This window comes from Myxine glutinosa, chromosome 2 (genome assembly GCF_964187855.1).
Source record: "Myxine glutinosa chromosome 2, kmMyxGlut1.1, whole genome shotgun sequence".
Classification (NCBI taxonomy): Eukaryota; Metazoa; Chordata; class Myxini; order Myxiniformes; family Myxinidae; genus Myxine; species Myxine glutinosa.
This window is the reverse complement of record NC_136262.1, coordinates 119,455,861-119,600,039: the sequence shown is the minus strand read 5'-3', so window position 1 is coordinate 119,600,039 and position 144,179 is coordinate 119,455,861. Positions and strand designations below refer to the sequence as shown.

Sequence of the window (144,179 nt, the reverse complement as noted above, 5' to 3'; positions counted from 1 at the left end):
TTATTTAATCTAACGATTATATATATATATATATATATATATATATATATATATATATATATATATATATATATATATATATATATATATATATATATATATAGATATATATATATATATATATATATATATATATATATATATATATATATAAAGGAGGAGTGTCTGTGTGTGTCTGGATGTCCGCTTATAACTCAAGAACTACACATCGGAGAAAAGTTTTAGACACAGATTCGGAATCAGCATAAAATCCCGGTGGTTATAGACTACTTTTTATTTTAATGGTTTAAAAAACCGGGCCTCATTTGCAATTGTGCATTTGACAAGTGAACATCAGGTAAAAGTTCAAACTGATCAATACCCTGACGAAGGCGTGGCCCCATCAACGTGTCACGAAGGGAGGTGCCGGTGAACCCTCGCGACCAGTCAGGGCCGAGGCGTGTTCACCGGTAGGCAGAGCGAAGCGCGTGCGGGTTGATTTGCAAGGCGCGTGATATAAGCGCCGCTGCGGACTACTTCAACAGATGAGCCAGGAAGAGATAGAAGTAGTCGACCACCAAGGCAGAAAGAGATGAGCGGGAGACGAGGCAGATGAGACGAGAGCAAAGAGAGAGAGAGAGCAAAGAGAGAGAGAGAGTCGGTCCGCTACCACGACGACACGGACCACGCTGATGATGCTGGCAAGATATTCTTCCTCGATGCTCCTGGCGGGACAGGAAAAACATTCCTCATTAATATCATCCTGGCCAAGGTTCGTCAAAAGTCGGAAATTGCTCTGGCTGTGGCCTCAAGTGGAATTGCAGCTACACTTCTTGAAGGAGGAAGGACAGCACACTCAACTTTCAAACTGCCTTTGGATTTGACCAAGCAAGACACCCCAACCTGCAACATTAGCAAGAATTCAGCAAACGCCAAGATCCTTCAACAGTGCAAAATCATCATCTGGGATGAGGCTACTATGAACCCCAAGCAGGCATTCGAAGCAGTGAACAGAACACTCCAAGATATTCGCAACAACAAGAAAATCATGGGTGGTGTGACAACTGTTCTGGCTGGAGACTTTCGTCAGACTCTCCCAATCATCCAACGGGGCACAAGAGCAGATCAAGTCAAGGCCTGTATCAAGTCTTCTTATCTCCTCTGGCCACATGTGCAAAGACTTACCCTGAATACCAACATGAGAGTCCACCTTCTTGGTGACAACACTGCAGAGGAGTTCTCAAGCCAGCTTTTGAAAGTTGGCAATGGCCTATACCCTCATGATGCATCAGAACAAATAACTCTACCATTTGGACAGTTTGTTGAAACAAAAGATGACTTGATCAAAAAGGTCTTTCCCAATATGGAGACCCAGTTCCAGGACTCATCATGGCTTGCCGAAAGAGCCATTTTGGCCCCCAAGAACAATGCTGTTCAAGAGATCAACAATTTGCTCCTCCACCAACTTCCCAGTCATGAAAGAAATTATGATTCTCTTGACAAAGTGACAGATGAAGATCAGGCAGTAAACTTCCCAACTGAGTTTCTCAACAGTCTTCAGCCTCAAGGACTCCCAACACACAGGTTGATTCTCAAGGTGGGAGTACCAATCATGCTTCTAAGGAATCTTGATCCACCAAAGCTGTGTAATGGAACACGATTGACAATCCAGCAAATGATGCCGCATGTCCTAGAGGCAACCATCCTCTCAGGACAATACAGAGGAGAGAAAGTATTCATTCCAAGGATACCACTTATTCCACCTGACCTTCCATTCTCCTTCAAGAGGATTCAGTTCCCCATCAGGCTATGTTTTGCTATGTCCATCAACAAGGCGCAGGGGCAATCAATGAAGGTTGTAGGCCTGAACTTCACAGAACAAGTGTTTGCCCATGGCCAGCTGTACGTGGGCTGCTCGAGGGTTGGAAAACCAAGCAATCTTTATGTCTTGGCACCAAGTAAGAAAACCAGAAATGTTGTATACCCAGAGGTTTTGAGAAATTGAAAATTGAAAAAACGCCATGTCGGAAATGTACTGTGATATTGCTCTAAAATATACATGTTCTTTTCATCATATATTTGTCTTATTCTTATTCAACCCGGGCGAAGCCGGGTACCTCAGCTAATATATATATATATATATATATATATATATATATATATATATATATATATATATATATACTTACACTAACATTCGGGGTCTGCCTACCAGGCACGTAAGACATCGCCCATTATAAAGCTCGGTGTTAAAGTGTGGAGAGTTCTGAGGAGATTACGACTGGCTCAATAGCGCAGTGGGCTGCGTTTCTCCTCCTCATCTCAAATTCTCATCCTCAGCTCAACTTGCACATTCTCACCAAGTTCAAAACACCTTCCCTCCAGCATAACCGGCAATGATAGACGTCACACCAGATGTTATTTGTTGAGCCTTTAATGAGCATGAATCCTCCTGTTTACATCACACAACCAACCTCCTCTATTCACACATCGATCATGTTTACATCACACATAATCAACCTCCTCTATTCACACATCACGTTTACATCACACATAATCAACCTCCTATATTCACACATCATGTTTACATCACACATAATCAACCTCCTCTATTCACACATCATGTTTACATCACACATAATCAACCTCCTCTATTCACACATGTTTACATCACACATAATCAACCTCCTCTATTCACACATCATGTTTACACCACACATATTATAATCAACCTCCTCTATTCACACAACTTAACTCCTGATATTTCTTTCTCCCAATGCAACAATCCACGATCCACCTTTGATCTTCTCTTCATATCGCTTCCCTTTAGTTGTTAATGAAGTTTATTAACGAACGTTATTAACAAGGTCCAAATCAAATTAGGACTGTTTGTGCCATTACACGACTACGTATTATCAATTAATACATCCGAATGTTGCATTTCACATCCATGTTTCACTCATGTAATAAACCACTCACACACGAGTGCACCTTCCTTACCTCAAGGATAAATATTCATAGTTTACAATTCCCTTTGGAAACACGGTGCATAGGCTACTGCATGTTCCTCGAATAAGGTAATAAATACCACATCATCTATATATATAAAACAGTGTGTGTGTGTGTGTGTGTGTGTGTGTGTGTGTGTGTGTGTGTGTGTGTGTGTGTGTGTGTGTGTGTGTGTGTGTGTGTGTGTGATGTTACCGATAGACTCCTAAACGGAGAGGCTTACGTGCTTGATATTTGGCATAGACATGGCCATTGAGCCTGGGACGAACATGGCCGAACTCAAAATATTTGACGATCCATATTTTTTATTCATATTTACCTCAGCGCATTTCAGCGCACAGAATCAACAGAATCAGAGCAGGTGGGCGCTGATTCGCTCAGAGCGATCACGTGATGACGCTATGACGCTATGAACGCTATGACGCTATGAAAAAAAAAAATCGCTATGACGCTATGAAAAAAAAAAAAATCGCTGACGCTATGAAACGCTATGAAAAAAAAAAATCGCTATGACGCTATGAAACGCTATGACGCTAAAAATCGCTCGCTTTGCCAAGGGGCTCGCTCCCCTCCCCCCCTCCCCTCCCCCGCCCGGCAATGACCGGGTACTTCTGCTAGTCCAAAATAATAATAATAATCAATCATCATCATCATCATCATCATCATCATCATCATCATCGTCATCATCGTCATCATCGTCATCATCATCATGTCTGCACAAGTAAAGATTGTCTTGTACGTTTTCCCATATAAACAAATAACACGAAGTCTTCGTCAATGCGACTTTCAGCATGTCAGCAAGGCCTTTGCGGAAGAAGCCGGCTTCAACTAGCCAATCGGCGGGAGGGCCGCAGCCACATCTCGGATACAATCACAAGCCCAGTAACGCTATCGCGTCGTGAAGAGAATTTATAGGAAGTGGCTGGCACGGGACAGCGCTGGGGTACCTCTTCAAAATGGACGCCACGAGCTGCGGGACATCAGAAGCATCAAAGGAAGCGTAGGAAGCTGCGAGCAGGGGCCGTACCGAGGCCGACCAAGCGACCAGGGAATCCACCCTCTCACGCTCCGCCATCTTCCTGACGAGGCGCCAACCGGCAATGGCACATCTTCTTCTTCACAGCTGCTTCTTTATCTTCTTCTTCACAGCTGCTTCTTTTTCTTCTTCTTCATACATTCCAATTCCAAAGCTTTCGAGCGTTGCATCAGCTCTACCTTTTCACATGAACTTTCATGCGATTTCTATCGAAAGTGATTCGGAAAAACATGATATTTGAAAGAAAAAGAAAACCGAGATTAATAACATTTTATCTTTGTAGTAATTAATTGACATTTGTGGAAAAGATTACACGCCTCGACCAGGAATCGAATCCCAGGTCCTCTGATGAACCGCAACAGTGCGCTGCCATCTGAGCTACCTGGGCGACCAATTCATGGTCATAGTAAGGAAAACATATGAAAATCTGTTAACTAAATTGTTACCAAAAAATTTCTTCACCAATATGTTTGTAAAGGTGTGTAATAATCCCTTCAGTGTATCTGCAGTCAAATTATCTGGCACTCTGTATTTCTTTCTAGCTTGTGCTGGATTATTTTTGTAGAGCTGGGCTGGTTGGTTGCAAAGAATGCATACATCCTTATACAGGAGGTCAACTGACTGTGATCTTCTAGAACTGCAGCCAGTTGATGAACTGAACTCACAAGTAGTGCGTCTTCTCTTCAACTTTGATGACTCTTTCTCTGCCTTTGATGCTTGAGCTGACTTCTTGGTGGTTGCAACAAAGTTGTTGTACAGATCATTTTTACACTTCTGGTGGTACCTCAGTTTTCCTTCCTTTTGAGCCTCCTTCATACGTTCCACAACAGTAACATTTTCGACAGTTTCTGCTTGTTTCAATAAAGTTGAGTATCCCTTTGGAGTTGCCTGTATGAGCCTTTCAGCTGGTGTATCCGAGCGTGCACAGATGAAGCAATTGAGCACAGGTGGAGTAACGTCTTCATCCATATTGCTAGACTCCATGTCCTGCAAAGTAGAAAATGAGATATATTTAGGAATTATTTTTCCACAAAGGAGTGTCTGTGGTGAAATATAAATGTTAACAATCAACTCAGAATCATGAAAAACCCTTATTTGACCCCTCATAAGTTACTTAAGGGCCGATTTAAAAAAATAAAAATTCTCGAAAATAATTTTTCGGTACCCGAATTCAACAGCTTTTTTTCTGGGTTTCCCACGGGAGTTGACCTTCAACATTTTAACACATGTTATTAGTTATTACACACCTTTACAAACATATTGGTGAAGAAATTTTTTGGTAACAATTTAGTTAACAGATTTGTGAAATATCTCATAAAATGCCCTTACTATCAGGTCGTGATGGTAGTCAGGTCGGTGGTGATTGTGGTGGTAATGCAGGTGGTTTGAGTTTTGGGTAGTGTAGGTCGTGGTGGTGGTGGTACTGCGTACGTAATACTGAGATATAGTGCAATGCCTCCAAAGCGAGCGCTGCGAATTACGTTCTTCACAGTCCTCTCGCGTGCGCTCTCCCCTTGCGAGTTCTCTCGTGCCAATCAGTCCTCCTCGTTCTCCCTCGTCCTCTCTCTTGCTCTCTCTCGTGCTCTCTGTAACAAGTCCTCGCTCTCGTGCTCTCTGTAACATGTGCTCTCTGTAACAAGTGCTCTCTGTAACAAGTGCTCTCTCGAGTCCTTTGTGCAGTGACTTTCATAGGCACGCCCCGCGAACCTTCTAGCACTTACCAGACGCGCCTTACCACGCCCTGTCACGCCATGCCGTTAGAGCCCTGGTTGGCTGGTGGCCCTTACCGTCATCGCCTCTGACGCACAGCCTTGACGCCGCCCCACCCCAACCCCATGCTCCTCACTCTTAGGCCTACCTCGTGTTACTCGACTAGTGAGCGAGCAAAGGGCAGCAAACGCTGCTGGCAGCAAAAGCGTAATAATGCTGTGGATAGCCAAAGCGTAATAAACTGAGGGGGTCAGTCAAATGGGGCGCGGGATCAATTATGCCCTTAGAGGTGGAACTTGGAGGGTGGACGCAAAATGAAAGGACGTAAACTCATGTCTTTACACAACGCATATATTACGAGGGGAAATGGCCTATACTTACACATACTATGACATAACTAATACTACAGGTGGCCTACGTGTTGCTCGTGGACTAACTATGGGGGGCAACCCTTTAACCTTTAATGATCAATATGTGCCAATCTCAAAACCGTAGCACTGCCCCCTCCCTTGCCAGACTCGTCCCCGAGTCGAACCCACAAAGGTGAGAACGACCAGTTTTGAGAAAGGTTCGGGACTACTCTTTAAATTATGTGTGACACTTAGATGTGGTTTCCCTCTACATTTAATCTAACACCCTGTATGTGACAGTTTTACAACACTAGATATATCCCACCTACTGCGTTGTGTACTAACTAACAGACTCACACCCACAGCTAACCGAGTTGCGGAATGAATTCTCAAACTAAACATAAAGCCGGTGGGGAGCATGTTATTTACAACACAAAACTAATTATTTACATCTCTATAACCCAGGACCTGGTCTTTTTGTGGGAAAGAAAATTTGGAGAGGAGAAACAACAATGCACCAATACACCAATACACAAAAATGCACAAAAATGCACAATCACCATTTCATAATAAATGTCACATTTGCTGCTTGGCTGCTGCTTGGCTGCTTCTTCTTGCTTCCTGCTTCGTCTTCAGTGTGCCATAATAAAAACTTGAAGGTATTCTTTCCTGACACACCAAAGTATAAAATGCACAAACCGTGTCCATTTTTTATTTGCCAGCAGGGCCAATCTTAGGTGGTCCGACTGCGTGACATCGACGCCACTTAGAACCAGTGGTCCGCAGGTGCAAGGTAACATTTGCAGCAAATGTCTGCTCAGCAAAGATGCCAGGCCACAGAACGTGTGGTCCATAAGGTGCATTGGTGCAGCAAAAGGTAGCAGGGCGTTGCACAAGTGCAGCCAGGCACCGCTGCACAGTTCAGGGTTCCTGCACACTCCCCTCCAAGAATGGGTCCATGGGTGGGGAGGAAGACAAAGCACAGTTAGCAGAGGAAAGGGCGCAAGGGTACACATCAATACGAGGCAATGCAAAATGAGGGGCGCGGGAGAGCGAGCAGAGAAAGCTCGTCCTGAGCCGTTCGTAACCCCCCATGTCAGCCTACACTACCCTTGCCCCTCCCTATATTTACACTTTACAAATGCGTCACTACGTCTTGTCTCCCATATCCCCCTCTACTCCAAATTTGTCGTCCAATCCCTCCCAAGAAGGAAGAGATGGAATAAACACAATGTCACACTCACATCTTGATGCGTCTTTACCATCCAAATCGTTCACAAAACCTGGTGTGGAGTTCCGTCTCCTTGGTGAGTGGATGTGGATGGTGCGAAGAGATTTCTCATCATAACTATACTCTAATAACATTAACTCAGTTACACTACCCGGGGTCTTGCCCTGCCAATTCAATTGGCCATCGTTACACTATGTGGTTCTAAAAACCAATTCCCATTGACCCACCCTGTGGTGCCTTCCAAATTTGGGTCTCACTCCCCAATTTTTCAATCTGTGCCCTTGCACAATTTCGGGGCTGGGTCGTGTGGCTCCACGAGCAGGTCCAACTACCTGCGCACCTCCGCCACTGAAGTCGCCATCCGAGCTTGCCTTGCTCCTTGCGACTACCTAAATTCGGGGAAGGCCCCTCCTGGCTCTCTCACCCCTCTGATGCCCTCTCTGGCATTGGGCTACCCGGGTCCTCTCCCAGGATCCTCGGGCCCCACTGAACACTACTCTGACTCTAACTGGCTCCCAGAGCCTACCTGCGGCCTCAGCTGACTGACAGACTACCAGTGGCGGAGTGCGCCAATAACCATACGCACCAACAAAGCCCACACGCCCAGCCATTCCACAGACTCATGCACCCTCCAAAGCAATACCTTGCCACTACTCGCACCACAGGTGTCAATATCCAACAATTTACCTAAACCCTCTACCTGACTTTAAACTACCCTCCCCGGGCATTCGTGAAGGGGTTCATCTTCCCCCATTCACTCCTTCGCATGCATTCCACACCTTTTACGTCACACCAAGCATTCCACACCACTCATTCCACACCATTTATTCCACACACCAAGTTCTCTTGCACACCTCTTGCACAAGTGTAGCCAGGCACCGCTGCACAGTTCAGGGTTCCTTTTTCCTTTTCCAAACTCTCTCCATTCCTTTTTCCCACTTGCACACCATGCAAGTCAATTCATACCAACACAATTCCACTTGTCTTCAATACACCACTTATACACTACTACATACACACAGCATCATCGAACTAACTACTTCCCTCTAATACTCGTGCTTTCCCGTCTTCCCTTACATTAAGCACTCCCTCGTCATTATCATCCATCTAATCTCTCTACGTCCCCTCTACCTGTACAAATGTCTCAACTTAAATCTTGTCCCTACTGTCCTTTCTAAATCCCTAACAATATCCTAGCCCGCCCTCGGCTAGTTTACACTGCCACCCTATAATCTAGAGCTCATGTGCCCCCAATAAGGGATGGTAGATCTACCATCCCTTTACACCGGGCACCATTCCCCATCACTATCACCCCCCAGTCCTCTGCACTATAAGCCCCCGTCATTAGAGGTACTGGGTCCTGCCTCGGCCTCTAAAGCCGAGGCGATCCATGAGGGCGCCTGCTCGCCGGTGTAGGGTCTTACCCGGTCGGCATGGACGATCCGAGGGAGGGCTCGTGGCCCCATTTTGATCTTAATGACCACGTCACAAATTTGCGCCAGGACGACCCCCGGGCCTTGCCAGGGTGAGGTGAGTTTGGGACACCTGCCCTTCCGCCTCCGGGGATTGAAGAACCAAATCTTCATCCCCGGAGTGTACTGACTCCCCTGGCTCTGATGGTCGTACCTGCGCTTCATTTTGGCACCCGCCAGCTGAAGCTGGCGGCGTGCGAAGGCATGGACTCTCTCCATGCCTTCCTCCAGGTGACATGCATATGCATAGCCCTCCCCCGGCGGTCTATCAGTGGTCTCTGCCACGGGACCGCATAGCAGGTCGGCGGGAGCCCGCAACTCCCGCCCATAAATAAGCAATGCTGGGCTGCATGCGGTGGCCCCGTGTTGGCTTGTTCGGTCGGCCATTAACAAATACGGGAGATGTTCGTCCCAGTCGTCCTGACGGGTGGTGGTAAATAACGCCAATTGTTGAACCAGGGTTCCGTTGAACCTTTCCACCATCCCGTCAGATTGAGGTCTCAAGGGCGTTGTTCGTGTCTTCCTAATTGACAGGAGCTTGCACACATCTTTTAATAATTGGCTTTCAAAATTTCGACCTGGTCGGTGTGCAGCTCCTCCGGAATCCCATGCCGACATACAAATCCTTCCACGAAGGCCTGTGCTACCACCCCGGCTTCTTGGTTGGGGAGGGCATAGGCCTCCGGCCACTTGGTGAAATAGTCCATTACAACGAGGATGTACTTGTTACCTTGGCGGGTGCGGGGTAGTGGTCCTAGAATATCCATAGCCACCCACTCAAGGGGGGGCCCCACCTGGTGTAATTGAAGGGGGGCCCTCATCCTCCGTGCTGGTCCCTTTTTAGCAGTACAGGCGTCGCATCTCCGACACCAGTCCCGTATATCGCGCGCCATATTCACCCAATAGAACCTCCGACGGACCCGAGATGTAGTCTTTGTCCTGCCCAAATGGCCGCCGGGGCAGGTACCATGCACCTGCTGTAATATGGTGTTCTTAAATTTGTCTGGGACTATCACCAGCCAGGAGGTTCTCTCAGAGGGTATCTCTACCCATTTGCGATACAAGATGTTACCTTTCAATTCCAGGGTTTGCCACTGAGCCCAATATGCCTTCATTGGCGCCCCGAGGGGGGTGACCTTTTCCCCATTAGGCCTTCTCCCTAATCGAACCCATTCATACACCGGTCCCAGTACGGGATCCTCCCGCTGGGCCGTGCTCCAAGCCAAAGTTCCAAATTCTTCATCGGCGGTTAGTGGCAAGATTGGCCCTCTCACCCGGGTTGCACGGACTACGAGGGTAAGGGTGGAGTTTTTTTTTTGTTTTGTTTTTAATACAAGATCAAGGCTCGTGAAAGAGAAAGATATGAACCCACACCCAGCCAGCTGGCATGATGACAGTTGAAGTCGCCACATATGAGGAAGAGAGAGTTTGGATGAGTTGATAGAAGTTGGTCCATGTTGTCCGACAGCGAAATGTAAATGGAGTCATCACTGTTTGGAGGACGGTACAGAACACATATGAACAAAAGGTTGGAGCGGAGAGGAAGCCATAGCCAGAGGTACTCCTGGGGGTGGGGTGGAGAGAGGGCAGTGCAGGGAGAGTGAGGAAGAGAGTTTTTGATAAAGATAGCCACCCCACCACCAGGTCGAGGCTCAGGTCTATCGTACCGGAGGAGGGAGTAACCAGGAAGAGATATTAAGGAATCAGAGACATCTGGAAGGAGGAAAGTTTCTGTTAAGCAGATCAAGTCTGGATTGTCAGAAGCAACCTGAATGAAGAGATCAATCAGGTTTGAGCGAAGGCCCCGGATGTTTGAGGTCCATACCGTTAATGAGGAGAGAGGGGGAGCATCGGGTGCAGGACAGGGGAGGGGAGGGGTAGGGTCAGATGAAGGGTGAGAGGGGGAGGTAGGAAGAGCAGTTGATAGTGTGTCAGAGATTACAGAAGAGTTACAAGAAAGGGAAGGATGAGGAGGACGAAAGGTTTGATGGTGATGGGATAACGCACAGTGAGGGGTTGTTTGAGGGGGGGCAGATGAAAGTAGAAGGTTGGGGGAGGTGGAGGTATGAGATAGAAGGGAGACGAAGTGGGGAGGAGGCAGCTTTGAGAAGGATGTGGGAGGAGGGAGAATTTGGGAGGGATGGTTGGGGGGAGATTTGAAGGGGAGGGGTTGGGGGAGAGTTTTGAATGGGAGGGGCAAGTGGCGTTGTTTAGGAGGGGAAGGGCAAGGGGGGGGTTTAGGAGGGGAGGGGCAAGGGGGGAGTTTAGGAGGGGAGGGGCAAGGGGGGAGATTTGGAGGGGAGGGGCAAGGGGGGAGTTTAGGAGGGGAGGGGCAAGGGGGGAGTTTAGGAGGGGAGGGGCAAGTGGGGAGATTTGGAGGGGAGGGGCAAGGGGGGAGTTTAGAAAGTGGATGATTAATGAAAGATGAACATTTACAACAAATTGGGTTTGTTGTGATTTTCAAGTTAGCAATCCGTTTAAGAGCGATGGAGGAGGGGTAGAATGACTGAGAATTTAGAGCGTGGAGTGATTTGGAATCATAAAAGATTGAATATTTTTTTGAAATGGAATGAGTTGAAGAGGAAATTGAAAGGAGCCTTTTAAATAGGAAGAAAAACAGCGTGTTGTAATATACGACTGAATAAAACATTCCAGGGGAAAGTTTAAACATATTGTTACTGATCGCGGTTTAGATGTTACTTGCCGAGCGAAGGCTCCGCGACCGAACAGTTGTTCCCCGACTCACCCGATTCACCCAGAACTTTGGCCGTATCGCACCGCAGCTGCCCAATCTGGGAAAAGACTAAAACGACGAAATGCAAAGAGGAAAAGGAATAAGACGAGAAGACGGACAGAAGAGTAATTGGATTTATTGTACACACACAAGCAAAAAGGAGCAATCAAGTTTATTTACAACACATAAGACGCAGGTGACACAGTGCAAATACTAGCTTATACAGACTTAATTAACCCAGGGACAGAACAAACAAAACAAACTCACGTACACAAGAAGGATGGAAAAGCAGGAGGTGGATGGCTGGAGGGAGAGGAAGGTCCAAGGGGGTCCTGCAGCACGATCGGCGCGTTTAGCAGCCACCGTTCCTTTGCGGCCCTGCTCAAAACCGCCGTTCAGGCCCCAAGCTGCTGTTGTGGCTGCTGTGGACGTCGCGTGCTTTGCCAGGACTCGTCTGGTCCGTCTGGTCCAACCCTCAACTCTTTCTTGGTCCACTCACTCCTCACCACCGACTCCTCACCGCAACCAACGCAACCAACTGACCACCACCACCGACTCCTCACCGCAACCAACGCAACCACTGACCACCACCACCGACTGACTCTCTGACTCCACTGACTGACTCTGACTCTCCGACTCCTCAACGCTTCTTGCGCGCGCGCCTTTATAGCGCCTCCAGCGATCAAGCCGCCGGCCCTCAGGACACGCCCATCGGTGTGCTCACCTCGGCCCTGATTGGTCGGCATGGCCCTCTAGCTCCGCCCTTGATGACGATGGGCGGGCACGCCTTTCTTCCCCGACCCGAGCCTCGTGGCCAATGGTGGTTGAAGAAAACCGCCCAAAATGCAGTTGGCCATTGAAATGAAATGAAAGGGGATCTATTATCTTTCACTGGTGCAATGGAGTACTTCAATTAATGGGAGACACAGCCTTACCCTAAAACACAGAATAAGAGATAACTATCAAACAGGGGTATTCTATTATTTGGCTGACGTGTATGCTTGTGGACTAATTATGGGATGCCCTTTCACCTTTACACAGCTCCGGAGGCAGGGGGGCGCAGAATAAACAATAATCATCACCAATTTACCACAATACAACACAATCAAAAAAATACAGGCCTCATATCCGCAACAATATTTAAACAGAACAGTGAAGAACAATCTTATAGTCACAAAAATACCAATGGGGATAGGGAGCCTAGAGGGACGACCACGAGTCACTTGAACAGGGCAAAAGGTGGAAGGCAAGAGGAAAATGGGGCGTGGCGAGACAGCGCACGTGGGCAGAGGCAAAAGCACAGGATGGGACAAAAGCACACGAGGAGAAAGGGAAATAAAAGTTTTTTTTTTTGGTTTGTTTTTTTGGGGGGTGGGGGGGGGCTGTGGGGGTTACAACGTTAGACAAATAGTAGATGTTCGGTGAAGTTTGGGGGAGAAGGGAAAATCAAAAAACCTAGCAAAACCAGCGAAGGAAGAAACAAACTTCGACGGGGGAAGCCTGAGGCTGCAAGGCCTCACACGCCGCGCGGCAAACAAACGATTAATTTTTGAAAGATAAACACCAAGAAACATCCAAGGGACACACTATAAGTTCACACGCCGAAAGATAAAATACAGTTACGACAAAATACAATTGTGAACAGACTTAACTTTGAAAAAGTGGAGACCGTGTGGAGCTTCGAAAATTCGTGACGTCGTCTCGAGATCTCGCAAGATCCCCAACGAGTCTGACAATTGCTCACTGCCTCCCCTCACTGCCACGAGATCTCGCGAGTCTGCCAATTGCTCCCTCTCCTCATGTCTCGCACAAAATTTACCATTTTCCCCCAAACAAGGACGTCGAGAGAGTGCGTCGGCATTCCCATGGGCCTTCCCGGCCCTATGGGTCACACTGAAATCGTGCTGCTGCAACTTTTCCAACCACCTTGCAATTTGTTCCTCAGGTTCCTTGAACCGGAGGAGCCATTGCAGGGAGGAATGGTCAGTTCGAACCAGAAATTTCCGCCCGTACAAGTACGAGTGGAAATGGCTCATGGCAGCCAGCATAGCCAATAACTCTTTACGAGTGATGCAATAATTTCGCTCGGGCCTACTCATGGCCTGACTATAATACGCGATCACTCTCTCCACGCCCCCCTGTGTCTGGGACAAAACCGCGCCCAATTCTTCCTGGCTTGCATCCGTGTCCAGGGTAAAGGTCCCGTCACTAGTGGGGTACGCTAGAATGGGTGCGGATGTCAAACACCCCTTCAATGCTAGGAAGGCCTCTTGGCACTCCCTTGTCCAATTAAATCTCGTCCCCTTCTCCGTAAGCCGGTGAAGGGGCTGGGCCAACTCTGCAAATTTTGCCACAAAACGCCGGTAGTAGGAGCAGAGTCCCAAAAATCCCTGCACCTCCTTGATGGTACGTGGTGCAGGCCACTCCTCTACCGCTGTAATTTTGCCTGGGCCTGTTTTTACCCCCTCGCGACCAATGACGTGACCTAAATAGGCCACCTCTCTAGCAAACAAAGTGTACTTACTCGGGCTGAGCTTTAACCCTGCCTGTCTGAGGCACCCAAACACCTGGTCCAAATTAACTATGGCTTGGGGGAATGTTTTAGCATGCACCAGGACATCATCCAGGTACACCAGGCATGATTGCCATGGCATGCCGCCCAGTACATGCTCCATCAATCGTTCAAAGGTGGCGGGGGCGTTACACAAACCAACCGGCATCACAGTGAACTGATACAGCCCCTTACCTGTGGAAAATGCCGTTTTCTCCTTCCCTGCCCTATCCATCTCCACCTACCAATACCCACTCTTGAGGTCCAAGGTTGAGAACCAATTTGAGCCCGCAACGGCATCGAGGGTATCGTCAATTCTTGGCAGGGGATATGAGTCTTTGAGTGTCACGTTGTTCAATTGGCGATAGTCCACGCAGAAACGCGTGGTCCCATCTTTCTTTTTGACCAACACAACAGGTGACATCCAAGGACTTCCCGAGGGCTCCATGATACCTGCATCGAGCATCTTTTCTACCTGCTCATCAGCCTCCTCCCTCTTGCTCCAAGGGAGCCGTCGGGTGGGCTGACGAATTGGCCGGGCCTCACCGGTGTGGATCTGATGTTTCACCAGGCCCGTACGTCCAATATCCTCGGAGGACAAGGAGAAGATGTCCAAATGGGTCTCAATTAATTTGTGTAAGGCCTCCCTCTGGGTCTCCTCCAACTCTTCGCTACTTCGACTTACCATCTCACAAATGGGATCGGGCCAATTCCTACTAATTCCTAGGGACTTCCTCCGGGGCCGGCTCGGTTGGACGTTCTCACCCCTCACTGCAGCAACTTCATTAACTGGGGTGCAGCCAGCTATCTTCGTGCCCCATCCTATAGTGCGTGGTTCTGTACTAATATTAATTACTCAGACGGCCACCACCGGCCCGTCCGTTTTTACGAGGGTGTGGCCCACGACTAAACCCGGGATAGACTGCGCTGCCACCGGTTCGACTGGGCCGCAGGACTCCTGCCATGTTGGGCGAGCTAGCCATCAGGCCGGCACTATTGCCTCGGCCCTTGGGGGAATGGTCACAGCCTCAGAAGCATCCAGCTCTATCCTTTCGGCCATGCTCACCCCACCCAATGGCAGCTCATCTATTCCCACTTGCAGGGTCCAATGGCACAAATCGATTTTACAGCCGCTGGCAGTCAGCAAATCCAACCCGATTAGGCATGGGTCGCACACCTCCGCCACCCAAACTTCTATCTCCCTCTTTACCGACCCCAACTTGAGGGTTACAAAACCACGCCCTATGATGGGGGCCGTTACCCCGGTAGCCAGCTGCAAAGTATGATTTCCCAGACGCTGGATTTTATCCCAGCCGTCTGCACTCGAATTAAGGATCACAGGGCTGACGATCGTGGTGCTAGCTCCTGTGTCCACTACGGCGTCTACCCCCACGCCGGCAATTTTGCACCGAATTGTCAAGCTACCTGTACCAATTTGGCCACAATAGATGACCTGTCACGTCAATGAGGGCTCTTCTCCATCCCCTACTACCGAACACGGCCCTGCATGCTCGGCACATATTAGTTTCCCGGGCCCTGGCGGGGGGGTGTCTGGGGTCGGCTACTCCGACTCGTACGAGGCGAAGTTGATGGTCCCGGCTGCCGGGGTCCCTCCCGGCGCAGGGCTCGGCACTCCCACGCACGGTGACCCAGCTGGCTACAATTAAAGCACCTCACCTGGTAAGATGCTTGCCTCCTGAATTCAAAATTGCCCCCCCTGTATGTCCTAATTGGGGCATTTGTCTGTGGCCTACCGTGCGCCACCTCCGGAGCCGCCTGCCATGGTCCAGATCCCGCCAGGTGCTGGTCCACCAGCCTCCGGACCATGGTTTCCAGGTCAGGGCCCCTTTCGGGGGCAGACCCTCTCAGGGGCCCACCACCAGCCATGGGCCCTTCCTGTCGCACCGCCACTGCATGGCGCTCGCTTCCCCGGGTCAGGGGCCTCGCTGCTTCCCAACGGGCCGCAGCGTCGGCCGCCTGGCTCAAGGTCCGCGGCCGCCACATGGCGAGCTGTTGCCGAAGCTCGGGGTCCGGGAAGGCCTGGATAAAATGGTCCAGCGCCAGGCTTTCCTGGGAGGTCACGGCCATGTCTGCGTGTGCGATCCCCACTGCGCGGCGAATGTCATACACTAGCTCCCCGATGGTCTCCTGGGGCTTTCGTTTTCGCACCGCGAGCTGAGCTTTAACAAGCTCGCTCTGCTGTTCTACGCCAAATCGGTTAATTAGGGCTGCATGGAGATCTGGCAGGGTGATAGCACCCGGTGGTAAGGCCGTCAGAACCTCCACCGCCGCGCCACGCAGTGCCCCCACAAGGTGTACCCCACCTTCGTCCGGGTTCCAACCGTTACCCCGACACACATGGTCGAATTGCGCTAGGTACGCCCTCAAATCACTCTTGCCGTCATACGGTGCGAGTGGAACCTTATGGCCGCCCGAAGGCCGGACCCCGTGCGTCGCTCCCTGCGGAATTAATGCGGGGCCGAACCGTTCGGGCCCCCACAGTACACTACTCCATGGAGGCTCGCGTGCGTCCCCCGTCCCTCTAAAGTCTACCCCGGTCGGTGTCGATGCTTGGGTCGCCTCGTCGCAACCCTCTACCCATTCCATACTCGCACACCCCGGCTCACCAACACCTCTCGCACTCCCCATGGTCGGACATCCCTGCGCACACTCTCTCTCCACGCACTCCGGAACAGTCGCACACCTTACTATCGGCCTCTCACGAACGCCCGAGTCTATGCCCACTCCCAAGCTCGTCGAACCTCCCCTCACACCATACACATTTCCGACATTATCGCCACTCACCTCGGCGCTTCTTCCTCTTCGCTTCTCCTCCACCACCTGAATGATCGTTTTATTTGAATGAATTTGAATGATCGCTCTGCCACCTGCAAACTCTTTATTTGGTTAGCAAGCACGTCATCACGATGTGAACACAGACCTTGCACATACTCCATCACCTCCTCCTTTATTTCATTTTTAGTCTCCTTCCGTCTCTTTTTAATTTAACTCACCCCTTCTTCTACCTCCTCTAACTTTTGTTTCACCTCTTCTATTTCCCGGTACGCACCCACAATTTCTTCTTCTAAGGCCACCCTGGTCGTCTCTATATGGGTCCTGACTTCTCGTTCCCTTGTCCCCAACGTCTCTACCACGTCATCCAACCTCTTTGTCAGCCCCTCGTGTACCATTTGGCACTCCTTCTTCGTCGCTATTAGTTCCTTCTTCATCTCTTTTTGTGCTGCTTTCAGCCCCCCTATCACGTCCATGTTCTTACCCACTTGCTCCCTTAACTCCCGCTGTCCCACCATCAGCTTCTCTACTTCCGGCTTCAATTCCTCTATACCCCCATGTAACCTAGCCGTACCCTTCCTCAACTCCCTCTCCACGCGCTCCACGCACTGCTTTACCTCGTCGCGTACCAATGCGACCTCTTCACTCAACCTGCTCCTTGTGTCCTCCCCCATTTCTTCTATTTCACTTTTAGATGCCACCCTCATTTGTTCCAATTCGTTCTTTTGGGCATCCATTTTGCTTTCCAGCCCGTTTTTTACCTCTTCCAATTCCCGGGTGGATTTGTCCCCCAATTCTTTCAATTGGCCACCCATTTTGTTTTCCAATCCTTTTATTTCCCGGGTGGACTTGTCCCCCAATTCTTGTATTTCCCGGATGGTTTTGTCACTTTGGGTGTCCATTTTCCCATTTATTTTATTGATGTCATTCTTTTGGGCGCCCATTATTTCTTTCATTTCCCGGTTTTCTTTGGTGGATTTGTCACTCATTTTTTTTTATTTCCGCCATGAATTGCGCCATGAAGGCTTGCATGTCCATAACCCCCACTTGCGCAGCGGGCGCGGCCCTCGTCGCCATGTGCGAGGCGCCGCCATTTTCTTCCCCTGCTACCTCTACTGATGTACCCTCATTAATGTCCTCCATTTCTCCCGATTCTTCCCGGAGTCCTGGGTCATTGATTCTAACCCAAACCCATCCCTCTCTGTACCCACCGTACCCAGTCGTACCCAGCTGCCCCTGGACTCTGTGTCCTTTCCTCCTGACAAGGTGAAAAGTTTCTGTCAACCCTCGACTCGGATTCTGCAACTGGACCTGACGGCATCAGCCCACGGGTCCTAAAATCCTGTTCTTCCGCTCTTTCACTCCCTCTCTCTGTTCTCTTCACCCTCTCTTTTGCTCAAGGTCATCTTCCATCTGCTTGGAAATCTGCCAACATCACCACTTTGCACAAAAAAGGTGTAAAAACAGATCCCAGCAACTACAGACCAATCAGCCTTCTCCCAATTATCAGCAAAGTCATGGAATCCATCATTGCTTCAGATATGAAATCTTTCCTCTTCTCCAATGGCTTGATCTCTGATCTTCAATTTGGTTTCAGACCTGGACACTCTACTCTGGACATGCTGCTTCTGCTTTCTCAACAATGGATGGAGGTCCTCAATGCCAAACAGGAAATTAGAGCAGTCTCCCTTGACATATCACGTGCCTTCGATACGGTCTGGCACCCCGCTCTGCTCACCAAACTCTCCTCTTTTGGTATCCATGGAAATCTCCACTCATGGCTTGAGACGTCCTCTCTGGTCATAGTCAACGTGTGGCCCTGAATGGGTTTCTCTCATCTCCTCTTCCTGTTCAGGCTGGAGTTCCACAGCAGTGTTCTGGGCCCTGTGCTTTTTCTGGTCTTCATCAATGATCTCTCTGACTCTCTTGAAAATCCTCTGTATCTCTTTGCTGATGACTCTACTCTCTGTCGCTCCATTCTTCATCCCTCAGATCGGCAGTCTGCAGCCTCCTCACTCTCTGCAGACCTGGACAAAATCACAGACTGGGCAAACAAGTGGAACATGTCTTTCAATCCTGACAAATCTCACACTCTTACGATGTCTCTCCGAAAAGACCGACTGGACAACCCTCCCATCCACTTTCTGAATAATCCTCTCCAAGAAGTTCTGTCACTCAAGCTTCTGGGTCTCACTATCTGCCATGATCTTTCCTGGGAAAACCACATTTCAAATCTGGCCTCCAAAGCCAGTCGCCGACTGGGCATCCTCCGTCGTGCAAAGTCCTTCCTTGGCACACCTGAGCTCCTCACCACATACAAGGCTTTCATCCGCAGCTCAATGGAATACTGTTCTCCCCTCTGGGCTGGTGCTCCTGCCTCACACCGAGCTCGGCATCACGCTGTTGAAACCAAAGCATTCAGAATCATTGGAATCTCCCGCGATGAAGCTAACTCCAAGGGCCTCTCACTCACTCACCGCAGGCAGGTTGGTGGTCTTTCCGTCTTCTACCGACTCCTCTCTGGCCTTGCCCCCCCAGCTCTCTCTGGGCTCTGTCCCGCAAATATTCCTACAGGTCGCACAAGATCTGCCTGCAACCCTCTTATGGTCAAACTGCCAAAATCAAGACTCTCTGCTCACCTTCACTCCTTCATTCCTCTTTTCTCCCGCCTCTGGAACAAACTCCCTCACTCTCTTCAATCCCACTCCACCCTCCAGGTCTTTAAAACAGCTGTTCACCACCATCTCTTATCTTCCCCCATCCAAAACCTTGATCTTTTCTACCCCCGCTAATTTCACCCCAATTCCACTTTTTTGAAATACCAACTTCTGTCCTGGAAGTCCTTGGTGTCCTTGTGTTTTATACTTCTCCCTCCCCCCCCCCCCCCTTCCCACGCCTCCTCCCCCCAAGCCCTCTCCCTTCCACACATCTCCCTGCTCTCAAATGTTGTGTTTGTGTGCTTCCCCTTCTCTCCCCATCTTGTTTTCCGCTCCCTCTTTTTATATATTTTGTTTGTCTGGTTGATTTGTTTGTGAAGTAAATGTTAGCTCTTTCACGAGCCTCGATTCAGTATACAAAAAAAAAAAAAAAAAAAAAAAAAAAAAACTCCTCATCTACCTCATTATTTACCCCCCACCGGCATCCGACCGTCTTGGCTAGCCATGGCACGATTTTAATGTGGATGTTACAAAACTAAATTTCGGTCGCTCGTAATTTGAGTGCGTTAAGCGCACTTCGGGTTCCAATACTACTCCTGACACCAATTGTTGCGGATCTCAGCGCCGGCCTTCTCCCCTTCCCAAGGGGGGATTAGTCCCCTTGTCTTTGACTGGCTGACGGGACCCGGGACCTCTGACGTCCTTCCCGGACAGCGCGAAATAGGGTCGTAGGACTAGAATCACTATTACCTAATTACTCGCGCTGCCCAGAAACGAGGAAATAAGCCCCGCACGAATCACGCGTGCTGAGACGCCGAGCGGTGCGTACATGTGATCCGTGCCGTTTTGTTGGTGAACCCGGTTCTCGCGATCTTACTCGTTCCACGGTTAGCCAATGGAGAAATCACACAGGCGATCGAATTGGGAAGAAAGGAATAACAGGATTTATTTACACTATTTACAATGATTCCAGAAAAGAGGACACAGTGCAGCCTTAAAACAGTCTTAACTTAATCCCCAGGACAAACGGGCCCGTCTGGCACACAGACACACTCACACGGGGTTTGCAGCTGCAGGATGATGTTCACCACGTCCAGGGATGGCTCTCGTGCAGCTCCCTCCGGCCTCCGGCTCGTCCCGGGCAGATGGTAAGTAGAGGGGCAGGAGCTCTCCGCGTGTCGTTTGGCGCACAGGATAATACGGGGTGAACGGTAGGGTCTGGGCTCTGGCGGTTGGCGGTTATCACTGGCGGCTACTGCCGCGTTTACTCGCGTGGCTGAGTAGGCGATATTCGCCAACGGGGCGTCTGGCTGCCTTTCCTCCGGCGCGTACGTAATACTGAGATATAGTGCAATGCCTCCAAAGCGAGCGCTGCGAATTACGTTCTTCACAGTCCTCTCGCGTGCGCTCTCCCCTTGCGAGTTCTCTCATGCCAATCAGTCCTCCTCGTTCTCCCTCGTCCTCTCTCTTGCTCTCTCTCTCGTGCTCTCTGTAACAAGTGCTCTCTGTAACAAGTGCTCTCTGTAACAAGTGCTCTCTGTAACAAGTGCTCTCTCAAGTCCTTTGTGCAGTGACTTTTATGGGCACGCCCCGCGGCCCTTCTAGCACTTACCAGACGCGCCTTACCACACCCTGTCACACCATGCCGTTAGAGCCCTGGTTGGCTGGTGGCCCTTACCGTCATCGCCTCTGACGCGCAGCCTTGACGCCGCCCCACCCCGACCCCGCGCTCCTCCCTCTTAGGCCTACCTCGTGTTACTCGACTAGTGAGCGAGCAAAGGGCAGCAAACGCTGCTGGCAGCCAAAGCGTAATAAATGCTGCGGGTAGCCAAAGCGTAACAAACTGAGGGGGTCAGCCAAATGGGGCGCGGGATCAATTATGCCCATAGAGGTGGAACTTGGAGGGTGGACGCAAAATGAAAGGACCTAAACTCATGTCTTTACACAACGCAGATATTACTAGGGGAAATGGCCTATACTTACACATACTATGACATAACTAATACTACAGGTGGCCTACGTGTTGCTCGTGGACTAACTATGGGGGGCAACCCTTTCACCTTTAATGATCAATATGTGCCAATCTCAAAACCGTAGCAATACTGATACATACACACATACATACACACACACATACAAGCATGCACACATACATGCATACATACACACACATACATACATACATACACACACACACACACACACACACACATACATACATACATACACACACACACACACACACACACATACATACACACACACACACACACACACACACACACATACACACATACACATGTGGCGGACACGATGACTCGCTGGCGCAGTGACATAATTCCGAGCACCAGTGGGTGTCGGCCATGCCCCAGGTGAGGCATGGCCTCCGGATATACACGCGGGCTTGCAGCCCCGAGCAAGTCAGTGCTGATGGTGAGCAACCAATAAAGAGCTCAAGTTAAACCCAAAGCGTTGTGGCCTGCCTTTGTTTAACGTGTGTGTGCCCAGCACCCCACCCTGGTGACCCCACTGGTTCAGCCGCTGCTGTTCCCCAAACGCGCCATGGCCATCAACGCTGTAGCGATCAAGCTCCCGGAATTCTGGGAAACGCAAGCCGACGCCTGGTTTCTACAGGCTGAGGCCCAATTCCAGCTCCGGGGCGTCACGGCGGACGACACGAGGTACTTTTACGTGGTCGCTGCCCTCGGGTCCGGCACGGCCGCTCGAGTCGTGTCCTTCCTCCAGCACCCGCCGGACGAGAGCAAGTACGCGGCGCTCAAGCGGCTTCTCCTCGACACGTTTGGCCTCACAGAGGCCGACCGCGCGGACCGTCTTTTGGACCTTCCCGTACTCGGTGACACACGACCGTCCGCCCGCATGGATTACATGCTGTCCCTGCTCGGCGACGGCCACGCGGATTTCCTCTTCCGTGCGCTCTTCCTCCGCCAGCTACCTGTACAGGTGCGGCTCGCGCTTGCCGGTTCGACCATTATGGAACCGCGCGCCCTGGCCAGAGAGGCGGACAAGTTTTTCGCAGCCCACGACGCACGGCCGGCATATAGCACGGCCGTCGTGGATCCCGGTGCCGCACACGGCGCGAGTGGTTCGGATCGCCACGTAGCATGGCGTTCGGACCCTCCCGAATACGGTGTAGGTTTGGGGGATCGCCACGTGGCATGGCGTTCGGATCCTCCCGAACACGGCGTAGGTTTGGCGTATCCGCGTGTGGCCGCCGCCACGCCCCGCCCACCACCGTCGTCATGACCGGCGCGACAACCACCACCGGGCCAGACCTGGTGCCAGTTCCATACCAGGTTTGGCCACAAGGCCAGGTCCTGCCGCCCGCCTTGTACTTTTGGCAGGTCGGGAAACGGCCAGGCCGGCGCTCGCTTCCTGCCATGAGCGTCGGCCATACGGGCAGCCTTCTGTTCATAACAGACACCTCCTCGGGTCGTCGCTTCCTGTGCGACACGGGAGCGCAGGTGAGCATCCTCCCTGCCTCCGCGTCCGACAAGCAAGCTGAGGGCCGGGGCCCCGCTTTGCTTGCCGCCAACGGCACGCCCATCCGCACGTTCGGAAAGCGTTGTCTCTCGCTGCGGTTCGGGGGGCAGCGCTTTGAGTGGACGTTCGTTACCGCTAGTGTCCCCATGGGCCTACTCAGAGCGGACTTGCTCTGTGCGCATGGGCTGCTGGTGGACGTGAGGCACAGACGCCTTGTCCAAGCTGAAACCTTCAGCTCGCTTGCTTGCGCGCTGAGCAGTTCGTTGAGCAGCTTCCTGGGTGGCTCACCGAGCGGCTCGCCAAGCGGCTTGCTGAGCGGTTCCGTCCCGGCGAGGTTGGTCTGCACGCTTCCGGCAGCGGACGAGTTCACCCGCCTCCTCGCCAGTTTCCTGGCCCTCACGCGGCCCACTTTCACGGCGGTGGCCATCAAGCACGGGGTGGAGCATCACATCCCCACCGTCGGGCCACCGGTCTATGCCCGGGCGCGCCGCCTCAACCCGGCGAAGCTCGCCGTGGCGCAGGGGGAGTTCGCTACGCTGGAGCGACTGGGCATCGTCCGGCGCTCCAACAGCACATGGGCATCGCCGCTGCACCTTGTGCCCAAGCCCGGCGGCAGGTGGCGGCCGTGCGGAGACTACCGCCACCTCAACGATGCTACCACCCCCGACCGCTACCCGGTCCCTCACATCCAGGACTTTTCCGCCCGGTTGGCGAAAATGTCCCTCTTCTCCAAGGTGGACCTCATCCGCGGATACCACCAGGTCCCCATCAGGCTGTAGGACATACCAAAGACGGCCATCATCACACCATTCGGCCTCTCCGAGTTTCTGCGGATGCCCTTCGGGTTGAAGAATGCGGCCCAGGCGTTCCACCGGCTTATGGACAGCGTCTTGCGGGACTTGGGCTTCGTGTACGTCTACCTGGACGACATCCTCGTCGCAAGCGCGTCCCGTGAGGAGCACCTCCGCCATCTCCGCACGCTCTTCGAACACCTGGGCCGACATGACCTGATCATCAACCCCGCCAAGTGCCTGTTCGGCGTCACCGAAATCGACTTTTTGGGGCACCGCGTCACCAGGCACGGGGCCATCCCCTTACCGGCCAAGGTGGAGGCGGTCAGGGGTTTTCCGCGCCCCCGCACGATCAAGGGGCTCCAGGAGTTCCTGGGCATGGTGAACTTTTATCACCGGTTCCTGCCCCGCATCGCCCAGCTCCTGCGCCCCCTGCACGAGGCCCTCCAGGGGCAGCCGGGCAAAGGCGACGTTGCCTGGACCGAGCCGATGGACGCAGCATTCGCGGGCGCCAAGCTCGCCTTGGCTGACGCCACCATGATCGTGCAGTCGGCGCCCAATGCACCGATCGCCCTCACCACCGACGCGTCGGATTATGCGGTGGGTGCGGTGCACGAGCAATGGGTGAAGGGAGCTTGGCAGCCGCTGGCGTTTTTTAGCCGGCCGCTCTGCCCGCACGAACGGCGGTACAGTACCTTCGACCGCGAGCTGCTCAGGCTCCACCTGGTGGTCCGGCACTTCCGCCATCTGCTCGAGGGCCGCCCGTTCACGGCCTTCGTCGACCACAAGCCCCTGGTTTTCACTATGGCCAAGGTCGCTGAGCCGTAGTCGGCCCGGCAGCAGCATCACCTCTCGGCCGTGTCCGAGTACACGACGGACATCCGGCACGTCGCGGGGAAGGACAACCCAGTGGCGGATTGCCGTTCCCGGTCCGTCGCCCACGCGGTCCACCTCGGGATCGACTATGCCCAGATGGCGGCGGACCAGTCCGCCGACCCCGCCGTCCAGGCTTTTCGGACCGCCGTCACGGGCCTCCACGTCACCGAGGTACCGTTCGACGGCGCAGGCGCGGCTCTCTTGTGCGACGTCTCCTTCGGCCGGCCTCGCCCCATCGTGCCCGCCGGTTGGTAGCGCCGGGTTTTGACGCTATCCACGGCCTGTCCCACCCGGGCACGAAGGCCTCCCAAAAGCTGGTTGCCGACAAGTTCGTCTGGCATGGCCTCCGGAAGGCCATCCGCGATTGGGCCAGGACGTGCCTCGCGTGCCAGCGCGCGAAGGTTCACCGCCACACCCAGGCCCCGCTGGCCCCGTTTACGGTGCCCGAACGTCGGTTCGACCACGTTCACGTGGACTTGGTGGGACCTCTGCCCCCCTCGCGGGGTTTCACCCACGTCCTCACAATGGTGGACCACACCACCCGGTGGCCGGAGGCCGTGCCTTTGGCAGCAACGACGGCGGCGGACGTCGCGCAGGCGTTCATCGCCACTTGGGTTGCCCGGTTCGGCGCCCCCTCGGACATCTCGTCTGACCGCGGCCCCCAGTTCACCTCGGAGCTCTGGGGGGCGGTAGCGCGGGGGCTTGGCGTCTGGCTGCACCGCACCACGGCCTACCACCCACAGGCCAACGGCCTGTGCGAGCGCTTCCATAGCGCCATGCAGGCCGCGCTCCGGGCCAGCCTCCGCGACGGCGGCTGGGTCGACAGGCTCCCCTGGGTCCTGCTGGGCCTCAGGACGGCGCCCAAGGACGACCTGCGTGCATCCGCGGCGGAGTTGGTCTTCGGACAACCGCTGCGGGTGCCGGGCGAGTTCCTCCCCGACTCCACGGCACCATGGTCCGCGGCGCAGCAGCGCTCCGCCCTGCAGGAGACCGCCCGGAGGTTCGCCCCGGTGCCGACGGCGCACCACGGTTGCCCGCCAACGCACGTCCCCCCGGAGCTTCGCACGGCGGAGTACGTGTTCGTCCGCCACGACGCCCACCAGACACCGCTGCGGCCCCCGTACGACGGGCCCTTCCGCGTGCTGGAGACCGGGGTGAAGCATTTCACCCTGGACATCGGCGGTACTCCTGACCGCGTCTCCGTGGACCGCCTCAAGCCGGCCCACCTCGACTTGGACCACCCCCCGCCAGCGGCTGTGCCCCCGTGTCGGGGCCGCCCCCCGGCGGGCGGGCCCCTGGCACCGCCCAACCCCGCCGTCACGCCACCCCCCTGCCCTGCACCCATCCCAGATGCCGCCAGAGGCATCCCAGATGGCATCCCGGCATCCCAGACGCCTCCAGCCGCCACAGGACGCTTCGGCCGGGTCATCCGTTTGCCCCGCAAACTGACCCTTCAGGTGCGCGGGAATTCTGGGGGGGCGCGTGTGGCGGACACGATGACTTGCTGGCGCAGTGACATAATTCCGAGCACCAGTGGGTGTCGGCCACGCCCCAGTTGAGGCGTGGACTCCGGATATACACGCGGGCTCGCAGCCCCGAGCACGAGCAAGTCAGTGCTGATGAGTGAGCAACCAATAAAGAGCTCAAGTTAAACCCAAAGCGTTGTGGCCTACTTTTGTTTAACGTGTGTGTGCCCAGCATCCCACACACACATACACACATACACACATACATGCATACATACACACACACATACATACATACACATCTACACAGACACGTGCTCGGAGAGTAATGAACACAGGCGAAACGGGCCAAAATGAAAAGAGGAGAGGCTGTTTCACAGGCGAGAAAGTACTTTTCCTGTGTTTTTATCGTTAAATTTTTGTGTGACGATCGTGTTACATCTGACACTTCCCGTATGTAATATATAGATGACCAAATCTTCACACTTGGCCGCGACTCGTGACGACATTACGTTGTGCGTCCTTCTCCAGCTGCAAACATGGCGGCGTACATGCTCAGGTTGGGCCTTGAGCTCTCTCATGCGGCCTTCTTGTTGCTTCTCGTGTTGAATCTCGCTGGCATCTCTGCGGCGCTTTACGAAGACCAAGCAGGGAAGTTTGACTGGTACGTGGCCATTTTGGGGACCGATATGATCATGCTCGCCGCCCTGAAGTGATTTGCACCTGACAGTGACAGAGACCCATCCGCCGATTCCTCCGATTGTTTTCGACGGGGAATTAATTTATTTAATATCGTTATCAATGGTTGTGTCCGCGACTATATATATATATATATTATAAGTATGGTGAAAATGCGGTAATCGTCCTGTTCAAGTTGAAGCAGCCTCGGCCTGTTCATTTTGGCTGCGGTTGTGGTTTTAACGGTTCCTGTGTTCGTGCTGCTCGTACTGTTTGAATGGTCTGCACGGAAGGTCACATGACATTGACTAGGAATAAATAAACAAGAAGACGTCATGCGGAGCACGATACTTGCAAAATCCGCCCCCCACCGCCAAGGAAAAAAATTCCATTGATACAGCAAATTGTCCATTTCATCAAGATTAAAAGTGACAATCTTGATCAACGCTCGGCTCAACAGGAAGAAAAGTGACGATTTTTCAGATGAAAAGTGATTTGTAAGGTTGACGTAGAGTTGACCTTTGACCTTTTGACCTCAAAAAGTTAGTTTCCCTATTTAGTGACGATGTGCAAATGCTGTTCAATTTTCAAGTCAATCGGATGAAAATTGAGGATTTTAAAAACTTGGCCTATGTTGACCTTTTGGCCTATGTTGACCTCAAAAATAGTTGGTGGTTGAATTCAGTGACCAGATATGCAAGTCCTCTTCAAATTTCAAGTCAATCGGATGAAAATTGAGGATTTTAGAAATTTAGCAAAGTTGGTGACCTTTGGCCTATGTTGACCTTTTGACATTTTGACCCCAAAAACAATAGGCTTCTTGCTTTTGACCAACTCTACCATTTGGTGAAGTTTCGTGAAGATCGGTTGAAAATTGTGACCTGCAGGCCGGTGACAGACAGACAGAACCACAAACGCAACCGACCAACCAATATATCGTTGAAAAATCTTCGATTTTGCAATTAATAATCATATCATTAATATGCTTTCGTTAATCGTACGAATAATAACAAATATCCTTCAACACACCTGTGTCCATGTCTATGCCAAAATGGAGAAGATTGTCATGGGGACTGCAAGGCTAACCTCCGCTCTAGCAGGGAAAATGCCCTTAAAATGCATGTTGTTGTACACCTGTGTCTATGCCCATTATACATACTAGGGCATGCCCGTACTATATCTATATCTAAAATTATATCCCCCCCCTCTATTTACATGAAATGGTTTGGTCCAAAGCGAACGGCTTGCGAGTACGGTGACAATCCCCCCCCCCCTCTATTTACATGAAATGGTTTGGTCCAAAGCGAACGGCTTGCGGAGTTTGGTAAAGAAATCGCCATAGCGTGCACAAACGCGCAGGAAAGCGAAAGAATCGCAAATTAGTTTTTATTAGTTTTAAAACATAGTTTAACGCCAACATAGTTTGCCAACGTGAAATAAATGAATACGCTCTCAAATGTGCCGTCCGAGGCAGAGTCTGTTCGCCACGTTCGGCACACGTGATAGCTCGCTGCTCTCTGATTGGTTGAATCGTTTTTTGGACATAGCTCGGTAACTACTTGTCCGATTAATTTCACACCTTGAAAAGGCACATCCTCGGGTCCCCAGCAATATACCTGGCAAGTTTCAAGTATATCGGACCCGTGGTTGTCGAGAAACAGCGGTCACAGACAAACAAACACACACACAGACACACAGACACACACACACACACACACACACACACACACACACACACACAGAGATTGCTGGAATTATAGATAGATACCTGTGCTCATGCCCATTATACATGTACCTGTGCCCGTGCCCATTATACATGTACCCGTGCCCATTATACATGTACCTGTGCCCATGCCCATTATACATGTACCTGTGCCCATGCCCATTATACATGTACCTGTGCCCATGCCCATCATACATGTACCTGTGCCCATCGTACATGTACCTGTGTCCGTGCCCATTATACATGTACCTGTGTCCGTGCCCATTATACATGTACCTGTGTCCGTGCCCATTATACATGTACCTGTGTCCGTGCTCATTATACATGTACCTGTGTCCGTGCTCATTATACATGTACCTGTGTCCGTGCTCATTATACATGTACCTGTGCCCATGTCCATTATACATGTACCTGTGCCCATGCCCATTATACATGTACCTGTGTCCATCCACACAACGGCGGAAAACTTCCACAATTTAGTTTTTTCTACAACTTGTGAAATCTTTATTTAATTTCAATTTGATTATATACGTGAACACTGTAGAACACAAATCACCTTTTTGACACTTTCAAAACGCTTCTGTTTAGCAGGACTGAGACAAAATATGAATGCCTTTAGGGCAGAGAACTAAGAATGAGCATTCCTGCCCTGAGAGCAGAATAACTGTTTGAGATTCTGACAAACTGTGCGGTCACCTTCACGGACGTAGATCGGGCTCGGAAACGCAAAACAAGAGTTTAAAAGATTCTTCCCATGTCCTTTTTCTCAAGACTGCTGAGAGTAAAGTGTTCTATGAACTCTAGTTCGTTATTACAATATCTGAGCTCGTGGGAAATCGAGGAGATTGAGGATCAAATGATCGTGGGAAATGCTAATTTCGTTGAACTTTAGAATCCAGGAGAGGTGTGTGTGATCCTGGGGCCCCAGCCCACACTGGAGAGCGGTACTCCATTGAGCTACAGACAAAGATCTTGTAGACCGAGTAGTTCAGGTTTTACAAATGATGACCTGGAACGAGGAGCACTTCAAGAGTATTTCAGACATAAATGACTCTCAGAGACTATCGATGTTTCATTCCTAGTACAAAAAACTTTTTTTTTAAATGAATAAAAAGTCATTGAGATGAAGGCCTGCTGTACAAGGCTGCTGTTTTCACATCATGGATAAGTCTGTAGCATGTGAGTTATCTGAACCCACTCCTGGTTATACTCACAAATCCAGGATTTCCACACATACCTCTTCTTTTTTTCCTTTTTTTAGTTTGTGGAACCACCTTTGATGTACACTAGATGACCAAAAGTATGCGGACAGCCCTTGTAATTAGTGGATTCGGCTATTTCAGCCACACCTATTGCTGACAGGTGTATATATAATCCAGCACACAGCCATGCAATCTCCAAAGACAAACATTGGCAGTAAAATGGGCCGTACTGAAGAACTCGGTGACTTTCAACGTGGAACCGTCATAGGATGCCACCTTTCCAACAATTCAGTTCATCAAATTTCTGCCCTGCTAGAGCTTTCCCGGTCAACTGTAAGTGCTGTTATTGTGAAGTGGAAACGTCTTGGAGCAACAACAGCTCAGCTGCGAAGTGCTAGGCCAAACAAGCTCACATAATGGGACCGCCGAGTGCTGAAGCGCGTAGCGCGTAAAAATCGTCTGTCCTCGGTTGCAACAATCACTACTGAGTTCCAAACTCCTCTGGAAGCAACGTCAGCACAATAACTGTTTGTCGGGAACTTCATGAAATGGGTTTCCATGGCCGAGCAGCCGTACACAAGCCCAAGATCACTATGCTCAATGCCAAGCGTCGGCTGGAGTGGTGTGAAGCTCGCTGCCATTGGACTCTGGAGCAGTGGAAACGCGTTCTCTGGAGTGATGAATCACGCTTCAGCATCTGGTAGTCCGATGGACGAATCTGGGTTTGGCAAATGCCAGGAGAACGTGGTTTGGGCTCGGCCCCTTAGTTCCAGTGAAGGGAAATCTTAATGCTACAGCAAACAATGACATTCTAGATGAGTGTGTGCTTTCAACTTCGTGGCAACAGTTTGGTGAAGGCCCTTTCCTGTTTCAGCATGACAATGACCCCGTGCACAAAGCGAAGTCCATACAGAAATGGTTTGTCGAGATCTGTGTGGCAGAACTTGACTGGCCTGCACAGAGCCCTGACCTCAACCCCATCGAACACCTTTAGGATTAATTGGAACGCCGACTGCGAGCCAGGCCTAACCACCCAACATAAGTGCCTGACCTCACTAATGCTCTTGTGGCTGAATGGCAGCAAATCCCCGCAGCAATATTCCAACATATAGTGGAAAGCCTTCCCAGAAGAGTGCAGGCTGTTATAGCAGCAAGGGGGGGGGGGGGGTTCCTCTCTAATTTCAGGTTCCTCTCTCTTTTATTAATTCCCTTGTATATTGTGTCCCACTATCACTGCTTTACCTTTTACACTCTATCATCCATGAGCCTCGACTTTGTATGTAACATAAACGACAACAGCGCTCAGTAGAGCAACATTCCAGGCTGAACAGCTCACGTTGGTATCCTGCTGTTAGGCTGGATCTGTGTCCGGACCTAAACCAAAATCGAATCGTCTTGTTCTCGTCATCCACCCAACTCATCCACCTCGTTTTGTCATAACTCGTCCACAACTTTTTGAAATATCGTGCTATACAGTAATAGTAAGCCTGGTGTTGGCTTAGCGGTTAGGGTGCTGGCTTGGGATCCTAGGATCCTGGGTTTGAATCCCGGTCGATCGCTGAATTAACACCAGGGGGGTTGATTCAGCCTGTCATCCTTCCGAGGTCAGCAAATTGAGTACCAGCTTGCTGGGATGAATGATCACGGTGTGTACCCCGGTTTAGAATAGGTGCACCGTATCCCTGCGCATCGTAAGAGCGTGACCAAGGGTTGGCGTCAGGAAGGGCATCCGGCCATAAAAACATTGCCTCAAACAGGGAACCATGATTGTCATGGGGCCCGCAAGGCTAACCCCCGCTCGAGCGGGGAAAATGGCCTTAAAACGATCATTCATTCAATTCATTCATTCATTCACAGTAATACCCCTGCCTACGTCATTAATTGGTTCCATAAGCCGTGACGTAACTCGGTTTTTGACGTAAACCGGGCGTAATGCCTTAAAATGAAGACGAACACCGTAAAACTAGAGTAAATAACTGGAGGAGGCTGCGGCTTCGCCCTGAATCTTTGCCGCTCCCCATCCGGAGACCCTCCGTTGTTTTCTATCAGTCGGGTCTTCTCCTCGAACAGGGTGACCGGCACGGACGTGTCGACCGTGAGCTGGCTTGTGTGCCGAGTGGCTCCGCGGCCCGCTTCACCACGGCGTGCTTTACCCAACGTGTCCGAGCAGTTTCACCGCTGGTCGTGTCGTGTCGTCTGACGAATGAACGAGTTCAGGGTTCGGTGAACCTGGCCGCCCCGGGGATCGACGCTCGCCTCCTAGTCGTAGGCGTGCCGCGTCTTTCCTCGAGCGGCCGAAGTTGCTTGCTTCTTTTTTTTTGGACGATGCGATATACGCAGAAACGACGACGTACAGGCAGGCATTTGCAAATCCATGCACATGTGCACATGAACACATCGATCGGTTCGTCGACGCCGGATGCCGGTGAGGTGCCCGACGAGGCACCCCGGCTCGAGGCATGACACGGTCACGGTCGTCTGAGCCGGCAGGGTCGTCGTGTTTCGCCGTTGCCACGTTGCGTTGGTTGTTTTACACAGTAAAGGAACCTTTACACAGTAAAGGAATAATCACAAAAACAACAGCGAAAGGCAACGCAAGCACGCGACCACAGCACAGGACAAAATGCATATGGCGTCGCCTTTGTTTTGAATGAGAACCAGCAGCTACGCGTACGTATACGTACATTTTAAAAATATTTTATTGTGCTTTTTATTGTATTTTAAATTGTTTTTTTAGCTTCTTTTATTGTTAATTTTTATGTACTATTTTATTTATTTTAAATATATATTTTTCACGTCCTATTATGATGTAGGAGTGACGTAAAGTCGCACATAATGACGTTCGCTGAACTGAAATTTACTCTGGAAGAGTGCCGTGAAGTCGGATTTGACGTAGGTCAAAATGGCGTAAAACGGGGTATTGCTGTGTATATCGTTTTTGGCCCCATCTTTCAATATTGAAGAATGACTTAGAAAAAATTAAAAAACTATTGTATCCGAATCTTCACCAAAATTGAATCAATTCGTCCTTGTCAGTTGTCACGCACCTAACCTATCCACCAAATCTCATCCAAATTTGTCTGTAACCTTTTCAGGTATCCTGCTCACAGACAGACGGGTGGAGGAGGTAATTGACGAGCCAAGTTTGGTGTTTCACTAACTTCAGCAATGATTCACAAGTGACCTATATGGCCCTGCTCCTTTTTGCACCTTTTCACTTCGTCAATTCTAATCCCTACTTTCCTAACTGCAGGAGACAGCAGTATGTCGGTCGAGTGACGACCGTGAGATGGGAGGGACAAACAGGTCCTGCTCGCCGCCTTCTTTTGGCCACGAACCACCACCTGGTGGCCGCGTTCAATCCACGCAATGGACATTTGTGTAAGATGGACGGACATTCCTTACACCATCTTCCATCACGGCTTGGTGACCCCATTACCATATGATGGCACACGCTTGCATTTCCTTGTTTGTTTAATCCCACACTTTTGATGTGTCAATATTACGCGGTGAGGTCTGTGTAATAATTCCACGTGATATGCGGTTCAGTGTGGCGCCAACAGCTCCCAACGCAGGAAGGACCACTGAACTTCCTCCTTCACCAGGGCTCTGGTGAGTTGAAGTGTGTGCGAGTATCATTGGAATAATTTAGAGTAAGGAATGATGGAATTGTGAAAGCCATTGCCTCCTTTATACCCTTTGTCATTCACATGTTACTTTTGGTTCTTCCTTCATTCACAGCCACGGTGACCGTGTCTTGCCGGCTGGTGAGAGCTTGGGACCTTGCACTGGGAGTGTTGGCTTGGGAGACTGTCCTCCCCCCTGGAAGGTAGTCCTCGTTGCAGTGATTGTTGTGCTGGACATGTCACACATGTCCATCAGTGGAGACACAACGGATTGTTCCGTTGCTGGTGTCGCTAACACTTGTTGCGCTTGGACGTTTATAAGGTAATCTGTTGAACATGTATTACTTGACAGGGTGCAGGGAGCACTGCTGCTGGGTAATGACCCTCACCACCTTGCTGTACTCCAAATGAAGACCGTCACATTGTTGACCTTGACAGGAGGTCACATCAGCTGGTCTGTGACTCTTCCCGATAGGTGGGAAACACTCCCCTCCCCCTCCAATCTTCCTTCTCCTCCCCGTCCACCTCTCCCCTTTATTTTGCCTTGCGCTCTAACACTTCGCTCTCCTCGTTGTTTTCCAAACCTGAAAGCCATTTATTTCCCAATTTGCATATGAAGAAGTAGACCACTCCTTTTCCATCCTCAGATGCATAGGGTTACAAATGCAGTTTCTTAGGCTATTGAGCATAATCCTGGACATGTCGCCACTCCGATGCAGGATGCTCAAATGGCTCATTCTTCCCAGTAAGCTGGTACTCATTTTGTCGAGCTCAGAAGGATGGTAGGCTGAGTCAACCCGCCTGGTGTTGATTCCACAGAACAACAGGGGCTTGAACTCAAGACCCTTATCTCAAGCCAGCCACCTTAACCGTAAACCCAACACCAGGCTTCATTTCCATATGACAAACGTATTACCATACACAGGATCCCAACTTTACCTTCGGGTGTTGTAGTAGGCCTTGCTGCAGGTACATCATCATTGTAAATTAAATGTGCACCGAGTTAGGTTTGTGGTTCCCTGTCAGGGGGATCGACAAATATCACCCATTCCACTTTTGAAAATTGTAAGGATCGATTGTGATGATCATGAGAAGATTAAACATGAGGCTGTTTCTTACACAGGTTGCAAGATGTAGAAAATGGTAGTTGGTGTTGCAGAAAGCAAATGAAATGCATTTGGTTGTTGCATGGCTTGACGAACCTATCGTATGCCTGATCACCATCACCCGCACACTTTTATATCTCTCCACAACTACCTCCCCGATTCTTTCAAGGCCGTTTACCTTCGGGATTCCAACTTTACCTTCGGGATCTCAACTTTACCTTCGCGGTCCCACCTTTCCACCTCTACCTTCCCGATCCCACCTTTCCACCTCTACCTTCCCGATCCCACCTTTCCACCTCTACCATCCCGATCCCACCTTTCCACCTCTACCTTCCCGATCCCACCTTTCCACCTCTACCTTCCCGATCCCACCTTTCCACCTCTACCTTCCCGATCCCACCTTTCCACCTCTACCTTCACGATCCCACCTTTCTACCTCTACCTTCCCAATCCCACCTTTCCACCTCTTCCTTCCCAACCCCACCTTTTCCACCTCATCCTTCCCAATCCCACCTTTCCACCTCTACCTTCACGATCCCACCTTTCCACCTCTACCTTCCCGATCCCACCTTTCTACCTCTACCTTCCCAATCCCACCTTTCCACCTCTTCCTTCCCAATCCCACCTTTCCACCTCTACCTTCCTGATCCCACCTTTCCACCTTTACCTTTCCACCTTTACCTTCCCACCTTTACCTTCCCACCTTTACCTTCACGATCCCACCTTTCCACCTCGACCTTCACGATCCCACCTTTCTACCTCTACCTTCCCAATCCCACCTTTCCACCTCTTCCTTCCCAATCCCACCTTTCTCTCACTCGTTTTGTCTCTTCCCATTGCTTGTGTTTTCCGAATTCTCTTTTTGCTGTTTAAACTTTGATGATTTCTTGCATCCCATTCTTTCCTTCCCATGTACAACTTCTCCAGTGTTGTTTGGGAAGCCATGGCGAGTGCACAAGCAAAGTCCTTGTACGTGATTGGTCGTTCAACTGATGGTTACGTGACATCCCTGTCCCTCGAATTGGACGACGGCTCACCTGTGGACAAGGCATGCTTGTTTTGTCAGACCTTTTATTTTATTACCCGTTATCCTCATTTTTGTTTGCTTTATTTATTTTATGGCTCTGCAACTTGCGGGAAGCATGATGTTTTTGGGTTGTCTGTCTGTCCGTGCATCCGTGATAGGTTTTCATTTCTGCAATAACTTAAGAATGGCTGAAGGGATCCAAGTCAAACTTGGTACAAGTATGTACAATGGTCTAAAGATTATCTTAATAGATTATGGGGCAAGAGGGGATAAAAATGTTGTTACCATGCTAATTTGTGAACCAGTGATGGGATTTTGACCAAACGATTATATATATATATATATATATATATATATATATATATATATATATATATATATATATATATATATATATATATATATATATATATATATATATGTATATATATATATATATATATATATAGTATATATATATATACACACACACAGACTTGGCATTTAATATGGAATATTTTTTTTGTGGGGGTGAACTTACTTTTCAAGATGACCTAGAACCAAAAGTTCATTGGAATTATGTTGAAATTATTCTAGATTTTGTTAAAGTGACCTTTAAAAGAAACAAAAACCATATTTGACATTTCGAAGCAAATAAATTGATCTTTGAAAGTGAAGGAAACTGATATCGAACTCAATTCACGGACAGTACTGTGTTAAACTTCTGTACGTTTTCCAAAAGTATGTTTTTATTTTGCACATTAGCCAAAAAAAATTTCAACGAAAACAAAAGCTAAATTATGACTGGGATTACGGACAGTAAAATTACAGTTCAGTACTTCATGTAACCCCCACTATGCATTCAGGGGAGCACGTACACGTCGAGGCATGCTGTTCACGAGATTTGCCAAGGTATGGACAGGAATCGCTTGCCATGCAGTGACAATAGCCTGCTGCAATTCACGCACAGAGGTCGGCTGCTGGTCCAAGTTGTCGATTTGACACGTTAATTCTGCCCACAAGTTCTCTATCGGATTCATATCCGGGGACATGGCAGGCCACTCCATATGCTCTACACCACGGTCAGCAAGAAAGTGTTGGATCATGCGAGCATGATGAGGCTGTGCATTGTCATCTTGGAAGACAAAGTTTCCTCGAAAGGCTGCACGAGCAAATGGAAGCAATGTTTCTTCCAGAATGACCCTGTACTTGAACTGGTTCAGGTTTCCATTCAGAACAACCAGGTCAGTTTTGCCCCCTGCATGAAAAGCAGCCCAAACGGTCACCCCACCACCTCCAGCTTGGACTCTTGGCACCATACAATCTTCGTTGTGGGCTTCATGCACTTGTCTGCGCACTCGGACGCGGCAATCTTGACGATAGACCAGAAATCTAGACTCGTCACTGAAGGTCACGTGATTCCAGTGTCCTGGCTGCCATTGACGGTGCTCTCTGGCCCACTGCAATCGGCGCTGACTGTGTTGTCTGGTCAGGCGTGGCTTTCTCAGGGGACGCCTGGCACGATAGCCTGCTTGAACCAGTCGTTGGTTGTCTAGCCTTCTGGATACAGGCACATTTGTCAGTTGCTGCCACTCAGCCCAAAGCCGATAAGCTGACTTGGTACGGCCATTGCAGACTAACCGGTGCAGCTGGCGATCATCTCTCCTTGTGGTTCTGCGTGGACGTCCTGGCCTCGGTATTGGAGTAGGGACACCCCTCTGAGCATTTCGTTTCAGGATCTTTGACACCTGACCTTGAGTGATGCCATACTGCCGAGCAATAGCACGCTGTTTCATGCCAGAATGTCGTAAAGCCACCACTCCATGACAAACAGCATTGTTGAGTTGACGGACCACCTCCAGAGGAAGCGGCAATAACTTTTGGAGATGTGCAGCAGTTGTTTTCCACTAATACAGAACCAACAACCCTTATATACCCGATTGTGAAGCCAATCGTCAAATGTACCTGTCCTTACATTTTGTCACGCCACCTGTGATATAATCCTGTTATTGACTTCTTGCTGCGAAAGACAATCAGTGACATGGTTCTTTCAACAAAGACATCACCGAAGGGTAAAATAAACTCACCAGATTGATATACTGAGTTCAGAAAGTAAACCCAAGTCAAGAAAAAAAAAATATTCCATATTAAATGCCAAGCCTGTATATATATATATATATATATATATATATATATATATATATATATATATATATATATATATATATATATATATATATATATATATATATATATATATATATATATATATATATATATGTATATATATGTAGATATATGTATATGTATATATATATATATGTATATATATATATATATATGTATATGTATATGTATATATATATATGTATATATATGTATATGTATATATATATATATGTATATATATATATATATATATATATATATATATATATATATATATATATATATATATATATATATATATATGTATGTATGTATGTATGTTCAAAACACACCTGGTCACAAGTGTGCCGCACTGACCAGGTCCTCAGTCGAGGTCCTCAGCATCATCCCGTTTCGGCCCTTCAACCTCGATACGGTCAGCTAAGGTGGGCCAGCAGGGGCACGTACACATCCACATGCAGCAACTGCACCTGGATGCATACATACCCCCACCCCCAGCCAGTGCGAACAACAACAACCACAACAACAACAACAACACCTCCACATCCAGAATCCACAGCACCAAACAAACATGGTGGAACACTCAAACACCCACCTTGAAACCCTTCACCACTCACCAACAAAACACACCAGATCATTCATACACACCCATACACACACATACATACACACACATACATACAGAACACCAACCAAACAACCACCTACACTTACATCATACACCACTCAACACACAAAAACACACTCATGCAAAAATTAATTCATGCAAAAACACATACCCTCACCCACTCACTCATATACACAAAATAAGAAGTAATAATGGTAACAACAACAACAACAAAAAAAAACCCCACACACACAACCAACCTACACCGTTCGACGTGCCTCCATAAACTTCCTCCATATCCAAAATGAGCCTTTCAAGGCAACCTGGGCCACCTTGTCACACATCCTCCTTCTTTCTGTCCCACACACTCCCAGCCTAGCAAGAAATGCAGAAAAGGAATTGCCAATATACCCTCTACACCCCACCTCAAATGGCTGACACGAAACGCGCCAACCCTTCTCCCGGCACTCTGCCTCCAGCTCACTGTACTTTCCTCTCTTCCTCTCGTGCACCTCCTCTATGTTCTCTTCCCAAGGTACCGACAACTCCCCTAAGATGACCTGTCTTGTTGCACTTGACCAAATGACAATGTCAGGCCGCAACCTTGTCACACAGATCTCCTCTGGGAATACCAATTGTGGCTTTAGGTCTGCCACCACCTGCCAATCACAAGCATCTGATAGCCCTCTTGCTTTCCACCTCCTCCTACTCTTTCCACCTCTTTCCACTTGGCCCTCTTTGACAAACCACACCTCTCCCCCATCAGTCTCCTTCTCCACTCTTCTCTCTCTCGATCTCAGCACCTCTTGTTGCACCATCTGCACCACCACCGCCAGCACCTGATCATGTCGCCACCTGTATCTTCCTGCTGCCAATGCTACTGAGCATGCATGCACTCAGTGCATGCTGCACTGTTCCCACACCTCCACACAAATAACATCTCTCCTCCTGCAACAACCCCCACAATCTCAAGTTTACTGGTGACGGAAGCACATCATACGTTGCCCGCAACAGGAAATTCAACAATATTGGCTCCATCCTCCAAATCTCTTGCCACTTCAATATCCTCACCCACACACCTTCCCACTTAGTCCAAGCACCTTGCTGTGCCTGACCGACTGCTTTCACATATCTCCCCTCCTCTTCCTTTCTTCTCAACTCCCTCTCAACCATCTTCCTCCTCTCTTTCACACATGCCTTTCCCCATCGCTCATGCTGCATCCACCCCAAGCCATGCTTCCCATGCTGTACCATCCCCATGACCTCCTCCTGTTGCAACCGCTCCTCCATCTCGTCCACCTCTGCTCTTGCATTCCACTTCCGACTTCCCTTCTTCTCTGGGAGAGCATTCTTTACCACATTGTGGCGTCTGGTCAAATCCGTTTCTGGTGTTTGTTCCCCCTCCATCCCCTCCCTTACCTCAAATGGCCACACAGTTGACATCACACGTGACAAAGCCGAATGCCTCAACTCTGTGTTTGCCTCAAAATCCTTAGTCCCAAACCCATCTCTCTCTGTTCCCACCTTTCCCACTCGAACCCAACTGCTCCTGGACTCTGTGTCCTTCTCTCCTGACAAGGTGGAGGAGTTTTTGTCAAACCTCGACTCTGATTCTGCAACTGGACCAGACGGCATCAGCCCACGGGTCCTAAAATCCTGCTCTGCCGCTCTATCTCACCCTCTCTCTGTTCTTTTCACCCTATCTTTTGCTCAAGGTCATCTGCCAGCATCCTGGAAATCAGCAAACATTACCGCTTTACACAAAAAAGGTGCAAAAACAGATCCTTGCAACTACAGACCAATCAGCCTGCTCCCAATTATCAGCAAAGTCATGGAATCCATCATTGCTTCGGATATGAAATCTTTCCTCTTCTCCAATGGCTTGATCTCTGATCATCAATTTGGTTTCAGACCAGGTCACTCTACTCTGGACATGCTGCTTCTGCTGTCTCAACAATGGATGGAGGTCCTCAATGCCAAACAGGAAATCAGAGCTGTCTCCCTTGACATATCACGTGCCTTCGATACGGTCTGGCACCCAGCTCTGCTCACCAAACTCTCCTCCTATGGTATCCATGGAAATCTCCATGCATGGCTTGCGGACTTCCTCTCTGGTCGTAGTGAACGTGTGGCCCTGAATGGATTTCTCTCATCTCCCCTCCTGTTCAGGCTGGAGTTCCCCAAGGCAGTGTGCTGGGCCCTGTGCTTTTTCTGGTATTTATCAATGATCTCTCCGACTCTCTGGAAAATCCTCTCTATCTCTTTGCTGATGACTCCACTCTCTGCCGCTCCAATTCCTCTTCCCTCAGATCGGCAGTCTGCAGCCTCCTCACTCTGAAGACCTGGACAAAATCACAGACTGGTCAAACAAGTGGAACATGTCTTTCAATCCTGACAAATCTCACACTCTTACTATGTCTCTCTGAAAAGATCGACTGGACAACCCTCCCATCTACTTTCTCAACAATCCTCTCCAAGAAGTTCTGTCGCTCAAGCTTTTGGGTCTCACTACCTGCCATGATCTTTCTTGGGAAAACCACATTTCCAAGCTGGCCTCCAAAGCCAGTCGCCGACTGGGCATCCTCCGTCGTGCGAAGTCCTTCCTCGGCACACCTGAGCTCCTCACCACATACAAGGCTTTCATCCGCAGCTCAATGGAATACTGTTCTCCCCGATGGGCTGGTGCTCCTGCCTCACACCTGGCTCGGCTTCACGCTGTTGAATCCAAAGCGTTCAGAATCATTGGAATCTCCCGCGATGAAGCTATCTCTGAGGGCCTTTCACTCACTCACCGCAGGCAGGTTGGTGGTCTTTCTGTCTTCTACCGACCCCTCTTCGGCCTTGCTCCCCCAGCTCTCTCTGTGCTCTGTCCCCCAAATATTCCTACAGGTCGCACAAGATCTGCCAACCACCCTCTGATGGTTAAACTGCCGAAATCTCGGCTCTCTGCTCACCTTCACTCTTTCGTTCCTCTTTTCTCCCGCCTCTGGAACAAACTCCCACACTCACTTCAATCACACTCCTCCCTCCAGGTCTTTAAAACAGCTGTTCACCACCATCTCTTATCTTCCCCCATCCAAAACCTTGATCTATTCTACACCCACTAATTCACCCCAGATCCACCTTGTTTGAAATTCCAACTTCTTTCTTGGAAGTCCTGGCAGTGTCCATATGTTTTATACCTCTCCCACCCCCCCCCCCCCTTCCCATGCCTCCCCCCCAAAGCCCTCTCCCTCCCACAGTTCTCTCGATGTCTCCATGTCTCTCGGTCCCTGCTCTCAAATGTTGTGTTTGTGTCCTTCCCCCTCTCTCCCCATCTTGTCTACTGCTCCCGATGTTATTTGTTTCATGTGTCTGTTTGTCTTTCTGTGTGATTAATGTTCGCTCTTTCACGAGCCTCGATCTTGTATACACAAAATAAATAAAAAATAAAAAATAAATAAAAACTATCACGTGAATCCCACAACATCATGAACTTAGTCAGGTTCACTATGTTTTTTCGTTCAAAATTTTGGTCGATTAGCAAAACGATACATATCTGGAATACTCAGAGCATGAGGAATCCAAAAATTAATGTTTGCATTTGCATAGACACTTTTGCGAAAATGACCCTCAGGACAGTGATGAAGATCTGTAAAAGCATATTCCTGAACGGTGTAGACCTAGTAGATCCTGTGTATAGGACTTATAGTTCAATCTGATACTAACAAGGCTGCTTTATTGCTTTATAAACCCATACCTATAACTTCAAAGGACTTGCAATATCATTTATTATGTAATACAGTTATATCACAAATATAAAGACAATGGTTTTCAATTACCTTTGTTTGTTGCTTTTGTATAATCCTGAGCACTATTTTGAGGCCTTTATTGGATTCCTTGACCCAGAAAACATAGGATTAGCATATTTAATTAAGTCTCTCGGTTGACTAGAAGCCGAGATAGCGCAAAATATGTATTTTATGGTGGCCATTTTGAAAATCCAAAATGGCGGCCATGCAGGTGTCTGTGCAAATGCCAACATTGATTTTCGGATTCTCCATGCTCTGATGATTCCAAAAATGTGTAGTTTTGCTAATCTCCCAAAATTTTGAACGAAATTATATTTGTTAACATAGTTAACCTGACTCTTCATCACTGTCCTGAGTGTCATTTTCGCAAAGGTGTCTATGCAAATGCAAACATTAATTTTTGGATTCCTCATGCTCTGAGTATTCCAGAAATGTATAGTTTTGCTAATCTACCAAAATTTTGAACGAAATTATATTTGTTCACATAGTGAACCTGACTAACTCCCGCACCCTCACCACCTTAAACTCCTCGGTTAATGATGTCAAGGGAAACTGGAGTTTTCCACCCTGACCATAAAAGGCAATGTTCGTCAAACAGCGTGGCACTCCCAACCACCTCCTCACAAACCCACTCACCACAACCTCCATCCTCTCTACATGCCCAATTGCAATATCATACATCATCAATGGCCACAATACTCGTGGCATCAACCCAAACTTCAAACACCATACCTTCAACTTACCTGGCAAACCACATCCATCAATCCTCTTCAAACCTCTCAAAAGCTTGTTCCTCACCTCCTCCACTCTTCCCACATCATTCAACTCCACTGTATACCATCTTCCCAAACTCTTCACAGGGGCCTCTACCAATGATGGAACCACCTCCCCTCCCAGCTCAAACCTGTGCATATTATCCACCACTCCTCGTCTCACTACCACACTCCTCGACTTTCTTGCTTTAAAGCCCATTCTTGCCCACCGCATCAACCTTTCCAGTCGTCTATATATATATATATATATATATATATATATATATATATATAGATATATATATATATATATATATATATATATATATATATATATATATATATATATATATATATATATATATATATATATATATATATATAATTATATATATATACACACACAGACTTGGCATTGAATATGAATTTATTTTTTTTCTTCACTTGGGTTTACTTTCTTAACTCAGTATATCAATCTGGTGAGTTTCTTTTACACTTTGGTGATTTATTTGTTAAAAGAACCATGTCACTGATTGTCTGTCGCAGCAAGAAGTCAACAACAGGATTATATCACAGATGGCGTGGCAAAATGTACGGACAGGTGCATTTGATGATTGGCTTCACAGTCGGGTATACAAGCGTTGTTGCATTCTGTATTAGTGGAAAACAACTGCTGCACGTCTCCAAAAGTTATTGCCGCTTCCTCTGGAGATGGTCCGTCAACTCGACAATGCTGTTTGTCATGGAGTGGTGGCTTTACGAAATTACGGCATGAAACAGCGTGCTATTGCTCAGCAGTATGGCATCACTCAAGATCAGGTGTCAAAGATCCTGAAACGAAATGCTCAGAAGGGTGTCCCTACTCCAATACCGAGGCCAGGACGTCCCCGCAGAACCACAAGGAGGGATGATCGCCAGCTGCACCGGTTAGTCCGCAATGGCCGTACCAAGTCAGCTAATCGGCTTAGGGCTGAGTGGCAGCAACTGACAAATGTGCCTGTATCCAGAAGGCTAGTCAATCAACGACTGGTTCAAGCAGGCTATCGTGCCAGGCGTCCCCTGAGAAAGCCACGCCTGACCAGACAACACCACCAGCGCCGATTGCAGTGGGACAGAGCACCGTCAATGGCAGCCAGGACACTGGAATCACGTGATCTTCAGTGACGAGTCTAGATTTCTGGTCTATCGTCAAGATGGCCGCGTCCGAGTGCACAGACAAGTGCATGAAGCCGACAACAAAGATTGTATAGTGCCAAGAGTCCAAGCTGGAGGTGGTGGGGTGACAGTTTGGGCTGCTATTCATGCAGGGGGCAAAACTGACCTGGTTGTTCTGAATGGAAACCTGAACCAGTTCAAGTACAGGGCCATTCTGGAAGAAACATTGCTTCCATTTGCTCATGCAGCCTTTCGAGGAAACTTTGTCTTCCAAGATGACATTGCACGGCCTCATCGTGCTCACATGATCCAACACTTTCTTGCTGACCATGGTGTAGAGCATATGGAGTGGCCTGCCATGTCCCCGGATATGAATCCGATAGAGAACTTGTGGGCAGAATTAACGCGTCAAATCGACCACTTGGACCAGCAGCCGACCTCTGTGCATGAATTGCAGCAGGCTATTGTCACTGCATGGCAAGCGATTCCTGTCCAAACCTTGGCAAATCTCGTGAACAGCATACCTCAACGTGTACGTGCTCTCCTGAATGCTCATGGGGGTTACACGACATACTGAACTGTAATTTTACTGTCCGTAATCCCAGTCGTAATTTAACTTTTGTTTTTGTTAAAAAAAAAACTTTGGCTAATGTGCAAAATAAAGAGATACTTCTGGAAAACGTACAGAAGTTTAACACAGTACTGTCAGTGAATTGAGTTCGATATCAGTTTACATCATTTAGGTGGGTCGACGACAACTGTTGACTACCTGATGGTGCATAGGCGAGATAGGGGGCACCTCCGGGACACAAAGGTGATCCCGGGGGAGGAGGCTGTTTCACAGCACCACTTGGTTGTCTGCGACATAAGGGTGAAAGGTGCGAGGAAAGCTCGGCGGGTGAAGTACCAACCGAGAATGAAGGTGTGGAGGTTGAAAGAGGTGACAGTAAGGGAGGCATTAAAAGAGAGGCTGATTCGGGTCGAGGATGATGTGGTTGAGCTTGAAAGTGGTTGGATGTCAATGAAAGATAGTCTGTTGGGAGCCGTTGGTGAGGTATGTGGATGGACAAAAGGACCACCGAGGCACTCGGAAACATGGTGGTGGGATGATGAAGTTGGAAAGAGGATTGACGAGAAGAGGAAGAAGTTCAAGGAGTGGCAGAAGGCAAAGGGTACGGGAGCAGAAACAGCAGAGCATGAAAGTTATAAGGCAGCCAGGAAGGCTGCAAAGAAAGAGGTAGCAAAGGCGCAGGAGACATGTAGGAAAATGTTCGGAGAACGCTTGGATTCGGAAGAGGGTCAGAGAGCGGTATTCAGGATTGCAAAGCAGATAGCGAAAGAGAGGTGTGATGTGATGGGGGTGAGTTGCTTGAAGGATGAAGTGGGACAAATCGTTGTGGACCCAGATGGAATTAAAGGAAGATGGAAAAGATATATGGAAATGCTGTTGAATACAGAGAATGAATGGGATGGCAACATAGAGAGTAACCCAGTTTTAGGACCGGCAGAGAAGATAAATGAGAAGGAAGTTGAGGAAGCGATAAAAGCAATGAAGAGTAGAAAAGCGGGAGGGCCGACGGGAGTTGTGGGAGATATGTTGAAGGCAGCAGGAAGTTGGGGTGTGAAGAGAATGACAGAGATCTGTAATCTGGTGGTGAAAGAAGGCCGCATTCCAGTGGATTGAGAACTGAGTACCCTTGTCCCTCTATACAAGGGGAAAGGTGACCCTCTGGAGTGTGGCTCGTACCGAGCGATAAAGTTATTGGAGCATGGAATGAAGGTATTGGAAAGGGTGTTGGAGAGGAGGATAAGGAAGAAGGTGAAGATCGACAAAATGCAGTTTGGATTTATGCCAGGAAGAGGAACGACAGACGCACTCTTTATTGTGAGGCAGTTGCAGGAGAAGTACATGGAGAAGAGGCAGAAGTTGTTTCTTGGGTTTGTTGATCTGGAGAAAGCATTCGATAGGGTTCCACGCGAAGTATTGACATGGGCATTGAGGATGTTAGAAGTGGAGGAATGGTTGATCAGAGTTGTGATGGCAATGTACAATAGAGCGCGCACAGCTGTAAGGACGAAGGACGGGAACAGTGGTGAGTTTGAGGTGAAGGTGGGAGTGCATCAGGGGTCGGTACTAAGTCCACTACTATTTGTAGCTGTGATGGAGGTGCTGGCTCAGACCGTAAAGGAGGGTTTACCGTGGGAGTTGTTGTATGCAGATGATCTGGTGTTGATTGCGGAAAGTATGGATGGACTGAAGGAAAAGATGAACAAGTGGAAGGAAAATATGGAGACAAAAGGTCTGAAGGTGAATATCGGAAAGACGAAGGTGATGGCAAGTGGTAAAGCATGTGGTGAGGTGGAAAGAACTGGGAAGTGGCCATGTGCTGTGTGTAGGAAGGGTGTCGGAGTGAACTCCATTCAATGTACAATGTGCGCTGAGTGGGTTCATCAAAAATGTAGTGGTCTGAGAGGGTCATTAACCAGTGTGGCAGCTACATTCAAATGTAAGGTGTGCACAGAGGGAGCTGCAGATGGAGGAAATGTTGAGTTGGATCTTGGAGACGGCGTGAAGCTGGAAGGTGTGTAAACATTTTGCTATCTCGGAGACATGCTGAATGGAGAAGGTGGATCAGACTCGGCAACGGTTGCTGGAGTGAGATGTGCATGGAAGAAGTTTCGGGAACTGAGTGGCGTGCTGATGAGGAGGGGAGTGTCGTTGAAGCTGAAGGGAAAGGTGTATGCTACATGTGTGAGAAGTGTTATGATTTATGGGAGCGAGACATGGGTCATGAATGTAGAGCAGCAACGAAGGCTGGAAAGGGTGGAAATGCGAATGGTTCGGTGGATGTGCGGAGTGTCGCTGAGAGAGAGGAAGACAAATGATGAATTGCGAAAGATGATGGGAATAGAGCCTGTGATTGATGCTGTGAAGAGGAACAGGTTGAGATGGTTTGGTCATGTGTTGAGGAAGGATGAAAGTGACTGGTTGAGAAGAGTGATGGAAATAAATGTAGAAGGAAGTCGAGGACTGGGAAGACCGAGAAAGACTTGGCTGAAGACGGTGGAAGAAGACATGCGGGCAAGGGGGTTAACAAGGAGAGATGCAGAAAATAGGGCAAAATGGAGAAGATTGTCATGGGCTAATTGTCATTAGCAAGGCTAACCCCCGCTCTTGCAGGGAAAATGGCCTTGAAATGCATTTTGTTGTTGTTTGTATCAGTTTACATCACTTTCAAGGATCAATTTATTTGTTTCGAAATGTCAAATGTGGTTTTTGTTTCTTTTAAAGGTCACATTAACAAAATCTAGAATAATTTCAACATAATTCCAATGAACTTTTGGTTCTAAGACATCCTGAAAAGTAAGTTCACCCCCCCAAAAAAATATATTCCATATTAAATGCCAAGTCTGTATATACACTACCGGTCAAAAGTTTTAGAACACCTCAGTTTTTCCAGTTTTTATTGAAATTTACGCAGTTTAATGTCTCAATGTACTCTGAAATAAAGCATAGAACAAATAAACAATTGGAGATAAAAAAGAAATCATAGAATCATTTTGTTTAACAAAATTTAATTTAAAATTTTGACTCGGCAAAGTAACCACCTTTTGCAGATATTACCGCCGAACACACTCGTGGCATTCTTTCTGCAATGGAAATCAAATATTGTTCGGGAAGTTCTTCCCAACACTGTTGCAGAAGTTCCCACAAATGTGTTGCACTTGTAGATTGTTTTGCTTTCACCCTTCTGTCCAGTTCATCCTAAACCAGCTCGATGGGGTTTAAGTCTGGAGACTGTGCTGGCCATTCCATGATTTGAAGCCTACCGTCTTGTTCTTTTCCTCGAAGGTAGTTTTGACACAGCCTGGAGGTGTGTTTAGGGTCATTATCTTGCTGTGGGATGAACCCCTGACCAACTAGGTGTATACCAGAGGGTATTGTATGGCGCTGCAAAATGCTGTGGTAGCCCTTTTGGTTCAGGGTGCCAGTCGCTCTGTGCAAGTTGCCGACTCTGGATCCAGCAAATGAGTCCCAGACCATCACGCTTCCTCCTCCATGTTTGACAGTTGGTGTCACACACTGAGGAACCATCCTTTCACCTACTCGATGGCGTACAAAAACCCTGCGTGATGAACCAAAGATTTCAAATTTTGATTCATCGGTCCATAAGACCTTCTTCCAGTCTTCAGTAGTCCACTGGTGGTGCTTCATGGCCCAGGCAAGCCTCTTTTTCTTATTTTGCCATCTTAGCAATGGCTTTCTTACTGCCACTCGACCTGTCAAACCTGCAGCTCGAAGTCTTCTCTTCACAGTTGAAACTGAGACTTGCTTACTTCGACCAGTGTTAAGCTGTGCTTGAAGCTGTTGTCCTGTGAGCCGCCTATCACGCAAGCTGTTGACTCTCAGAAACTTGTCTTCTGATTCTGTTGTGGCTTTGCGTCTGCCAGACCTCTTCGCAGACCTCTTCCTGTCAGAGTTTCCTCCAGTTTCCAATGTACTACTTCCTGTAGTGCAATATTGTTCAAATAATGCTTCAGAGGGTGTAATAACAGTCTGTTCCAATACTGCTTTTATACAGACAGGGGGTTTGTAATCAAGTAATCAGCAGAGGTTGGGACGCCTGTAGGAATTGTTTTCATCAACTTTGAAGGCTTAATTTACTTACATTGCTGCAGAACAGCTGTAAGTTGTTAACCCATTACTTGTTCCCTGAAGAAGACCTTTTTTTTTTACAATATAACTGTGCAATTTACATTATTTTCCCGTTTTTGCTAACGTAAACTTTTTTTTTAACCTCGTGCAGTTTAACCTCGTGCAGTTTTTAACCTCGTGCACTTTAATGCTTACCTTTGTACCATTTCAGGTTATTCACTGGACATTAAACTGTGTAAATTTGAATAAAAACTGGAAAAATTGAGGTGTTCTAAAACTTTTGACCAGTAGTGTATTTATATATATATATGATACAAAGATGATCGGATTAGATTTTCCATTTCGGCATCAAGAGGTCAAAGGTCAGGGATCATGCTAGGTAAAAGTTTAATACTTGAGAACAGCTGAAGGGGTTTCAATCAAACTTGGTAACACACAACAACAACAACATGCATTTTAAAGGCCATTTTCCCTGCTAGAGCGGGGGTTAGCCTTCTTGTTGAGATTGTTGAGATTGACAAACTTGGTACAAGTACTGTATGTATAAACCAACTCTACCAATTCCGCTACCAATTCTACACAGTGCATCCATCCATGATAGATTATTTGTCACAAAAGGTCAAGGGTCAGAGGTCACATTAAAACTCCTGTTGATGTGATACCATTGGCTGTGGGATTTGAACTAAACTAAGTACATGTAGTACCATGATGCATATGAGCAGATTAGATATTGAGGTCAAATGGTCTTGAGGTTTTAGGTTAGAGTAAACAAAGACGTGATGTGGGTGGAGGCATATCGGTCGATGTCACGACGTCAAATTGTGTCTAGTTTGAGCTTCTTTTCATTAATTGTATTCCCCCCTCTCCCCACCCCGCTTTTTGAAAAATAAACGGGAAATATTGTAATCGGCTGGGCTCTACCTGTCTGTCCGCCATCCGTCATGCAATGTCGTCCTAAACGGTTGGGCAGAAATTTACCAAACTTGGTGGTTATGATCACCACGTGGCAAGAAGGTGCAAGAGCGGTATCATTTTTGGCCCCAACCCCTGATGTAGGGTCAAAAGGTCAAATACAAAGAGTGCAAATCCGGGCACATTTTGAAATGAAACTTGGTATATGCAATCAACATTGGGAGACGCATTAAATATGTAACGATGTTTTGGATTTGACCCCCCGGTTCATGCCCCAGGGAGTGGGGACTTAGAGTCACATGGGTCTAAATGGAGGAAAAAAAATTCACTCTAAATTTGATATCGATTCATTCCTGGTGAAACGTTATGCCATCATTCCACTTTGCTTTAGGTGGGTACTGGGTAGTGTGGGCATTTGCGATGAAAGGCATGCCATCGACTCCACTTAAGTTTAATTAATTTGTATTTCCTCCCTTTTGAAATTTGTTTTCTCTTATTCTTCCTTCCTTTATACTGAGTAGCTTCTGTTCTTTCTTTCCCACAGACGATGACAACTGCACCGGCTGGACTTTCTTCTCTTATAAAAGAGTGTGCTCCTTGTGATGCTGCAAGCCTTGTTTGTCTTCCACACACATCATCTTTACCCAACCACCTGTATTTTGTCCCTCTCTCATCAAGCTCAATCATGCTCTCGTCCAATGTCTCCCTGGGCTCTTTGGGACTCGTTCCGGAGCCAAGTTCTGCCGGTGCTGTCTTGTGGGGTGTGAGCGAAGCATGGGAACGATCTGGAGGGACAGCATGGGGACCGAGGTCTCTTATCCTGCGCTTGGGTCCCAAAGCCTTTGTTCTACTGGGATTTAACAATGGAAATGTAACGGTCCTTAAGGTGTTTGAACAGGTGATTGTTCTTTTTTCTTCTTCTTGCACACAATTGTCTTTCTCTTTCCTCGACCAATTCTACGCAATACTCTCTCCCTCCCCGTATACTAACTACAACTCTGACTGTCCAGACAGACCTGCTACAGCTCGTCGCAGTGGGACCGGGCCTCAGCACGGTTGTCACTCTGACACAGAAAAACAGCACGGTGGGTTTTCTCTGGAAGCACAATGGCGTAATGGCATCGTGTATGTCACGCAGACACAGGAGCTTGATTAGTCTGCACTCTCGTGAGTTATTCTATTCATTCGGCACATATTGCTCACAATTCGTTTTCTTTGGCTGGCAGGATAGACTAGATGGACGCACACTCACCTCTGACCTGTCTAGCTTGGGTTTTAATCGTAATCCGGCTATAAACTGTCATCCTGGTGTCTCTCAGGCAGGGCGAGGCACCAATGGGTGTGCCGTCCCTCAAAGGGATGTGAAACTGGGCATCTCCTTGTTGCTGCACTTTTAGGATCCCACGGTTTCCTTCCTGAAGAGTAGACGAGCATCCTGAACAAATTCCTGCTTTAACTTTTTAACTTTTAAACTAACTTTTTAAGGGGGCACTGCATCAGCGACACTGCCGTGCCCCTGCGAGAACTGATGCCAACCCACAGCCACGTGCTGCATATGATTGATGACGATCTTCTTTGTTTTATGAAAGGTATAAACAAACATGCCATGTGACAGAATAGAGAAGGCATTATAAACACAGAGCTCCAACAGAGCCAGTGATGTTAGGAAACTGGTCAATTGGACAGCAACAGCACTCGAGTCTCTCATTGGATGATGAGCGAGTGCTGTCTTGTGAAAAACTTTCACCTCATTGTGCTTTTGCGTCCATAGGCATACAGTAGCAGTCTGTTCTCTGGTGAGAGTGGCCTGAGGTTTGTCGATTCAACGATGACCTTTAATGTGGAAACGGCTTTGAAGACCGTAGACAAGGTGAGGAAACCTCAACAGAATGCACAAGTGCACGACTTGATGGCCGACGCCCGAGTGTGTGACGGCCGACGCCCGAGTGTGTGACTGCCGACGCCCGAGTGTGTGACTGCCGACGCCCGAGTGTGTGACTGCCGACGCCCGAGTGTGTGACTGCCGACGCCCGAGTGTGTGACTGCCGACGCCCGAGTGTGTGACTGCCGACGCCCGAGTGTGTGACTGCCGACGCCCGAGTGTGTGACTGCCGACGCCCGAGTGTGTGACTGCCGACGCCCGAGTGCGTGACTGCCGACGCCCGAGTGCGTGACTGCCGACGCCCGAGTGCGTGACTGCCGACGCCCGAGTGCGTGACTGCCGACGCCCGAGTGCGTGACTGCCGACGCCCGAGTGCGTGACTGCCGACGCCCGAGTGCGTGACGGCCGACGCCCGAGTGTGTGACTGCCGACGCCCGAGTGTGTGACTGCCGACGCCCGAGTGTGTGACGGCCGACGCCCGAGTGTGTGACGGCTGACGCCCGAAAATCACTGAAGAGTCTGTGAAAAACAGCTCTGTTAGTGTTAAGATCCAAGCCCGATTGCTGTGTCGCGTATTCTATTATGTTATATTTAAATTTGTTTGTGCATCTGCCCTAATTTGACGTCCGTTTGATTTGCTGCCTCATTCGCTGCAACTTTGTCCTCTTTGTTGTTCTACCAGATGTTTATAAATGCTTATCTCAAAAAAGACAACATGGCTGCCTATCGCCTGCTCTTGCAAACCACCGATGACTCTCTCTTCCTCGTACAGCAGCCCGGTGCGTATGTCAGAGCAAACCCGTGTCCCTAGGTCGGGGGTTTGGGAATGCTGGCTCTGTCAGTCAGCCAGGTTTGTTAACCGGAGCCCATTCCACCAGGACGTGTGGCGTGGCTAAGAGAAGAGGCCTTGGCCGAAGTTGTTACTATGACGACGGTTGACTTGCCACTCAGCGCGACTGATGCCGAATTGGAGGGAGAGTTTGGTAAAAAAGCCGGTAAGTAGCCTCATTTGAATCGTACCTCCTGTTAACTCACCGTTCTCTTTGCTCAATCTCACGGGTACTTTTGCTCTTTTCCTTCCCCGTCATGCTGTCCTGGATTTTAGTTAGTCAAGGTGAGTTTGCATTACTTTTCCCATGCAAGTTCTCTGCTCATCATTTATTGTCACCGCACCCCCATCACCCCACGGTTTTATTTTGTTTTTATTTCTTCATTCTGCACTCCTTTTCTCACCCAGGATGTTGTCCGATGCATCTTGTATGGTACCAGCTTTCTTTGACATCATGCATTTTATTTTTATAACCCAGGTTAATCATCAATTTTCCTCAATTTTCATCAAATAATCCTCAATTTTCATCCGATTGACTGGAAATTTGAATAGGATTTACATATCAGCTAACTGAATTCAACCACCATCTATTTTGGAGATCAACATCGACCAACAACAACATCGATCAACAGAGGTCAACATAGGCAAAAAGGTCAAAATAGGCCAAATTTCTAAAATTGTCAATTTTAATCCGATTAACTTAAACTTTGAAGACTATTTGCATTTCAGGTTACTGATTTCAACCACTAATTATTTATGATAATTGTAACGTCATTGGACACATGCTATGGCTGCCATATTGGAAAAATTGAAACAATATCTAAATATCTATAAAGCTCAGTTGACCTTTTGCTCCACCAAATAACAATGAAACGGAGTTAAGTAAAAGGGTGAAAATTCTACAGATGCTGTGATAAATAACTACCTCTGTCGGTTTGAATGTTTCAAAGAGAATAGACGTCTGGATCAAATTTTGAATTAAATTTAAATCCCAATTTATATATATATTGTTGCGGATCCGGGGATCAGCGCTCCCCTTACCAAGGGGGGGTTAATCCCCATGTCTTTTAAACTGGCCGATCCCCCAGCCCTGGAAATTAGAACGCTCCTCTGCGGTCGAGATTGGCCAGGGTGATTGGTCATGATGGGTCCCAAATACCTGCATGCCAATCTCTCCGCAAAGCAGGGAAATAACTCACGCTCGAACCACGGACAGATGGAAATTGCCGAGCGGTTTAGCAATCCGCGATTCGAGCCGTTAGCAAAAAGACTAACCCGATTCTGAGCGGTTCTGAAATCGTGCCACCGGTACTCAATTGAGGAAAAGACGAAAGCGATCGAATGAGAGGAAATCAGAGGGTAAGGAAGAACAAATATGGTTTATTAATTACACTAATAAAAGAGGAAATGAAAGAAGGGTATGTACAAGAAGAAGAGCAAAAGGACACAGGGCAAGCTTATTTTAAAAACCACCTTTAGAGGCCATTTTTCCCCGCAAAGCGGGGGTTGGCCTTTTTCGGGAACCGTGGTTGTTGTTTTTTGGTCCCCTTTTTGAAGCAATGTTTTACGGCCGGATGCCCTTCCTGACACCAACCCTTTTTGCCGCCTTTAACGACGAACAGGGAATTACCAGTGAACTGGTACTCAATTAGCCGACCTCGGAAGGATGACAGGCTGAGTCAACCCCCCTGGCATTAATTCAGCGATCGACCGGGATTCGAACCCAGGATCCTAGGATCCTAAGCCGGCACCCTAGCGCTAGCCCAACACAGGGCAAGCTTACACAGTCTTAATTAACACATCCAGGACAAACAGACAGACTTACACGGGAGGGTAGTGGTAGGTGGAGAATGTCCAGGCAGATGGCAGGGGAGGAAGGTCCGGGCAGATGGTTCAGGTGTTGAGGTCCGGCTCCAGGTGTCAACTCGTACCGTGGCGAGAACCCGGGCAGCAGCGAGCGCGTACCGTTGGCGCGCGCTCGGACCTTATATATGGCGGGGGGGGGGGGGGTTGTGGGTAGTCCTTCGCAAGGCCGTATGCGCAGTTCAATATAATCGATCGCGCCTTGCGCAGTCCTCCCGGTAACGTGACAATCACTCGAGCTCTCCCCCCGCAGTCCGTTATGATGCAATCCGCTCGCTCGCCCGACCTCCGCGCAGTCCGTGATGATGCAATCGACGGTCCCCTCTCTCTCTCTCCTGTGTAAAGGCGCCGCGCTCACGCTTATATAGTGCGCTTTGAAATCAAGCCGCGCCCCGCCCATCAGTGAGCTCACCTCAGCCCTGGTTGGTTCGTTGACAGGGCCACGCCTCGCTCTTGGCGCTCCGCCCCCTTCTTCTCCAGCTTGACCGCGTGGTTAATGGTGTTTGGAGCGAGGCAGCGAACGCTACTGGCAAGCAAGGGAACACAATTTGGAGGGAGGCTAAACCGCAAAATGAACAGGATTGAACAAGGGGCCTAGGTTATTTGATTAATGCAACGCAGAGTCAAACTATTGGAAACCGAGCCTTACCTAAAACACAGACTAAGGAAATAACTGAAAGGTTCCTATGGTGTCCTACGTGTTGCAATATGGACTAACTAGGGTGCGTCCTTTGACCTTTGGAAGATGTGGATATTTACAGGGAATTATTTACAAGGCTTATTATTTTACAAAGTGAAGGTTCTAAAAACTGCAACACAGCACCCTCCCTTTCTCCAGACCCGTCCCGGGCCGTTCCACAAGGGATATCTTTTACCATTATGTGTGACACTTAGGTGTAGTTACCCTCTCGTATTAACCTCACCCTGAGTGCGACATTTTAAAAACTAGATATGTCCCGCCTGCTGCGTTGCATTCTACCTAACAGATTCACGCCCACAGAATAACCTAATTCGGAATTAATTTTCAAACTCGACATTTACGGTGGGGAGCATTATTTACAAAGACTAGTACTACTATTTGGATTATTTACACTAAAACCCAGGACCTGTCTTTTGGGAGACAAAAAGCAGATGGTTTAAAAAAAAGAGGAAAGGTCATGCACTGCACTGTACCGATACACCATACCCACGTGCACAGAAATGCACAATCAGATATTGCAGTGCACCACAAAGCACAAAAGCACCACTATGCACAAAAAAGCACCATCAAGTGCACAGTCATACATTTCAATAAGTAAATGAACTGGCGTCTTCTCAGGTGGGCCGGTGGCTGCTGGGCCGATGTTTCTGGGCGTTTTCCTTGCTTGCTGCCTATTTGGTCAATAAAACAAAAAGGGCACGAAACGCGTCCACTCCTTTTTTTAAATTAAGGCCAGCAGGGGCCAACTAAGGTGGTCCACCTGCTTGGCATAGGTGCCACCTTGACCGTGGTCCGCAAGCAAGATTTCCAGCAGAGATGCCATGCCACAGACGTGTGGTCCATAAAGTGGGCTTGGCCACAAACACGTGTGGTCCATAAAGTGGGCTCGGCCACAGAACGTGTGGTCCATAGGTGGTGTACCGGTCCAGGCAGGCAAGCAGCGAGGGTGCGGGCGCACAACTGCGACACCTGCACACTTTCCCCTCGGCATACAAAGACCACGGTCCATGAGTGGGGAAGGAAGACAAAGCGGGGTGCTCGGGCGCAAAGGTACACATCAATACAAGGCAATGCAGAGTGAGGTGCGCAGGAGAGCGAGCCGAGAAAGCTCGTCCCTACCGTACGTCCCCCCTCGTCACCTAATCTACCCTTGCCCTTACCCCGTATCTGCACAATTTACAAATCCGTCGCTATCGTCTTGTCTTCCCCACGTCACCCATAATTCCAAATTCGTCATCAATCCCTCTAAACCAAATTTATCATCAATCCCTCCTAGGGAGGAAGAGATGGAATCACAAACGCAATGCCACCCCCACGTCATGATGTGTCTCACCATTCCAAACATTTGCAAAATCGGTGTGGAGTCTGTCACCTCGGTAAGTGGGTGCGGATGGTGCGAATAGATTTTCAATCCTAAACTACCTTCTAAATGACTTTAACACACTTTACACTACCCGGGGTCTCTCCCTGCCAATCCATTGGCCATCATTACACTATGTGGTTCTAGAAACCAATTCCCATTGAACATACTGTGGCGCTCACCAATTTGGGTCTCACTCCCCCGATTCTACTCCCTGTGCCCTCGCACAATTTCAGGGCTGGGTCGTGTGGCTCCCCTAGCAGGTCTACTTACCTGCGCACCTCCACCACTGCAGCTGCCTCCCGAGCTTACCTGCTCCTCACCCTAACCTACCTGGGGGAAGGCCCTCTGGCTCTCTCACCCCCTACCGCCCTCTCTGGCGTCGGGCTACCCGGGTCCTCTCTCCGGATCCTCGGGCCCCATTGAACACTAACTGGCTCCCAGAGCCTACCTGCGGCCTCACCTGGCCGACAGACTAACAGTGGCGGAGTGCCCAACCAACCATTCTCACTAACAGGCCACACGCCCAGCCAATTTCATTTCACTAATAATAATAATAATAATAATAATAATAATTCATTTATTTTGTATAGCGCTTTTCCAGAAGCCCAAAGGCGCTTTGACAGAGTGGCAAACATAATGCATAACAATACATGAAAACAACAATTGCAAAAAGACAAGAATCAATAGGGAAATATTTAAAGCAAAAGGAGGGAGAAGGAGAAGAGATAGTCAGGGGTTAAATGCTGTGGGTTGAATGTTGAATGCAGTGTTGAACAGGTGGGTCTTTAGTGATGTTTTGAATGTGGTGAGTGAGGATGAGTCTCTGATGGTGTGAGGTAGTGAGTTCCAGAGGGTGGGAGCAGCGATGGAGAAGGCCCTGTCCCCCCAGGATCTGAATTTGGTCCGGATGGAGGGGGTCAGGAGGTTGGTACCAGCAGAGCGGAGGTTGCGGGTGGGAGTGTGTCTGGAGAGGAGGTCAGCCAGGTAGGATGGGGCCAGGTTATGGAGGGCTTTGTATGTCAAGAGGAGGATTTTGTACTGGATTCTCTGGGGGATGGGGAGCCAGTGAAGCTTGTAAAGGACGGGGGTGATGTGGTCACGGGTCCGGGAATGGGTGAGTAGACGGGCAGCGGAGTTCTGAATGTATTGGAGTTTATTGGTGATTTTTGAGGGTGAACCATAGAGGAGGCTATTGCAGTAGTCCAGACGGGAGGTGATGAAGGCGTGGATGAGGGTTTCTGCAGCCGTGGAGGAGAGGGATGAGCGGAGACGGGCAATGTTTTTCAGGTGAAAGAAGGCTGACTTTGTGATCTGTTTAGTGTATTTGTCGAAGGAAAGGGTTTCGTCAAAGATGACGCCAAGATTCCGGATGTGAGGGGAGGTGGATACTGGGATACCGTCGATGTTGAGGGCAAAGTTATGGGTGGATTTTGTGAGCGTTTTTGGGCCAATGATGATTATTTCAGATTTATCACAGTTAAGCTTGAGGAAGTTGATTTGAAGCCAGGATTTTATTTCAGTGATGCAGTTTGTCAGGATAGAGTGGGTGTCGGTGGAGACGGACTTGGTGGAGATGAAAAGCTGGATGTCATCGGCGAAGCAGTGGAATTGGAGACCATGACGGCGGATTAAGTGACGGAGGGGGGACAGGTAAAGGATGAAGAGGAGGGGGCCAAGAACTGAACCTTGGGGGACACCTTGGGGGAGGGGAGCAGTGGGGGATTTGCAGTTATTGATGGAGATGAACTGGCATCTGTCAGAGAGGTATGATTTAATCCAAGAGAGGGCAGTGCCGGTAACGTTAAAGGTGGATTCAAGTCGGGTGAGGAGGATAGTGTGATCGATGGTGTCAAAGGCAGCGCTGAGGTCGAGGAGGACGAGAATGTTGAGGTTGCCAGCGTCAGAGGAGAGGAGAAGGTCGTTGGTGATTTTGAGGAGAGCAGTTTCAGTACTGTGGTTGGAGCGGAATCCGGATTGGAATGTTTCATACAGGTTATTGGCAGAGAGATGATGTTTGAGTTGAGTGGCTACAGCGCGTTCCAAAACTTTTGACAGAAAGGGTAGGTTGGAGATGGGTCTGAAGTTGTTTAGGGTGTCAGGGTTTAGACCAGGTTTTTTTAGAATGGGGGTAACAGCAGCAATTTTGAGGGAAGGTGGGACGATGCCTGTAGACAGGGAGGAGTTTATTGTTGCAATGATAAGTGGAGAGAGAGCAGGGAGGGAGGCTTTGACAAAGCTGGAGGGGATGGGGTCAAGAGTGCAGGTGGCAGTTTTCATTCCTATGAGGAGTTCAGAGAGGTCAGTAGGGGAGATTGGGGAGAACCGAGACAGGGGATGGCAGGACAAGGGGGGGCAGGTGGTTGGAGGGGGAGCGGGTGCGGCGGTGGTCAAGCTGTTGTAGATGTTGTCAATTTTGCGTTGGAAGAAAGAGAGGAAGGAGATGCAGTTGTCTACTGTGAATGACTGGGTGGTGGTGTTCAGGGGGCGGAGGAGTTTGTTTATTGTCGAGAAGAGTGCTTTTGGGTTTCCGGAGCCAGAGTGGATAATTTGAGAGTAGTAGGCAGAGCGAGCGCGGGAGAGGGCATCTTTGTAGTGTTGTATGTGGTCCTTGTAGGCTTGGGAGTGAACTGTGAGACCCGTTTTATTGCGGAGTCTTTCAAGTTGGCGAGCACGAGTTTTCATCAGGTGGAGTTCAGGGGTAAACCAGGGAGCAGAATGGGTGAAAGAAACTGTTTTGGTTTTTACAGGTGCAAGCTGGTCAAGGCAGGAGGAGAGAGTGTGGTTGTAGTAGTCAGTGAGGTCGGAAGGGGTGTGGAGGTCAATGAAGGGAGAAGTGGACATTTTTTCAGAGAGGGTGGATGAGAATGAGGTAGGTGAAAGAGCGTTTAGCTTACGGAAGTTGATTGTGCGATAATGCCTTGGTGTTGGGGCGGGGATGTTGATGGTCAGAGTGATGGCTAAGTGGTCAGAGAGGGTGAGGTCGGAGCCATAGAGATGGTGCAAATTTAATCCAGTGGAGCAGACAAGGTCCAAAATGTGACCACGGATATGGGTAGGAAAGTCGACATGTTGAGTGAGGTTAAAGCAGGTGAGTAAATCAGTGAAGTCAGTGGTTATTGTGGAGTCAGTGGAGTCCATGTGGATATTGAAATCACCAAGGAGGAGGATTGAGGGGGAGAGGGAACATAGCTGGGTCAGAAAGTAGGAGAAGTCAGACAGGAATGATGGGTGTGGTTTGGGAGGGCGGTAGACGACAGCCATGACTGACTGCGTGTGACCAGAGAGTTTTAAAGCCAGGTGTTCAAATGATGGAGTGTGACCACTAATGCACCCTTCAAGCAGTACTCTGCTGCTCTCGCACCACAGATGCCAATACCCAACCACAATTTACCTACTCCCTCTACCTACTCTTAAACTACCCTCCCCGGTTACTCGTGAAGGGGTCCATCCTTCCCCCATCCACTCCTCTCGCACCATGCACTCCACTCCACTCCACTCATTCCACACTCCATTTACTCCATACCATTCATCCCACACACCTCTTTTCTGGCACACCTTTTGTGCTCACACACCTCAACCACAATTCCACTTGTTTCAACACAATTTCTCTCACACACAGCATCATCTAGCTACCTGGTTTCCCTCTAACTTAGTGCTCCCCCCAGTCATCCCTTTATCTATGCACATCCCACTTCATTATCAACCAACTAATCTCTCTACGTCCCCTCTACAGGTATCAATGTCACTACTTAAATCTCAAGTTACCTATGGTCATTTTCTAGATCCCTAATCATTAACCAAGCCCTCCCTGGCTAGGTTTTCACCGCCATACCCCATAAAGCTACTGCTCATGTGCCCCAAAAAATATGGATGCGAGGGATGGTAGAGCTACCATCCCTCTACACCATATACCATTTGCCATCAATTTCACTATCCTTATCATCCGTCCACTACTCTGAGCCTCTCGGTACGTCATTACATTCTCAAAGCTCGGCTTCGCAAAGCCGAGCAATGAATTTGGGTGGTTTGGTCTCCTGCAGGTTGGGTCCGTCCGGCATTCGGATTCAGGGGAGGAGGTTTGGTCGGGCCAAGGCTCCAAGCACCATCCCGGCGCAAGGCCTTGCGCTCCCAAGCGCGATGGCCCAGCCTTGCCCGGCCGGAGCGCCGCCACCACAAGGGGGCGCCGCTCCGCACCCTCCTCCTTCCCCTCAAACTGGGCCGATCGCTTTGCCTGGCAAAGCGCGGATTCGACCGTGCAGGGCGGGGCCCGGCGCGGATCGCGCACGGCGGTTCTTTCGAAACCGCCGCGGCTACGACACCCGCCGGTTCCAGCTGCCCACAAAGCCCGGCACGGACCGAGAGCTCGCGTCGGCTATACGTTGGGCTAGACACTAACCCGGTCAGCGTCGATGCTCGACTTGCATGCTCACACGCATACGTGACCCCTTTTACACACATTCGCACACCAAGTCGTCCTCTTGCCTTCCATACACTTCATGCATTCCAGGCATTCCATTATTGCACTTTCTCCTCGTGCATTCTCTTCCCTACTCGCGCCTACACACTCAGGCGCACTCATAACGCTCACGCACTACTCCCGTGCACTCCCCCCCGTTACGTACTCCGTAACCACCACGGGCGTGCACTCTTCCGTTACATCCCCTGTAACACTCCACATCACGTGCTCCACAACCAACTCACTCTCTGTATCAGAATAACTCCCACTATCGCACTCTGTATCGCTCTCACTCTCTGTGTTCCATTCATCACACATACACTCCGACGTGCGTTCGCTCTCGCACTCGGTATCACACTCTCGCTCCGGCACCCTCTTCTTCCTCACACGCGCGCCATTCCTACTCACACCACGCACAAAGGACCTTCCACAAACGCCCGGGTGCTGTCTCGATCCCAACCGTGCGAAAAGCCCTCTCGCGCCAAACACTTTTCAGAAAAATCTTTTTGCACCATATATAGCCCGGCTCACCTTGGTGCTTCCTCTTCTTCGCTCCACCACCTGCAGCTGCAAATCTTTATTGGGGTGATTAACAAACACGGCATCATGAAGCGAATACAGACTTTGCACATGCTCCATCTTTTCCTCCCGCGAGTGCTTTTCTATTTCGGGCGTCTCTCCAATTCCAATTTCGACTATTTCTTTGCTTTTAATTTCTTTTTCCTCGACGGCCGCCTGTTCTAATAAAATAAAATTCTCTACTTCGGCGGTCGCCGGCTTTTCCATACCCCGGGTTGCGATTTCTATATCCGTCCACGTGACTTCGCTTTGCTCACCTTCGCTCACCCCGCGCTTCTCAAGCCGCGTTACCTCGTCGCGTACAAATGCGACCTCCTCGTTCAACCTGCGGTTAACCTCCATTTCACACTCCCTTGCTTCATACCGGGCTTGCCCCCTCGCCAACCCCTCATTCATTTCTTTGGCTTGGCCATTTTGGTCCTCCAATTTGACCCCTAATTTGCTTATGAATTTGACCTCTAGGCCCCCAATTTGGCTCTCTAATCCTCCATATTTGCTGTCTAACTTCCCAATTTGGCTTCCCAATTGCTCACTGGTACCCCTTGCTTCGTCCCTCTGCAGGTTGATGGACGCCCGTATTTGCACCATAAATTGCGCCATGAGGGCCTGCATGTCGCCCACCCCCATTAGCGCAGCGGGCGCGGCCCCTGCCGCCATGTGCGAGGCGCCGCCATTTCGGGCGCCTGCAACGCCCGCTACTGCATCCTCATTGCCTTCCTCCTCCATCTCTCCCAATTCTTCCCTGGGGTCCTGGGTCGATTCTACCTCCTCATTCTCCCCTACCGGCATCCGATCGCCTTGGGTATCCATGGCACGATTTTAATTTGCTTTTTAATAAAAAATTTGGCCGCTTGTAATTTTGACCAAAATTTTCCACATATAAAAAAAATTTGGTTCGGGTTCCAAATCCCACTCCCGGACACCAATTGTTGCGGATCCGGGGGTCGGCACTCCCCTTACCAAGGGGGGGTTAATCCCCTTGTCTTTTAAACTGGCCGATCCCCCAGCCCTGGAAATTATAACGCTCCTCTGCGGTCGAGATTGGCCAGGGTGATTGGTCAAGATGGGTCCCAAATACCTGCGTGCCAATCTCTCCGCAAAGCAGGGAAATTACTCCCGCTCGAACCACGGACAGATGGAAATTGCCGAGCGGTTTAGCAATCCGCGATTCGAGCCGTTAGCAAAAAGACTAACCCGATTCTGAGCGGTTCTGAAATCGTGCCACCGGTACTCAATTGAGGAAAAGACAAAAGCAATTGAATGAGAGGAAATCAGAGGGTAAGGAAGAACAAATATGGTTTATTAATTACACTAATAAAAGAGGAAACGAAAGAAGGGCATGCACAAGAAGAAGAGCAAAAGGACACAGGGCAAGCTTACACAGTCTTAATTAACACGCCCAGGACAAACAGACAGACTTACATGGGAGGGTAGTGGTAGGAGGAGAAGGTCCAGGCAGATGGCAGGGGAGGAAGGTCCGGGCAGATGGTTCAGACGTTGAGGTCCGGCTCCAGGTGTCAACTCGTACCGTGGCGAGAACCCGGGCAGCAGCTAGCGCGTACCTTTGGCGCGCGCTCGGACCTTATATATGGGGGGGGGGGGGGGGGGGGGTTAGTCCTTCGCAAGGCCGTATGCACAGTTAAATACAATCGATCGTGCCTTGCGCAGTCCTCCCAGTAACATGACAATCACTCGAGCTCTCCCCCCGCAGTCCGTTATGATGCAATCCGCTCGCTCACCCGACCTCCGCGCAGTCCGTGATGATACAATCGACAGTCCCCTCTCTCTCTCTCCTGTGTAAAGGCGCCGCGCTCGCGCTTATATAGTGCGCTTCGAAATCAAGCCGCGCCACGCCCATCAGTGAGCTCACCTCAGCCCTGGTTGGTTCGTTGACAGGGCCACGCCTCGCTCTTGGCGCTCCGCCCCCTTCTTCTCCAGCTTGACCGCGTGGTTAATGGCGTTTGGAGCGAGGCAGCGAACGCTACTGGCAAGCAAGGGAACACAATTTGGAGGGAGGCTTAACCGCAAAACGAACAGGATTGAACAAGGGGCCTAGGTTATTTGATTAATGCAACGCAGAGTCAAACTATTGGAAACAGAGCCTTACCTAAAACACAGACTAAGGAAATAACTGAAAGGTTCCTATGGTGTCCTACGTGTTGTAATATGGACTAACCGGGGTGCGACCTTTGACCTTTGGAAGATGGGGATATTTACAGGGAATTATTTACAAGGCTTATTATTTTACAAAGTGAAGGTTCTAAAAACCGCAACAATATATTGTTACAGACGTGGCTTGGATGTTATTTACCGAGCGGTTTTATGGTATGACCACGTCTGCACAAGTTACCCGATTGTGCCCGAACGTTGACTAATCGCGCTATGCTAGACCAATGAAGGAAAAAGAAGACACACGGCTGGAATTAATACGACACGACACCAGGGATACGGTTCTCAAAGGTTGTTATTACAATAATGCGGAAGGTTTAGATTACAGGGACAAGAGGGAAACATAGGAAGGTGGGCACTTAAACACACTTATATTAACCCCAACGGACGACAGATAAACGGGACAAGGCTCACTCACACGGGGTTTGATGGCAAAGAAAGCGGGTAGCGATCGCTCCAGGTGCACCTGGGCTCAGGGCAGGATCACGTACGGTCCAGTTTAAGAGATGCGGTGGAGGTATTGCAGCGCTCGAGGGGTGGCGACTTCTCTCTCCAGGCTGGGGGCGCATCTGACGTCACATCCGGCGCGGGGCCGCGTATATCCGGCGGGGAGTGACACGCCCTCGGCTCGTTAGCTCCGCCTCGTGGAATCGGCACGTTGCTTCTCATTGGGTGCGTGCGGGGGGGGTTTACCAGGCTCCGCCCTTGACGAGGAGCTGACAAGGAGCCCCTTCGTGGTAACCCCGTGGAGCGCATGGTCTGGAGCTAATCGAGCCGGTGTGAGGACGCATCCTCCCCCGCTCCGCCGCCATCTCCTCTGTTGTTGTTGTAATTGTTGGGGAAGAAGATGGAAGGAGGTATGGGAAAGGTCCTAAACTCACTACTGATGCCATATAATCACATTCTGGTGCAACGAAGAGTCATAATTAATGGAGACGAGGCCTTAACTGACATAGAATAAGAATAACTAGGAAGATGTCCGAAAGTTGTCTACGTGTGGTGCGGTGGACCTGGGCACGACATTTAATGGGGGAATAAGGGGAAGGTCGGCTCTACTGATTGTTATTTACATGCAATGGGACTAGGGAATGGGGGATCGGGGAAAGTTGGGGAGTATTGGAGAAAATAGGGGAATATTTACAAGCGGATATGGAGGCCAAATTCCATATTCGCAACATTGCACCCTTCTCTACCCTCGGGGCGTCCCGACCCGATAAATTTTTACCTACTTTAGTGTGGCACGCAATGTAGTTCCCTCTACTGTTAACTCTACCCTGAGTGCGACAGTTTTACAGATATTCACAAATGAGTAAATATGTCCCCCTGCGACGTTGCACCCTTCTCCTCACAGAAACACACCCACAGGATAACCGAATCCGGAAAGAATTCTCAAACTAAACATACAGCCGGTAGGGAGCATTATTTACAAGATTACGCTGATATCTACACTACGATCCAGGACCTGTTTTTGGAGGAACACATGCAGATGTTATGCATAGAGAGAGCGCGCTTGCCAACATCGATACACCAACCCACGAGTGCTCTGTGGCCGACGGCCTTTAATAACGTGCAGAGCACCCTTCCCGAGCATCAAAAGCACCACCCCACCACCAATCGGTGCAGTCACCATTGTTCATTGGAATAAAAATAAATGCGACAACCCCTAACCCTGCAGGTGTCTCTTGCTCTTCTTGTGGTGCACTTGGTGGTGTTAATTAACAGTGGTTCACCTTTATGGCATAGGTGCCACGTTGACCCATAGGTCCATCCCCGGGTGGTGCTTGGCCGCAAACGAACTGCGGTCCATTGTGGGTGGCCACAACCATTGCGGTCCATATGGTGTATCGATCCCGGCAGCAAACAGCGAAAGTGCAGGCCCACAACTGCGCAGCCAGCACCTCTCTCTCCTCTCTCTCTACCCCAAAGCCAGATCCTCGGAGGTGGGAGACAAAAGAAGAAACAAGTGAGTAAGGTGGTAAGGGCGCAAAAGTGCACGCAATGTAAGGTGATGCACACTGGGGGCACATGGGAACCAGGTGAGACAGGTACGTTCCTATCGTACGCCCCCCCCCCCCACCAGGTAACCTACATGGCCCCTCCCTTACCCCTTACTGCATCCACAAAACACAACACTACCCATAAACATCTACTTTACAAATCGACAAACATCCCTACTGTCTTCCCCGTTCCTCCCATAAACCAAATTCGTCTTCTCTCCCTCCTAACCAATCAAATTTGCCATTTTCAACTGCACATCAAAATTTGCCATCACCAATTCATCATCAGTCCCTCCTAAGGAGGGAGAGATGGAATCACCCCAATGTCTCATCCACGTCGTGATGCGTCTCACAAATCCACAGCAATCTCATTTCCTGCACACAGAACAAAGAAAACACAGGTGTGGAGTCATCATCATCACCACAGGTAAGTGGCTGCGTATGGTGCGACAGGTTCATCAATCCTAACTATTTCCTAAATGACTTTAACAACTTTACACTACCCGGGGTCTTTCTCCGGCCAAACCATTGGCCCTCTTACTCTATTGGTTCTAAAAACCAATTCCCATTGGCCAACTGTGGTGCTCTTCAATTTGGGGTCTCACTCCCCCGATTCATCTCCCGGTGCCCTCGCACAATTTCTGGGCTGTGGCGTGTACCTCTCCCAGTGGGTCTACCCACCTGCACACCTCCACCACTGCAGTTGCCTCCGAGCTTACCTGCTCCTTACCCTAACCTAACTACCTGGGGCAGGCCCTCTGGCGCTCTCCCCACTCGGTGCCCTCTCTGGCACTGGGCTACCCGATCCACACCCAGGATCCTCAGGCACCCACTCACAACTACCGGCTCCCAGAGCCCACCTGCGGCCTCACCTGGCCGACATCCTCACGGTGGTGGAGTGCCCAACCAACTACACACACTAACAGGCTACACGCCCAGCCATTTCCACAACACTAATGCACCCATCCACAACACCATTCTGCCACCGCACCACAAATGCCAATATCCAACCACAATTTACCTGTACCCTCTACCTAACACTTACACTACCCGCCCCGGGTACTCGTGAAAGGGGTCCACTCTTCCCCCATCCACTCCTTCGCACCATGCACACCACTCCGTACCACTTACTCCAACTCTCTCCACACACCTGTACTTGCACACCTGTTCTCTCACACCTGGTGCCACCTGCACCCTTCTCTCCCCAAGCGCATTCGCGCTGATCCACAACACCCACTACTCACACACTGCTCCACACACCTGTCCAGTTGCACACCTGTGCAATCACACCTGTTCAATCCTCACACACACGGCATCATCTCAGCTAACTACTCCCTTCTGAAACTTGCGCTTCCCAGTCGTCCCTTTAAACTATTGCGCTCCCACGTCATTATCATCCACACTAATCTACCTGCGTCCCCACTACAGGTATCAGTCACTAACTAACCTTAACGTTACCTTAGGTCATCTTCTCTAGATCCCTACACACAATATCCTAACCCACCCGGGCTAGTTTTCACTGCCATACACCCCATAAACTATTGCTCCTTTGCCCCCCACATGGGAAGGATGGTGGATTTGCCATCCCACCACATCGGGGGTCTCTCACTACCAATTTCGCACATCAAATTTCAACAAATTAAAAATTTGCCAATCACTACCCATCATCTGCCAATCACTACTGCCAATCCCTTGCCAATCATCAAATTTTGTTTTTCTCTAATTTTGGGTCCAAAACACTAACCTCATCACCCAGTCTACTCACTACTGCCTCTCGGTGCGCCAATTCCTGTCCAAAGCCCGGCTTCGTAAAGCCAAGCAATGGATGCTGGTTGTTTTGTGCCTGCGGCTGGATGCGTCCGGCACTCGGTGCAGGGACGGGGGCTTACCCGGGCCGAGATCCCACGCATCACCTCGGCGTGGAGCCATCCAATGTCCCGATCTCGACCTGCCGGCACGTCTCAACAAAACGTGGTCGCCATAACGACCCTTTCTATCGGGCTGCCAGCTCCGCCTAGTGGAGCCTGGACGCGGCCGTTCAAAGCGAGGCCCGGCACGCACCGAGGGCCCGCTTCGGCTAAAAGTCGCTCTAACCTCTAACCCGTGTAACGTCGATGCTTCACCTGCATGCTTACACCCCGCAGCCCGTTCCTTGCTCACACATCCAGCCGTGCCCATGCTCCTCGTACCTTTCCTTACACACCCAGGTACACCCATTCCACTCACAGCCTTGGTCACACACCTGACCACCGAACACCTTGGCACACATTCGTTGCTCGCACACCTCACCAAAACACCTCTTCGCGCCCCCTCCTCAGTCACCTCCTCTGTGACAATCACAGGTGTGCTCTCATTCGCACACCCAACCACGTGCCTCACCACCAACTCCAGCGTGCATTCCCACTCACGCTCTACCATTCCAGGTGTGCATCCTTCCATCCCAGGTGTACATCCTCGCTCACCTGTCACAACTAACTCACGCTCCATGTCACTCTCACTACTTTCACCTCCATTCCTGACAGCGCACTCACCCTTACTCTTGACAGCACACTCTTTCCCCATGCACCTGTCCGTCACACACCTTTCTCGCGCACACTCTCCCGTTACACCCTCTGTAACACTCACCACAGGTGGACACTCTTCCTTACTTCTGACAGCGCACTCTTTCCTCATGCACCTGTCCGTCACACACCTTTCTCGCGCACACTCTCCCGTTACACCCTCTGTAACACTCACCACAGGTGGACACTCTTCCTTACTTCTGACAGCGCACTCTTTCCTCATGCACCTGTCCGTCACACACCTTTCTCGCGCACACTCTCCCGTTACACCCTCTGTAACACTCACCACACCGCGCTTCCACGTGCTCCCTCGCACACGCGCTACGACCGACTCACTCTCGCCAGCACACTCACTCCTTGGCACGCACTTTTTCCTCACACACCCCAGAGTCGGATTTTCTCGCACACCTCCTTTTTCGCACACCAGACCTGTCGCACACTTCACCAACGGCCTCTCACGAACACCCGGGTCCATCTCGACCCCCAAGCTCCTTAAATCCCCTGGCGCATCATACGCACGACCATATTGGTCACCACTTACACCGGGTCCTCTTCCTCTTCGCTTCTCCTCCATCACCTGCGAATCCCTCATCCGGTTAATGAGCACATCATCACGATCCAAACACAGACTTTGGACCAATTCTTTTATCTCCTCTTTTATCTCTTTCTTATCCCCTCTCCGTCGCTTCTTAATTTCACTCATCCCTTCTTCCACTTCTTCTAATTTGTGCTTCACCTCTTTTATTCCCCGGTACGTCTCCTCAAGCTCGTCCTCCAAGGCTACCTTGACCGTTTCCAGGTGCGTCCTCACCTGCCGGTCCTTCGTCTCCATTACCTCTACCACCTCGTCCAACCTCGTTGTCAGTCCCTCACGTACCATCTGACATTGCCTCTGTGTCGCTATCAAGTCGTTTTTAATTTCTTTTTGTGTCGCCTTTAAACCTCCTAATACCGCAGTGTTCCTTTGAACCTGCTCCACTAACTCCGTCTGTCCCACTGTCAGTTGTTCTACTCCCAGCGTCAACTCCTCTATACCACCTTGCAATTTTACAGTCCCCTTTCTCACCTCTTTCTCCATGCGCTCCTTACAGTGCCTCACCTCCTCGCGCACTCCTCCGACCTCCTCACTCACTCCTCTTCTGATCTCCTCTCCCATCACTTGCATCTCCTGCCCAGATGCCACCCTCATCTGCTCCATTTCCTCCCTGTGAGCATCCAGTTTGGTTTCTACCCCCATTCTGACCCCCTCTATCTGCTGCTCCATTTGTTTAACTTCCCTTTCCGCTTGGTCCCTCATGTCCCTCAATTTGCCTTCCATACTGTTTTCTAACCCCTCTAACCCATTTTTCACTCCCTCTATCTGATTCTCCTGGGCAGCCATTCTATTTTCTACCCCCTCTAACCCCTTTTGCATCCCTTCCATTTGATTCTCTTGAGCGGCCATTCTGTTTTCTACCCCCTCTAACCCATTTTTCACTTCTTTTATCCCGTTGTCTAACCCCTCAAAATTATTGTCTAACTTCTCACTGGTACCCCTCGCTTCGTCCCTCATTACCCCCATTTCGTTTCCCATTACCCCCAATTGCTCATTCTGAGCCTCCATCCGGTTCCCCATTACCCCCAATTGGTTTCCCAACCGCTCACTATCAGCCCTCGTTTCCTCCCTCATTTTCTCGCTATTCTGGGCCATAAGGGCCTTCATTTGTATGAAAAAAAGGCCCCAATCCATCGGGGGCGCTGCCACGGTCGCTGGCGCGGTGATCAGCGAGGCGCCATTTTGCGCGCCCGCTTCTTCGTGCGTGACGGCGCTATTTTGCGAACCTGCCGCCCTCACTGCTTCGCTCTCCTCCTGTCCCTCATTTTGGTCCTGGATCGACCCTACCTCACTCTCCTTTACCGGACCCCAGCTGTCTTGATCCGCCATAGCGCGACTTTCAAAATTCGGTTTTTATTTTTTTTATTTTCGTAAAACAAATTCAAATTTCGCCGTTATAATTTCGCGCGGGAAACGCGCTCCGAATCGATTCGGTCGAGCGCCGTACGCGGTCCGGCTCGATTTTCCCTCCCAAAATTTGGGCCTAACTAATTTAGTCCCGGGTTCGAATTCCACTCCTCGACACCAATTGTTACAGACGTGGCTTGGATGTTATTTACCGAGCGGTTTTATGGTATGACCACGTCTGCACAAGTTACCCGATTGTGCCCGAACGTTGACTAATCGCGCTATGCTAGACCAATGAAGGAAAAAGAAGACACACGGCTGGAATTAATACGACACGACACCAGGGATACGGTTCTCAAAGGTTGTTATTACAATAATGCGGAAGGTTTAGATTACAGGGACAAGAGGGAAACATAGGAAGGTGGGCACTTAAACACACTTATATTAACCCCAACGGACGACAGATAAACGGGACAAGGCTCACTCACACGGGGTTTGATGGCAAAGAAAGCGGGTAGCGATCGCTCCAGGTGCACCTGGGCTCAGGGCAGGATCACGTACGGTCCAGTTTAAGAGATGCGGTGGAGGTATTGCAGCGCTCGAGGGGTGGCGACTTCTCTCTCCAGGCTGGGGGCGCATCTGACGTCACATCCGGCGCGGGGCCGCGTATATCCGGCGGGGAGTGACACGCCCTCGGCTCGTTAGCTCCGCCTCGTGGAATCGGCACGTTGCTTCTCATTGGGTGCGTGCGGGGGGGGTTTACCAGGCTCCGCCCTTGACGAGGAGCTGACAAGGAGCCCCTTCGTGGTAACCCCGTGGAGCGCATGGTCTGGAGCTAATCGAGCCGGTGTGAGGACGCATCCTCCCCCGCTCCGCCGCCATCTCCTCTGTTGTTGTTGTAATTGTTGGGGAAGAAGATGGAAGGAGGTATGGGAAAGGTCCTAAACTCACTACTGATGCCATATAATCACATTCTGGTGCAACGAAGAGTCATAATTAATGGAGACGAGGCCTTAACTGACATAGAATAAGAATAACTAGGAAGATGTCCGAAAGTTGTCTACGTGTGGTGCGGTGGACCTGGGCACGACATTTAATGGGGGAATAAGGGGAAGGTCAGCTCTACTGATTGTTATTTACATGCAATGGGACTAGGGAATGGGGGATCGGGGAAAGTTGGGGAGTATTGGAGAAAATAGGGGAATATTTACAAGCGGATATGGAGGCCAAATTCCATATTCGCAACAATATATATAAACGCGAGTTGTCTGTTTGTGGGTGTCCACGTTTTATTCAGAGATGGCTGAGCGGATCTTCGTCAAACTTTCAGAGGTTCATCAGTGAGTGCCGGGGAGTGTTTTTGGCAAAAAACAAAATTTGAAAAAAAAATTTGAAAAAAAAAGTTCGTTTTTTTGGAGTTAAAATAAAATAAATCGCTTGATAGTGCCGAAGCCTTTTTAAATGAATGACAGTTATATACAAGTACACATTTGCATAAATAAATACAAAACAATTACCACACATTTGAATACAAATAAATCAAACAATTCTGGAAGTGTACGAATTTGGTAGTATCGCTTCTTCTTCTTCCTGATCGGCATCACACTTAACTCAGAAACGTGAACCACATTCACTCAGAAACGTGAGCGACATTCACTCAGAAACGTGAATCACTCCCCTTCCTCTCCTGCCTCCCTCCTCCCCTCCCCTCCCTCTCTCCCCACCCTTTCCCCCTCCTTCCCCCCCTCCCCTCGCCCTCTCCCTGTCCTCCCCCACCCCTTCCTCCCCCTCCTCTCCCCTTTATGATATAATTCTTCGTAAAAGAGCTTCCACTTCTGACTGCTCCCCTTCCTCCTCTCCCCACCCTTCCCTCCTCCGCTCCCCTCCCCTCAACCCCCCTCTCCTCCCTTCACCCTCCCCCTCCGCCCCCTCCCCTCCCCTCCCCTTTAAGATATTAAATTCTCCATAAAAGAGCTCCACCTCTGACTGCTCCCCTTCCCTCCCCTCCCCTGCCCCTCTCTTCCCCTCCCCTCCCTCTCCCACCCCCCACCCCGTTCCCCTCCCCTCCCCCGCCCGGCAACGCTGGGTACTTCTGCTAGTACACCTCTATCTCCGAAAGAGCTCCATGGAAAAAATTGAAACGTGGCTCATTGTCAAGTACTCCCCATGTGGAACAACATGTGCATGGGGATGTCCCTTCTGGGCTGGTGCTCCTGCTTCACACCTACCTCGGCTTCACGCTGTTGGAACGAAAGCTTTCAGAATCATTGGAATCTCCCACGATGAAGCTCACTCCGAGGGCCTTTCACTCACTCACCACAGGCAGGTTGGTGGTCTTTCTGTCTTCTACCGCCTCCTCTCCGGCCTTGCTCCCCCAGCTCTGTCTGTCCTCTGTCCCCCAAATATTCCTACAGGACACAAGATCTGTCTGCAACCCTCTTCTGGTGAAACTGTCAAAATCAAGACTCTCTGCTCGCCTTCACTCTTTCATTCCTCTTTTTCCCCACCTCTGGAACAAACTCCCTCACTCTCTTCAATCCCACACTCTTTTCAGGTCTTAAAACAGCTGTTCACCACCATCTCTTATCTTCCCCCATCCAAAACCTTGATATTTTTTTTTCTACCCCCGTTAATGTACTTGTGTCCTTCCCTCTCTCTCCCCATCTTGTCTCCCGCTCCCTTTATCATATGTTTTATGTGTCGGTTTGTTTTTTTGTGATGTTGGCTCTTACACGAGCCTCGATCTTGCATGCAAAAAAAAATAAAAATGTCATCGTTGCCTTCATTATGACATCATAATGAGACAAGTAGAACACTTGATCTGATCAGTTTGAAATTTCTTGAGAATGATCTCCACAAAAATTGTATGGGAGAATTTAATTGATGACATAATTGGTCGCATGTTTCGGCAGCCAGGTTTGGGTGAACATAAATCTATATCTATATATATAAAACACAATTTGTGTGTGTGTGTGTGTAATGTTACCGATAGACTCCGAAACGGAGAGGCTCATGTGCTTGATATTTGTATTGGCATAGACATGGCCATTGAGCCTGGGACGAACATGGCCGAGACCATATTTGACGAGATCCATATTTTTTATTCATATTTACCTCAGCGCATTTCAGCGAAGTACCCGCTAATCTCAGCCAGTGCGAGCAGCTCGCTGATTCGCTCGGAGCGATCACGTGATGTTCCATCCCGTCACACGTCACACGTTTGCACGTAATTCAGGGCGAAAAGCCATTGCGTTTTTTCACCTTTATGCGATCGTGTTTTGTGTCGATTTTGTGCGATATGAATTAAATTTTAATTCATATTTCGTGTTTACGAATTCGAATACGAAGGATTTCCCCTTTCCCCTTTCGATTTCGAATACGAATCGAATACGAGCTTGAGTCGAGAGGGCGAATGTACGGGTTGGGAATGTACGGGTCTCCCTTCCCCCGCCCGGCAACGCCGGTACTGGAGGGCGTGGGTCACAGGATCGGTGAGTCTCCAAAATCCACTGCGTGCTCTTTCGAAGATGCAGGACGATGTCGCGATTGTTGTGCTACTCTCCGACCATGAGAACTGCAACGTCATTGTTGACTGGCCCTCCCCTTCCCTCCCCCTTCCCCCTCCCCCGTCCGTCCTCCCCCCTCCCTCCCCCCTCCACCCTACCCCTTCCCCTTCTCCCCTCCCCCCTCCCCCTCCCCTTCTCCCCTCCCCCCTCCCCCTCCCCTTCTCCGCTCCCCCCCTCCCCCTCCCCTTCTCCCCTCCCCCTCCCCATCCCCCCTCCCACCCCCTCATCCTCCCACCTCCTCACCCTCCCATCCCTCACCCTCCCATCCCTCACCCTCCCATCCCTCACCCTCCCATCCCTCACCCTCCCATCCCTCACCCTCCCATCCCTCACCCTCCCACCTCCCATCCCTCACCTTCCTCCCTCCCCCTCCCCCCTCCCCCCTCCCACCCCCTCACCTTTCCCCCTCCCCCCCTCACCTTCCCCCCTCCCCCTCCCCCCTCCCCCTCCCCCTCCCCCCTCCCACCCCCTCCCCCCTCCCACCCCCTCACCCTCCCATCCCTCACCCTCCCATCCCTCACCCTCCCCCCTCACCCCTCCCCCCTCCCCCTCCACCCTCCACCCTCCCCCCTCCCCCTCCCCCTCTCTCCCCCTCCCCCTCCCCCTCCCCCTCCCCCCTCCCCCTCCCCCTCTCTCCCCCTCCCCCTCCCCCTCCCCCTCCCCCCCCTCATCCTCCCATCCCTCCCCCCTCCCATCCCTCCCACCCCCCTCCCCCTCCCATCCCTCACCCTCCCCATCCCACCTCTTCTCCTCTCTCCCCCTCCCCCTCTTCTCCACCTCTCCCCCTCCCCCTCTTCTCCCCTCCCCCCCCCTCTTCTCCCCTCCCCCCCGTTCCCCTCCCCTCCCCCGCCCGGCAATGCCGGGTACTTCTGCTAGTCGTCAATAAAACACTCAAATGCAGCAGCTAATAAACGCCACACATAATTCATCACACAAACACGTCCTGTCGAGGGTCTGCAATCTCTGATTTCGCTTTCCTGTTTCAATTTAATTACATACTTGAACACCATGGAATGCAAATCGCCTTTTTGGCATGTTCAAAGCCCTTTTGTTTAGCAATACTTGGACAAAATATTATGGCATTTTATGCCATCTTGACCAATCAATTGTTGCTCACAGACCCTACCCATGTCCTTATTTCTCAAAGCTGCATTGGCAGAGGTGTTTTATTTTTATTTTTTGCAGATATCGAGGCTCATGGAAGTTCTGACAATATTTATCTTTCCATATGCACTGCGGTGATAGCCAGCGGGGCATCCAAATATCACATGGACAGCATTTGCTGTACTTGAGCACTACTTTATTTAAAAAAATAAATTTTTTATAGCTCTGTTTGTTTTGAGCTCTTTTGTGTTTAGATAATGGTGAGATGTGACCTAAAGTAGACGCACATGCTGTGCTGTGTGTTTAGTGTCGTGTTTCGTTGATCCGACAGGATGGTGCAAAAGTAGCCACGTACCTTTGAGCTCTCCGGTCCGGTCTGGGTTCGATTCTTGACTCTCCGATTAGTGCTTCGCAGGCAGGGCATTGTGTCGCAACCATCCCTCTGATGGACATTATTGAGCCGGGTGTCCTGCCTGCCATTATTAGTTAGTGGGTGTTTAAAAAAGAAATCCGATGATGTCATTCACAGAATTGGCGAGGTAACGCCAGAATGCTGAACAAATGATAAATTCCAAGCGAAACTGCAGATAGCAACTGATATGATAATCTTGAGTATTCCTTGATACCAGATTACACTACTTGCTATCTTCGAGCATGCTTTCTGTGTGAGCATTAGTTTCAAGCCTATAAACAAATTTGTACTCTCGTGAGTTCAGACGTCATGTTTGTGCATAAGAACTGACAAATCAATGGCTTATTCAATCCATACTTCAATGGAAAGCTGTTTAAATATTCGAATAAAATTGATATACATTACAGTATATATCCGAGTTTGCTTGCTTGCTCAGCAATATGGTGTCCGTCAGGAGCAAAGTTTCTGGTTAACTTGCATGTGCAGTCCAAGCTCCGCCCTCTATCTTACTATAATTCACCAAATGTCCGTCCGTCTGTCTGTCTGTCTGTTCGAAGGTACCATAAAAACTGCTGAACCGATCGCAAAGATATTTTGGGTGAATAATCCTGGGATCTCCAGGAGTAAAATAGGCTATTTAGTTTCCCCAATTTCAGCTTTAGTCTCCAGCATTCTCAGGTTTGGACTCCTGCATAACATTCACGTTCGCATAACGTTCATTGTGACGATGTTTTCATTGTGACGATGTTTATGTTGCTTTCCCGGGTACCGCACAAACGGCTGCACCGATCGCTGCACAGCTGCACCGATCGGACCCGGTGACCTCGGACAAAGACCTTTTATAAGGACACGGGTTGAATCCCTGCTCGAGAGAATTCTAACCCATTTCAACTGAAGGAAACACGTATCGGGAGTACATACGACATAGCGATTGTGAAAACGATTATCGATCACGATCACGATCATAGTGTATCGATCACTGTGGGACATTTGGTGAATTATAGTAAGATACTGTTTAGATTTTGATGATTTGCGTGTGATATGATTCAACGGATGTTTATATGAATCGTTTAAAATAAAAAAAGCCTTCAACTTCTGATATTTACTTTTTCATTTGGGCCTCCCAATTGAAGCCCCGCCCGTAGGGCTGGTACCGTTGCTAGTTCAGAAAATTCACATTCCAGACCTACCCATAGGGTGGGTAAAAACAGCTTGTCGTTAATATTTCATGATGATACGATGTTGATGCATTTAAGTGGCTGTGTGACGTCCTCACATTTTCTCTGCTTGTTTCAGACGGACTTTTCGCTCTTCTCTGGCGCCGTTTAACCTCGCAAGCCCAGCTTGCCTCTACCTGGATTGGGCATGCCTGGATTATCGTCACATCCACAGCCTGGACCAGCAGAAGAGATCGGGCGGTGTTGGAGGAAGTGAGACAGAAAGGGATGGCCGAGAGTGGGCGGTCTGGTTCGGTGCCATCTCGCGACTCATTCAACACACACAAGATGCTTGTGATGGTCACAGCAAGTGGCAAGGTTGTCTTGCGTTGCTTTGCACTCATAAAATGACATTTTCTTTGTGATTCTTCAGTGATGGTATTTTGACCAAACTTGGTACAAGTATATATTATGCTGCAAAGATAAACTGATTTAGATTCCAGGCTTTTGCAACCGGCATCTCTATTTTTAAACGGATAAAATTTGCGTTCCAAGTAAATTGATTACTAGCTTTCCAACGGTACCATTTGTTATCGTAAGCGTGACAGACACACACGGACGGGATGCTTCTCCTTTTAGTAATAGATGTGAAAACCTGACGTTTGTGGCTGATTTATATTGATATCTCCATTGTACGGTTTGGTCCCCTCCATGCAGCTTTTGGGCCTCGAGAGCCGCTCCGGAGCGATTCTCTGGCGTCTCTGGGCACCACATTTGGACGTGAAGGGAGGATCTGCAACAGGTGATGCAAAAGATAAGGAGTTAACGGTGGGAGGGTGGAAGCTCGGTGGACTTTTTGTGCAGCGGGGCTCCGCGCACTTCCCACACCCTCCGCTCGCATCTCTCTTGCTGCAACACCAGGTGGAGTAGGGATGTTGTTGTAAATGGACTTTGTAGCGTTGATGTGAACCGACACTGGTAGACAAGAAAACAAGGCCAAACCCAACAAGCCTCGTTTGTTGAAGAATAATTCGATTGTTCAAGCTCTTGTATTTTAGGGCAACTGAGATGTTTATTTTATCCTATTTGTACAAGGAAGACTTGTGTAGTGTTTCTATACAAGACAAAGACTTGTTTGCCAATGTATGCGTTCCCACCTGAGCCCGCTTGCCTCTCGATTCCCCACGTTGTAAACTCGTCTGCTGTGTTCACTTGTCCATTCTCCACTCACAAACTTGTATTTTCTGTAAAAGTGCAAGATTAATGTTTCATGATGTTGTACTGCATGCGATGTCTGCACAAGTTCCTTCACGCTGATGAGCCTTTTTAACGGAAAGGAAACTATTTCTGGCATTGCTGCCACAATAAAATGCGAGAAAAAAACCTTGATACAGATATAGGAAATATCAAAGTTAATTTGTTTGTGGAAAGCAAAACAGGACAAGAGAGATGAGAGGAGTCTCCAACAGCGTTAATTCATCAGGTCTGATAAGGGGGACGAGGTGAGAAGATTTAGTTACATTGCAGGAGGGTGTGATGAGAGCATGGCAGAGGGACCACTGTTTATGCAATATACAACAACGAGGAGGAGTACCCGGCATTTCTGGGGGAAGGGATGAGGAAGGGATGGGGGTGGCTCTGACAGGGTTCTCGTTTTAGGGGACGGGGGGGGAGGAGGAAAAATTTACCCATGCAAAGAGTGCTTTGACCAGTGTTTCACAGATAAAAAAGGAAATTGTAATACCCTCTGCCACCACCACCAGATGGCGCTACACGTTACACATTTACATAGAGAATTTACTCCCCTCTCCCAGCCCCCACACCCCCGCATGAGGCCGCGGCCATATAGCCTATGTTACCCCTCCCCCCCCCCCCCCTGACAAAGTTTTATTTGTACCCCAAGTAAAGTATTAAAGCGTTTATTGCTGGAGTACCCGGCGAAAAAGGAACATTAACATATTTGAAATGAGGGCAAATACGAGTATAATGGAAAAGCAATTGCATCCAAATCAGAATCAATCACAAATGTCAAATCGTCATTTTGCCTTTTCGTTGAATATATGCTGGTGAATGTGCTGCTCATCACGTTTCTGAGTTGAGTATGGTGACGTTCAGGAAGAAGAGGAAGCCTTACCACTAACTTCGACCGCTTCCGGAATTGTTTGATTATTTGTGTTCAAATGGGTGATTGCTTTGTATTTATTTATGCGAATGTGTACTTGTATGTAACTATCATTTATCAAAAAGGCTTCTATTCGGCACTATAGGGGGTCTTTTTTCTTTTTCTTTTCTTTTTTAATCCAAAAAAACTAACTTTTTCTTTTTCAAAAAAAAAATTCGTTTTTTCCACTACAACACTCCCACACACTCCCACACACTCCCACACACTCCCACACACTCACTGATGATCCTCTGAAAGTTTGACGAAGATCCGTTCAGCCATCTCTCAGAAAAATGACAACACGCACACGGACCAACGGCTCTCCTATATAGTAGATTTAATCCACGCTCTTCACCTCATTTCAACCTCTCGTTCTTCACCTCACCCTCTTCACTTCACCCTCTCCATCTTTACTTCACCCTCTTCACTCTTTACTTCTCTCTCTTCACTTCACCCTCTCCATCTTCACCTTCACCCTGTTCATTTTACCATCTCCCCTTCACTTGACCTTCTTCACTGCACTTCACCCTCTCCCTCTTCACTTCGTTAAGGGGTGGTGGTAGGAAGTGAAAGTGGGCTAATAGGTGGACACAATAAAATGAATAAATACGAGAAAGGAGGGGAGGAAATGTAGCACCCAGCTAGTATGAGGGTTGGATTAGGCAGGCTTAATGAGGGCAAAAAGGATTGTGTGTAAGGATGGACAATGACGCAAAACTGGGTATGTCTATTTGGTACTGGTACGCAAAACTGGGTATGTCTATTTGGTACTGGTACGCAAAACTGTCACCTCCTTTGCTCTGGTGGGAAGAGTGCGATAGAGTAGAAGAACGTGTGCATTCTGAAGTTGTTGGCATCTGTTCTTGCTCTTGTTACCCACTTCCTGCACCTCCTTCAATCCTATTCTCAACCCTTTACCCCTCTGTCCTGGCTCCCCTCCAGGAGACAGGTAAATCTCACCTGATGATTTTTAACCCTGTGTACGGAGTCTTGAGTTCAATTGCTGAACCAAAACTGAAACGGCCAGTCTTGCAAGCTGCAGTCCTTAACCACATGGGGCCAAACTTTACTCGTCCACTTGTATTACTCCACGATGACCTCTCGGTTTGTACTTCTCTCACTTACTCTTTCATTTTTATTTATGTAGGTGTCTCTGTTATTACTTCTCCAACACTCGCAATAAATCATCATGCTGTTTTTTGATTATAACCCAATTTATACGCAAACATTATTGTGGGACCTCGGAAGGCAATGGCAAGCCACCCAGTATAAATGATCCTTGCCAAGAAAGTGCTTTGGCAATGCTAAACCTGTCATCGGGATAGTACACCAGAATATACAGTGCCTTCAGAAAGTATTCACACCCCTTGACTTTTTTCACATTTTGTTGTGGATCACTCAACCTCTCACCATGTGCTTATTTGGTCTCATGCACAAACAAACTCAGTGATGTTTTTCCTTAGCAACATGTAGGATGTTGCTATGCTCACTCATTGTTCAACACGTAATCTTAAACAAATTCCTCATCAAGGTACATTTTATCTTCATTTTCACATCTTACCACGACCTTCCTTAATTTCCTCCCTTTTCAGGTTTCCTGCTTTCCTTCGAGCCCTTCCTTTCACTCCCTGGTTGACTCAATCGCTTCCTCCATATTTTTCTACATCGTCGATCCAGCTCATCACTCAATCTGTGGCTTCCAGTTTCTGAAGGTTTTTTTTTTTTCATTCCTTTCCCAAAATATTATTTGCACTCGTTCTCAATTTGTGCAATTGTTCTCCAAGGTGCAAACAATGGCACAAACTTCCTTCCCAGATAGTTGTAGCTAATTTGAAAAGTTATTTTTCATGTGCAGGGCATGAAGGCACACCGCATTTGGGAGGTAGCCATTCCAGACGGACACAAGGTTTTGGAAGTGGCTGGAAAGCATCTAGGTGAAACGGTACACTCCCAGGGAAGGGTACTCGGCGATCGCAGTGTCCTTTACAAAGTGAGACTGCCACTAAAAACCATCCACACTTCCTGCATCTCCCAGTTTTCCCCGCTTGTGGAACTCTGTTGCCTATCCCCTCTCCCTCCGCAGTACGTGAACCCCCATTTGGTGGCCGTGGCGATGCAGGTGGCCGAGAACCAGCCGGACAAGGCATCCGTCATGCTGTACCTGCTGGATGGAGTGACCGGGAGAGTGGTGTACTCGGTCACGCTCCGCCGGGCACGGTCCCCCCTGCGCCTTGTGCACACGGAGAACTGGCTGGTGGTAAAGTTGGCTTGGGGGGTGACGCACCTTGCGTTTTACCACCGTTTGTTATTCAGTTATGCTCGTATTTTGATTATTTACAGCTTTATTTCCAAGCACAGAGGACAGCCAGCTTCACATTCACTTTCATTGACGGTATATTCATTGATGTAATATCCTGCCCACGAAGCATCGACAATACATTATATAGTTGTGCTGGGGAATCAAATCGGCTCAGAGGTTCACGACTTCCAAGCTCTCCTGTCCAACACTTTGAGAAAATATAATACTGTATTTGTATTTTGTTCATCTCTGGAAAAAGTGCACCATTTTTGGGTTTTTTCACCATGTTGATCCTGCAATATTTATTTTGTATATTCCTTTTCATACAAATTGGGGATTCACAAATTCTCAAAAAATTAGGTTCGTGTATGCATATTTTATCCCAGGTCCTATATTGGAATCCCAAGGCCCGTCGTAGTGAGCTGTGGACACTAGAGTTGTACGAAGGTGTTGCACGGCACAATGAAACTGCATTCAGCTCGCTTGAGCGACCATTCGCCGGTCCATTGGTGCTCCAGCAGGCCTACGTGCTACCAGGAAGAGCCGGTCCACTCCAGGTCACGCTTACTGAGCGGGGCATCACCAGCCGACACATACTCGGTGAGAGAATGTGATGAGGTGTGTCATAAATGAGGGATGGGAGAAAAATGGCATTGAGGGGATAATCCAACGAAGAAAAAAAAAAAAAAAACTTGTATGGTTGTGCACGGTATGGGAGAAACACTGATATCAATATTCTGACTGACTCCATTTTTTTTTCCCTTCATTTGAAAAAAAGAAGCCTTTCTAATCTCTCTCTCTTCCAATCCTATTCTCTCTTCCTGTCTTCACACTCCACCTCTCTCTCTCTCCTGCACACTCCTCCATCCTCCTCTTGCGCTGCCTCCATCCTCCTCTTGCACCTCCAACCTCCTCATCTTGCTCCTCCACCCTCCTCATCTTGCTCCTCCACCCTCCTCATCTTACTCCTCCACCTTCCTCATCTTACTCCTTTACCCTCCTCCTCTTGTGCTTCCACCCTCCTCTTGCACAACCACCCTCCTCCTCCTCTCACGCCACTATCCTCCTCTCACGCCTCCTCCATCCTCCTCTCGCGCCTCCAAATCAAAAATCCTCAATCCTCCTCAATCCTCAATCCTCAATCCTCCTCAATCAAAAATGAAGAAGAATAACTGTTCTAACCCACCGTGTTTCATTCTAGGGGGTTCTAAAGTATAATTCCAGAGAGTTCTAAAGTGTAATTCTAGAGAGTTCTAAAGTGTAATTCTAGGGGTTTCTAGAGGGTTCTAAAGTGTAATTCTAGAGGGTTCTAAAGTGTAATTCTAGAGGGTTCTAAAGTGTAATTCTAGAGGGTTCTAAAGTGTAATTCCGATGGGTTCTAAAGGGTAATTCTAATGGGTTTGAATAGTTTCCAGGCTTTTCCTATTTCATATTAAAAATGCCAAACTGAACCGCTTCATTCGGACACGGGTGCGATTGTTTTTTTGTTTTTTTTAAGCGAACTGTTTTACCACTGACCTTTTATCATCAAATCTTCAACAAACTTTTATCATGAGAATATGGAAAACACAAAGTAATAAAATGTACAATTTTTTTTTTTTAACTGTCGTTTTTGTCAAGCTTAGTTTGAGTACAAAGCCGAAGCGGACAGGTTTTGCATTTAAGGTGCTTTCTAGTTCCCCTTTGTACCCTTTTTATCATTCCCCTTTTTATCCTTTTCACAATTTTCCCTTTTTTTTTAACCCTTTTCTTTCCCTGTTTTACCCTTTTCTTTCCCTGTTTTACCCTTTTCTTTCCCTCTTTTACCCTTTTCTTTCCCTCTTTTACCCTTTTCTTTCCCTCTTCTACCCTTTTCTTTCCCTCTTTTACCCTTTTCTTTCCCTCTTTTACCCTTTTCTTTCCCTCTTTTACCCTTTTCTTTCCCTCTTTTACCCTTTTCTTTCCCTATTTTCCCCTTTTCTTTCCCTATTTTTCCCCTTTTTACCCATCTTTCCCCTTTTTACCCATCTTTCCCCTTTTTACCCATCTTTCCCCTTTTTACCCATCTTTCCCCTTTTTACCCATCTTTCCCCTTTTTACCCATCTTTCCCCTTTTTACCCATCTTTCCCCTTTTTACCCTTCTTTCCCCTTTTTACCATTCACCTTTTGCCCTTTTCTCTCCCTTTTTAGCCTTCTTTTCCCCCCCCCCCCCCCCTTTTTAGCCTTTTTACCATTCCCCCACTTACCATTCTCTTTCCCCTTTTACCATTCTCCTTTTTCCCCTTTCCCCTTTTTACCTTTTGCCCTTTCCCCTTTTTACCATTTCCTCTTTTGCCTGTCGCTACCCTTTTTACCCTTCTCTTTTCCCTTTTTTTTTTTTTAAACCCTTTCCTCTTTTTAGCCTTCCCCCATTTTCCCCTTCTCTTTCCAATTTTACCATTCCCTCTTTTGCCCTTCTCTTTTCCATTTTTACCCTTTTTGCATTTTTACCCTTCTTTTTTTTTCTTCTTTTTTTTGTATACTGAATCGAGGCTCGTGAAAGAGCTAACATTTATTTCACAAACAAATCAACCAGGTAAACAAAATATATAAAAAGAGGGAGCGGAAGACAAGATGGGGAGAGAAGGGGAAGCACACAAACACAACATTTGAGAGCAGGGAGATGTGTGGGAGGGAGAGGGCTTGGGGGGAGGAGGCGTGGGAAGGGGGAGGGGGGGGTGGGAGAAGTATAAAACACGAGGACACGAAGGACTTCCAGGACAGAAGTTGGTATTTCAAAAAAGTGGATTTGGGGTGAAATTAGCGGGGGTAGAAAAGATCAAGGTTTTGGATGGGGGAAGATAAGAGATGGTGGTAAACAGCTGTTTTAAAAACCTGGAGGGTGGAGTGGGATTGAAGAGAGTAAGGGAGTTTGTTCCAGAGGCGGGAGAAAAGAGGAATGAAGGAGTGAACCCTTCTTTTTACTCTTCTTTCCCCTTTTTTATGCTTCTTCCCCCCATTTTACTCTTCTTTCCCCATTTTACTCTTCTTTAACCTTCTCTTTCCCCCTTTTACCCCACTTTCCCCTTTTTACCCGTCCCCATTTCTCCCTTCTCTTTCCCCTTTTTACCATTGTCTTTCCCCTTTTTACCCTTCTCTTCCCCTTTTTACCCTTCTCTTCCCCTTTTTACCCTTCTCTTCCCCTTTTTACCCTTCTCTTCCCCTTTTTACCCTTCTCTTCCCCTTTTTACCCTTCTCTTCCCCTTTTTACCCTTCTCTTCCCCTTTTTACCCTTCTCTTCCCCTTTTTACCCTTCTCTTCCCCTTTTTACCCTTCTCTTCCCCTTTTTACCCTTCTCTTCCCCTTTTTACCCTTCTCTTCCCCTTTTTACCATTGTCTTTCCCCTTTTTACCATTGTCTTTCCCCTTTTTACCATTGTCTTTCCCCTTTTTACCATTCTCTTTCCCATTTTTCCCATTCCCCATTTTACCCTTCTTTCCTTTTTTTGCTAATCCCCCTTTTACCCTTCTCTTTCCCCTTTTTACTGTTCCTCCTTTTACCCTTCTCTTTTCCCTTTTTACATTTCCCCTTTTACCCTTCTCTTTTCCCTTTTTTACCCATCTCTTTCCCCTTTTTGCCTTTCCCCTTTTTACCCTTCGCTTTCTTCTTCTTCTTTTTTTCTTCTTTTTTTTTGTATACAAGATCGAGGCTCGTGAAAGAGCTAACATTAATCACACAAAAAGTGAAACCGACACATCAAACAAAAAACAAGGGGAGTGGTAGACAAGATGGGGAGAGAGGGGGAAGGACACAAAGACAACATTTGAGAGCAGGGACATCGGGAGAAATGTGGGAGGGGGAGGGCTTGGGGGGGAGCTGGGAGAGGTATAAAACATATGAACACTGCAAGGACTTCCAGGAAAGAAGTTGGAATTAAAAAAAAAAAAAAGTGTATGGGATGAATTAGCGAGGGTAGAAAAGATCAAGGTTTTGGATGGGGGAAGATAAGAGATGGTGGTGAACAGTTGTTTTAAAGACCTAGAGGGAGGAGTGGGATTGAAGGGAGTGGGGGAGTTTGTTCCAGAGGTGGGAGAAAAGGGGAATGAAAGAGTGAAGGTGAGCAGAGAGCCTATATTTTGGCAGTTTAACCATAAGAGGGTTGCAGGCAGATCTTGTGCGACCTGAAGGAATATTGGGGGGACAGAGCACAGAGAGAGCTGGGGGAGCAAGGCCGTAGAGGAGTCGGTAGAAGACAAAGACCACCAACCTGCCTGCGGTGAGTGAGTGAAAGGCCCTCGGAGTTAACTTCATCGCAGGAGATTCCAATGATTCCGAAAGCTTTGGTTTCAACAGCGTGAAGCCGAGCTAGGTGTGAGGCAGGAGCACCAGCCCAGAGGGGGGAACAGTATTTCATTGAGCTGCGGATGAAAGCCTTGTATGTGGTGAGGAGCTCAGGTGTGCCAAGGAAGGACTTCGCACGACGGAGGATGCCCAGTCGGCGACTGGCTTTGGAGGCCAGCTTGGAAATGTGGTTTTCCCAAGAAAGATCATGGCAGATAGTGAGACCCAAAAGCTTGAGCGACAGAACTTCTTGGAGAGGATTGTTGAGAAAGTAGATGGGAGGGTTTTCCAGTCGGTCCTTTCGGAGAGACATTGTAAGAGTGTGAGATTTGTCAGGATTGAAAGACATGATCCACTTGTTTGACCAATCTGTGATTTTGTCCAAGTCTGCAGAGAGTGAGGAGGCTGCAGACTGCCGATCTGAGGGATGAGGAATGGAGCGGCAGATAGTGGAGTCAGCAGCAAAGAGATATAGAGGATTTTCCAGAGAGTCGGAGAGATCATTGATGAAGACCAGAAATAGCACAGGGCCCAGAACACTAACTTGGGGAACTCCAGCCAGAACAGGAAGGGGAGATAAGAGAAATCCATTCAGGGCCACATGTTGCCGACGACCAGAGAGGAAGTCTGCAAGCCATGAGTGGGGATTTCCATGGATACCATAGGAGGAGTGTTTGGTGAGCAGAGCTGGGTGCCAGACCGTATTGAAGGCACGTGATATGTCAAGTGAGACAGCTCTGATTTCCTGTTTGGCATTGAGGACCTCCATCCATTGTTGTGACAGCAGAAGCAGCATGTCCAGAGTAGAATGACCTGGTCTGAATCCAAATTGATGATCAGAGATCAAGCCATTGGAGAAGATGAAGGATTTGATATCTGAAGCAATGATGGATTCCATGACTTTGCTGATAATTGGGAGCAGGCTGATTGGTCTGTAGTTGCAAGGATCTGTTTTTGCACCTTTTTGTGTAAAGCGGTAATGTTTGCTGATTTCCAAGATGCCTGCAGATGACCTTGAGCAAAAGAGAGGGTGAAAAGAACAGAGAGAGGGTGAGATAGAGCGGCAGAGCAGGATTTTAGGACCCGTGGGCTGATGCCGTCTGGTCCAGTTGCAGAATCAGAGTCGAGGTTTGACAAAAACTTCACCTTGTCAGGAGAGAAGGACACAGAGTCCAGGAGCAGTTGGGTTCGACTGGGAAAGGTGGGAACAGAGAGAGATGGGTTTGGGACACAAGATTTTGAGGCAAACACAGAGTTGAGGCATTCGGCTTTGTCACGTGCGGTGTCAACTGTGTAGCCATTTAAGGTGATGGAGGGGGAACAAACACCAGAAACGGATTTGACCAGACGCCACCAGGATTTGGAGGAAGGAGACAGGTACGAGAGTTCAATCTTGAGTGTGGAGAGATAGTGCTGCCTGGCACTCCTGAGGGGAGACACATACTTGTTCCGAGCTTGGTGGAAGGAACTGAGATTGCCTTCAGTTGGATTTGCCTTCCAAGAGGGAAAGGCAAGTTGTTTCAGCTTTCAGGGCAACTGCCTCACCACAAGATTCAGTGTGCCATGGACGGGAGGAAGGGTAAGACAACTGAAGACGAGGTGGGATAAATCTGTGCATGAGAGAGAGCAGTTTGCTTTGGAAGAATTCCCAGGAAGTCAGAGGCAGGAGAGATGGGAGAGGAAGAGAGAGTTTGGATGAGTTGATAGAAGTTGGTCCATGTTGTCCGACAGCGAAATGTAAATAGAGTCATCACTGTTTGGAGGACGGTACAGAACACATATGAACAAAAGGTGGAAGCGTAGAGGAAGCCGTAGCCAGAGGTACTTCTGGGGGTGGGGTTGAGAGAGGACAGTGCAAGGAGAATGAGGAAGAGAGTTTTTGATAAAGATAGCCACCCCACCACCAGGACGAGGCTCAGGTCTATCATACCGGAGGAGGGAGTAACCAGGAAGAGATATTAAGGAATCAGAGACATCTTGAAGGAGGAAAGTTTCTGTTAAGCAGATCAAGTCTGGATTGTCAGAAGCAACCTGAATGGAGAGATCAATCAGGTTTGAGCGAAGGCCCCGGATGTTTGAGGTCCATACCGTTAATGAGGAGAGAGGGGGAGGGGAGGGGTAGGGTCAGATGAAGGATGAGAGGGGGAGGTAGGAAGAGCAGTTGATTGTGTGTCAGAGATTACAGAAGAGTTACAAGAAAGGGAAGGATGAGGAGGACGAAAGGTTTGATGGTGATGGGATTAGGCACAGTGAGGGGTTGTTTGAGGGGGGGGGGGGGGCAGAGGAAAGTAGAAGGTTGGGGGAGGTGGAGGTATGAGATAGAAGGGAGACGAAGTGGGGAGGAGGCAGCTTTGAGAAGGAGGTGGGAGGAGGGAGAATTTGGGAAGGATGGTTGGGGGGGAGATTTGAAGGGGGGGTTGGGGGGGAGTTTTGAATGGGAGGGGCAAGGGGGGAGTTTAGGAGGGGAAGGGCAAGGGGGGTGTTCAGGAGGGGAGAGGCAAGGGGGGTGTTTAGGAGGGGAAGGGCAAGGGGGGAGTTTAGGAGGGGAGGGGCAAGGGGGGAGATTTGGAGGGGAGGGGCAAGTGGGGAGATTTGGGGGGGAGATTAGAAAGTGGATGATTAATGAAAGATGAACATTTATAACAAATTGGGTTTGTTGTGATTTTCAAGTTAGCGATCCGTTTAAGAATGATGGAGGAGGGGTGGAATGAATGAGAATTTAGAACATGTAGTGAGAAAGAATTATAAGAGATTGAATATTTTTTTGAAATGGAATGAGTTGAAGAGGAAATAGAAATGAGCCTTTTAAATAGGAAGAAAAACAGCGTGTTGTAATAAACCACTGAATAAAACACTCCAGGGGAAAGTTTAAACATATTTAAACAGAACCGTGGAGAACAATCTTCTATTCACAAAAATACCAATGGGGAGAGGGAGCCTAGAGGGACAACCACGAGTCACTTGAACAGGGCAAAAGTTGGAAGGCAAGGGGATAATGGAGGCGGGGCGAGACAGCGCACGTGGGCAGAGGCAAAAGCACACGATGGGACAAAAGCACACGAGGAGAAAGGGAAATAAAAGTTTTTTTTTTTTTTTTTTTTTTTTTGGGGGGGGGGGGGGGTGGGGGTTACAACGTCAGACAAAGAGTAGATGTTCGGTGAAGTTTGGGGGAGAAGGGAAAATCAAAAAACCTAGCAAAACCAGCGAAGGAAGGAACAACCTTCGACGGGGGAAGCCTAAGGCTGCAAGGCCTCACATGCGGCTCGGCAAACAGAAAAGATTAATTTATGAAAGATAAACACCGAGAAACTTCCAAGGGACACACTATAGGTTCACACACCGAAAGATAAATACAGTTTCGACAAAATACAATTGTGAACAGACTTAACTTTGAAAACGTGGAGACCGTGTGGAGCTTCGAAAATCCGTGACGTCTCCAAGATCTCGCCAAGATCTCCAAGATCTCGCGTTCTGCTGCTGTTCTCTCTCGAACTCTAACTCCAAGAACTCTGCCTGACGAACGCTCACAGCTCTCTCCTCTCGTGCGTCCTCACTCACGCGTGTTCTGCTGCTGTTCTCTTCTCTCTGCGTTCTGCTTTTACCATTCACTTTCCCCCTTTTTACCATTCTTTCCCCTTTTTGCCTTTCCCCTTTTTACCCTTCTCTTTTCCCTTTTTTACCATTCTCTTTCCCCTTTTTAGTTTTCCCCCTTTTACCCTTCTCTTTTCCCTTTTTTACCCTTCTCTTTCCCCTTTTTACCCTTCTCTTTCCCCTTTTTACCCTTCTCTTTCCCCTTTTTACCCTTCTTTCCCCTTTTTACCATTCTCTTTCCCCTTTTTACCATTCTTTCCCCTTTTTATCATTCTTTCCCCTTTTTACCCTTCTCTTTCCCCTTTTTACCTTGCCCCTTTTACCCTTCTCTTTTCCCTTTTTTACCCATCTCTTTCCCCTTTTTGTCTTTCCCCTTTTTACCCTTCTCTTTCTTCTTTTTACCATTCTCTTTCCCCATTTTTACCATTCCCCTTTTTGCCTTTCCCCTTTTTGCCTTTCCCCTTTTTACCTTTCTCCTTTTTACCCTTCTCTTTCCCCTTTTTACCCTTCTCTTTCCCCTTTTACCATTCTCTTTCCCCTTTTTACCATTCCCCCTTTTACCCTTTTTCTCTTTTATGTTATGGATCATTCTGTTGCATCTTTGGCACCAGTGTTGATGGTGAAGAAGATGGAGAATGCTGAAAGACATGATTTGTTTTATATGCCGTGTGGTATTTGTTACCATCGCACTCGCTTGGTTGTCGATTTGCAAGCATGATCTTATCTCGTCTTTCTCTTCATCTCCCCAGTCGCGTTGCAATCAGGAGGAATTGTGTCCTTACCGAAAGCATTCCTCGATCCTCGAAGACCCGAAGTTCCAGGAGAACAGTCGAGGTGGGATCATTGTTAGGTTCAGTCTCTTGTACTAGTCTTTCCTACCAACTACTCTTTGGTAGTTGATATTTAAGCACCACAACATAGTCATTCCTTTCACTCTTTACCGTAACCATCGCTTTATCGTAACCATTCATGAATGCGTCGGTAAATATAGAATGCGCTATTGGTGAGTCCCACAGTTTGAAAGCAGTTGTTAAATGCTTTGTGTGTTTGCTTAACATGCGCTCTTTTGGCCGGATCTATAAACCGTTGTAAAGCGAATGAATGAAGGGTTCTATTTTGTGTGTGTGTGTGTGTGTGTGTGTGTGTGTGTGTGTGTGTGTGTGTGTGTGTGTGTGTGTGTGTGTGTGTGTGTGTGTGTTGAGCGCTCATTGAACAGTTGCTTTTGAGAGAGAGAGAACAGAGAGAGCCAGTGCCTGTTGTACGTACATCGGAAGCAGTTACTTGATGTGAACAATTGATCGGGAAGCAAATCTGATCGATGAGACAACTACCGCCTGTCCAAAAGGGTAGTGAGAATGCTAACAGCTTGTGTAAATATGTGAGACGAGGTAAAAAGCAGACACGTAATGTAACGCCTTCCTTTTTAAATACAGTACTGTAGAACCTGGACATTCGTGCGGTCATACGTTCCTGAAAAATGCTGCGAATGTGGAAGCAGGTCACAATGAATGAACCGCGAATATTCGGCGTCCGCGAATGTCGAGGTTTCACAGTACACAAAATATTGGAAGAGCAAGGTAATGAATAATAGATGTATAATGTATTGATATTTTGGTGATGGAGGAAAAGGCAGACAAAAACAAGCATTCTGAGTATTGCGCTGCAATACATGTCCGCTACCGGCAGTCTGTCGTCCGGAAAACTGTTGGGGAAATTACCAAAGTTCAAAGTGCCATAGCTTTGTCAAAAATGATCGAAACGTCGTGAAGTTCGAACTTGATCTGTAACTTATCATGAGGAAACCATGTACCAAGTTTTAAATCATTAGCATAAAGAGTTTAGAAAAAAACGTCCGGAAAACTGTTCTTTGCGTGACAGACTGACAGACGGAGGGACGGAGTGCAAACCTATAGTCTGCTCGGGTGTACACCAGTAGGGGACCAATAAGCTGGTGGATGGATAAATGGAGAAAGAGTGGAAAGGGTAGGGAAATATAGTAAGCTGCAGGTTGTATAGGCCTGCAGGAGGTGCGAGTATTGGGGAAGGGATCTCAGTCAACGGAGCATCTTCTCTTATAGGACTTGGTTATGACTAACTTCCCTGAAAATGTCTACTGCTCTTCTTCTGCTCCAATCGGCTCATCTGATCATGTGCTTGTTAAAGTGGACATCTCTCTGACCATTCTCAGAGAGCCTCCTCAGCGTCGATGAGTCTGGCATTTCACTCAGGCCAACTGGCACGGTCTTCAAGCAGCCATCAATCATCTGGACTGGTCTCCCATCTCTACCGCCTCTGACATCAACTCATCCTGGGAATTCTTCCAAAGTAAATTGCGCTCTCTCATGCACAGATTTATCCCATCTCGTCTTCAGTTGTCATACCCTTCCTCCCGTCCATGGTACACGGAATCTTGTGGTGAGGCTGCTGCCCAGAAACAACTTGCCTTCGTCTCCTGGAAAGCAAATCCAACGGAAGGAAATCTCATTTCCTTTCACAAAGCCCGAAACAAGTGTGTGTCCACCCTCAGGAGAGCCAGGAAGCGCTATCTCTCCGTTCTCAAGACCGAACTCTCTTATCTGTCTCCCTCTTCAAAATCCTGGTGGCATCTGGTCAAATCTGTTTCTGGTGTTTGTTCTCCCTCCATCCCCTCCCTCACCTCAAACGGCTACACAACTGACTCCGCACGTGAAAAAGCTGAATACCTCAACTCTGTGTTTGCCTCTAAATCTTGTGTCCCAAACCCATCCCTCTCTGTACCCACCGTACCCAGTCGTACCCAGCTGCTCCTGGACTCTGTGTCCTTTCCTCCTGACAAGGTGGAAAAGTTTCTGTCAACCCTCGACTCTGATTCTGCAACTGGACCTGACGGCATCAGCCCACGGGTCCGAAAATCCTGTTCTTCCACTCTTTCACTCCCTCTCTGTTCTCTTCACCCTCTCTTTTGCTCAAGGTCATCTGCCATCTGCTTGTAATCAGCCAACATCACTGCTTTGCACAAAAAAGGTGCAAAAACAGATCGTAGCAACTACAGACCAATCGGCCTTCTCCCAATTATCAGCAAAGTCATGGAATCCATCATTGCTTCAGATATGAAATGTTTCCTCTTCTCCAATGGCTTGATCTCTGATCATCAATTTGGTTTCAGACCAGGTCACTCTACTCTGGACATGCTGCTTCTGCTTTCTCAACAATGGATGGAGGTCCTCAAGGCCAAACAGGAAATTAGAGCTGTCTCCCTTGACATATCACGTGCCTTCGATACGGTCTGGCACCCCGCTCTGCTCACCAAACGCTCCTCCTTTGGTATTCATGGAAATCTCCATGCATGGCTGGCGGACCTCCTCTCTAGTCATAGTCAACGTATGGCCCTGAATGGGTTTCTCTCATCTCCTCTTCCTGTTCAGGCTGGAGTTCCCCAAGGCAGTGTTCTGGGCCCTGTGCTTTTTCTGGTCTTCATCAATGATCTCTGACTCTCTTGAAAATCCTCTCTATCTCTTTGCTGATGACTCTACTCTCTGTCGCTCCATTCCTCATCCCTCAGATCGGCAGTCTGCAGCCTCCTCACTCTCTGCAGACCTGGACAAAATCACAGACTGGGCAAACAAGTGGAACATGTCTTTCAATCCTGACAAATCTCACACTCTTACGATGTCTCTCCGAAAAGACCGACTGGACAACCCTCCCATCCACTTTCTGAATAATCCTCTCCAAGAAGTTCTGTCACTCAAGCTTTTGGGTCTCACTATCTGCCATGATCTTTCCTGGGAAAACCACATTTCAAATCTGGCCTCCAAAGCCAGTCGCCGACTGGGCATCCTCCGTCATGCGAAGTCCTTCCTTGGCACACCTGAGCTCCTCACCACATGCAAGGCTATCATCCGCAGCTCAATGGAATACTGCTCTCCCCTCTGGGCTGGTGCTCCTGCCTCACACCTAGCTCGTCTTCACGCTGTTGAAACCAAAGCGTTCAGAATCATTGGAATCTCCCGCAATGAAGCTAACTCCGAGGGCCTTTCACTCACTCACAGCAGGCAGGTTGGTGGTCTTTCCGTCTTCTACAGACTCCTCTCCGGCCTTGCCCCCTCCCCCCCCCCAGCTCTCTCTGGGCTCTGTCCCCCAAATATTCCTACAGGTCGCACAAGATCTGCCTGCAACCCTCTTATGGTTAAACTGCCAAAATCAAGACTCTCTGCTCACCTTCACTCCTTCATTCCTCTTTTCTCCCACCTCTGGAACAAACTCCCTCACTCTCCAATCCCACTCCTCCCTCCAGGTCTTTAAAACGGCTGTTCACCACCATCTCTTATCCATCCCCCATCCAAAACCTTGATCTTTTCTACCCCCACTAATTTCACCCCAAATCCACTTTTTTGAAATACCAACTTCTTTCCTGGAAGTCCTTGGTGTCCTTGTGTTTTATACTTCTCCCACCCCCCCCCCCCCCTTCCCACGCCTCCTCCTCCCAAGCCCTCTCCCTCCCACACATCTCCCGATGTCCCTGCTCTCAAATGTTGTGTTTGTGTGCTTCACCTTCTCTCCCCATGTTGTCTACCGCTCCCTCTTTTTATATATTTTGTTTGTCTGTTTGATTTGTTTGTGTGATAAATGTTAGCTCTTTTACGAGCCTTTGTTCTGTATACAAAAAATAAAAAAATAAAAATAAAGGGGGTTAATAGGGAAAGGAAATTTCGCTGATAGGGATCGAAGATTGTAAGACATGGTGGTGGATTTCTTTCTTGAAGCTTTGGAGGGTAGAATGGTAGAATGGACACCCTGTCTGCAATGAGAGAGAAACTGGCCATGTGCCTCTACTTCCTTATGGGGAACATCAATGATGGAAAACGTTGGATTTTACAGTACCAAGGAAAGACCGGTGTGAAACGGGGGCACCAGGCCACATGAGAAGAGAACTCGATGTAAACCACATGAAAAGGCCTTGTATAGATTACATGTTGAAGTTCAGCTTTGCAGAGGAATGACTCGGTACAAATGAGGATGGCCAATCTGCAGCTGCCTTTGGAGATGATCTTTGATTATGTGGCCCGTGGCTGATGGCCGTTTCTAAATGTTTGAGGGACTGAATCGAGGAAGTAGATTACTGCAGGTGGGTTCGCTGGACGATATTGTCACCTTGTCCGAGGAAACACTTGGGGCACAAGTGCAGGGTCCAGCAGCATGACCATTTACTCCCTCATTGCAGCACTTTAGACTCCGAGTGGGTAAACGCACATGTCCTCGTATGTGTGGGCAGGGTGAATGTGCTGCACGGAGCACATTGGATCAGACTATTGTGAGATCTGTAACTTGAGAGGTATGGATCCTTTTTCGGATTGGCTTTCATGCCAAAAAAGATCCCACGAGTGCTTGGCCTGCGAAATGATTTAATATAAATAGAATATCAAAGGACTTTTGTGGAAATGATTCATTGATGGGGTCAACTTATATGAGCAATAAACCTTTTATTTTTTTATTTGAATCCTTGTGCACCAACCTTGGAAGAAGGCATTGATTTCCTTGGTGGTGGGTGGGCGGTTTGTGTGCAGCCACCCACCTGGTGGTTGCATCATTTTCAATGGGGGCATCTGCCGCGTTTTGATAAAACGCCTCTCGATAACCAGTTATCTGGTACTCATCTCTATAAACAGTTATCTGGTACTCATCTCTATAACCAGTTATCTGGTACTCATCTCTATAAAGAGTTATCTGGTACTCATCTATTTAACCAGTTATCTGGTACTCATCTCTATAACCAGTTATCTGGTACTCATCTCTATAACCAGTTATCTGGTACTCATCTGTATAAACAGTTATCTGGTACTCATCTCTATAAACAGTTATCTGGTACTTATCTCTTTAACCAGTTATCTGGTACTCATCTCTATAACCAGTTATCTGGTACTCATCTCTATAACCAGTTATCTGGTACTCATCTCTATAACCAGTTATCTGGTACTCATCTCTATAACCAGTTATCTGGTACTCATCTCGATAACCAGTTATCTGGTACTCATCTCTATAACCAGTTATCTGGTACTCATCTCTATAACCAGTTATCTGGTACTCATCTCTATAAACAGTTATCTGGTACTCGTCTGTTTAACCAGTTATCTGGTACTCATCTCTATAACCAGTTATCTGGTACTCATCTCTATAACCAGTTATCTGGTACTCATCTCTATAACCAGTTATCTGGTACTCATCTCTATAACCAGTTATCTGGTACTCATCTCGATAACCAGTTATCTGGTACTCATCTCTATAACCAGTTATCTGGTACTCATCTCTATAACCAGTTATCTGGTACTCATCTCTATAACCAGTTATCTGGTACTCATCTCGATAACCAGTTATCTGGTACTCATCTCTATAACCAGTTATCTGGTACTCATCTCGATAACCAGTTATCTGGTACTCATCTCGATAACCAGTTATCTGGTACTCATCTCTATAACCAGTTATCTGGTACTCATCTCTATAAACAGTTATCTGGTACTCGTCTGTTTAACCAGTTATCTGGTACTCATCTCTATAACCAGTTATCTGGTACTCATCTCTATAACCAGTTATCTGGTACTCATCTCTATAACCAGTTATCTGGTACTCATCTCTATAACCAGTTATCTGGTACTCATCTCGATAACCAGTTATCTGGTACTCATCTCGATAACCAGTTATCTGGTACTCATCTCTATAACCAGTTATCTGGTACTCATCTCTATAACCAGTTATCTGGTACTCATCTCTATAACCAGTTATCTGGTACTCATCTCTATAAACAGTTATCTGGTACTCATATCGATAAACAGTTATCTGGTACTCATCTCGATAACCAGTTATCTGGTACTCATCTCTATAACCAGTTATCTGGTACTCATCTCTATAACCAGTTATCTGGTACTCATCTCTATAACCAGTTATCTGGTACTCATCTCTATAACCAGTTATCTGGTACTCATCTCTATAACCAGTTATCTGGTACTCATCTCTATAACCAGTTATCTGGTACTCATTTCTATAACCAGTTATCTGGTACTCATCTCGATAAACAGTTATCTGGTACTCATCTCTATAACCAGTTATCTGGTACTCATCTCTATAAACAGTTATCTGGTACTCATCTCTTTAAACAGTTATCTGGTACTCATCTCTATAAACAGTTATCTGGTACTCATCTCTATAACCAGTTATCTGGTACTCATCTCTATAACCAGTTATCTGGTACTCATCTCTATAACCAGTTATCTGGTACTCATCTCTATAACCAGTTATCTGGTACTCATCTCTATAAACAGTTATCTGGTACTCATCTCGATAACCAGTTATCTGGTACTCATCTCTATAACCAGTTATCTGGTACTCATCTCGATAACCAGTTATCTGGTACTCATCTCTATAACCAGTTATCTGGTACTCATCTCTATAACCAGTTATCTGGTACTCATCTCTATAACCAGTTATCTGGTACTCATCTCTATAACCAGTTATCTGGTACTCATCTCTATAACCAGTTATCTGGTACTCATCTCTATAACCAGTTATCTGGTACTCATCTCTATAACCAGTTATCTGGTACTCATCTCTATAACCAGTTATCTGGTACTCATCTCTATAACCAGTTATCTGGTACTCATCTCTATAACCAGTTATCTGGTACTCATCTCGATAACCAGTTATCTGGTACTCATCTCTATAACCAGTTATCTGGTACTCATCTCTATAACCAGTTATCTGGTACTCATCTCTATAAACAGTTATCTGGTACTCATCTCTTTAAACAGTTATCTGGTACTCATCTCTATAAACAGTTATCTGGTACTCATCTCTATAACCAGTTATCTGGTACTCATCTCTATAACCAGTTATCTGGTACTCATCTCTATAAACAGTTATCTGGTACTCATCTCTATAACCAGTTATCTGGTACTCATCTCTATAAACAGTTATCTGGTACTCATCTCTATAAACAGTTATCTGGTACTCATCTCTATAACCAGTTATCTGGTACTCATCTCTATAAACAGTTATCTGGTACTCATCTCTATAACCAGTTATCTGGTACTCATCTCTATAACCAGTTATCTGGTACTCATCTCTATAACCAGTTATCTGGTACTCATCTCTATAACCAGTTATCTGGTACTCATCTCTATAACCAGTTATCTGGTACTCATCTCTATAACCAGTTATCTGGTACTCATCTCTATAACCAGTTATCTGGTACTCATCTCTATAACCAGTTATCTGGTACTCATCTCTATAACCAGTTATCTGGTACTCATCTCTATAACCAGTTATCTGGTACTCATCTCTATAACCAGTTATCTGGTACTCATCTCTATAACCAGTTATCTGGTACTCATCTCTATAACCAGTTATCTGGTACTCATCTCTATAACCAGTTATCTGGTACTCATCTCTATAACCAGTTATCTGGTACTCATCTCTATAAACAGTTATCTGGTACTCATCTCTATTACCAGTTATCTGGTACTCATCTCTATAACCAGTTATCTGGTACTCATTTTGCCGACCTCGGAAGGATGACAGGCAACCCCACCCCCCACCTGCCGTTAATTCAACGGGATTCAAACTCAGGACCTTCGGATCCCAAGCCCGCCGCCCTAACCATTCTCTTTTATGTTCTTTCTCTTTTCATCCCACACCTCCCTCGTTGATTCAAAAAGGGAAGAAGGCCTGATTCCATACAGCCCTGAGCTTCCCCTTCCCACGGAATGGTTTATCAACTATAACCAGACTGTCGCTGCAGTGAGGGGGCTACACACAGCTGTCACCGGTCTGGAATCCACTTGCTTGGTGTGTCCCTGTGGGAAACGTTGGTCCTGTCCAAACTTCCCAAATTCCTTAGCCTCTTTGTCCACTCTTCCTCCCTTCCACCCTGGCCCCCCCCCCCCCCCCTTTCCATCACTTTTCCTCTCCTGCAACCCACTCTCCTATCTGCCCCCTTTTCCTATGTCCACTCACCCAACCCTCTGATTTAAAGTGAAGATAAACGTTTTAATATTTGCTTTGGAGGAAGTTACATATCCATGTGCAATCTATTTATTTATTTATTTCATTTTGAAGTGGTGCTTCATTTATTCATCAATTGTTTCTGCTCCACTAGGTTATTGCCTATGGATTGGACTTGTTCTCGACACGTGTTCATCCCTCCAAGATGTTCGACATCCTCAAAGATGATTTTGATTTTGTTCTCATATCTGTGGTATCGGTCTCTCTCTGTTTGGCAGCCATATTGAGTAAGCGACTCGCTCAGGTTAAAATGCTGAACCGTTCATGGAGGTAGAGTGGAGCATTCATTCAGAGCACTCGCACTCGCACTGAAGTCCGTTACTGTCTATCCCTCTGTTGGCTCTGTCGCTCCCACTGTCGTTTCCGTTGCTCTCGTCCTCTGTTGTTTCCTTCGCTCCCTCTGTCAGTTCCTCCGCTCCCTCTGTTCATTCTCTCCCTCTGTCTGTTCATTCTCTCCCTCTGTCGGTTCATTCTCTCCCTCTGTCTGTTCATTCTCTCCCTCTGTCGGTTCATTCTCTCCCTCTGTTCATTCTCTCCCTCTGTCTGTTCATTCTCTCCCTCTCTCTGTTCATTCTCTTCCTCTGTCGGTTCATTCTCTTCCTCTGTCTGTTCATTCTCTCCCTCTGTCTGTTCATTCTCTCCCTCTGTCTGTTCATTCGCTCCCTCTGTCGGTTCATTCTCTCCCTCTGTTCATTCTCTCCCTCTGTCTGTTCATTCTCTTCCTCTGTCGGTTCATTCTCTTCCTCTGTCTGTTCATTCTCTCCCTCTGTTCATTCTCTCCCTCTGTCTGTTCATTCTCTCCCTCTGTTCATTCTCTTCCTCTGTCTGTTCATTCTCTCCCTCTGTCTGTTCATTCTCTTCCTCTGTCGGTTCATTCTCTTCCTCTGTCGGTTCATTCGCTCCCTCTGTCGGTTCAGTCGCTCCCACCATCAGTTTCGTCACTCCCCCGTCGCTTTCACTCCCACTGTCGGTTCATTCTCTCCCTCTGTTCATTCTCTCCCTCTGTCTGTTCATTTTCTCCCTCTCTCTGTTCATTCTCTTCCTCTGTCGGTTCATTCTCTTCCTCTGTCTGTTCATTCTCTCCCTCTGTCTGTTCATTCTCTCCCTCTGTCTGTTCATTCTCTCCCTCTGTCTGTTCATTCTCTCCCTCTGTCTGTTCATTCGCTCCCTCTGTCGGTTCATTCTCTCCCTCTGTTCATTCTCTCCCTCTGTCTGTTCATTCTCTTCCTCTGTCGGTTCATTCTCTTCCTCTGTCTGTTCATTCTCTCCCTCTGTTCATTCTCTCCCTCTGTCTGTTCATTCTCTCCCTCTGTCTATTCATTCTCTTCCTCTGTCGGTTCATTCTCTTCCTCTGTCGGTTCATTCTCTTCCTCTGTCGGTTCATTCGCTCCCTCTGTCGGTTCAGTCGCTCCCACCATCAGTTTCGTCACTCCCCCGTCGCTTTCACTCCCACTGTCGGTTCATTCTCTCCCTCTGTCGGTTCATTCTCTCCCTCTGTCGGTTCATTCTCTCCCTCTGTCAGTTCATTCTCTTCCTCTGTCGGTTCATTCGCTCCCTCTGTCGGTTCAGTCGCTCCCACCATCAGTTTCGTCACTCCCCCGTCGCTTTCACTCCCACTGTCGGTTCATTCTCTCCCTCTGTCGGTTCATTCTCTCCCTCTGTCGGTTCATTCTCTCCCTCTGTCTGTTCATTCTCTCCCTCTGTCGGTTCATTCTCTTCCTCTGTCGGTTCAGTCGCTCCCACCATCAGTTTCGTCACTCCCCCGTCGCTTTCACTCCCACTGTCGGTTCATTCTCTCCCTCTGTCGGTTCATTCTCTCCCTCTGTCTGTTCATTCTCTCCCTCTGTCTGTTCATTCTCTCCCTCTGTCTGTTCATTCTCTCCCTCTGTCTGTTCATTCTCTCCCTCTGTCTGTTCATTCTCTTCCTCTGTCTGTTCATTCTCTCCCTCTGTCTGTTCATTCTCTCCCTCTGTCTGTTCATTCTCTCCCTTTGTCGGTTCATTCTCTTCCTCTGTCGGTTCAGTCGCTCCCTCTGTCGGTTCAGTCGCTCCCACCATCAGTTTCGTCACTCCCCCGTCGCTTTCACTCCCACTGTCGGTTCATTCTCTCCCTCTGTCGGTTCATTCTCTCCCTCTGTCGGTTCATTCTCTCCCTCTGTCTGTTCATTCTCTCCCTCTGTCTGTTCATTCTCTCCCTCTGTCGGTTCAGTCGCTCCCACCATCAGTTTCGTCACTCCCCCGTCGCTTTCACTCCCACTGTCGGTTCATTCTCTCCCTCTGTCGGTTCATTCTCTTCCTCTGTCTGTTCATTCTCTCCCTCTGTCTGTTCATTCTCTCCCTCTGTCTGTTCATTCTCTTCCTCTGTCGGTTCATTCTCTTCCTCTGTCGGTTCAGTCGCTCCCACCATCAGTTTCGTCACTCCCCCGTCGCTTTCACTCCCACTGTCGGTTCATTCTCTCCCTCTGTCGGTTCATTCTCTCCCTCTGTCGGTTCATTCTCTCCCCCGTCGCTATCACTCCCACTGTCGGTTCTGTCATTCTCCTCTTTTTTTTTTCTTTTTTTCTGCACCCCCTTTCTCTTCAGTATTTATTAAACTTTGTTTCCCTCTTCTTGCTGATCTTGCACTCACATTCTAGCTCCAACCATGTGGAAACACTGGTGTAAAGAATTTCTAGTTTTTCATAATTTTGGAATAGAAAACACAACGTTTTACTGATCCTTATTATTTCTGTTTGTGCAATTTAAAGTCGTCCAAAACATCAGGACTCTGGGGATATGGACTCGACCTGGAAATCCTTATTGAGCTTTTGGGTACTTGTGGTACGATTGTATGAACACATCTTTTACCAATGTGGAAGTGTGTCACTGCACGCACTACTTGTGCAAACGCTTCATTAATAAGGTATATAAAACAGCCTGATGTGTGGTGAATATTGGAGAAGGGACAGGGAGCTTGGTGAGGGATGGGGGGGGGGTCTGGGGGGAGGGTTGGAGAAGGGACAGGGAGCTTGGTGAGGGATGGGGGGGGGTGGGGGTGGGGGTGGATGTTGGAGAAGGGACAGGGAGCTTGGTGAGGGATGGGGGTGGATGTTGGAGAAGGGACAGGGAGCTTGGTGAGGGATGGGAGTGGATGTTGGAGAAGGGACAGGGAGCTTGGTGAGAGATGGGAGTGGATGTTGGAGAAGGGACAGGGAGCTTGGTGAGAGATGGGAGTGGATGTTGGAGAAGGGACAGGGAGCTTGGTGAGGGATGGGGGTGGATGTTGGAGAAGGGACAGGGAGCTTGGTGAGGGATGGGAGTGGATGTTGGAGAAGGGACAGGGAGCTTGGTGAGGGATGGGAGTGGATGTTGGAGAAGGGACAGGGAGCTTGGTGAGGGATGGGAGTGGATGTTGGAGAAGGGACAGGGAGCTTGGCGAGAGGTTGGTGGGGGGGAGGTGGATGTTGGAGAAGGGACAGGGAGCTTGGTGAGGGATGGGGGTGGATGTTGGAGAAGGGACAGGGAGCTTGGCGAGAGGTTGGGGGGTGGGGGGGGTGGATGTTGAAGGGACAGGGAGATTGTGAGGGATGGGGGTGGATGTTGAAGGGACAGGGGACCTTGCACGTTTGAGGTGGGGTGGGAGAGAGTCACAGATGAACCTCTGATCATGAGAACAGAATAAGCGTGTTGTTATGGTTTATGAAGATGTAATATTTCGGTTTAATATTAAAACACAGATGAATATACTACATCCCATTTGTTTTGTATTTTTACAACATTTAGAGGTGGAACGCCATTTTCTCTAAAGTGTACTGCACATCTGGTATATTTAAAATGGCAAGGTTACACTGCAGTGTGGACGTCATATGATCAAATCACGTTTCAGTTTGTACATAAACTATCAGGTAATGAGACATGATTAGCTAATGAAGTGGGAATTCAACATCTTTTAACTTTTTAAATAAAAATATCAGTTCTGTAATGATTTAAAAAATTAGAACTGCCACTTTATAAATGCTGGCAGTGATGACCGGTTTCCACCGCCTTCCCACTTTGATACAACCTCGCTTTGATACAACCTCGCTTTGACACAACCTCGCTTTGACACAACCTCGCTTTGACACAACCTCGCTTTGACACAACCTCGCTTTGATACAACCTCGCTTTGACACAACCTCGCTTTGACACAACCTCGCTTTGACACAACCTCGCTTTGACACAACCTCGCTTTGACACAACCTCGCTTTGACACAACCTCGCTTTGACACAACCTCGCTTTGGCACAACCTCGCTTTGGCACAACCTCGCTTTGGCACAACCTCGCTTTGACACAACCTCGCTTTGACACAACCTCGCTTTGACACAACCTCGCTTTGACACAACCTCGCTTTGACACAACCTCGCTTTGACACAACCTCGCTTTGACACAACCTCGCTTTGACACAACCTCGCTTTGACACAACCTCGCTTTGACACAACCTCGCTTTGACACAACCTCGCTTTGACACAACCTCGCTTTGACACAACCTCGCTTTGACACAACCTCGCTTTGACACAACCTCGCTTTGACACAACCTCGCTTTGACACAACCTCGCTTTGACACAACCTCGCTTTGACACAACCTCACTTTCATTGGACATGCCTTCATACAACCCCGCTTTCATTCGACACGCTTTCATACAACCCCGCTTTCATTGGACACGCTTTCATACAACCCCGCTTTCATTGGACACGCTTTCATACAACCCCGCTTTCATTGGACACGCTTTCATACAACCCCGCTTTCATTGGACACGCTTTCATACAACCCCGCTTTCATTGGACACACTCATACAACCCCGCTTTCATTGGACACACTTTCATACAACCCCGTTCTCATTGGACACGCTTTCATACAACCTTGCTTTCATTGGACACTCTTTCATACAACCCCGCTTTCATTGGACACGATTTCATACAACGCCGCTTTCATTGGACACGATTTCATACAACTCCGCTTTCATTGGACACGATTTCATACAACTCCGCTTTCATTGGACACGATTTCATACAACTCCGCTTTCATTGGACACGATTTCATACAACCCCATTTTCATTGGACACGCTTTGATGCAACTCCGCTGTGATACAACCTTGCTTTCCTACAACCCCACTTTCATCATAATTAAACCTGCACCGAAAAGTGCTGGAGAAGATAAAATGTAGAGTTTCTTCTTCACACAATAACAACTTCTGCCTTCCCAACCGTACAACCACTCATGTTGAAATTTTAATCACTTATTCCAATTGCCGACATCTACATTAGGTTAACGTCTCATGTTTAACATCACTAGGTTAACACCAATCAAGCAGTTTAAGAGATATTGAGTTTTTAGTGGTTTTTAAGGCTTTTCTCTTAAAACAATATGGCGGCCGAACCACGTGACATCGTTATTATTATTCTGCATCAATTTATACCTAGCTGATCAAGAAATTTCATCCTGATCGGATGAAGTTTTTTTTTTTTACTTGTCAAATTGTGACATAATGGAGGCACCTATGACATCATTCACATGTTATTCTGCATGGAGTTCTTTACAAGGAGCCATGTCTCATGTTTTCTACCCAGCTCTTTTGGAGATATAGAGGTGTCTTTTTTGTTTTTTTCCAAGATTGTGCCTGTACCATGTGACCTGTGACGTCATAATTACCATTAAAATATTCTACAGGCCGAGGCGCTCCTATGGTGAAAATTTCCTGTCATTCGTTCCAACGACTGCAGAGAAAATGATTTTTAAAGGAAATAAATCCAAAAAATGGCAGTGGCACAATCATTCACCTGGCCTGAGAAGAAAAAAATATAGAGTTTCTTCTTCTTCCAACAATGACAACTTCTGGCTTCCCAACCATACAACCAATCATGCTGCCAAACCATGTGACTTGACGGAATTTCCAAAAGACCATTTGAGATTCCTGACATGGGGAACATTTGTGTGAAGTTTCCACTCGATATCTTCAAAAATGAGGGAGATAGGTTTTAAGGTTTATGCTTCAAAACGTCATAAGTCCTAAACCATGTGACCTATAACGTCATGGTCGCTGAACTTTTTGTTCGTCATGGGTATGCGATCATGCATGCAAAGTTTGGGCTCGATCTATTCAGCCGTTTCAGAGAAAAGTGTTTTTTTTCAGTGTTTTTCATGAAAAAAATATGGCGGCCGTACCATGTGACTTATGACGTAAATTTTTAGCATTCGGAATTTTTTTTCACTTCAGTCATGAACAAAAAATATCATATTCATGGCATCAAGGAATCTATTTGTCGAATTCTAAACTCATAACGTTAGCATATCCGACACATATTTGGAACATATTTTTTGGTCCCAATAGAGAGTTCTATAGAATGAGCTATGATTCTATATTTTCCAGTGAGCCGTTTCAGAGTTAGAGGGGTAAAGTTGAAGGTTTATTTCCAAGGTGGTGCCCATACCACGTGACCTATGACATCATAATTAGCAGTAAAACAAATTCTACAGGTCCAGCCAATCACTTATTGAAACTTTCGTGCCAATGCGACCAACGGTTGCAGAGAACTTTGATTTTAATATTTTCGGATCTGGGAACGAAATTTTCGGTGGGGTAGGTGGGGGATGGGGGTGGTGAGAATAATAATAAGAAAAAACTCCAGCAGTGACAATAGATATTCCTCCACATTGTGTGGAGATGAAACCTAATAATCTTACTATCATTCACCAAATGTCCGTCTGTCCGTCAGTTCGGAGGTACTGCAAAAACGGCTGAACCCATCACAACGATATTTTGGGTGGGTAATCCTGGGATCTCCTGGAGTAAAATCTATCTATCTATAATTCCAGTAATCTCTGTATGTCTGTGTGTATGTCTGTGTGTCTGTGACCGCTGTTTCTCGACAACCACGGGTCCGATATACTTTAAACTTGCCAGGTATATTGCTGGGGACCTGAGGATGTGCCTTTTCAAGGTGTCATATTAATCGGAGAAGTAGTTACCGAGCTATGTCCAAAAAACGATTCAACCAATCAGAGAGCAGCGAGCTATCACGTGTGCCGAACGTGCCGAACAGACTCTGCCTCGGACGGCACATTTGAGAGCGTATTCATTTATTTCACGTTGGCAAACTATGTTGGCGTTAAACTATGTTTTAAAACTAATTAAAACTAATTTGCGATTCATCGTAACTGCGATATGCGACCTTCCGGACAGTCAAATGAGGACGTCACTTCCGGACTTACGGATAGTCATAGTGACGACGTACTGATGCTGAACGTGGCGAGCAGACGCTGTAAGGTACGATCGATTGTAGTACACGTTTATAATAACTCTGCCGATACAGGCCCGATTAACTGCAGCGCCATCCGAGCTGCGGCGTCGGGACGATACTGTTATGAATTTGGTAATGCAACATCTAGAGCTAGGTAGATCTGAATAGGTAGGTATTCGGCTGTCGTGACAGGGACTCTACATGTAATAAGTTATTGATGTTCAGGCGGTTGTCGGGGTAAGATGTATGAGTGTGGATCTACCTGGAGATTCGAGTGTTAAATAGTGAGGGATTAAAGGTAACGCCCCTGTGAGTCTCACCTAGTAATCAAACCTTTGTCCATTATGGCACTGCAAACCACATAAACATTAGTTAGGTCCTTAGCGCAACATTAAATAATCCCCTTTCCCTGACAAGGACTTCGTAATAAATTGACAGGAAACCAGGTCAAAAACACCACCACAATTGGCCGCCACCGTGTACACCTCCAAAGGCCTACAAACCTGGCCGGCACGTGTTATGCCAGGACCGCAGGGTCGCGTAACGGGGGAGATGTCAGGAGTCGCGGGAGGCTTTGATTGGCTGAGGAGTGCGCAATGTGACGTCATCGGCCACCAATATAGGCGACGGTCGGACGCCATTTCAGGAGTTGAGTTGAGTTGAGTTGAGTTCGTGGCAGGCACTGCAGACGCAGGCAGGCACCAGAGAGTTGAGCGGTGGTGGAGAGTTGGAGAGGACACGCCATTCCAGTCGCAGTTCGAGTGCAGTTCGGGTTGTAGGGAGTCGCAGGAGACACACGAGAGCACACCCAGTTGGCACTGAGCAGTTCGTTGGCACTTGGCTGCCAGCACTCCCGCGTCGAGTCGAGTGGAGTTGAAAGGAGTCCTTCCTGTCCCTGGTCAAGTGGAGCCGCTGGCCTGCGTCGGACGCGTGGTGCTTGGAGCGAGGGGCCTCGTGGTGTGCGATCGGGCCGGAAGGAGCGGTGCTGGACACCAACAATACAAGACGACAAAGACAGATAAGCCCGATCTCCGCGTATATTTTGAACGACGGGACGTGTTATTTTCGTGATTAATCTCCCTCGTTTGTGTTTGCTGTCAGTCGTGTGGGGACGTCCCGATTTAGGTTTATTAGAATTATTAGATTTACCGGCGGGCTTTTTCACTGGCTTTACTTTTCCTAATAAACCCTTATATTACTTTTTGTACATAATATCTGAACGCAGTTTTCCTGGGTGTTTGATTTTAATAGATAAGGTTGCGGAGCCTTCGCTGCGCCCCGCCATTCCGCGCGTTGGTGTTGAACTTGAGTCCGCCATTGAGTGTTCGCCTCGGGAGTTAAAGTCTCGCAAATCGGTCATCCGTAACTGTGGTGTTAATCACGGTTACGCGACAAGTGGTGTCAGGAGTGGGATTCGAATCCGTCGGACAAATTTTTTGTCCGCGGCGAGACATCGACACGGTCGGGCGTACATTGCGTCCGACGTTCGAACGCAAAATTTGGATAGGCGAGGCGGAGAAATTTAATAATCAATTGGGCATACGGAGCGCGATATCGCGTCTTCGTCAAATTTAAATTGTGTTTTTGGAATTGAAATAAATACGCGCGCGGGGAACGACCTTCCGAAAAGCGGATGTCGGAGGTCGACGAAATGGAGGTGCGTAGCGAGGCCTCCGTCAGCGTCGGGAGTGAGCCGGAAATGGGGGATAAGGAGGATAGCGTTGGAACTTTCCCCGCCGCTGGGACGGCCCCGATAGATCTCCAGACCATAGTAAATTTAATAAAAGACATGAGGGCTCAGAGTGAGCGATTGGGGAACCGGATGGATGCTCAGGGTGAGCGATTGGAGGAACAAATGGGACAAATGAAAAGTGGGTTGGAAAATAAAATTGAAGGGATGGAAAATAAAATGGAGTCACAGGGGAAGGAATGGAGGAATGAAATAAAACAAAGGAATGAACAATTGGAAGGAAAAATTGGGGAAATGGCACAGCAGCTGGGGGAACGAATTGATGGCATAGAAGGGAGAGTGCAAAACCAAATTACGGACAGACTGGGGAAATTTGAGGGTAAAGTAGAAACTCAAATGGGGGAGATGGAAAAAGCCATAGGGGTGGAAATTGAATTGAAACGGGAAGAATTAATGTCAAAAATAGAGGAGGGCGTGACGCAGGCTGTCCAAATGGGGGAAAAGTTGGAGGGTCAGATTGGTGCCACAAATGCTCGAATTGATAAAGCAAATGGGGACCTGGAAGGCTATCGGGGCCGGGTGGATGCCAGAATGCTACAGCAGAGTGAGGAATGGGGACTGCTCAACCGACAAGGGGGCAAATTGGCCGAGGAGGTGAGGGGGTTGGAAACCCGCATAAAAGAGCAGGAGCAAGGGTTAATTGAGAAAGGCCTGTGGGGGCCACTAATGGATAATGAAAGGGTGAGTGATTTTATGCAGGAGCGACTGGAGATCTGGGACAATACCATCAAGAAGGAGGTTGGTCGGGCCCAAAGGAGCCTGGGACATGAGGTGAGTTGGTCCGAGGAGGTGGTTGGAATGACCGAGGGGACGCTCACTGTACACTGCTATTTGGAAACAGAGGCTCCAAAATTGGACAACCAGTTGGGGGAGTGTGTTGGCTCCGGGCTGGATTTGGATCTTGGAGGATCGGGAGATAGAGCTTCTGGAGATTTGGTCCCTGTAGGGAATTTGGATCAACTGCAGGGAGGGGCAGAACAACCGGTGGTAGAGGTTGTTCCCTGCAGCTGCGGAATGGCAGTGGGAATGAAAATTTGTAAAATAAAATTACAATGGGAAATTGATTTGGAGCAGCCATGGTTTGGATTGGTCCCCGGGCTGCGGGATCTGGATATGGAGAGGTCATGGGTGATGGCCTCGGGCAAAAGTTGCCCCTTTCAAAATTTGGGTATGCCGGCCAGCTGGGGGGCTGTGATGGCGAGATTTGGACGTGGGGTCCAGCCTTGGGTGTCGAGGTACGACCTGGGTCCCACGGGGGGTCTGGTGGAGTGTGGCGTCCCTTGTCCGTCGGGGCGCCGTCCGAGCTGGTGGCTCGGGCCGGCAGGGTCACCGGACCCTGGTGGGGGTTAAGACCTCCAGAGGGGTCCGAGGTGGTTTCTCAAGTCTGGGTTGGCAAATATTGAGGACCACTAGGGGGAGGTGTTGTGGGTCGCGCTTTGGTGGTGGCACTGCGGACGGCCAACTTGGGACTGATGTGGTGACCACCCGGGCATGCGGCCTGGCACTCTCCTCCAGGGACTCTGGGACAACCAGCATGTGGTGACCTGGCATGGTGGTTGGTCTATGGACGCGGGTCAAACCGAATGGACAGGGATGGAGATAGCCTGCCGGACAACCATTGGGGCATCTGTGGAACGTGATGGTGTGAGTGACCTTCCACAGATGCTCCGTTATGATTTATGGACTCTCGGGTTGGGAAGAGAGCCATGGGGATGTGAATCGGGAGATGTGTAACGCGCCGAGCATATGGGCCATGCTCGGCTGGCATGTGTATGGCAAAGCATCCTTCTTTGGTGAGGTGAGTGAAATGTGACAAATGGTTGGCATGGGTAATCTGTGGGTTAGATGGAAATTTAAGGGTGGATTTTGAAATGCCATGGTGGACACTGTATAGTGACGCCATTATTGATCCAGGTGTGTAGACCAAAGTGTTGGAGGCTGTGATGAAATTAATAGGGTAGCAAGACACAGCTTTCAACTGGTTGCGGGGGCAACTGTGCTGATATTTGGGACGCGGGATGATGGGGATGTAGTTGTGTAGCCTGAGGGTCAACGTGGTGCTGTGCGTGTCCGAGGTGTGTGGACCATGTCTTCTGGGTGGGTCTCCTGGTGGAGCATGGCTGTTGACTGGACCTTGGTGTGGTCAAGTGTGGGTGAGCACTGGGGGGCTGCAGTTCTGTAGTCGGACTGGGGGATGATGGGGAGGTGCAGGGGACGTGGCTGTAGGGATGCCACGCACTGCGACCGTGCCCCCCAGGGCCGAGGTTGTGTGTGCGGTAGTGTGTGTTGTGGCAGCAAGTGCTCACCACATTGGCCAGCTGGGGCTGCTGCAGCTGTGTTCCTCGCAGGGGGGCCGAAGGATGGATGGTGGGTCGCACCCTTATGGACACTCATGGGCCATGTTGGCGTTTTGACTGCTCACCTTGTCCCGGTGACCCTTGCACGGTAGAGGTGCAGAGCTGTCGTGGCCACAGGTAGTTGTGTAGTGATGATCACCGTTGGATGCGGATCCACATACCTGCCAGTGTAGTGGGGACAAAAGAGAAATTTGGAAGTATTTGGTAGGCCCAATGTGAAATTTTGGGATTGTGAAGGGTGGATGACACTCTTGGACCTGACCAACCTGCAACTACCTGCACTTGAGGTGAGTGTTTTGAGGAGTACTGTCCCAGGCTTCAGGATTTGCTTTGGGAAATTGGGGACATGTAATTTGGAGTTGGGAGGCGGGTGAGAGTGATGACATGGCCGGTGAGGGGATGGAATGGGAGCCACAGTGTCTTGTGGGTGGCGTATGTTTTTGTATTGTGGTTAGGTGTTTTGATGTGGTCGTGAGAGTGGAACCTGGAGAGTGTGTGATGATTATTGGAGATAATGAGGGATGATAATTGTGCTTTTGGAAATGTACTTTTGGGAAGATGTGATGGTTTAAATGTGAACTGGGGGAATTTCACATGTAGCAGGCCATGGCAAGCCTTGTAACACCTTTTACACCATCTATGGAATTGTACTGAATTGTGCTGAGTTGTGTGGAGAATTGAATGGCAGCGGGGGAGGAAGTGTGTTTTGGGGTCTTGTGGGTGGGGAAGGTGTGTGTGTCCGCAGGTACAGAGCAAGCTCTGAGGAGCGATGCCTGCGGGCCCCCCTCTGCGGCAATTACCCCTGGCAGCCGGTGGTAACTGGAAATTGGAGCTCGTCGGTGGAGGGTCTGGTTGGGCGCCGCGGGGTGAGGAAGTCCCCCGGTGACCCGTGTTGCTGCGCGAAAGCAGGAGGCAAAGGAGCCTGGTGTGTGTGGAGACCCTCACCGGCGAGGTAACGGCGGAAAGGGGCTGTTGGGCTGTCATGGGGCCAAGAGGTAAAGGGGGGGGGGGGGCAATGAACTTGTAAGTCGGTTGACTTGTTTTTGGGACTGCGGGCACCACAGCCTGATGCGCCCCCACCATCTTTTTGTGCGGTACCTCCCCGCTGCCTAGTTGAGGAATGCACACACACGTGAATGACATCAATGCCATGGTCCTGCAGGGGGGGGTATTGAAGAAGAACCTTATTGATTTTTGAAATGCCTTGATGACCTATGGAATGAGAATGAGTGGTTAAGGGGTCTGTGTAGCATGAATGTGGGCGAAATCCACCGAGCCGTGTCACTCACCTGTAACATCTGGACAGGGCCGTGGAAAATTTAGGGGGATGCATTGGGGATGGCCCCGCAGGTAAGGTTGTGTCTTGTGGCATCCACCGGGGGACGCGGTCTGTAGACCGGGGTATGTACAAAGGTTAGAGTTTTGAGTTTTGGAAAGATGGTTAAGTTTTGTGGTTAAGTTAGTGTTGTGTGTTGTTGTTTCCTCCCTCCACAGGAACAACGAAGAAGATGTACATACTTGCATGATGGTTAAGGGGTTCAGCATGTTAAGGAAGTGTAGGTAGGTAGTCCGACTCACTTCCCACAGCCCTTCCTGATTTATTTCATAGGTTAATTAAGTGTGTGACAGTAAGTGTTAAGGCTGGAATGGTAGCCCTGCGGTGAACCTTGCAGGAGCTACGGTTCCAGGGGGGGGGCTGTGTTATGAATTTGGTAATGCAACATCTAGAGCTAGGTAGATCTGAATAGGTAGGTATTCGGCTGTCGTGACAGGGACTCTACATGTAATAAGTTATTGATGTTCAGGCGGTTGTCGGGGTAAGATGTATGAGTGTGGATCTACCTGGAGATTCGAGTGTTAAATAGTGAGGGATTAAAGGTAACGCCCCTGTGAGTCTCACCTAGTAATCAAACCTTTGTCCATTATGGCACTGCAAACCACATAAACATTAGTTAGGTCCTTAGCGCAACATTAAATAATCCCCTTTCCCTGACAAGGACTTCGTAATAAATTGACAGGAAACCAGGTCAAAAACACCACCACAATTGGCCGCCACCGTGTACACCTCCAAAGGCCTACAAACCTGGCCGGCACGTGTTATGCCAGGACCGCAGGGTCGCGTAACGGGGGAGATGTCAGGAGTCGCGGGAGGCTTTGATTGGCTGAGGAGTGCGCAATGTGACGTCATCGGCCACCAATATAGGCGACGGTCGGACGCCATTTCAGGAGTTGAGTTGAGTTGAGTTGAGTTCGTGGCAGGCACTGCAGACGCAGGCAGGCACCAGAGAGTTGAGCGGTGGTGGAGAGTTGGAGAGGACACGCCATTCCAGTCGCAGTTCGAGTGCAGTTCGGGTTGTAGGGAGTCGCAGGAGACACACGAGAGCACACCCAGTTGGCACTGAGCAGTTCGTTGGCACTTGGCTGCCAGCACTCCCGCGTCGAGTCGAGTGGAGTTGAAAGGAGTCCTTCCTGTCCCTGGTCAAGTGGAGCCGCTGGCCTGCGTCGGACGCGTGGTGCTTGGAGCGAGGGGCCTCGTGGTGTGCGATCGGGCCGGAAGGAGCGGTGCTGGACACCAACAATACAAGACGACAAAGACAGATAAGCCCGATCTCCGCGTATATTTTGAACGACGGGACGTGTTATTTTCGTGATTAATCTCCCTCGTTTGTGTTTGCTGTCAGTCGTGTGGGGACGTCCCGATTTAGGTTTATTAGAATTATTAGATTTACCGGCGGGCTTTTTCACTGGCTTTACTTTTCCTAATAAACCCTTATATTACTTTTTGTACATAATATCTGAACGCAGTTTTCCTGGGTGTTTGATTTTAATAGATAAGGTTGCGGAGCCTTCGCTGCGCCCCGCCATTCCGCGCGTTGGTGTTGAACTTGAGTCCGCCATTGAGTGTTCGCCTCGGGAGTTAAAGTCTCGCAAATCGGTCATCCGTAACTGTGGTGTTAATCACGGTTACGCGACAATACATTCATTGTACGGTCACATCACGCACTTACGGGCCCATGGGCACGCCCATGCATGCATGGGCGAAGACATTTTTTTTTTTTTTTTGGCAAGGAACGGGCACCCACGTACGGGCACGTCCTAGTATATATAAAACACAGTTTGTGTGTGTGTGTGTGTGTGTGTGTGTGTGTGTGTGTGTGTGTGTGTGTGTGTGTGTGTGTGTGTGTGTGTGTGTGTGTGTGTGTGTGTGTGTGTGTGTGTGTGTGTGTGTGTGTGATACCGATAGACTCCTAAACGGAGAGGCTTACGTGCTTGATATTTGACATAGACATGGCCATTGAGCGTGGGACGAACATGGCCGAACTCAAAATATTTGACGATCCATATTTTTTATTCATATTTACCTCAGCGCATTTCAGCGAAGTACCCGCTAATCTCAGCCGGTTCCAGAGCAGCTCGCTGATTCGCTCAGAGCGATCACGTGATGTTCCATTCCCGCCGCCAGACTGATTCGCTCAGAGCGATCACGTGATGTTCCATCCCGTCACACGTCACTTCACCTTTTATGCGATCGTGTTTTGTATCGATTTTGTGCGATATGAATTAAATGTCTTTGAAACACCTGTGAAACGTCTTTCCACAACCCTTCCGTAACCGATTGGAGCAGTTTCTTGCCGCACAAAACGAGATCCGCGAAGCGAGTTGGTCGAGTCGTGCTGACCAAGATGGCGACACGGCGGCTTCACTTTTCACGGAGTATGAGCGTTCTATATATTTTCAATTCAGTGTGCCCGTGATTTGTGGCATAGACATGACCATTGGGCCTTCACGGTGTAATTTGTGCGAGGCTTTTGTCCGAGTGAGCTTGAGTCGAGAGGGCGAATGTACGGGTTGGGAATGTACGGGTCTCCCTTCCCCCGCCCGGCAACGCCGGTACTGGAGGACGTCACAGGATCGGTGAGTGTGAGTCTCCAAAAATCCGCTTCGTGCTGTTGCGAATATGCAGGACTATGTCCGATTGTTGTGCTGCTCTCCGACCATGAGAACTGCAACGTCATTGTTGACTGGCCATCCCCTTCCCTCCCCCTTCCCCCTCCCCCCTCCGTCCCCCCTTCCCTTCCCCCTCCACCCTACCCCTCCATCCTACCCCTCCCCTTCTCCCCTCCCCCTCCATTTTCCCCCTCCCCCTCCATTTTCCCCCTCCCCCTCCATTTCCCCCTCCCCCTCCATTTCCCCCCCCCCTCCATTTCCCCCTCCCCCTCCATTTCCCCCTCCCCCTCCATTTTCCCCCTCCCCCTCCATTTTCCCCCTCCCCCTCCCTTTTCCCCCTCCCCCTCCCTTTTCCCCCTCCCCCTCCCTTTCCCCCTCCCTTTTCCCCCTCCCCTTTCCCCCTCCCCCTCCCCTTTCCCCCTCCCCTCCCTTTTCCCCCTCCCCTCCTTTTCCCCCTCCCTTTCCCTTTCCCCCTCCCCCTCCCTTTTCCCCCTCCCCCTCCCTTTTCCCCCTCCCCCTCCCTTTTCCCCCTCCCCCTCCCTTTTCCCCCTCCCCCTCCTTTTCCCCCTCCCCCTCCCTTTTCCCCCTCCCCCTCCCTTCCCCCCCTCCCTTTTCCCCCTCCCCCTCCCTTTTCCCCCTCCCCCTCCCTTTTCCCCCTCCCCCTCCTCCTCCCTTTTCCCCCTCCCCCATCCCCCCTCCCTTTTCCCCCTCCCCTTTCCCCCCTCCCCCTCCCCTTTCCCCCTCCCCCATCCCCTCCCTCCTCCCCCCTCCCCTCTCCCACCCCCTCCCCCTCTTCCCTTCTCCCCCCCACCCCCTCCCCCATCCCCCCTCCCACCCCCTCCCCCTCTTCCCTTCTCCCCCCCACCCCCTCTTCCCTTCTCCCCCCCACCCCCTCTTCCCTTCTCCCCCCCACCCCCTCCCCCCTCCCCCCCACCCCCTCCCCCTCCCCCCTCCCCCTCTCCCCCTCCCCCCTCCCCCCTCCCCCCTCCCCCTCTCCCCTCCCCCCTCCAGCCTCCCTCCTCACCCCCCCTCCCATCGCTCACCCTCCCTCCCATCCCTCACCCTCCCCATCCCCCACCCTCCCCATCCCCCACCCTCCCCATCCCCCCCTCTCCCCATCCCCCCCTCTTCTCCTCCCCTCCCACTCTTCTCCCCTCCCCCTCCCACTCTTCTCCCTCCCCCTCCCACTCTTCTCCCCTCCCCCTCCCACTCTTCTCCCCTCCCCCTCCCACTCTTCTCCCCTCCCCCTCCCACTCTTCTCCCCTCCCCCTCCCACTCTTCTCCCCTCCCCCTCCCACTCTTCTCCCCTCCCCCTCCCACTCTTCTCCCCTCCCCCCCCGTTCCCCTCCCCTCCCCCGCCCGGCAATGCCGGGTACTTCTGCTAGTAGGCTATATTGTTTTTCCAAGTTTTTCCAATTTTCTTGTTTTTCCAAACACGATGGAATATTAATATTTACCGATATGAACAGTGATGTGGCTTTTGTTGAAATTCTACAAATACTGTTTATTCTATGTACCAGGAGAGAGTATATCGACTCCTGACAAACTCTTCCTATATAAACGTGCGGCTCCGAAGTAACATGGCGGCGTGTGCCAAGCAACTGACTGAACTGAGAAACAGGTGTAGCGGCCGCTTCCGTGTTACAGATTCGGCGCGCACTCTTCACACATAAACGTGCGACTGAGAAACAGGTGTAGCGGCCGCTTCCGTGTTACAGATTCGGCGCGCACTCTTCACACATAAACGTGCGACTGAGAAACAGGTGTAGCGGCCGCTTCCGTGTTACAGATTCGGCGCGCACTATTCACACATAAATGTGCGACTGAGAAAGACGTGTAATGGCCGCTTCCGTTTTGCAGAATTCAATTGGTTCACCAGTTATCAAGTGACCACTATATTCGTCATGTGTGTGCGTCTGTGTGTGTGTCTGTCTGTCTGTCCGCAGCATAACTACCCAATGATATCATCCGATCTTGATGAAACTTGGGTGGGAGGTTGATATCATGATTTAGTTGTGTCCTCCCTAGAGTGGGTGTATTGCGCCCATTGTGGGCGGAGCCACGCCCGAAAAGATGTCTATTTAGGGGGTAATCGAGTTCAAGCTTCATCTTCTCCGAGGGGGTTTGGTGGAATCTGACAAGGGTTTCGGTATGTGGTTCGGCCAATGTCGTGTCTAGCCCCACGGAGCTCGATTTTTCATTTTCACCCCAAGGTCAAGGTCACAAGGTCACAAAATTTAGAAAAGTCAATTTTTTATGGTTTTATAACATTGTTCGCTTCCTGATAGGGTGAAATGTCGTACATGATCTTACATTATCACATCCATCATGAAATACAAGTTTTCCAACTAATTTCAGAATCTTTGACCTTTGAAGGTCACAAAGGTCAAATTTTCAAAGTTGTCGGAATCGAACCGAATTTTCGGTATTGTGTAGCTAACTAACCTCATAACTAATTATACATTATTTTCTATCATTTCAAGGTCAGTAACCTTCGTTTTGACATTTCAAGGTCACAAAGGTCAAATTTTCAAAGTTGTCCGAATCGAACCGAATTTTCGGTATTGTGTAGCTAACTAACCTCATAACTGATTATACATTCCTATTTATATATTTTTTATGTCGGTTTTGACTTTTAAAGGTCACAAAGGGCAGCCATTTCAAAGTAGTCCGGCCTTTGTCATTGAATACCGCTCGCTCGTGAACCATCGCGGTCTCCTGACTTGTTTTTTCTTTTTTTTAAATGGGCGCCATGTACTGTTTCGATTTTGATGATTTGCGTGTGATATGATTCAACGGATGTTTATATGAATCGTGTAAAATAAAAAAAACCTTCAATTTCTGATGTTTTGTCTTTTCATTTGGGCCTCCCAATTGAAGCCCCGCCCGTAGGGCGGGTGCCGTTGCTAGTAATAATAAATCTATCATTGTATCATGCCATAGTGAAAGATGACATCATGGATACCTGTTATAATCAAACTCCAAAATATATTCCAAATCTTTAAACTTGTTTGATTATTAGCAGGTTTTTCTCTTTTCCACAAATGTAAAACACTGATTGTCCAACATTACAATTTCTTCCTTTTCTCCAGTTTTTGCCACGGATTGCCTTCGTTCACATGGACGAACATTTCTCGTTATCGGAGATTTTGATTTATATCCAAATTGAGAATCTGTTTACTTAACCAAGTAAACTAGAACGGCACTCAATAAAAAGCATCACACCTCCACCTGGTTGGCCATATCACTGAATGGTGAAGAATCACTTTAAAAATTCTACTACCTGGATCTGGATCCGGATCTTCACCAAAATCGAATCGATTAGTCCTTGTCACACACACAACCTGTCCAACAAGTTTCGTCTAAATCCATCCATAACTTTCAGATATCCTGCTATGTATCGTTTTTGGCCCAATCTCCTATTGTTGAAGAATCACTGAAAAAATAAATAATTCTCATATCCGAATCCATATTCAGATCTTCACCAAAATCGAATCAATTTGTCCTTGTCAGACACCCAACCTGTCCACCAGGTTTCGTCTGAATCCCACACTTTGTTTTAACCCTGCCTCACCCAACCCTCGTACTTGCAGGTTACAATGTTCCTCCCCACATCTCTCTCTTCTCTTCCTGTTCAATCACCCCCTTGCTTATTGTGCCCAACCGCCGCCCCACACTAGGTTCATACCCTCCGTCATCTTGCTGTTCCATATGCTTTAATTTTGAAGAGAAGAATAATTCCCTCCTATCGAGGAACTTGGGGTCTTCAAACCATAGTCCTCCCTTTTTTGGCCATTTTGACACGAGTTCCACAACGGAAGTGTCTCCACAAGGTGCTTTAGGTTACAGGCAGAGCCGATGCCACTGTACTGTCCCTGTGTGAATGGATGATTTTGAATGAAGTGAATGAAAGCTTGCCACCAAGCTCATTAATAATGCAACAATACCTGTACCTTTTGGTGCAATGGGTGACAGCAGGTCAGTCTATTTCCTTTCTCGCCATGGTCTCCATGGCCGAGAGAACTTGCGTACCGAAAGGGCACAATGTGGGGAAACGAATACGATGATTTGGTGACTCGTATTTTATGGATTCCCGACAGACCCCACTGTTTGAGATTTGGGATGTGCAGCCCATTTACACCTCGTCACCACAGATGGAAGTTTAAGGAGCAGTGAGGCTAGACCTGGTGTCATGAAGCGACTTCATTCCGAGCCTGGTTTTTTGACTGGTTTTCCAGATGTGAGTCCAGGAAGTAACACAACAGTAAGGAAATACAGTGACTTGAGCTTCTGCCATCGACTGAGCACGAGGAAAAATGGGAAGATCTGTGGAAAACGGGTTGAATAGGTGCAAGATAAGCCACACAGATGAAATGTAAATACAAAGAACCGCACCTTTCCCGAAGGTGATCCACAGAAGGAAGTTGGAGGTTTTGCTAAGCGGGGTTTTTTTTTTTAAATCAGGACAAGGTAAGTATGATTTTGCAGTATTTGATGCCATGTTCCAGGTGAGTGATCACCATCTTCTTTTCTCCACTTTGACAGATGGGATTGAAGCTGCAGCTTTGTTGTTGTAGTGCAGGCATTTTACGCAAAAAAAAGGGTCAACCTCACACTAATTGCAACAGAAGCAAACTCAACTGATTTTGTATCCTCAATATGTTCTGAATGAGGAAAAAAAAGTGTTAAGGAATTGTATGGGTGGAAAGTTTTGAAAAATGCATAAATATAATCCTACCCAAAAACCGATTTTTAGCCCTTTCTGCTAGATTTGACTATGCTGTATTTTTTTTCCTTGAAGCAAAAAAAACACATACAGAGTATCAGTGATGATAATTTATTGTGATCACATCATCACACTGATCAACTGCTGTATCCTGAAATTCAAAATGACTGCCATCCGCCCTATAGTGACAATACAATACAATCTAAAAAACTGAGCACTCTAAGTTGACATTTGGCAGGTGTATTGCTCAGGACCCATGGAAGTGGAGTGTCAAGATTGAAGTTGTTTGGGTGAGTGGTTCTCGAGAAAGTTACAAATAGTTAGCTCGCTATTTATTACATTATGTTACATTGTACATATTCTGCTAACTAGTTTAAACACGCCGCGCACGCCACAACTACAGTGCTCTTTTCTGAGTTATGGACCCTGCCCCTCTAACATCCTCTGCACATCCCTGACTAGGATCCAGTTCCAAACATGCACGTTTTCAACCGTGCGTGCATATTTTTCAACGTGCATATTTTTTTTCCACTTTCAGGAAATGGAGGCATATGAACAGTGTGTCATTTGCAAGCAGTCTGTGGACGGAGGAGGGTCGTCAGTATCAACACTTGAAGAGAAGGGAAGTTCATCTATCAACCAGGCCAGTAAAAAAAGGGGAGACAATATTCATGGCAATATTCAATATCAGACAATATTCATGGCAATATTCAATATCAGACAATATTCAATATTCAATATTTATGCAATGATGCAGGCAACTAGACCAAGAGTCATGTTAGCACCACTTCAGTTTGGGTTGGGCGTGCAACTATATCACCACTTTGCATCGCGGTTACTCATTGATACTCTTCATCACCTTGGGTTTTGTTGTGCATACCAGGAGGTGCACCAGTTTGAACGAAATGCAGCCAAATTCCATGGAACAAACATTCCTGACCTATCGACAGAGTTTGTCCAATATGTAGCTGACAATGTCGACCATAACATCCGCACGCTTGATGGCCTTGGTACATTCCATGGTATAGGAATGATTGCAGCCATAACCCCTGGAATTAGATCAAGGCAGCCAATCCCCAGGATCAAGGCTACTTCCTTGGATGTGGCAATGGTTGGAAGGGTACAAGTACGGTACCACAAAGACGAAAGGCACAATTTGACGGCACTGACCTACCAGAAGCTTGTCAACCTTCAGGTCCAGAACAGCTGTGAAAATCTTGATGTCCTGTGGAAAGCATCCGAGCAGTTCGTGCACACTCAATTGTTGATGCAGCCCTCAATGCACTGATGCTATCAAACGTGTTCGATTTCCATCTACCACAGCAATCTGGAACTACAGACAACAGTAAGGATGGAGAGTCAGAGTCAGCCGAAGCAGCTGCAGCTGCAAGGCCACCGGATCATCAGATAACAGATGGAAGCAGAGATGCGGACCTGGAGGGAGCTTATAAGATCTATGAGAAGCTGATAAATGGGGCTATATCTGCTGAAGAAGTTTGTCAGTCTGAAGTTCGAGTGAGAATCAAAGACCGCCTTCAAAAGCACATCGAGTCCACCAAGAAGTCCTCTAGAACTTCAGCTCTCTGGGTTCAGTACATGGACATGCTGGACATCCTACGAAAATACATCAGTGCAGAACGCACTGGAAACTGGGCCTTACATCTGCAGGCTATCCAGGACATGCTACCCTATCTGGCAGCATCAGGACACAATCTTTACACCAAATCTGCCAGGGTGTACCTTCAGCAGATGCACAACCTCAAGACTGAACACCCAGAAGTCCAACAACGTTTCGAGGAAGGGTTCCACGTGATTCGGCGAAGCGATCGCCTATGGGCAGGTCTCTCACCTGACCTGGTCATTGAGCAGGTTCTGATGAGAAGTTTAAAAACCAGTGGTGGGCTCACACGAGGGCGAGGGATGACGGAGCAACAGCGTCTGTTGTGGCTGCTATCGATGCCCGCCTGTGCAGAAGTAAACCAGGCAATGGAGGCTCACGGGGGTCAACTACAACACTGGAGAGCAGAACAAAGACATGACTTGGTCCCGTGACTCAAGCAAGGCAATCCCGTGACTGGAAGGACACACTGACAGTTCTCAGTTATCTACAGGAGCACAATCCATTCAGCAATGACCCTAGTTTCCGGAATATTGCCACTGGGGAGAATGCCCTTTCCACCGTCAACGTTGATACAGCACAGTCCGTTGGCACTGCGATACTGAAGTCCATGGATGGACTAACACCTGCTGAGTTCACCTTCAAGAGGTGAACTTTCTCGAGAACCACTCACCCAAACAACTTCAATCTTGACACTGCACTTCCATGGGTCCTGAGCAATACACCTGCCAAATGTCAACTTAGAGTGCTCAGTTTTTTAGATTGTATTGTATTGTCACTATAGGGCGGATGGCAGTCATTTTGAATTTCAGGATACAGCAGTTGATCAGTGTGATGATGTGATCACAATAAATTCTCATCACTGATACTCTGTATGTGTTTTTTTTGCTTCAAGGAAAAAAATACAGCATAGTCAAATCTAGCAGAAAGGGCTAAAAATCGGTTTTTTGGTAGGATTATATTTATGCATTTTTCAAAACTTTCCACCCATGCAATTCCTTAACACTTTTTTTTCCTCATTCAGGACATATTGAGGATACAAAATCAGTTGAGTTTGCTTCTGTTGCAATTAGTGTGAGGTCAAGTCACATTATTACTGGCCTATTGATGGTGAGGAAGGGTTGGGTCACCTGTACATGGTAGAGCGTATCGTTCAGAGGTCATCGATATGCACTGCCTTCAGAAAGTATTCACACCCCTTGACTTTTTCACATTTTGCTGTGTTGCAGCCTGAACTTAAAATGGATTAAATTTAAATTTTTTGTCACCGATTTACACAAAAGATCCCATATAATGTCAAAGTGAAAACATTTTTTAAACAATTTTTTTTACAAATTTATTGAAAATGAAATATATAAATATTTAATTTACATAAGTATTCAACCCCCTGAGCCAATACTTTGTAGAAGTGCCTATCGCAGCGATTACAGCTTCGAGTCTTCTTGGGTATGTCTGTATCACCTTTGTACATCTGGGTTTGGGGAGTTCCTCCCATTCTTCCTTGCAGTTTTGCTCAAGCTCTGTCAAGTTGGATGGGGAGCATCGATGAACAGCATCTTCAGGCCTTTCCACAGATTTTCAATGGGATTCAAGTCTGGGCTTTGGCTGGGCCACTCAAGGACATTCAAGTTCTTGTTCTGAACCTTTCCAGTGTTGCTTTGGCTATATGCTTGGGGTCATTGCCCTGTTGGAATGTAAATCTTCGCAACAGTCGAAGGTCTTTTGCATTCTGAAGCAGGTTCTCGTCATGGATTTGCCTGTATTTGGCTTCATTCATTGTTCCCTCTATCCTTACAAGTCTCCTAGTCCCTGCTGCTGAAAAGCATCTCCATAGCATGATGCTGCCACCAACATGCTTTACAGTAGGGATCGTGTTGGATGGGTGATGAGCTGTGCTCGGTTTCTGCCAGATGTAGCGCTTTTGCATTCAAGCCAAAGAGTTCAATTTTCATCTCATCAGACCACAGAATATTTTTGCCTCATACTCAGAATCTTTCACGTGTCTTTCTGCAAACTCCAGGTGCGCTATCATGTGCCTTTTTCTCATGAGTGGCCACTCTCCCATAAAGCCTAGATTTGTGAAATGCTGCAGAGACTGTTGTCCTTCCAGCAGGTTCTCCCATCTCAGCCAAGGAACTCTGTAGTTCTGTCGGAGTGGTAATTGGATTCTTCCCTGACCATGGTCCTTCTTGCCCAGTTGCTCAGTTTGGCCGGATGGCCAGCTCTAGAAAGAGTCTGGGTAGTTCGATATTCTTTCCATTTCCTAATGATGGAGCTCACTGTGCTCTTGGGAACTTTCAACACTGTAGAAATTATTTTATACCCTTCCCCAGATCTATGCCTTTTCACAATTCTATCTTGGAGTTCAACGGCAGTTCCTTGGACTTCATGGTAGAGTTTCTGCCCCTAACATGCTCTGTCAACCATGGGACCTTACATAGAAAGGTGTTTCTTTCTAAGCCATGCCCAATCAATTGAATTGGCCACAGGTGGACTCCAATCAAGTTGTCGAGACATCTCAAGGATGATCAAAGGAAATTGGATGCACCTGAGCTCAATTTGGAGTTTAATAGCAAAGGGGTTGAATACTTATTGACTCGAGACATTTCCCGCTTTTCCTTTTTGATTATTGTGTAAAAAAATTCTAGCAAATAAATTGCACTTTGACATTATATGGGGTATTTTGTGTAGATCAGTGACAAAAAATCTCGATTTAAACCATTTTAAATTCAGGCTGTAACAACAAAATTTGAAAAAGTCAAGGGGTGTGAATACTTTGTGAAAGCACTGTAGTTTAGGACATACCGTGGATGCTGCGTTGAAGAATGACAACCTCGAAGTACAGGGCAGAGATTTCCATGCAGGCAACACACCGATTGTGACCATGGAGGAAATGTTTCAGCCAATCTGAGAGAGGATGCCGGATCCCATTTGGGGTTAGCTTAGTGAGCAGAATGTGATGCCAAATGGTGTCGAATGCACGGGAGATGTCTGGTAAGACGACCTTGACCTCTCTCTTGAGATTCAGCGCGTCCATCACTTGCTGACTCAGCATGGGATGCATGGCTAGAGTGCCAAGGAGGACACCAAACATGGTCATCTGAGTTTAAAGACCGAAATGAGAGAGAGAGAGAGAATTGCCTTTGATTTGGATTGAAGAATGTCTTTTATGTTTATTGTTTGTTCAAAGACGTTGACCTGTTTGAGTGTTTGCTATTATAAAAGTAAGCGTATTGAACTAAGGTTGTTTTTTTTCATCCAATATGGCTGCCAGACCACGTGACCTCTGAAGTTTTAATTTTCAACCTATATTCCCCAAGGGTAGTCAATCATACATATGTTTCGCATCCTTTGCTGCTCGAGTGGTTTGAGAGGAGGAGTGGATTTTTCAAGGTTTCACCTTCAATCCAACATTGAGGTTAGGCTTAGGCTTGATTGGTCAGGCCACATGTGTGGGGCTTGCTGATGAACACACCTGTACGCAGGCATGTACATGATAACCAACAGTACGAGGCTGTGCAATCTTCGGCCAGATTCCTCATGTCAACGGATATCGTTTTCTTTGCACTGTACAACTAGAACACCTCTTGCAGTGCACAGTACATCTTACTACAATTCACCAAATGTCTGTCTGTCCGTCTGTTCCCATGTACCGCAAAAATGGCTGAACCGATCGCAACGAAATTTTGGGTGGGTAATCCTGGGACCCCCTGGAGTAAAATAGGCGATATTGTTTTTCAAATTTTTCCAGTTTTTCCAAACATGATGGAATAATATTTAGCGATATGAACAGTGATGTGGCTTTTATTGAAATTCTACAAATACCGTTTAGATTTTGATGATTTGCGTGTGATATGATTTAACGGATGTTTATATAAATCGTTTAAAATAAAAAAATCCTTCAATTTCTGATATTTTACCTTTTCATTTGGGCCTCCCAATTGAAGCCCCGCCCATAGGGCGGGTACCGTTGCTAGTGAGTACTAATGGAAAGAGGTTCCTGTACATTATTTACACCTCCAGTGCCCTCCATACACATTGGAACAATGAAGTCAAATTTGCTATTATTTCTTTATACTCAAGACATTTGGATTCAAAATACAAAAAATGAATGAGGCAACAAGAGTACAGAAGGCCAGTTTTGATTTCTTTGGTATTTCTATACCCATGTTTGTTTGTTTTTTACCATTGTAGAACAATAACAATTTTGATGTTCAGTCTCCCCCCCATTTCAGGTAATATATTTTCTAGACTTCATTTTCAGGCATTTTTCACTTCAACACTTAAATTCGGCCTGTAACAGCAAAATGTGAAAAAGTCAAAAGTGTGTGAGAACTTTCTGAAGGTACTGTAAAAACTAACTTTTACTAACTAACGAACTAACTTTACTCACTAACTAACTTTACTAACTTTTTTTTTTTAACTAACTTTTACTTTTTACCAACTTTTTTTTACTAATTTTTTTTAACTAACTTGTTTTTATACTTTTACCCAACGTGTAAAACTCGCATCACGAGAGCCAGAGTGGGCTCCGTCCGCTGCACAAGATGCGGAGAATGGTTTCACCTGACCTGTACTGCTCTCATTTCATATATTGACTCGGCTAGTAGTCTGATAATTTCAACTATTGCAATGAAAGTTATGATTGTTTTTGGTTTGTTTCTTTGGTCATATTGATGAGCAAAAAAAGATCGACAGAAATTCGACCCCCGGAAAGTTGTCATTTCCAAGATGGTATCCAACATGGCCGGCAATGCTCTAAAATGGTTAATATGACCCTACTGCAAAGCCGCAATGAGCTGGCGACTCACTCAACAAAGTCACTCCATCATGTCTCAAAGTATTTTGATTACAAATTAGAGGTGCATAAGATTGTGAATCGAAAAAAGACGGGTGAAACAAACTCCTATTGAACTTTTTCGCATTTTATTATGCATACTTCCGCATCCGCAAGATGGCGGCCTCCATGGAGCGATTGGGTTTTTGGAATATTTTTTCAAATGCTCGAATCTCATTGGTTCCGGTGTTTAGTGACGATTTTCGTTGAAGATAACCAGAGCCCGTGTGGGCTTGGGGAACGAGGTTGGTCTTAAAGTATTTTAATTACAAATTAGAGGTGCATAAGATGGTGAATCAAACAAAGACGGGTGAAACAAACTCCTATTGAACTTTTTCGCATTTTTTTATGCATGCTTCCGCAACTGCAAGATGGCGGCCTCCATGGAGCGATTTGGTGCGTCAAAGCTTCGAAATTCTCAAAGGATTCAGCAAAATCTGGCTTTTCAACATAATACGTACGCGTTCATTCACAACACCGGCTTTGCCGGCTACTAGTACCGACTGCAAAGCCGCAATGAGCCGGCGAAGCCAAAGCCTCTTGCCACTATTTTACCCATCAGTAGGTTAGGTAGTTGGTAGTAGGTAGGTGTAGTAGGTACCGTACCTGGTAAGACTTGGTAAAAGAGAAGAACAGACAGTCCTCCCCAATACCTGCATACCTCTTGCCACTATTTTACCCATCACCATGGCATCAGTCGGTTAGGTAGTTGGTAGTAGGTAGGTAGGTAGTTGGTAGTAGGTAGGTGTTGTAGGTACCGTACCTGGTAAGACTTGGTAAAAGAGAAGAGCAGACAGTCCTCCCCAATACCTGCATACAATAAATGTCACAAGAAGCTTAAGGAAGTAACGATACGATGTGCTAGCTTAAGGCCTATTTTAAGAAGTAGGAAAATTCTCAAGCTCAAACAGTGAAAAAAACATGACCCATCACTAGGGACATCTACTGCAGCATATTCCCAAAAAGAAGACAATGGTGTCACATCCGATGGCTTTACTTGGTGCAACGTAAAAACCTCTCTCAAGTTACCACGGACTGTTGTCGAATCATGTTTCAGTGATGATAGCACTGGTGGAGGTTGTACCATTTTTCCTTTCATTTCGGTTCTTGTTCTTTCTCCGTAACAGACAACAGTGCCCAAAGCAATGACGATTTAGCTTAGGAAATTTGAGTATATGATGAGAACTATTTCGAGCAGTATATGCTTACGCGTGAATCGGTTGTTTTGCACCAACCTCGTTCCCGGCGTCGCAGACGTGTCGAGGGCGCTGGTAAGATGTCCTGTGTCGAGGGCGCTGATTGGCTGATTCGGTTCTCCGACGGCCACGAGATTTCTAAAAAATAATTCTTCGTCAATGTTAGAATATTTGACGCCGTTTTCACCCTCCGAAACGCGTAATAAGCTTGTAAAAAAATATTTTTTCAAATGCTCGAATCTCATTGGTTCTGGTGTTTGATGACGATTTTCGTTGAAGATAACGAGGTTGGTCTTAACGTATTTTAATTACTAATGAGAGGTTTCATTAGATTATGAATCAAAGAACGACGGGTGAAACAAACTCCTATTGAACTTTTTCGCAATTGTTTTATGCAAACTTCCGCATCCGGTCGATGGCGGCCACCATTGAGCGATTTCATTTTAGAAATATTTTTGCAAATGCTCGACTCTCATTGGGTCCGGTGTTTGGTGACGCGTTTCGTTGAAGATAACCAGGCCCGTGCGGGCCGATGTTGGTCTTAAATTATTTTATTAATACATCGGAGGTGCATAAGATTGTGAATCAAACGACGACGGGTGAAAGAAACTCCTAATGAACGTTTTAAATTTGTTATGCATACTTCCGCCTCCGCAAGATGGCTGCGCCCACTGCGCTTCGGATTCTCGAGCCAAGGCATAATCAGGTTTTCAACATAATACGTACTCGTTTATTGACAACACCGGCTTCGCCGGCTATAAGTCGTTGACTATTTACCATGGAGTGATGATTTTGGTGTCTACACCTGGGTTTTTGGGGTCAAGGAATCCCGTAAAACCACTTAAAGTACGATTGAGTAATCGGGTATTATTCCATACATTGTGAATCGTGCTCGTTCATAATAAACTTAGGCCTGGCCTCGATGAGGACTATATAGTCCATGACTGGAGCCTTCATCATAAAAAAAAAAATGTCACCTTCAACTATTCGTCTAATGTAAAAGATGTAATTCGGCTCAGGTAATTTGTTGAGTCGATGTTCCTTGTTATTTCAATTTGGTAAATATTCCTTTTGTTACTCTTTCAGATTAGGCTTTGGTTTGTCATTCTCTGCGGTACAGAGCTTTGTAAAGAATGCGGCAAAGATGATGGCTCCAGGTATGCTAGGTTAGGGCATAGACATATTAGACTTGTCCTTGTTATTTGCAGCAGACAATGTGGACCACAACATCACAATTGATGGTAAATGAACGTTTCATGGAATGGGTATGACCGCAGCGTTAATGCCTGGGAGGCAAATGAACTAAACGTGCTGAGAAAAGGAATTTTGGATCTGAACATTGGTTTGGCATGCTTACAAAAATGTCAATCAACTTCCAAGAATTTCGAGTACCCCAGGGCTTGGACCGAGCTTTTGACATTCTCTGGGGACTTTCCTTCAGTTTCTGCCGACCTACACCAAATTGGCAGTGGATGAGGCCAACCATCTACCAAGGACGTATATGCTTCCTGGTCAGTCGTCCGTCGTATTCCTGCCAATGATAGACATGTACGCAGGGGATAAGACGTGCATCCTTTCACCACTGACATACCTATCAAATCTCGCATGGAAGCACAACATCCCAGCAATCATCACCTTCCACCAGGCCTTTTTTGGAAGGCGTCATCAGAGATCATTTGTGATGTTGGGCAGAGAAGTTCCTTGAATGATGTAGTCCTGCTCCTTGGAAGTTTTCATTCCTTGATTAATTTGCTGGGGGCGATCGGCACCCTGATGCAAGGATCAGGAATACAGAAAATACTGGAGGTAGTGCATGGAGATGATGACAGGCAATTCCGTCCAACGGACATTTCAGGGACATCCTCTTTTGGACAAATGGTTGAACAATTTGGTCCTCATGATCTAATGAATCGAGATCCAGAGTTCAAATCGCTGGTCCATGAGGCTGAAGAATTGATGCATCATCGGTGTCAGGTGAAGCTGTCATTGAGGATGTTGGAAAATCTGAAAAACTGTCTCTACGATTGAAGAATCTATCTCTGCTGAAAAGTCTCATCTGTGTGTCTGTTTCAACGACAATCCAAGTGTGGCTATGTTATCAGGAAGTGCTGGGGGTTGCGTGCAATTTGATCAGAGCTGATCACACTGGGTGTGGGTCATGGTGCATGCATCTCTGTGATCTGATCACACTGGGTCATGGTGTATGCATCTCTGTGATCTGATCACACTGGGTCATGGTCACACACGGATGTACGCATCTCTGATTTGATCACACTGGCTCATGGTCACACACTGGTGTATGCGTCTCTGTGATCTGATCACACTGGGTCATGGTGTACGCATCTCTGTGATCGGATTACACTGGATCATGGTGTATGCATCTCTGTGATCTGATCACACTGGGTCATGGTGTATGCATCTCTGTGATCTGATCACACTGGGTCATGGTCACACACTGGTGTATGCATCTCTGTGATCTGATCACACTGGGTCATGGTGTATTCATTTCTGTGATCTGATCACACTGGGTCATGGTGTATGCGTCTCTGTGATCTGATCACACTGGGTCATGGTGTATGCATTTCTGTGCTGTGCATGACGCGCTACCGATATTTGCTGCCACGCGACATTCAAATTACCTGAAGTCAGTATACCTATACCTTCAGAATATGAACAACTTTGGCCCAAACACCCATCAATTCTGGAGAAATTTGAACAAAGACACCATGTCATTCATTGAAGTGATCAGTTTTGGGCTGGGCTTGGATCGGACCTGGTCATTGAACAAACACTCATGAGATCCCTCAAAAGTGTGGAAGGTCTCACAAGGGGCAGTGGAATGACAGAGGAGCAAAGAACGTGCCATTTGGACCATGTCATCCCCAATATCCTTTGAGTACAACAGTGCCATGCAGGTGCTAACCAATCTCTCGTACACCACCAATGAACAACATGAGGAGGCCACTGAATCAAGAGTCCACAGGGACTTGTCTGATCTTGAAAAGATTCATTCTTAGCTGGTGACCTGCTCTACATTCTCTCCAGATCCATCTCTAAGAAACATCATCATTGGTATTGTGGCTGAGGATGATGTTGATACACAGGAGTCAGAAAACGTGGGGAATAAGATCATTGAAAAATACGAGGATGGGTAACCTAACTAATCACTCTGGAAATATCTAAACTCCAGGGTTATTTTATGGGTTGGATGTACCCCTGGAGTTCTTTCCAAATCCGCAACAATTTATACACCAGTGGGGCATGCTTGCAAAATGTATACAAAATAAATATTAGCTTTATACATTAGAAGGTGAGGTGGATTGTGAAAGATATTTATATATTTCATGAAGTGGATTGTGGTTGCATTCTGTAAGCACCTAAATAACCTCAGTAAATAATGAACAAGTTTTCAAAATAAATTCGTTGTGTAATAGTCCAAGCCATTTAGCATTTGACGGGGAAAAAACTGCAACACTACCGATCTCATTAGTATTGATTACCCTCAAGGTACCTTTATAACATACTAAAAGTATAAAGGTCTAAAAATATGGGGTGACTCTCAAATAATGCAATCAAGTTTTCTCCATTTAGCCCCATGTTAAACAACATGATGTACCTACCATCATCACCTTTGATCAGCCACTATGGTGGAAGGCATTGTCGATCATTCTCTCGGAGCCAGATGGAAGCCCCATGCGACGTATTGTGGTAAGGCTAGGTGCCTTTCATATGGAAATGAGCTTCCTTGGCAGCATAGGGCACCTCATGGGTGGTTCTGGGTTGAAGGAGCTGCTAGAACTCATATACGCACCAAATGCAGTGGATCACATCCTAACAGGAAAAGCAATTTCCAGGGCTGTATGGGCACACATCCTCCTGGATGCTGTCCTGAATGCACTCCTCCTGTCTGATCCTCTTGGAGGAACACAATACAGAACTGCAGAAGACTTGCCAGTTCGGGATGAAGATGCAATGAGTGGCTTGGCCGATGATGATGTGATTCATCCAGATGTGAGTAAAGCAAGGACCCTGTATGATGCGTTGATGAAAGGCACACGATCTTCCAACGATGTAGCAAGTGATCCAATCCTTGACAAGATCAGCAAAGTCTTTCAAACACAGACAGAATCATTGACCAAAGACCGAACAGCGAAACTGTGGTTACAGTATATGGATATGGTGAAGATCTTAAGAAAATTCATCAAAGCCGAGCGTATGGGAAACTGGTCCCTGCACCTCGAAGCTGTATCTGATATGTTACCATATGTAGCAGCCTCAGGTCATTCACTCTATGCTAAGTCTGCCAGGATTTACCTGCAAATAATGCACAGCTTAGAACAGGACTATCCAGATGTGCACCGTAAGTTTACTCAGGGCTTCCATGTCGCCCGAAGAAGTAGTAGAGCTTGGGCTGGAATTTCCTCAGACCTGATGATTGAGCAAGTACTCATGAGAAGTATGAAGACTAGCGGGGGGTTAACAAGAGGAAGAGGAATGACAGAGCAACAACGGTTAACGTGGCTTTTGTCCATGCCGGCTTGTTTGGAGACGAACAGATCGATGCAAGAGCTCACTGGAGTGAAGTACAGCACAGGTGAACAGGACAAAGAGATGGGCAAAACCAGGCAGCATCGCGACATGCAAGATACAAGTACACTACAGGTCGCTCTAGTTGACAGAAATCCTTTCAAGTGTCATCCATCCCTCAGGAACATAATGACTGGTGTCAACGCTGGCAGTAAGGTTGATGTCGACAATGCCAAGCTCATTGGAGACAAGATCATGCACTCCATGACAAATCAGTCAGTTGTCCACTACACGTTCAAGCGCAAAGACCAAGCCACCACATTTCTGAAGGCCAGATCATCTGTGCGAGTTGGTAAAGACCAGGTACAGATAGACCCAGAACTGCTATTCCAGCGTCTCATCATCATCTCAAAATCTGCTGAAGATAAGGAAGAGATGTTTCGCTTTGAGTTATGCCCTCATCCACCTGCGCTGTTTGATGAAAAGCTGATGCTACGTGAAGCCCAGAAGTCCGTACTCGGAGATGCTATCTGGTCTAAACTTGAACCAGGTACCATAGAGTCAATCAGCAAAATCCAGTATGTCTTGGATGGTGGAAGTCTGCTGCACCGTATACCATGGCCACGTGGTTCACCAACATATCGAGAGATCTGCATGCTCCACTGTGACTATGTTACAAGAAAGTACGGAAAGGCCATCGTAATATTTGATGGATATCTTGGTCAATCAACCAAGCACATGACCCACCAGAGGCGAGCAGCAGGTAGAGGTGGACCAGAAGTGACTTTCACTGATGACATGAAGTTGACCATGAAGAAAGACATCTTCCTGGAAAACGTCAACAACAAACAGAACTTCATCAACATGTTGAGCAGATACCTCCGGCTTTCTGGATGCCAGACCCATCATTCCCAGGAAGATGCTGACCTGCTAATCGTCCAGACCGCAGTCAGTTCGGCGAACATGAGGAACACAGCCCTTATAGGAGAAGACACAGATCTGATCGTCCTACTCTGCTTCTACGCAAACATAGAAGCACACGACTTGTTTATGTATAGTCAGGCAAAATCCACTACAAAACCAAACCACATCTGGAATGTGAAGTCCATGAAACGTCAGCTAGGTGCAGCTGTGTGTGAAAGCATCCTATTCATACACGCAGTATTGGGATGTGACACGACGTCTCGACTGTACGGCCTTGGCAAAGGAGCGTCACTGAAGAAATTCATGATGAGCACACTCTTCCAAACTCAATCCCAACAGTTCTTGGCTGAGGATGCATCACCAGATGTGGTCGAGGCTGCAGGAGAGATAGCACTCGTGTGTCTCTACAAGGGTAAACCTGATGAAAGTTTGGATTCCCTCAGGTACAAGCGGTTTTGTGAACAGGTCGCAGTCAAGACTTCGAAGATACTCCCACAGACCTTACCGCCCACATCTGCTGCAGCGAGATATCACAGCAGACGGGTGTATCTGCAAATACAGCAGTGGAAAGGAAACAACAGCCTACAACCAGTGGATTGGGGCTGGAGAATGAGCGACGGCAATCTTGTTCCTGTTATGACCGACCTCCCTCCAGCACCTCAGGATTTGTTGAATGTTATCCGGTGCAACTGTTCGACCGATTGTGGTTCCGCACGGTGTACATGCCGCAAGAACAACTTGGAGTGTTCTCCTGCTTGTGGTCAGTGCCGTGGATCTGGCTGCACCAACTCCGTCCTGGACAGTTTCAGCGACGACGATGACGAGGAAAATGATGATTAATTAGGTAGTGGACTGTTGTTATAGACTGTTACATGCAGATGAATTAGTTAATTGTGGACATTTTTTTACTTTTAAGCGAATCCTTCACTTCCGACAGTATTTTATGAGTCAGTATTATTAGTTTCTCTATATGTGATTTTATTATGAGTTTGTGATTTTAATCAACAAAATGTGCCATAATTCTGAAACAGTCATGACAAGTGATTCATGTATTTGCATATCAGTGATCAGTATTTAGCTATTGGGAATTTTGTTTACGTGCTTATTTTTTTGTTCCGTACGGGCCGTACTGGGGCTGTAACATGCTGTAATTCCTGATATTAAAAGTATAATTATATACCATGTGCTCGGAATGTATCGCAAAATGTGAACAAATCGTACCGCAAAAGGATGAAAAGGGGGGTCCATGTACCAGTGATTTTGACAGACACCCCATATTTTTAGAGCTTTAGACTTTTGATATGTTATCTGGTATATATTACTGCATACAATTTCGCACTGATATGTAGTGTTGCAGTTTTTTCCTATCTGGCCCCATATTTGGGCTAAATGGCTTGGACTATAAGCAGCCAAATAACTTCAGTAACTAATTATTATTATTATTATTTTTTTTATTTTTTTATTTTTTTTTGTATACAAGATCGAGGCTCGTGAAAGAGCGAACATTAATCACACAGAAAGACAAACCGACACATAAAACATATAACATCGGGAGCGGTAGACAAGATGGGGAGAGAGGGGGAAGGACACAAACACAACATTTGAGAGCAGGGACCGAGAGACATGGAGACATCGAGAGATCTGAGAGAGGGCGAGGGCTTTGGGGGGGGCATGGGAAGGGGGCGGTGGGAGAGGTATAAAACATATGGACACTGCCAGGACTTCCAGGAAAGAAGTTGGAATTTCAAACAAGGTGGATCTGGGGTGAATTAGCGGGGGTAGAAAAGATCAAGGTTTTGGATGGGGGAAGATAAGAGATGGTGGTGAACAGCTGTTTTAAAGACCTGGAGGGAGGAGTGGGATTGAAGGGAGTGAGGGAGTTTGTTCCAGAGGCGGGAGAAAACAGGAATGAAAGAGTGAAGGTGAGCAGAGAGCCGAGATTTCGGCAGTTTAACCATCAGACGGTTGCTGGCAGATCTTGTGCGACCTGTAGGAATATTTGGGGGACAGAGCACAGAGAGAGCTGGGGGTGCAAGGCCGGAGAGGAGTCGGTAGAAGACAGAAAGACCACCTACCTGCCTGTGGTGAGTGAGTGAAAGGCCCTCAGAGATAGCTTCATCGCGGGAGATTCCAATAATTCTGAAAGCTTTGGTTTCAACAGCGTGAAGCCGAGCTAGGTGTGAGGCAGGAGCACCGGCCCATAGGGGAGAACAGTATTCCATTGAGCTGCGGATGAAAGCCTTGTATGTGGTGAGGAGCTCAGGTGTGCCGAGAAAGGACTTCGCACGACGGAGGATGCCCCGTCGGCGACTGGCTTTGGAGGCCAGCTTGGAAATGTGGTTTTCCCAAGAAAGATCATGGCAGATAGTGAGACCCAAAAGCTTGAGCGACAGAACTTCTTGGAGAGGATTGTTGAGAAAGTAGATGGGAGGGTTGTCCAGTCGATCTTTTCGGAGAGACATAGTAAGAGTGTGAGATTTGTCAGGATTGAAAGACATGTTCCACTTGTTTGACCAGTCTGTGATTTTGTCCAAGTCTTCAGAGAGTGAGGAGGCTGCAGACTGCCGATCTGAGGGAAGAGGAATGGAGCGGCAGAGAGTGGAGTCATCAGCAAAGAGATAGAGAGGATTTTCAAGAGAGTCAGGGAGATCATTGATGAAGACCAGAAAAAGCACGGGGCCCAGAACACTGCCTTGGGGAACTCCAGCCTGAACAGGAAGAGGAGATGAGAGAAACCCATTCAGGGCCACACGTTGACGACGACTAGAGAGGAAGTCCGCCAGCCATGCGTGGAGATTTCCATGGATACCAAAGGAGGAGAGTTTGGTGAGCAGAGCGGGGTGCCAGACCGTGTCGAAGGCACGTGATATGTCGAGGGAGACAGCTCTAATTTCCTGTTTGGCATTGAGGACCTCCATCCATTGTTGAGACAGCAGAAGCAGCATGTCCAGAGTAGAGTGACCTGGTCTGAAACCAAATTGATGATCAGAGATCAAGCCATTGGAGAAGAGGAAAGATTTCATATCCGAAGCAATGATGGATTCCATGACTTTGCTGATAATTGGGAGAAGGCTGATTGGTCTGTAGTTGCTAGGATCTGTTTTTGCACCTTTTTTGTGCAAAGCGGTGATGTTGGCTGATTTCCAAGCAGATGGCAGTTGACCTTGAGCAGAAGAGAGGGTGAAGAGAACAGAGAGAGGGTGAGATAGAGCGGCAGAGCAGGATTTTAGGACCCGTGGGCTGATGCCGTCGGGTCCAGTTGCAGAATCAGAGTCGAGGGTTGACAGAAACTTTTCCACCTTGTCAGGAGGAAAGGACACAGAGTCCAGGAGCAGCAGGGTACGACTGGGTATGGTGGGTACAGAGAGGGATGGGTTTGGGACACAAGATTTAGAGGCAAACACAGAGTTGAGGCATTCAGCTTTTTCACGTGCGGAGTCAGCTGTGTAGCCGTTTGAGGTAAGGGAGGGAATGGAGCGGGAACAAACACCAGAAACGGATTTGACCAGACGCCACCAGGGTTTGGAAGAGGGAGACATATAAGAGAGTTCGGTCTTGAGAACGGAGAGATATTGTTTCCTGGCTCTCCTGAGGGTGGACACACACTTGTTTCGGGCTTTGTGAAAGGAAATGAGATTTCCTTCCGTTGGATTTGCTTTCCAGGAGACGAAGGCAAGTTGTTTCTGGGCAACAGCCTCACCACAAGATTCCGTGTACCATGGACGGGAGGAAGGGTATGACAAATGAACAAGTGTTCAAAATAAATTCGTTCTGTAAGCAGCTAAATAACTTCAGTAAATAATGAACAAGTGGTCAAAATGATTTCATTCTGTAAGCAGCTAAATAACCAGTGAATAATGAACAAGTGTTCAAAATAAATTCGTTCTGTAAGCAGCTAAATAACCAGTAAATAATGAACAAGTGTTTGAAAAGAATTCATTCTGTAAGCAGCTAAATAACTTCAGTGAATAATGAACAAGTGGTCAAAATGATTTCATTCTGTAAGCAGCCAAATAACTTCAGTAAATGAACAAGTGTTCAAAATGAATTAATTCTGTAAGCAGCTAAATAACTTCAGTAAATAATGAACAAGTGGTCAAAATGATTTCATTCTGTAAGCAGCCAAATAGCTTCAGTAAATAATGAACAAGTGTTCAAAATGAATTAATTCTGTAAGCAGCTAAATAACTTCAGTAAATAATGAACAAGTGGTCAAAATGATTTCATTCTGCAGGCAGCTAAATAACTTCAGTAAATAATGAGCAAGTGGTCAAAATGATTTCATTCTGTAAGCAGCTAAATAACTTCAGTAAATAATGAACAAGTGGTCAAAATGAATTTATTCTGTAAGCAGCTAAATAACTTCAGTAAATAATGAACAAGTGGTCAAAATTAATTTATTCTGTAAGCAGCCAAATAACTTCAGTAACTAATGAACAAGTGTTCGAAATGAATTCATTCTGTAAGCAGCTAAATAACTTCAGTAAATAATGAACAAGTGGTCAAAATTAATTTATTCTGTAAGCAGCCAAATAACTTCAGTAACTAATGAACAAGTGTTCGAAATGAATTCATTCTGTAAGCAGCTAAATAATTGAGTTCAATCAAAAGGGAGTGATCAAACGGTGTTAAGGGGTCCAAAAAGGTATAAAAGGGTCCAAAAGCTCAAAGGGTCTAAGCCATGGGTTCCCAATCAGTGGGCCATGGCCCACTGGTGGGCCACAGCACGTTTTCCAGATGGGCCAGAGACTGCTCAATATTTGGCCAAATAATATAATCTTTTCACGCACAAGGCCTAAAACAAGAGTTCAATTCTGTGTGTTTGTGGGTGGTGGCCAGTGGTAGCCACCCACTATTCCCTGCATATATTTTTAGTCTTGTTTTTAAAATATTTTTCCTTTTTTTTCTTCCAGAAACCCTTCTGAAATGACAAAACGAGGATATGATGAGCAATACATAAAGTTTGGATTCACATCCTTACATGATCGTGGAGAATTAAAGGGACAATGCGTCCTGTGCCAGAAAGTTCTCGGAAATCAATCTCTGTGGCCATCGAAGTTGAAGCTCCATTTGGAGAAGATTCATCCACATCATCAACATAAGGATGTGGACTTCTTCAAGCGAATGGAAGAGAACGTGAAGCGCAGTGCTTGGATCAAAGTGGAACATTCTTTCAGCAAAACAAGCGTCTTACGGAGGCTTCTTATACCATCAGCCTCCTCATTGCGCAACAGAAGAAACCTCATACAGTCGGAGAGACTCTGATCAAGCCATGTGCTCTGAAGATGGCTAGGATTCTGCTTGGAAAAGAAGCTGAAAAAAAGTTCAACAAAACTTCTATGTCTAATAATACGGTTCAAAGGAGGATTTCTGACTTGTCTGGCGACATAAAAGAACAGGTGATTGCTGAAATCAAAGACGCTGCATTAGGATTGTTCTCAATTCAGTTGGATGAATCCACAGATGTTTCATCCTGTTCCCAGCTTCTTGCCTTCGTTCGGTATGTGAAGGGTGATTCCATCAAGGAAGAATTCTTATTCTGCCGTTCTCTCGAAAGAAATACCAGAGCTGTGGATGTGATGGAAAAAGTAACAGAGTTCTTTGACCATGAGGAACTGAACTGGCACAATCTCTGTGGAGTGTGCACCGATGGCACCCCAGCAATGCTAGGAGCAAAAAGTGGCTTCCAAGCGCTTGTTCGAAATCTTACTCCAGGCATCATTTCTGTTCATTGTCTGATTCATCGGCAAGCTCTTGCTTCAAAAACCCTTCCATCTCATCTTCAGGATGTTCTTGAACAAGTCATCAAAATTGTGAACTACGTGAAAAGCAGTGCTTTGAATTCCCGACTGTTCAAGCAATTGTGCACAGAAATGGATTCAGAGCATAAGAACCTGCTTTACTACACCATGGTGCGTTGGCTATCAAAAGGAAATGTTGTGGCATGAGAGTTTGAACTCCAAGAAGAGATGCAGAGTTTCCCACAGATGCAAGAAAAGCACAAATTTGAAGCTTCCTTCGATGAAAAGCTGTGGGTCTTTCGCCTTGCATACCTTGTGGATATTTTTGATCAACTGAACAGAATGAATCTAAAGCTGCAAGGAAAGGGAACAACTATCATTCAGTTCATTGACACTCTCAGTGCATTTATACAGAAGCTTGAAAACTGGAAACGAAATCCTGAGGAAGGGAACTTTACCATGTTCGAATCTCTTTCAGAAGTCACTATTAATGAGCCGTTGGATCCTGGCGTTGCAATGGATGTTGTGACACACCTCAGCTGTCTCCGAGAAGAATTTCTGTAGTACTTTCCAGAAATTTGGAGAGAAGGACTGGTGCTCATGAGGAATCCTTTTCTTGTTAAGGTCAGTGACACCCAGGATGACCTGCAAGATGAACTGATTGAATTTCAAAATGATTCTGGATGCAGAGTCTTTGAAGCTTCCTCTGTCTCTGAGTTTTGGCCAAAATGATGGGAAGCTACCCCAACATTGCAAAGGAATGCCTTCGGAAACTCCTGCCCTTTGCAACAACTTATCTTTGTGAATCAGGCTTCTCAACGTTTGTGCAGCTGAAGACAAAGGCTCAGAACCACCTTGAATGTGAGGCAGATCTTAGAATTGCGCTTTCTACAACAGAACCTAGGATTTGGAAACTGGTGCAGAAAATTCAGGAGAACATGTCTCATTAAAGTAGCTTCAGGTTAAACTGGTTTGAGTTTTTTTTCAATTGGCAGATACTGCAATGTTTTGTGTTGCAGCCCACAAGCAAAGCACCCTGGAGATGAGTTTTCAAATATTTTTTTATTTTCCTGGTTATTATTGCAATGTGTTAATAGAGATTCATTTCTTAATTTAAAATAAATATTTGTTTTTTATGGAAAAGTCTTGAAGTCTGAAGTGTTCATTTGCCTTTTCAATTGATTTTCTTGATGTTCTGTTCTAAAAATTTCTCGCAAGACCCTTTGTCACAAAGAAATTTGCTTTACTTCACTCGCATTAATTCACTTCACAAAGAAATTGTTCAAATGAGAAATATTGTTCCATTAAATACTCCAAAAGTCTAAATTGAATTAAGTTGTGGTTCTTATTGACATTTCTTTGGTTTCAAAAAATTGCTATGATCCCCACTGGGCCATGACATGTCAGGTGAAAAGCCAGTTGGGCCACATCGCGAAAAAAGTTGGGAAATACTGGTCTAAGCCATCTGAAGAGTCGAAGAGTCTTAAAAGGTATAAAATGGGCATAAAAGGTCAAACCCATTGCCTAGTTAAACCTAATTCACTTGAGGAACAAATTTTGTTTGAAAGGTTACAAAATAAGTGTAATAGGTTTCACCTGTATGTAATCAGTGGTTTAACTTATTAATCTCCCCCACGTATCGAAAGAGATTTAAGGTGAAGCTCACTTGGTCATCCACAAGGCAAACATGAAGACCAAGAAGCTTTCCAAATAAGTCAAGCATAAAGTGGTGAAGAAGCACCGTTCATGAGAGGGTTATAAGAAGATTTCAGTTACTCATTATCACTTTGAGTCGGTGAATCCATCATTAAGAAGTGGAAGACGCATCATACCACCACCCAGACTCTACCCAGATCAGGTTGCATATCCAAACTCAGCATCCGGACAAGCAGGACACTGGTTTGGGATGTCCCTGTAAATCCAACAATGACTTTGAAAGATCTGCAAGGCTCTATGGCTGAGATTGGGGTGAGTGTTCATCAATCAACAATATGCCATTTCCTTCACAAACCTGGCCTCTATGGACAGGTGGCAAGAAAGAAGCCATTCCGGAAAAAAAGCATTAAAAGTTCATATGAAGTTTGTGAAAAGCTGATTTGTCCTGATGATACTACAGGCATGTGGAGAAAAGTTTTGTGGTCAGACGAGACAAAAATTTAACTTTTTGGTCTAAAGTTCAAAGTGTTACGTCTGTCGTAAGTCTAATACTGTACATCATCCAGTCAACACCATCTCTACTGTCAAGCATGGTGGTGGCAGCATCATGTTATGGAGCTGTTTTTCATCAGCAGGGACTGGCAAGATTGTCAGGATAGAATGGGAAACGGCTGGTGCAAAGTATAGGAGAATCCTTGATGAAAACCTGCTTGAGTCGCTCATGAATCTGAAACTGGGTCGGAGATTCACATTTCAACAGGAGAAAGATCCGAAGTGACATTTTGGGTGGGTAATCCTGGGACCCCCTGGAGTAAAATAGGCGATATTGTTTTTCCAATTTCAGCTTTGGTCTCGAGCATTTTCAGGTTTGGACTCACGCCTAACGTTTATTTCCCGGGTACCGCAAAAACGGCTGCACCGATCCAACGATACACCTCCATGCCCGTGGGATTCCCATGGGTGACCCCACTAGTACATATAATGAAGTGATTGTGTAAATGTATGTATTGTATACAATGAAGATTTTGCAAATTCAAATGGTTGTGTAAATTTATATTATATACAATGAATATTTTTATAATTGAAATGATTGTGTAAATTTATATATTTACAATGAAGATTTTGCAAATTTAAATGATTGTTTAAATTTATATATTATTTACAATGAAGATTTTACAAATTTTAATGGTTGTGTAAATTTAGTATATACAGTCACGTGAAAAAGTAAGTACACCCCATGTAAAGTTTTGACTTTTTCAACATATTTCAACATACAGCCATTTGATCTTCATTTCAACAATATTGATAGATAAAGGTGATATAATATAACAAATATCATGAAACATTTACATTTTGTAGTCCATTGTATAATTTAAATAAACATAAATGAAAATTTCGCATATGGAAAAAGTAAGTACACCCTTACATTTATCACTACTTCAAATACCTAAAATTAGAATCAGGTGCACCAGCTCAGGTGCAAATGATGAGAACATCGTTAGAGGGGATCTTGGAGGAACCTGTCTTATTTAAACCTCAGACATTTAGTTTGGTTTGCTCTTTGTTGTTGAAGTGTGTGACGCACCATGCCTACATCAAAAGAGCTCTCTGAGGCCTTCAGAAAGAAGGTTATGGATGCCTACGAGTCTGGGAAGGGATTTAAAAAGATCTCTAAACAATTTGAAATCAATCATTCGACTGTCCGGAAGATCATCTACAAGTGGAGAAGATTCCAAACAACTGCTAACTTGTTCAGGCCAGGCCGCTCCAGCAAGTTCAGCCCGAGAGCAGACCGCAAGATGCTGAAAGAAGTCTCTAAGAACCCCAGAATGTCATCACGGGACCTACAGGTAGCTCTTGCCACTGTTGATGTCAAAGTGCATGAGTCTACCATTAGAAAGCGGCTGCACAAATTTGATCTACATGGGAGGTGTGCCAGGAGGAAACCTTTGCTTTCCAGAAAGAACATCAGGGCATCAAGAATAGAGTTTGCCAATGAACACCTGGGCAAAGACCAGCACTTCTGGAACAATGTGCTCTGGACAGATGAGTCAAAGGTAGAGCTATTTGGCCACAGTACCAGAAGACATGTTTGGCGAAAACCAAAGACAGCATTTGACCACAAGAACCTGATACCAACTGTAAAGCATGGTGGTGGAAATATTATGGTTTGGGGCAGCTTTGCTGCATCAGGGCCTGGGCAGCTCACCATCATAGAATCCACTGTGAATTCTTCATTGTACCAGAGGGTGCTTGAGGATAATGTGAGGCCATCTGTCGGAAAGTTGAAGCTCAACCGAAGGTGGACCTTGCAACATGACAATGACCCTAAACATACCAGTAAATCCACCAAGGAATGGCTGAAAAGAAAGAAATGGAGGGTTCTGGAATGGCCAAGTCAGAGCCCAGATCTAAATCCCATCGAGATGTTGTGTGGGGATTTGAAACGAGCTGTGCATGCAAGAAACCCCTCAAACATCGCACAGCTGAAAGAATTCTGCATGGAGGAGTGGGCAAAAATTTCTCCCAGTCGATGTCAGAGACTGGTAGACAGTTATAAGAAACGCCTACTTGAGGTTGTTTCTGCCAAAGGGGGCAATACCACCTATTAGAGCCAAGGCAAGGGTGTACTTACTTTTTCCACATGCGAAATTTTCATTTATGTTTATTTAAATTATACAATGGACTACAAAATGTAAATGTTTCATGATATTTGTTATATTATATCACCTTTATCTATCAATATTGTTGAAATGAAGATCAAATAGCTGTATGTTGAAATATGTTGAAAAAGTCAAAACTTTACATGGGGTGTACTTACTTTTTCACGTGACTGTATAATGAAGACTTTGCAAATTAAAATGGTTGTGTAAACATATATATTATATACAATGAAGATTTGGCAAATTCAAATGATTGTGTAAATTTATATATTATTTAAAATGAAGATTTTGCAAATGCAAATGGTTGTGTAAACATTATATATTATTTTCAATGAAGATTGTGCAAATTCAAATGGTTGTGTAAATGTATTTACACTACTCACAATAAGTTAGGGATATTGGCAGGTTCTTCGGTGTGGTTGATTTTGTGTATTAATTATGTTGAAAAAAGTTGTTGCTCCTAATTCTATGGTTATTAATGAGTGTGAAAAAACACAGCATTCTTGATTTCAATACCATAACCCTAAACCCTATATATATATAAATAAAAAATAATAATAATAATAATAAATCTTTATTGTGCCATTTGCAGGGAAATTCTTATTTGGGGTCTTCAAAATAAACTCACTCCCACAATATCCCTAACTTATTGTGAGTATTGTATTATATACAATGAAGATTGTGCAAATTCAAATGATTGTGTAAATTTATATATTATTTACCATGAAGATTTTGCAAATGCAAATGGTTGTGTAAATGTATTTATTATATACAATGAAGATATTGCAAATTCAAATGATTGTGTAAATTTATATATTATTTACAATGAAGATTTTGCAAATGCAAATGGTTGTGTAAATGTATTTATTATATACAATGAAGATTGTGCAAATTCAAATGATTGTGTAAATTTATATATTATTTACAATGAAGATTTTGCAAATGCAAATGGTTGTGTAAATGTATTTATTATATACAATGAAGATTGTGCAAATTCAAATGATTGTGTAAATTTATATATTATTTACAATGAAGATTTTGCAAATGCAAATGGTTGTGTAAATGTATTTATTATATATACAATGAAGATTGTGCAAATTCAAAGGAGGGGGTAAATTTATATATTATTTACAATGAAGATTTTGCAAATGCAAATGGTTGTATAAATTTTATCTTGTATACAATGAAGATTGTGCAAATTAAAATGGTTGTGTAAATGTATGTATCTTTATTATAATAGAGCAAACGTATACGGTTATGTCGGTTTGTGTGTTTGTTTATATGCGACCAAAGCGTCTTCTTCTTCTTCTTCAAATAAAATGAACCCCCTCTTAATTAACCCTCTTAATTACTTTTAGACTGCTGCGACCCTCAGACCTTTGACGACCCTTTAAGTCCCCCAAGACCCTTAAGACCACCAACACCCCTGAAGACCCAAAATACCCTTAAAGATTCAAAAGACCCAAAATACTCCAAAGACCCAAAATACCCTTGAAGGCCCTGAGACTCAAAAAGACCCTGAAGACCCAAATGGCCCTGAAAACCCAAAACACCCTGAAGACCCCAAAGACCCAAAACACCCTGAAGACCCAAAACACCCCAATGACCCCAAAGACCCGGAAGACCCAAAAGACCCCGAAGACCCAAACACCCCAAAGACCCAAAATACCCTTAAAGTCCCAGAGGATCCAAAAGACCCTGAAGACCCAAATGGCACCAAAGACCCAAAAGACCCCGAAGACCCAAAACACCCCAAAGACCCAAAAACCCCTGAAGACCCAAAACACCCTGAAGATGCTTAAAGACCCAAAAGCCCCTAAAGACCATGAAGACCCAAAATACATCGAAGACTCAAAATACCCCAAAGACCCAGAAGACCAAAACTACCCCCAAAGACCCAAAACACCCCGAAGACCCCAAAGACCCTAAAGACCAAAAACACCTTGAAGACCCCAAATACTCAAAACACCCCAAAGACCCAAAATACCCTTAAAGGCCCAGAGAATCCACAAGACCCTGAAGACCCAAATGGCCCTGAAAACGCCAAAAAGACCCAAAAGACACCGAAATGGTCAAAAATGCCTATCCCTCTGAAACGACGTGTGGTGAGGCGCGTGGAGCGCGCCGTCACGCTTGTTGTATACAATGAAGTTTGTGTAAATTCAAATGGTTGTGTACATTTATATATAATATACAATGAATATTGTGTAAATTTATATATAATATACAATGAAGATTGTGTAAATTTAATATTACTAGCAACGGTACCCGCCCTACAGGTGGGGCTTCAATTGGGAGGCCCAAATGAAAAGGCAAAATATCAGAAATTGAAGGGTTTTTATTTTATTTTAAACGATTCATATAAACATCCGTTAAATCATATCACACGCAAATCATCAAAATCTAAACGGTATTTGTAGAATTTCAATAAAAACCACATCACTGTTCATATCGGTAAATATTATTCCATCGTGTTTCAAATCGTGATCGATACACTATGATCGTGAATCGTGATCGATAATCGTGTTCACAATCGCTATGTCGTATGTAGGCCTACTCCCGATACGTGTACCAAATTCCCAATACGTGTAACTGTACCAAATCAACAGTTAAAAGGATTTTGAGCCGATAGCTGTTACGGCCTTGGCAAGATCGATGGAGACAGCGATCTGTTAGCGATCGATGGAGACATGTTGCTTTCCCGGGTGCAGCACAAACGGCTGCACCGATCGCGCGGCACCCGGGAAAGCAACACCGTCACAATGAGAACAATGAACGTTATGCGAACGCGAATGTTATGCGGGAGTCCAAACCTGAGAATGCTGGAGACGAAAGCTGAAATTGGAAAAACTAAATAGCCTATTTTACTCCTGGAGATCCCAGGATTATCCACCCGAAATATATTTGCGATCGGTTCAGCAGTTTTACGGTACCTTCGAACAGACAGACAGACAGACAGATGGACGGACGGACATTTGGTGAATTATTGTAAGATATACAATGAGGAGTGTGCAAATTCAAATGATTGACCATGAGTGTTCACACCTCACGGGCATGACCTGCAATTAGATGGTTGGCATTGGGGGGTGAATGTTGCACAGGTATACAGGTATACAGGTGTGCTCGAGGGCACTTTCCTTGGTGGGTAATCCTTGTGGAGAATACACAGACGACAGATGTGAATTACCTGTCACTTACCTGTCAGCGTTTCTGGTTCTTTGTAATGCCCCTCGTGTTATAAACTGTGTGTTTAAAACGAGACGAGCGTCCCACTCCGTGTTTATTACAATACAAAGTTCAAAACTCCGATGAATCAGAGACATACCTTCAGCAAACCTGTTTACTCGACCTGTGGCTCCAGAAAAGGTCACTTGAGGGCAGACATCCCACAACAGCTCCAGAAAACGTCTTCAGGCACCTCCTTTTTCAGGTAATGTGACCCCACCCCCATCTCCCCTCACCCTTTTTTGTTGGTTA

The 144,179-nt window shown here is 47.4% G+C and overlaps 2 protein-coding genes across 2 annotated transcripts in view; one reads left to right on the top strand and one right to left on the bottom strand.

The window, feature by feature from the left end:
- Positions 1 to 4,076, bottom strand: part of UBR4 (ubiquitin protein ligase E3 component n-recognin 4) — a 203,382-nt gene extending 199,306 nt beyond the window's left edge. The window contains exon 1 of the mRNA XM_078771567.1: positions 3,936 to 4,076. Within this exon, the coding sequence (XP_078627693.1) occupies positions 3,936 to 4,063 (128 nt within the window). The 5' untranslated portion in view covers positions 4,064 to 4,076. The remainder of the gene's footprint in view (positions 1 to 3,935) is intronic.
- Positions 4,077 to 26,679: 22,603 nt separating this feature from the next.
- Positions 26,680 to 97,923, top strand: EMC1 (ER membrane protein complex subunit 1). The gene is made up of 21 exons (XM_078771568.1): positions 26,680 to 26,820; positions 33,013 to 33,140; positions 33,309 to 33,371; positions 33,501 to 33,588; positions 33,738 to 33,860; positions 35,419 to 35,539; positions 50,085 to 50,438; positions 50,551 to 50,625; positions 51,312 to 51,410; positions 52,105 to 52,201; positions 52,301 to 52,417; positions 76,260 to 76,498; positions 76,838 to 77,041; positions 79,224 to 79,385; positions 79,874 to 79,993; positions 80,137 to 80,271; positions 80,365 to 80,538; positions 80,967 to 81,180; positions 89,221 to 89,305; positions 97,156 to 97,285; positions 97,596 to 97,923. Exons 1-21 carry the CDS (start codon positions 26,696 to 26,698, stop codon positions 97,773 to 97,775), a joined length of 3,033 nt encoding a protein of 1,010 aa, XP_078627694.1. The 5' UTR covers positions 26,680 to 26,695; the 3' UTR covers positions 97,776 to 97,923.
- The last annotated feature ends 46,256 nt before the right edge of the window (positions 97,924 to 144,179 follow it).

Excerpts from the sequence above, each read along its gene's own strand:
- EMC1 (XM_078771568.1), top strand. The coding sequence starts at position 26,696 with ATGGCGGCGTACATGCTCAGGTTGGGCCTTGAGCTCTCTCATGCGGCC. Across the intron at positions 35,540-50,084 it reads ACGGCTCACCTGTGGACAAG|ACGATGACAACTGCACCGGC; the intron begins GCATGCTTGTTT and ends TCTTTCCCACAG. Across the intron at positions 50,626-51,311 it reads TGACACAGAAAAACAGCACG|GCATACAGTAGCAGTCTGTT; the intron begins GTGGGTTTTCTC and ends TTGCGTCCATAG.